The sequence below is a fragment of the Hyperolius riggenbachi genome, chromosome 10 (assembly GCF_040937935.1).
Source record: "Hyperolius riggenbachi isolate aHypRig1 chromosome 10, aHypRig1.pri, whole genome shotgun sequence".
Classification (NCBI taxonomy): Eukaryota; Metazoa; Chordata; class Amphibia; order Anura; family Hyperoliidae; genus Hyperolius; species Hyperolius riggenbachi.
Window position 1 is genome coordinate 22,943,601 of NC_090655.1, and position 144,179 is coordinate 23,087,779.

General features: G+C 45.7%; 1 protein-coding gene and 1 long non-coding RNA gene across 2 annotated transcripts in view; both read left to right on the forward strand.

The window, feature by feature from the left end:
- Positions 1 to 31,459: 31,459 nt before the first annotated feature.
- Positions 31,460 to 90,468, forward strand: PWWP2B (PWWP domain containing 2B). The gene is made up of 3 exons (XM_068255113.1): positions 31,460 to 31,714; positions 45,936 to 47,601; positions 88,442 to 90,468. Exons 1-2 carry the CDS (start codon positions 31,572 to 31,574, stop codon positions 47,584 to 47,586), a joined length of 1,794 nt encoding a protein of 597 aa, XP_068111214.1. The 5' UTR covers positions 31,460 to 31,571; the 3' UTR covers positions 47,587 to 47,601; positions 88,442 to 90,468.
- A 48,207-nt stretch (positions 90,469 to 138,675) lies between these two features.
- The window catches only part of LOC137535563 (uncharacterized), a 373,442-nt gene continuing 367,938 nt past the window's right edge, over positions 138,676 to 144,179 (forward strand). Inside the window, exon 1 of the long non-coding RNA XR_011024412.1 lies at positions 138,676 to 138,799. This is a non-coding gene — a long non-coding RNA (uncharacterized lncRNA). The remainder of the gene's footprint in view (positions 138,800 to 144,179) is intronic.

The following is a 144,179-nucleotide window of genomic DNA, read 5'->3' on the forward strand; positions in this document are numbered from 1 at the left end:
GATGCCGCTGAGCAGCGGCTATCATACAGCGAGACTTTGTCTCGCTACATGAAAAAAAAAAAGAAAAAACGCATTTGCTGCCCCCTGGCGGATTTTTAGCAAACCGCCAGGAGGGTTAAATCATATCAGATGTCAAATAAAACCTAATATGAAGTGGGTAGGGGAGTAATGCTGATAATACACAATGCATTTTTACGGTCGATTTTGCGTCTGATTTTTGATTCGATTTTCGTATCTCTTCTTATCTATTTCCAATCACTTCTATGAGAAATCAATCAGAAAAACAATCAAAAATAAGATCGGACATGACGGAAATTATCTATTCGAACCATCTGTCTGCTGAAAAAACGTATGTTGTATTCCCAGCATAAGAACTTATAGTTACTGCTCCTTCCGTTCCGCTCAGTCAGCCACCGCTCTCCCATAATCCTCCCCGGGCTTCTCCATTAGTCAGGCGACTCTCCTAACGTGTCTACCGGACATACTGCGCTGCGCATGCGCAGTATGTCCTTTCTGCTTCCCTATGGGATATGCGCATAATGATGTAGCAGGCTGCTATGTCATTACGCACGGCCACAGGGGAGCAGAGAAGACACGCTGCACGTGCGCAGTGCAGTATGTCCGGTAGACACGTCAGGAGAGTCGCCAGACTTGCGGTGACTTGCGGAGAAGACGGGAGAATGGCAGCTGACTGAGCGGAACGGAAGCAGCGGTAAGTATTAGCTCTTACTCTCCTACCCACTTCATTTTCGATTTTATTTGACATCTGGTATCCTTTAAAAAAAAAATTCAGGAAATCACAACTGTATGATTTTTAAAGAACTTCTTTGTATTTCACTGCTGCACCTGAGAAAATCAGTGTGAATATTTGGTACAGAAACCTTTGTTTGCAATTGCAGAGGTCAAGTGTTTCCTTTAGTTCTTGACCAGGTTTACACACACTGCAACAGGGATTTAGGCCCACTCCTCCACATAGTTCTCCTCTAGATCTGTCAGGTTTTGGGGCTGTCGCCGAGCAACACAGAGTTTCAGCTGCCTCCAAAGATTTTCTATTCGATTTAGGTCTGAAGACTGGCTAGGCCACTCCAGAACCTGCTCTGTTCTGCACCTGCGCAGGAAGTCACGTACAATCTGGGCTTGAGTGACAGCGGCGGTTAGCGCAGGCGCAGTGAGGTGACCTCGAGGTCGGCATCTGCACCGTGCACGGAGACCGGGACGTAGACGCAGAGCGATGCGGTCAGCGTGGGCTGCAAGGGGATGGAGAAAGCCCCAGGCGAGTAACGGTCAAATTGAACATTTTCCCTGATAACTCCTTTAACGTGTACCTGTGACGACATGAGACATGATGAGGTAAACGTGATGTAGAGTGCAAAATAGTTAATTTCTAGGCATGGGATTGACAGCTTCTGTCTTGTCAGTACTTGGTCAGGAATATAGCAAACATCACTGATAAGCAAATTACAGCCATAAACGTTTTCCTGGCAGAATACAACTGAGAGCAGGGGAGAGATGAAAAAAAGTCAATACTTCATGTATTTTTACTTAGGGACACTGAATAAGCTGCCACTGAGCAGAGAAAACCAAACATTCAATTTACTTTGTAAATGTTTAAAGTGACACTGAAGCGGAAAAAAACCCCCAAAAACTTATGATATAATGAACTGTATGTAGAGTACGGATAATTCATAGAACATTAGAAGCAAAGAAAAGACTCTCATATTTTTATTTTCAGTTATATATCTGTTTTTCTATAACGTTGCATCATTCTCTAATATTTGCAGTTTACAAATTACTTTACACTCTGCATTTTACAATTAAATGATGAAACAGAGCAGAGCTAAAGACTTTAAACTTCCTGGCAGAAAAACCTTAAACTAACAAGAAACAGTGAGCGACAGGTTGAGATAAGTGCTTCAGAAAATAGCATTGCTCTCTGAGGCCTGGAACCCACTGAAAACCGCAAACGCAAAACGCAACCGCTAGCGTTTTGTCTGAGCGGTTTGCAAGCGGATTCATGCGCGTTTTTGGTCGTGTTTTGCAACATTGTATTTTTTTCCCCAGCGGGTGCCTAGCGTTTTGCGTTTTGCGTTTTTATCCTGATTGGTCCTGTGAATTATTTTTCATTTTGTTACAGTGTGCTGAACCGCAAAACGCTAGCAAAACCGCTCAGTTTAGGTTTTGCTGAGCGTTTCCGCTAGCGGTTCAATACTTTACATTGAAGCGCTAACGCTCCCAAAATGCTGCAGGTCCTGCGTTTGCGTTTCTGAGAAACGCAAACGCTCCTGTGGAAGTTGCCCCATCCATTAACATTAGCCCAGCGTTTTGGCAAACTGCTAGCGTATCGCAGTGCTGCCAAAACGCTGCCAAAAGCGCTCCTGTGGGTTCCAGCCCTGACTGAATTAGTCGGAGAGCTCAGAAATATATAGCAGAATGCTTCCTCCATGTCTAAATAAACCCAGATTCTCAGATAACTCACTTCCTGCCAGAAAGTCATGTCCACAAATGCAAATGTCAAAACAAAAGCAATTGTCAAAGTATTGCATTTAAACTATGATCTCCTCCTTAGCCTCTTACATCACTGTTTCAGCTGCTGAACATGCAAGCTGAGCGTGTTTTCACTGTGCTTGTAAATACATCCCTTTTTTAACCCCTTGCGTGCCAGCAGTCTCTGGCCCCTTAAAGAAAACCTGAACTGAAAATCAAAAGACAAAATGAACATACACAAGTCATACTTACCTCCTGTGTACTCTACTCCTTAGTCTCTTTCTCCTCTCTTGCGCCCTGTTTGTCCACTGTGATCAATGGAATTCTCCGTCCTCCATTTTGAAAATGGTCATTACCCATAACAGCTTTCTGGTCAGCACACTGTTAAACTGTAACATCGCCCACTAGAGCCATAGGGAAACATGGACATTACCTGCTACATCAGTTATTCTCTCAGCTATAACTGACAGCAACTGATATATTTCAGTTCTGACAAAATGTTGTCAGAACTGGAAGGGATCATTGTCAGAAGAAAATGGTGAGCTTCTGAGAGGAACTGATGTTAAGCTAAATATGTAATGTTCATTTGAAGTTACCTCATATGCTTATTTAAAATCATTTTACTCAGTACAGGTTCCCTTTAAGGACCAGAGACTGCTGATACCATAAAACGGCTTTTACCCATGAATCGCCACACATACCCGCCGCTCTCGCCGGTCGCCCATCTCTGCATGCCCCTCGCTACGACGGCAGAGCTCTGTGTGCCGTTCAGGAGCCACTTTCATTGAGTCCTGACCCTGTCCATCAATGTAAGCCAATAGGATTGGCTTAAGGTGCGTACACACATGCGACTATAGTCGTTTGTAACGATCGTTCCCCGATCTTTACCAACGACGATCGTTACAAAAAACGAACCAACGACTATTAAGGCAAACGACGAACGAGGCAAATCGCTACAAAACAAAGTTCTGTCTTGGCGGATTTTTACCACCGACGATCGTTAGCAAAAGTGGTACATCGTTGGAAACGATCGTTCGTACCAGGCTGGACATGCGCATTTCACTTTTTCTCCAAGGAACTTTACAATTTTATGCGCAGGCGCAATAAGTGCTTTTACATGGTGTAACGTTCGTTCTAACGATGTGATCGTTACACACTTTTTACAACTAACTTTACTTCGGTCGTTCTTTCGTCAATTAAAAGATCGTTCGTCGTTAACAACGAACGATCGTTGTCGCATGTGTGTACGTAGCATTACAGTGATCACATGGTCAGTTGCCAATGAAATCGGCTCCTGACTGCCTCACTGAGCTCTGCTGTCATAGCGACGGCAAGGCGAGTGAACTACGGCCGGGAGGGAGTGATGCGATCGGCGGTAGCGTGCGGCAGAAAAGGTGAAATCTACGTCCTGTCAGAGACGCGGAGCCACCTGCAGGATGTAGATTTCAACCAACGTGGTCCGGAAGCGGTTAAATATTAGAGAATTGATTGTTTGGAAAACAATTAGATTCAAGCTTGGTACACACTTTCAATTATGATTGGCCAATCACTGACCAGTTGTACCACCTCCGTGTCATATGAGGGTCAACAGATACTATGAGCAGATTGTGCAGGTAAACGCTCATAGTACATGGAGGTGGTAACATTGGTCAGTGATGGGCCAATCATAGCTGAAAGTGTGTACTACCAGGCTTTAGTTGTGAGTGGGAACTTTACACATGTAAACTTTTACTCTTGTAAAATAACGCCTGTAAATCCGTGTTACAGCAAATCATTGCTTTGTGAATGAACCCCATTGTATGCTGCATTGCTTTTCCTTCAGATTTCTGATGTGTGATGTCAAGCCCCTGTGCTTACCGGAAAAGTACAAATTATCCTTTATAATTCCTTTTTAGGACGTCAGGCCTGAACCGCTGGAAGCCAGCATGTGAGGTATCAGGGAGACGTTTGTCTCATGGTCCTGTGACTGCAGTTATGCCTCTGACAGGAAATCAGATCAGAAATATGCCTGATAAGGGCCTCCTGCAAATAGACAATCCCTCCCCCCCTCAGTCAGACAAGATATATGGTCTATATCTGCCCCCACCCCACTCCACTTAGAAAGAAGTGCTGCCAGATTCAGTGTCCCCTCCTCCCTCCCTATCCGAATAGACAGTGGCCATATTTGCCTGATCATCACTGGGTCCTCCCCTCTTCTGCACTGCAGCCTATCACCATGCCTCATCTTCTCTCTGTAGGCTCGTGATGTCACGTGACTTGCAATGGGAGCTACTGCAGCCTATCACCATGCAGCATCATCTCTCTGTAGGCTCGTGATGTCACGTGACTTGCAATGGAAGCTACTGCCAGGGACGGATCTAGACCAAGTTGCGCCTTGGGCAAGGTCAGGTTTTGGCGCCTAAACTGCCATTCCCCATCCAAATTTTGCCGCCTTTTTAAGAATTCAACAAACTGTGCCTGGGGCAAGAGACCCGCCTGCCCCCTCCTAGATCCGTCCCTGGCTACTGCAGCCTATCACCATGCAGCATCATCTCTCTGTAGGCTCGTGATGTCACGTGACTTGCAATGGGAGTTACTGCAGCCTGTCACAATGCAGCATCATCTCTCCGTAAGCTCATGATGTCACATGACTTGCATTGGGAGCCACTGCAGCCTATCACCATGCAGCATCATCTCTCCTTAGGCTCTCCATGTCACATGACTTGCATTGAGAGCCTATGGAAAGAAGCTGCCTCATGGTGATATTAGGGAGTCTGACCAGGGGTGTAGCAATAGGGGTTGCAGAAGTAGCAACCGCATCAGGGCCCTTGGGCCAGAGGGGCCCCAAAGGGCCCTCCCTCATCTACAGTATTAGCTTTCTATTGGTCCTGTGCTCAGACTTATCACTTCTATAGTGGTAATCATTAACACACTGTTCCCCATCACTTTCTTGCACCCCTGACACTGTAGTTGCCATTGGCAGATTTTGGTGCGCCGTATCAATTGCTATGTATAGAGTGCTTGGGGGCCCCATTGTAAACCTTGCATCGGGGCCCACAGCTCCTTAGCTACGCCACTGCGTCTGTCCAGAGGCGGGACAAGGTCCTTCAGCACCCAAGGCTGAGACACCAAAGTGCGCCCCCCCATCCCTCCCACCCCAGCCATCAGACACTGATTGCTATTAGACTAAGAGGCCCCTCCCCTATCCCTCCCACCCCAGCTGTCAGACACTTATTGCTATTAGACTAAGAGGTGCCCCAAGGCCCCCAACACCTTAATCTCTAGTTATCTGGCTTGCAGTCACTGTCATGTATCCCCTTTTCTTATTTCTTTCTGCTTCAAACACAATTGGGAATGACAGCTGAATAAATTGTGCGCCCCCTCCTACACTGCGCCCTGAGGCTGGAGCCTCTCCAGCCTCTGCCTCTGCCCAGCCCTGCGTCTGTCTCACGGTCCTGTGACTGCAGTTATTCCTCTGACAGGAAATTAGATTAGAAATATGCCTGATAAGGGCCCTCTGCAAAAGACGATCCCTCCCCCGTACTTGCTGTTGTCAGTGTCACAGATTTTCCCGTCGGCGGCTGCCTGCACATAAAGGCCCATACACAAGTCGGATTTTTCCGAACGAAGGGTCGTTTGAACGTCCCGTCGTTCAGCTCGTCCGCACGCCAAATCGGGCGGGTGTACAGACTGTCTTTCGGGTGATAAGACTGATTTTGAGCGATCCGCCCAGCGGATCGCTCAAGACCAGTCTTATCACCCGAACGACAGTCTGTACACACGCCCGATTTGGCGTGCGGACGACTGAACGACGGGATGTTCAAACGACCCGTCGTTCGGAAAAGTCCGACGTGTGTATGGGCCTTAACGTGCATGATCCATACTGCCAAGTGTAAAATAGCCCCCCACACTGTGACAGTTTACATGCTGGTCATTGTTTTATCTGCAGTTTATGGAAAGTAACAGAGTTTTCATCCAAAAAAACCTCACCGTCACCTTCTAATAATAGAATCTTCACTCAGCTTAATGAAACATAGAAGGAAGGCATAATAGGCTCATCATGACTGAGAGAAGATGGCTGGAAAAAGCAGCAGTTGTTACTCTGCCATTAAGTGAGCCTGCTGTCCTCTGCTCGCTGTATTGTGTATGATAAATGGATGCAGAAAACATCACCCCGTAAAGTGCTCTCATAGCTTTTCCGAGCATTCTTTTAAAGGGGAAGTATTTTACCTGCTAAAAAAAAATTGACAAAGTATGTAGTAATTAACAGTCCTGCTTTGAATGTGTGCACAAAGGACCAGTATTGCGAAAATCGTAAATTTACATGCAAAATACATGTAAACACATTCAAATAAGAAGTACATTTCTTTGAGTAAAATGAGCTATTAATTAATTTTCTCCTATGTTGCTGTCACTTAGGGCCCGTTTCCACTATTGCGTTGCGGAATCGCCGGCGAATCACCACAGGCGAAATCGCATGCGGATGCGATTCCGCATGCGTTTTTTGCCGCAATTTCGCATGCGATTTCGCATAGGTTAGGGTAATGCGATTTTAACCATGTCACTGCCTGTGTGAATTAACATGGGTACCTATGCGAAATCGCATGCGAATTCGCAGCAAAAAACGCATGGGGAAAACGAATGTGCGATTTCCCCTATTAAATACATTGCGTGCGATTCGCCTGCATTCCACACGCAAGTGAATTTTGAGGGCTCTGCCGTGCAGAAAAATCCTGCACAGAAAAACGCACAGCAAAACTGACAAGTGGAAACAGTCCCATTCACTTGTATTGGCTGTGCGAATCTGCATGCGGGCAACGCATGCGGATTCGCGATAGTGGAAACGGGCCCTTACTGTAGGTAGTATAAATCTGACAGAACTGACAGGTTTTGGGGTATCCAATCTTCTCATGGGGGGAATCTCATGATTTTCTTTATTTTCAAAAGCACTTAATAGCGAATGGCAGATGCTCCTTTCAACTGCCAAAGGCCAGCATCTTTGTATGAATCCTTTTTAGGGAATGTCTTTATAAAGAATAAGGGCCATGCTGAGAAACCTGTCACTTCTGTCAGATTTCTACTACCTACTGTAAGTGACAGCAACACAGAAGAAAAGTAGTTTATGGCTTATTTTACTCTGGAAGAAAAATACTTCTTAAAATTGTATGTTTTTAAGTGTATTTTATATTTTATAAATGTAGGCGGTAATGGTCCTTTAAAACAAGCGTGAAGCCAAATTTAAATGAAAAAAACAACAGATACTTTCCTATGGAGAGGGAGGGCTCTGGCTCTATAGAGCCTTCCTGTTCCTCTCCTGGTCCCCGCGTACCAGCACCATCACCCCCGTTAGCAGATTTCAACAGAGCCGGATTTAGGCCAAGACCACCTAGGCCATGGCTTAGGGCACCACTGGAGCAAGAGCACCAAAGCAGCAGGCTAAACTGCAGCAGCATTTGCAAGCTTGCAAATGCTGCAATGCAGGGAGATTAGGCGAGCGCCTGACCGTGGTACTCGTTTATCAGCCACTTTGCTCTCTGTGCACGTTTGCATTGTGGCCGGCGGCTATGGACTAGGGCAGCATAGGAGACAGAAAGGAAGAGGAAGCTTCTGCACTGGAAATGGGTGACACTGATGGCTGCTGCGGTGTGAAGGCAAGCTGGCTACCTATACTGAAGGGGGGGGGGGGGGAGGGGGGAGAGGGATTTAGAGAGTCAACTGGCTACATATACTGGAAGGAAAGGAGGGAGGGGTCATCTGGCTACCTATACTGGGGGGTCATCTGGCTACCTATACTGGGGGGACATCTGGCTACCTATACTGGGGGGAGGGGTCATCTGGCTACCTATACTGGGGTCACAGAAGGGGACACAAGAAGACACACAAACAGCAGTAAACTTCCTAACCTAGACAGACTTTTGTGGTACTTACAAGAACTAAAGACAAAAATAGAATCCTTCCTTAAAAAACCTATAAAAACTGCAGCTTTTCTAGTCCTTCCTCACTTTGTTCAAACCTCCTCATTCCTTTTTTTTTTTTTTGAAGGGGGGGGGGGGGGAGGGGGGGGAGTTCAGTTATAAAGGGAAGTTCTATAAATACAGACTGGTGTCGCAAAAAAAGTCATTTTGTAATTTATTGTTCTTAAAGATTATTTTTTGTCTTCAGTTTGCAGCCAGCTAGGGATTTTAAAGACAAGAGTACTTTTTTCAGCCTTGGCATCAGTATTGTGTGTACTTTGTTTGGAGTACTGTTGCTAAGAGATGGGGGGGGGGGGAGAATCCCACCTCACTGCATTCGCTCAAAGCCACTGAAAAGCTGCTTATACACGTGAGCAATCTACTAATAATTGTTGTAAAAAAAGTTTGCAAAATACATACAAAGATAGTGACCACAGATATTTGTCTCTCAATCTTAATCCAAATATTTGTATAGCGATTTTCTCTTGTCAGACTCAAAGCGCTGAAGAGCTGCAGCCACTGGGATGCGCTCAAGAGGCCACCCTGCAGTGTTAGGGAGTCTTGCCTTGGGCACCTTACTGAACAGGTACTGACCTTAGCCAGGTTTCAAACCCTGGTCTCCCATGTCACAGGCAGAGCTCTTAAAAGGAAGATCCGCGGTAAAATAAAAAAAAAGAAAAATCCAAATCCACTTACCTGGGGCTTCCTCCAGCCCGTGGCAGGCAGGACGTGCCCTCGGCGCCGCTCCGCAGGCTCCTGGTGGTCTCCGGTGGCACGCCCGACCTGGCCAGGTTGGCTGCCAGGTCGGGCTCTTCTGCGCTCCAACGTGCGCCTCAAGAGGGCGCACTGACGTCATCGGACGTCCTCCGGGCTGTACTGCGCAGGTGCAGTACAGCCCAGAGGACGTCCGATGATGTCAGCGCAGAAGAGCCCGACCTGGCAGCCGGCCTGGCCAGGTCGGGTTGGCCACCGAAGGACACCGGTTCCAGCTTGTGGAGCGGCGCTGAGGGCACGGGCTGGAGGAAGCCCCATGTAAGTGGATTTGGATTTTTTTAACTGCGTGAACCTTACCTTTAGGCTGCTTACACACCAAGACGTTACAGGCGCACGTTAGTGCGCCTGTAACGCTCCCCCAAGGCACAGCAATGTAACACAAGTGGGCTGTTCACACAGCCCACGTTGCGTTACATGTAACGCTGCACGTTCTGTGCAAAGTGCAGCATGCTACGGCGTTGGAGCGGCTATAGCCGCGTTAGACTGTTTGCACATGCGCAGTGGGGGGCGGAGAGGAGGCGGGGAGAGCCAGCTACAGTAGCCGCGCACATGGCTACTTAATATTCACTGCACTGGCGGGCGCTGATTGGCTGGCGGGACCACGTGATGCGGAGTGTCTCGCTCCGCATCACGTGGTCCCGCTGGCCAATCAGCGCCACTCTGGGAGACATTATAGGACTCGAGCCGCCTAACGCGGCTCACTCTACCGTCGGCTCTTGCAGCACCATACGTTGTGTTAGGTGCACGTTATGCGACCTTAACGTGGCACCTAATGCAACGTCTTGGTGTGCAAGAAGCCTTAAAGAGGAACTGTTGTGAAAATTTTAACATTTAAAACACATACAAATAAGAAGTACATTTCTTCCTTATTCATTTTTAGTTAGCCAATAAATGGTATCATCCTGATTTAAAACTTCCTGAGTAAAATGAGCCATAAATTACTTTTCTCCTATGTTGCTGTCACTTACAGTAGGTAGTAGAAATCGGACATTACCGACAGGTTTTGGACTAGCCCATCTTCTCATAGGGGGCTCTCAGGGTTTTCTTTATTTTTAAAAGCACTTAGTGAATGGCAGTTGCTCCGTCCAACTGCCAGAATAGTGTGAAGCTAAATTTGCTTCAGGTGGCAAAAAGTCTAGGGCCGGCCCTGGTCACTGCTGCCTGCTGGTTCATGAATAAAGAGCTATAATGTACTCTGGTGGTGCCGACCCACTTGCACTTTCGTGCTTCTGTACATAGCATTGAGCGCTCAAACGCTGCATGTCTGCGATTTACCCTAATCGCAATCGCACCAGTGGGTTCCACACCATTTAAATACATTGGCAAAACGTTTTTTGTGTTTTGTTTTTTTTAATTGCCGGGGATTGTCAACTAAAAACGCTGCTGTGTTTTATATGCACATATAACATGTAAGCCAGGTGAAATTAGGTTTGCCATTAACCCTTGCAAGAGCTTTTCTCAACAGAAAAGGAATTTTCGTGTAATTAGGAGTGGAATAAAGGAAAGCCAGGGAGGTGGCTCTGCTGGCTGGGTTGTGTTAATTACAGGACTAGCTGAGGATGATTGCTAGTCTTTCGGCCGGTGATGCAGCCCGCATATATGCTTTACAGTAATTTCGCCATGTATTTAGTTGTCTGGAATATAGCTGCAAAATAAGCCTGCTGCCGACTGCCGAGCATGATATTCCAATACTTGCAATATGGGCCTTGAACAACCTACTGTGTTGTAAGGCCTCTTTTCCACGTTGATAGGCAGTGAAATGACTCTCAGGGCTCAAACCCACTAACAGCCTTTTCTAAGCGCTAGTGATTTGAAAAAAATCTCTTGCTAATGCAATGCTATGGGGGATCTTTATAAAATCACATCACTCAAGTGGGATCGCACCCATAGCATTACATTAGCAAGAGCTTTTCAAATGACAACAGCTTAGTAACGGCTTAGTAATGTACTGCTAGTGGGTTCCAGGCCTCAAACTCTCACAACTGCTTGCTGCTGCCAAGTAACTGCTCAGTGCTGCCTGGTAACTGCTCACTGCTGCCAAGTAACTGCTCAGTGCTGTCTGGTAAGGGCCCTGAGCCCACTGATGCAGTTGTGTCCGCTTTTCAGTGACACATCAATGTTACAGATGCTGAAAAGCAGACAGAAGCGGACACAACTGCGTTAGTGGGCTCAGGCCCTAAGTGCTTGTTGAGCACACAGTTCAACTGCCGTGGAAAAGAGGCCTAAGGGAGGCCATAAATGGTAGATGTTTCATTTTTTCCGATTAGATAATTTAGTTTGATTATTCTGTTAGATCGAATATAAAGATTTTTTCCTGTATGTCCGATCAGATTTTTCTCGAAAAAACGGGATAATCGTTTGAATTTCTTGATCGGAAAAAAAAAAATATTTTCAACTTTCATTCGATTTGATCATTTAGATCGAATAAACGGGAAAATCGAAGGTTTTTATTGTATCGTGTATGGGCACCATAAGGGTGGCCACACACCATACAATTTTCATGCAATCTGGCTGTACAATCATACAATCGTCTATCACAGCATCACACTGACGAAGCCCACGTGATGTGGGCGTAACGTATGTGGGCGAGGCTTGAGGATGATGGGCTGGAGGAACTACTTGGAGTAAAGACATGACGCACGCCCGCTGAACACCCGGTGAACCGGGAGGCGCTGTTGCGAGCCGGATCACAGAGCAGGTACCTGCCACCCGCGGGACGCCGCGGAAGTGAAAAGAAGAACTCTGAGAGGTATCAAGATTGTTTTGAACCTTGCAGTGAGCAGTTAAAGCGGACCCAAACCAAACATTTTTTTTAATTAAAAATATTTAGTTGCACCACTCTGACACATACAAAGATAAATAAACACTCCTTCAAGCCTATGAGCATTTCAGTGCATGCTTTTCACCCTTCTCTTTTCATAACTAGGGTTATACTGGGAGCAGCCATTAGCAATTCCTCCATTGCCGGACACCACCTACTCCACCAGTTTGCCGGAAAAATTCCGGCAATATGAAAGGAAGGGAGGGGTTCCTCCAATAAATGTAACATATTTTATATCTGTCATCATGCAGCTGAAAAAGGCTGCTATTTATTATTATAATTTAGTAAATAGATTTTATTTCTGAAATCTTGTATTTTTAATTTGGGTCCACTTTAAGTGTGGCTCATAGTGTGGCTCACAGAGATTCTGTGGAACATCATCCATGTCAGTTATGTGACGCGGATTCATAGTGACCTTTCCTGGCTCATGATCTGGTGAGGCTTCTTAACTGAAGATTGAACTGTTGTTTGCACGTCAAGGGAGTTCATTGAAAGAACTGGTCCTACGTGGAAGTCTTTTCCTTCATACAGCAAGCTTACTAATGCACCCCCGATTCAAACATATCCAGCAGTTAGAAGGGTCGGCCGAAGTATCTGTGTGTGTGTGAGTTGAAGTGGAGGCGTGCGTGTGTTCCAGGAGTACTCCTAGAATGATGCCCACATCGTGTTTTTATGGGGGTTCTTGGTTTTATAGGGTGGTTTCCACGGTTTTTCTATATTGAATAAAATATTTTGCAGCAAATGATCATTTGAGTGGCGGTTGTGTTTCTATATGTATGCAGTATCCAATTTTCAACCTGCCTTCCCCCAGAATCTGGGGTGATCTCTGCGTTATAATAATGGGCCTGTGCACCAGTTTTTTCTAAAATCCTTTGGCTGTACAATCAATCACCAAGTGCTGTTAAGGGGCCCATACACCTAGCGATTTTCCGGCCAATATACAGCAGATTCGATCACTGTGATCGAATCTGCTGTGAAATCATTGCGCAAACGATTGATTTCCGTCCCAAATGAATTGTTCCCGTCGAGCCGTCCGTGCGGAAGATTTTGCTCAATCGGCGGCAGGTCAGGAGTGCGTCAATAGCCGCGGTCAAATGCCCAATGCAATACAGCGGCAATACATTACCTGTTCCGCCGGCGCGTGTCCCCTGGTCACCGCTGCTCCATCTCCGCGCTGGGCTCCGAGTCCAGCAGGCTTCACTTCTTCCTGTCCCGGCAGGAAGTTTAAACAGTAGAGCGCCCTCTACTGTTTAAACTTCCCCGGACAGAAAGAAGTAAAGCCAGCCGGTCCGGAGCAGAGAGCGGAGAAGAAGACAGCGTTGACACGCGCCAGCGGAACAGGTAATGTATGCAGGGGGGAGGGAGCAGCAGCAGCACCACCACAGATTGCGATCAGTTTCATGCTGAAATCGATTCACAATCTGTTTGCAGTGAAGGCAGCCATACGATCCCTCTCTGATCAGATTCGATCAGAGAGGGATCTATCTGTTGGTCGAATCTAATGGCAAATCGACCAGTGTATGGCTACCTTTATACTACATGGATGTTGGTAAGATTGTATAAAAATTGTACAGTCAGATTACATGAAAATTGTATGGTGTGTGGCCACCTTTAAAGAGACACTGAAGCGAAAAAAAAATATGATATAGTGAATTGGTTGTGTACTATGAATAATTACTAGAAGATTAGCAGCAAAGAAAATATTCTCATACTTTTATTTTCAGGTATATAGTGTTTTTTCTAACATTGCATCATTCTATAATATGTGCAGATTACACAACACTCAGCATTCAAAATGAGTCTTTCAGAGCAGCCTGTGAAGTAATGACCTCTCCTCTGGCAGAGAAAAAGTAAACAGTTCACTTACAGTTGAGATAATAAAAGTCAGATAACAGCCCTCTCCACGACTAACTTAGTCGGAGAGCTTAATGGCTTGTTTGCATAGAGATAACAACTGGAGTTTCTCAACTCTTCCTGTACTGGAAACAATTAGACTGATGTATCTGATCTTAATGTTTTATTTCTTAGCTGTACTACACATACAAATCATAATATCATTATTATTTTTTCGCTTCAGTGTCTCTTTAAGGCCTTGTTCACATCATGGGCTCGATTCACAAAAGCGTGCTAAGTGTTAGCACACCTGTGAAAAGGCCCTTAGCACGCCTAAAGGGCTCTAGGTCGTGCTAAGCTTCGTGCGCTAAGTTATCGTGCGCAAAGTTTAGTGCCACACGGTGCGCGCGGAACGGTGCAGCAGCTGCGCCGAACATAACGTTGCAGCGGGTGCGCCTGAATCGTTTCAGGCGCACCCGGTGCGACATAATGTTCAGCGCACCTGGTGCGCCATTTTCAGCGCACCCTGTGTGCCGTTCCACGCGCTCTGCGTGGCGCTAAACTTTGCATGCGATAAGTAAAAACTGTGGGCGTGCGAACTATTTAGCACTGTAGTTAGTACACCCAAAGCTTATAGGCGTGCTAACTAAGTTATCATGCTTTTGTGAATCGAGGCCTATAAATCGCCAGCGGTATCGCAAGCGCTGACCGGTTTATTAACCTCCTTGCCGGTTATCCCGAGCTGAGCTCGGGGTAACCTGCGCAGGAGGATTGCTCAGGCCCCGCTGGGCCGATTTTCACAATTTTTTTTTATTGCACGCAGCTAGCACTTTGCTAACTCGCCACTGATTCGCCGCTACCCGCCGCGCCCCCCCAGACCCCTTGCGCAGCCTGGCCAATCAGTGCCAGGCAGCGCTGAGGGGTGCATCGGGATTCCCTCTGACGTCCCGACATCCATGACGTCGGTGATGTCATCCCGCCCCGTCGCCATGGCGACGGGGGAAGCCTTGCAGGAAATCCCGTTCTGAACGGGATTTTCTGCTTGCGCAGATCGCCGGAGGCGATCGGATTGGGTGGGGAGATGCCGCTGCTCAGCGGCTATCATGTAGCTAGCGCTAGGCTAGCTACATGATTTTAAAAAAAAAAAAAAAAAGAAAAAAGTGCTGCGCTGCCCCCTTGCCGCAATAATTGGAACGGCAAGGGGGTTAAGAGATTTTGAAAACGCTTTTCAAAGCTCTTTTGTGTAGCAATGTTTGAGTCAGGAAGTGAACTCTTTGCCCCGGAAATGAATAAATACAATGTATTCATTCATTAAAAGCGTTCGAAAAGTTACTTGTCAAATCGCTTTTTCAAGCGTTTAGCGATTTCCCTATCCTTTCAATTGAATCGCAAACGTTTAGAAAATGGTGCAGGAGCCACGTTTGCGATTGAATAGAAAGCTCATTGCTCATGTGAGAACACTCACATAGTGCAACATTGCAGAAGCGCTTTTAAGGCAATTTTTTAAATCGCCAGCTCTTAAAGGGAACCTGTAGTGAGTAAAAATACATGACGTAGCTGCAAATGAATATTGCATACTAACCTCACCGTCGGTTCCTCTCAGAAGCTCATCCTTTTCTTCTTACAGTGATCCCTTCCAGTTCTGACAATATTTTGTCAGCACTCTTGTTGCTTCGACTGCTATAGGGATATACTAGACAATAGATTGTGTGCTAGACAGTATACAATTGCTTGAGCATATGTTCACCGGGGTCAGATCAGTGAGTATGTTCTGGAGGGGTCTTTGCTGATCCCCCCCAAAGGCACATTGTGCTGATGTATTGGGGTGTAGCTATCCCACAAGACTCTCACTAAGGGCCGGTTCACACGGACGCTTGGCGGCGTCTACCGTCAAGCGTTCAGGACCCATCGGCTAAACTCTCCCATTCAAGTGAATAGGAGCGTTTAGCATTGCACGGTTACCGTCGATTACCGTCGATTGCATAAACGCGGCGTTCTGATCCCGATTTAACGCATCGTTTCGGCCGTCCCTAGAAGCCGCATGCAACGTCCAGGGACGGCTAGCCGGCGCGGCTATATGTCCCCCTGCGGGGACGAGAAACGCCGATCGCGACGATCTCTGTACCGCCGCCACCGAACGGGACGTCGCAGGACGATGCGACTTCCTGGCCACCCCAACGCCGCCTGCCGTCCGTGTGAACCGGCCCTTAGTTTAAAACTGAACCACCTGGTTCAGCAAAGACCCCTGCAGAACATACTCACACAATCTATTGTCTAGTATATCCCTATAGCAGTAGAAGCAACAAGAGTGCTATATAGGGAAGTGGTTTTTAATAAACCTTACATGTGCGTTAGGGTCAAGCCTTGTCTGGCAAAGTGTGAAAATTAGTGTTTACCTGCACAAACCTTTTCGGTAGTGAGACAATATTTTGTCAGAACTGAAATATACCAGTTGCTGTCAGTTATATATCAGTTGCTGTCAGTTACAGCTGAATGTAAAGCTAAGTACTCACGGGGGGACAATTGTAGCTGTCGCTGCACACGGGAGCGTGTGCGCGACAGTTCGGCGACAGTTCGGCGACAGCTCGTCGCCAAGTCCCTCTGCATCCACACGGCAGCAGAGGGATTAGCGATGCGGCGGAACCTGTCGCCGAGGTTCCTCCCCCCCGCCGGAAGCTCCGTGTGCTGTGTGTGGGTAGCTGTCGCTAGCCCGCATACACATGCGGGGCTAGCGACAGTTCCGGCGAGGTTGCGGCGACAGCTGTAGCCGGCGATTGAACATGTCAATCGCCTGGCGACAGCTCCGACGGGCGACGGTTCGGGGCGCGCGCGTAATACACACGGGGGAACTGTCGCCGCAACACGCGCGTGCCACGTGGTTGCGGCGACGGCCGTCCCCCGTGAGTATGGACCTTAACCACCCTGGCGTTCTGATTAAATCGCCAGGGTGGCTGCGGGAGGGTTTTTTTTAAATAAAAAAAAAACTATTTCATGCAGCCAACTGAAAGTTGGCTGCATGAAAGCCCACTAGAGGGCGCTCCGGAGGCGATCTTCCGATCGCCTCCGGCGCCCAGAATAAACAAGGAAGGCCGCAATGAGCGGCCTTCCTTGTTTCGCTTATATCGTCGCCATAGCGACGAGCGGAGTGACGTCATCGACGTCAGCCGACGTCCTGACGTCAGCCGCCTCCGATCCAGCCCTTAGCGCTGGCCGGAACTTTTTGTTCCGGCTACGCTGGGCTCAGGCGGCTAGGGGGGCCCTCTTTCGCCGCTGCTCGCGGCGAATCGCCGCAGAGCGGCGGCGATCAGGCAGCACACGCGGCTGGCAAAGTGCCGGCTGCGTGTGCTGCTTTTTATTTCGTTAAAATCGGCCCAGCAGGGCCTGAGCGGCAGCCGCTGGCGGTGTTGGACGAGCTGAGCTCGTCCAGACCGCTCAGCTGGTTAAAGAGACACTGAAGCGAAAAATAAAATATGATATAATTAATTGGTTGTGTACTATGAATAATTACTAGAAGATTAGCAGCAAAGAAAATATTCTCATACTTTTATTTTCAGGTATATAGTGTTTTTTCTAACATTGCATTATTCTATAATATGTGCAGATTACACAACACTCAGCATTCAAAATGAGTCTTTCAGAGCAGTCTGTGAAGTAATGACCTCTCCTCTGGCAGAGGAAAAGTAAACAGTTTAATTACAGTTGAGATAATAAAAGTCAGATAACAGCCCTCTCCACGACTAATGTCCCGTACTCACGGGCTGCAAATGTTGCCTGTCGCCAGCACACGTGAGCGTGTGGGCGACAGGCCGGCGACAGCTCCTCGCCAGGTCCCTCCGCGTACACACGCAGAAGAGGGACCAGCGGCGAGGCGGAAGCTGTCGCCGACGTTCCTCCTCCCTCCGCCGGAAGCTCCATATACTTTAATGTTGCGGCGGGGGTGCGGTGGCGACTGTCGCCATGCGATTGAAACTTTCAATCGCATGGCGACATGAGCGACAGGCGACAGTTCGGGGTGCGCGCGCGTGCAACGGCCCATACTCACGGGCGACCTGTCGCCGCAACACGCGCGCGCCGCGTGTTGAGGCGACAAAAGTCCCTCGTGAGTATGGGCCATAACTTGGTCGGAGAGTTTAATGGCTTGTTTGCATAGAGATAACAACTGGAGTTTCTCAACTCTTCCTGTACTGGAAACAATTAGACTGATGTATCTGATCTTAATGTTTTATTTCTTAGCTGTACTACACATACAAATCATAATATCATAATTTTTTTTTCGCTTCAGTGTCTCTAAGAGGTAATGTTTCCCTATGGCTCAAGTGGGCGATATTGCAGTTTAACGGTGTGCTGACCAGAAAGCTGTTATGGGGTAATGGCCATTTTCAAAATGGAGGACAGAGAATTCCATTGATTACAGTGGACAAATGGGATGCAGAAGAGGAGAAAGAGACGAGTAGACTACACAGGAGATAAGTATGACGTGTTTATGTTTATTTTGACTTTTAATTTTCAGTTCAGGTTCTCTTTAAAGAAAACCAGCACTTAAAGAAAACATGTACCTGGGGGGTACTCACCTTGGGTGGGGGAAGCCTTTGGAACCGATTGAGGCTTCCCCGTCCTCCTGCGTCCCACGGCGGTCTCGCTCTGGCCCTCCGAACAGCGGGGATGTAAATATTTACCTTCCCGGCTCCAGCACAGGCGCAGTATTGGCTCTCCACTCGGAGATAGGCAGAAATAGCTGATCACTGTCGGGCCGCTGTACTGTGCAGGTGCAAGACCCCTGCACCTGTGTAATAAAGTGGACCCGACGGAGATCTGCTATTTCTGCCTTTCTCCATGCTGAGAGCCGCAACAGCGCCCCTGCTGGAGCCAGGAAAGGTAAATAAATCAGCGCTTATCAGGCTTGTCGAGCCAGGATTGCCGGAGACTTCGGGGAGCCAGCGCTGGATTCCCTGCAGCTACAGGGGAGGGGGAAGCCTCATTGGGACCCTGAGGATTCCCCCTCCCAAGGTGAGTAACCCCCAGGGCATAGCCCCCAACCCTCCCGGATTGGTCAGGATTCTCCCGATTTGGGGGGGCTGTCCCGCTATCCCAGGCCCCCCCTCTTGAATCCCGGCCGGCTGGGCAGATAATGGAGGCGGAAAAACTGATCGAGGCTCCAGCCGCGGTAATGGAGGGATGTGGGAGCTTCATTACTTCCTCCCTCTCTGAATACCCCCCTATTGTTTGTCTGTGTCCCCCCCCCCCCTGTAGGCAGAGTGAGCGCAGCGGAGCGGGCAGTCGGGTCCTCTTACCGCTGATGCACGCGTACTGTCTGGCATCGGACCTCCATGTGCTTCCTGTTTACTATGACGTCACAGGAAGCAGATGGAGATCCAGTGCCAGAGACAGTACGCGTGCATCAGCGGTAAGAGGACCCGACTGCCTGCTCTGCTGCGCTCACTCTGCCTACAGGGACGGAGGGAGGGGACACAGACATACATAGGGGGGTATTCAGAGAGAGGGAGGGAGGTGTTAAGCTCCCGCATCCCTCATTACCGCGGCTGGAGCCTCGATCAGTTTTTCACCTCTTCTCTGCCCAGGCAACCCTCCCCCCAACCTAAAAGTGGCACCCTCCTCCCTACCCATGGGCATTCCCCCCCTCCACTGACAACCTCCCTACCCACTAGCACCCTCCAGCCTAGTGTCAGTGCACTCTGCTAACGGGGGACACTGGGGGGCAGATCTCAAGGGAGGGAGGTAGTAATGCTATGCCCGCATCCCACTTAGACGTGGCTGGCGCCTCGATCATTTTTTTTTTTTGCAGTGGCACCCATCCTCACCCTCCTCCCCACCCACGGGCACCCTTACCCTCCTCCCCACCCACGGGCAGGGTGTATGAGGGTATATTTATAAAAAAAATATAAGGGCATAAATATTTAATTAAAAAAAAAATCTTCAAAAACCGATGGTAGGCGTGTTGGGGGTGTGGTTAGGGTGTGTGGTTAGGGGTGTGGCCAGTGTCCCGGTTTCTTATTTTAAAATGTTGGGGGGTATGCCAGGGACGTTTTTTTCAGTACAGGGTCTCTTTGAAAAAAGTAAGATAGCTCTAAGTGTCTGGAAGTGCATACACACATCCAATTTTGAGTTGCCAATTATTGTCCAATCTTACCACTTCTATGTGGTATACAGGCCAAACGATTTTGAATACTATTAACAGATTGTGTAGGTAAGCTCTTGTACTGCATGGAGGAGGTAAAATTGGTCAGTGGTTGGCCAATCAAAATCGAAGGTGTGTACTAGGCTTAAAGATTCCATGGTACCGAACCAGTTAAGTATGAGGCCCTGTTCACAGTGGTCAGTTGCGTTGCAAAATAATTCTGCCTGTCAACTTACTGCCCATATAACTCTATGGGCCTGTTCACAGTAACTGCATTGTAACTGATCACGTTATTCTAACTCTCTGTATGCAGGCTCTCTCCATCACAGTTTACACTCATTACAACGCATTTGTTATGCAACTAACCACTGTGAACCTAGCCTGAATATTTTTTTATATAGCCTAAGGATAGGGGCACAATTGTATGTGTTTTGCCACAGAGCGGAAAGCGCATGTGAAAACACACATAATGATAGTCTGTGGGCCGCACAAAAAAACCGCATTGGTATGCGTTTTTCAATGTGTTTTTTAGGTTCAGGAAAAAAAGACAGCAAGTTCATTCTTCTCCCATCGCACTCAATGCATTCCTGAGGGAAGTACATTTTTTGCATTTTTTTGAAAACAAAAAAATAAAGGGGGGGGGGATTAGTTGATTTTTTTTTTACTTGCCTTATATGAACATTTATTAACTTCTTCCGGACCGTACGGTTCTGATCAGGATCCGGTCCGTTTACTTGCCAAAACACAAGTGTGAACGGGGCCTTAGGCCATGCACCCACTAAATAACCTAATTACGCACTGCCTGTACATATACTGTATACTTCCCCACCTCTTGTTTCCACCCCATTCCTTTAGATCAGTGTTTCTCAACTTTTTCGAGCCAAGTACCCCCTATCGCAATTCAGTTTGAGCCAAGTACCCCCTACCAAGTGCCGCGCGCACGTGTGTGCGTGCGTGCGTGCGCGTGCGTATACACCCCCCAGGTATTGGTGCCCCCAGTATAGATAGCGAGGTATAGGTGCCTGCTCCAGTATAGGTGCACTCAGTATAGCTAGGTATAGGTGGCCCCAATATAGCTAGGCATGGGTGCCCCCAGTATAGCCAGGCATGGGTGCCCCAGTACATCTAGGTATGGGTGCCCCCAGTATAGCCAGCCATGGGTGCCCCCAGTATTGCTAGGTATGGGTGCCTCCAGTATAGCCAGGCATGTGTGCCTCCAGTATAGCTAGGTATAGGTGCCCCCAGTATAGCTAGGTATGGGTGCCCCCCAGTATAGGTGCCCTCAGTATAGCTAGGTATAGGTGGCCCCAGTATAGCTAGGTATAAGTGCCCCCCAGGATAGGTGGCCCCAGTATAGCTAGGAATAGGTGCCCTCAGTATAGCAAGGTATAGGTGCCCTCAGTATAGCAAGGTATAGGTGACCCCAGTATAGCTAGGTATAGGTTCCCCCAGGTATAGGTGCCTTCAGTATAGCTAAGTATAGGTGGCCCAAGTATAGCTAGGTATAGGTGCCCCCAGTATAGCTAGGTATGGGTGCCCCCCAGTATAGGTGCCCTCAGTATAGCTAGGTATAGGTGGCCCCAGTATAGTTAGGTATAAGTGCCCCCCAGGATAGGTGGCCCCAGTATAGCTAGGAATAGGTGCCCTCAGTATAGCAAGGTATAGGTGGCCCCAGTATAGCTAGGTATAGGTTCCCCCAGGTATAGGTGCCTTCAGTATAGCTAAGTATAGGTGGCCCAAGTATAGCTAGGTATAGGTGCCCCCAGTATAGCTAGGTATGGGTGCCCCCCAGTATAGGTGCCCTCAGTATAGCTAGGTATAGGTGGCCCCAGTATAGCTAGGTATAAGTGCCCCCCAGGATAGGTGGCCCCAGTATAGCTAGGAATAGGTGCCCTCAGTATAGCAAGGTATAGGTGGCCCCAGTATAGCTAGGTATAGGTTCCCCCAGGTATAGGTGCCTTCAGTATAGCTAAGTATAGGTGGCCCAAGTATAGCTAGGTATAGGTGCCCCCAGTTCAGCTAGGTATGGGTGCCCCTAGTATAGCCAGGCATGGGTGCCTCCAGTATAGATATGTATAGGTGCCCCCAAGTACAGCTAGGTGTGGGTGCCCCCCAGTATAGCCAGGTATGGGTGCCCCAAGTATAGCCAGGAGGGGGACGCAGCGCATGAGGGGAGTGATGCCCACACATAGCGGCGGGGAGGGGGTCCATTCCCTCCCTCACCTGGGCTCCCACCCTCACCTGGGCTCCCTCATCAGCGCTTTCCCCCCTCCGACACATTACAGCGGCATGGTGAAAGGAACGCAAACTTCTGCGTTCCACGCTGGAGGTCCGATCTTCTTTGAGCCTGACGCAACTTCCTGATAAACAGGAAGCAGCGTCATCGCTAACAGAGAAGAATCTCCGGCGTGGAACGCGGAAGTAAGTCCACGTTCCTTTTACCATGCCGCCGGTGTTAATGTGTCGGAGGGGGAAAGCGCTGACGGGGGAGCCCAGGTGAGGGAGGGGGGAATGGACCCCCTCCCCGCCGCTATGTGTGAGCATGCTCCCCCGTTTTGCACTGAGTCCCCCTCCTGGCTGCGTACCCCCGGCTGGGGTCTCGCGTACCCCCTGGGGTCCGCGAACCACGTGTTGAGAAACACTGCTTTAGATTGTAAGCTCGCAAGGACAGGGCTCTCACCCTTTTGTGTTATGGAATGTTATTAATTTAATTGCTTGCACACTGTTAGACGTTTATACATTTTAGTCATCATGTTAAATCAAATTGTTATCATCATTTCTGTATCTTGCATCAGTGTTCATATTCGATGTATATCATTGTCTGTATCATTATGTATCCTTTGTTTGTTTTCTTACATTGTACAGCACCACCTAGACCTGTCCCCACTCAGGATTAAGAAGTTGCTCTCTGTAGATCGGAAAAAATGGGCCAAGTCCCCTCCACCAAGGGTGGACACAGTAGTGATGCAGTTGTACAGAGGCACCAGTAGTGTAAAAGGTCATAAAAACTTTAAAATATGGGGGGTTAGTTGGTAGACCTACTTCCCCACAGGTAGGACACAAGATGCTGCTGTTTATTCAACAAACAATTTATTTACATACTCCAGGCTGGAGTATGTAAATAAATCATTTGTTGAATAAATTTATCACATGCTTCTCCATGAGTTCTCCAAGACATGACCATCATCACTATTTATATTACAAAAAAGTGGCAAGATTGTACAATCAAGATTGTATCATTGATATTTCTTTAAACTTTTCAGCCGCACAGACGTGAGTCTAACGTCCGTGGCTGCTGCTGCTACGGCTGCAGGGGTGCAAGACTCACATCCGTGCAGTTTGTGGAGCTGCGCAGGCGATCGTGCAGGTGGATGCCCGCGATCGTGATGGTCACAGAGACAGGGGGACAGAAGCCCACTGAGCCAATCCGTGCTGGCGCGGCGAGAATGATCACTGTTTTTGTTCAAAAACAGTGATCATTCTCAGAAGTAGGAGTGACTGTGCTGCAGCGCTCCCTCAACATCGCTTGCTCCCACTGCTGATTGTTATATTAATGAATGGGAACTGTGTTTCCATTCATTAATTTCTTCTCTAGGTCCCCGTGATCGCCAGCATCAATGAGACGCCTGCGTCCCTTCCGAAGTAACACAGCCAGGCATTACTTCCTATTTGCGTATTTATAGTACGCTAATAGAAAATACTGCGCGATGACATCTTGTGGCCAAATAGTAAAATTACACCTACATACATTAGGGACTAACATTTTTTTAATATGTATGTCAAGAGGGTATACTACTATTAAATTATGTGCTTGCGATTAGTGATGGATGTAAAACTGAAAAAATGCACCTTTATTTCCAAATAAAATATTGTCATCATACATTGTACTAGGGATATAATTTAAACATTGCAATAATCGGGAAAAATGGGCAAATAAAATGTGTGGCTATTATCCATAGAAGAACGTTTTATTTTAAAACTATAATCGGCGAAAACTGAGAAATTATGCATTTTTTTCCAAATTTTTTTTTTTGCTTATTTTTTTCTATTAAAATGCATTCAGGATACAATTATAAACAAAAAGTACCACCCAAAGAAAGCCTAATTGGTGGCAAAAAAAACAAGGTATAGATCATTTTGTTGTGATAAGTAATGATAAAGTTGTTGGAGAATGAAAGGGAAAAGCACTGAAATGTAAAAATTCCTCTCGTCCATAAGGTGAAAACAACCCGTGGGCTGGTGGTTAATGAAGCAGGCTGCAACCCTTGCTTTAGGCTGTAAAAATTAGAGGGCAGTTTGAAGTCAGTGACGAGGTGGACCCAGCTCCACCCTCCCACTCCTCGTGCGCATTTTCTGTGCTCCGCCTCTTGCCAAGTGACACGTGCCAAGTGCCACGTGGCAAGTGCCACGTGACAAGTGCCACATGACATGTGACAAGTGCCACGTGACACTTGGCAAGTCTCTCGTGACACTGGCCAGTGACACTTGGCAAGTGACACTTGGCAAGTGCCACGTGACACTTGGCAAGTGACACGTGGCAAGTGACACGTGCCGAGTGACAGTCAGACAGCAGAGGAGAAGACACTAGTGCACACTAACTGTCACACTGCCACTGCTCACAGCACAGCAGTTCTGTAGAAACTAACACAGTAGTACTACTAATCTAACAACTACTAGCACTGACTGCAGTACTACAGTACTAACTACACAATAACAAAGTAATCCTATCCCCTAATCCCTAACCTATACCTAAGGCTAATAGCTGGCCAGCAGGCAGCAGCTGGCCTGGTCTGTGCACAGCACACATACAGACACATAGCAGCTGCCTGCAGCACACACTCTGTCACACAAATGACATCAAGCTAATTAATGATTGAACAATAGTGTAGTGATAGTGAAGGGGTTAATCACTGAACAGCTTTTGGTTTATCACTGCTAGGCCAGCAGCACTGGAGCACACACTCTGACTGTCACACTATGACATCAATCAAGCTAATTAATGATTTAACAATAGTGTAGTGATATTAGTGAAGCGGTTAATTACTGGACAGCTTATCACTGTGTACAGCCCTTGGCCCAGCATCACTGTGGAGCACACACTCTGACTGTCACACTATGACATCAATCAAGCTAATTAACGATTTAACAATAGTGTAGTGATAGTAGTGAAGGGGTTAATTACTGAACAGCTTTAGGTTTATAACTGTGTACAACCCCCTTGCTAGGCCACCAGCACTGGAGCATGTCTCTCAGTGAGCATTCAGCAAGCTATGACGATATGTCTCATCATGGCAGCCCTCCTTATTATACAGGGGGGCTGGCCAGTGTTCCTTTCTGTGATTGGGTGCCAGGGCTTCGACTGGGAGCCCTCTGATTGGCTCAATGAGGTCATGTGGGGCTGGCCAGGGTTCCCCTCTGTGATTGGTTGCTAGGGCTTCTGCTGGGAGCCCTCTGATTGGCTCCAGGACGTCATCTCCTTAGTTACAGTATTTCGGATCCGGATACCCGCAATATCCGCGGATATCCATGTTATGCGGCCAAATTTCCGCAGATAGCTAGCCGGATTTGGGCCCAGGTATCCGGAATCCGAATCTGGTCGGATAGCGTAAAAAAGTTCGGATTTCCGGGTTACCCGGATATCCGGAATCCTGATGAGCAGCCCTGGAAGAAACGTTCAGTTTTCTCATTTTCCCCACTGCAGGGCTTCAGCTTCTGTTTCCGTTCCACGGGGCTCAGCGGTCCAGAAAAATTGCTGGCTAACCAGAGTTGCGATCCATTCAGCAGATCGTGCGGAACACATCTGTTTGAACGGATGGATGTGAACGCATCCATAGGTTATCATTTGATTTGTTCCCATCCGTTACGATCCGTTCCCTTCCGATCCTGGAACGAACCGTTTTTTTTTTTTACTTTAATGTGAACCGGGCCTTAGGTTCATTTCACACTAAGGGCTTTATTCACTAAACCGTGATAACTCAAATATCACACCTTATCAAAGATATCACACCTTATCAAAGATATCACACCTTATCAAAGTAGCATAGCGAGCGCTACGAACCCGCAGTGGCTCAGGACGAGTGCCATTGCCAATTAGCAGGCATAAGTTCATAGCGCTCGCTTTGCTACTCTGATAAGGCGTGTTAACTTTGATAAGGTGTGATATCTTTGATAAGGTGTGATATTTGAGTTATTACGGTTTAGCGAATTAAGCCCATAGTGTGAAAAGAGCCTGATACAGTTGCTTTGCTAACTCCTGGGTAAACTGCGCATAACTCTTTACAAACCAGCTGTCGGTGTTTATGAGGCTGATAATCCCGGCATTAAGATGGTCTCATCACCTAAACAGCACTGCTGAAATTAGCATATGTATGCAGTTAACATAACACATGCGGTTTAAGTCTTTGTAGGTAATGGGCACTAATGCTGGCTACACACGATACGGTTTTCCCGCTCGATCGTTTTTTTCCGCTCGATTCTTCACTCGATTCTATTTTCTTCCGCTCGTATTTCTTATCTTTTTTCCATTCACTTCTATGAGAAATCGAGCGGTAAAACGTGGAATATCGGACATGACGGAATTTATCAATCGAACGCATCTATCGAACGGAAAAAACGCAACGTGTCTACCCAGCATTAAAGGGAACCTGATGTGAACCTAAAAAAGGTGAGAGGCTTCTTCCTGATTATACAAAAACACAAACCAGGATTTTACATTAGAATTTAATGTTGGCTATTGTGCAAGGTATGGACAGTTTTTGATTTGGGTACATGTGCACAGGCCCTATAATGCAACAGTTACCAACTCTCAAAACCTTCAGGCTAAGAGGCGGTTCACATTACAAAATGTGGACGGCCACGCATGCGGAATGCAACGCGTACGAACGCACGCCATCCGCGTTTGTATGCGTTGCGTGGCTGATCCCATCACTGAAAAGTGAATGGGACAGCCGCGCGTTTTTGCAAAACCTGCGTGCAGCATGCGTTCCCGGACCGCACAGGTCCGGAACGCATGCAGTGTGAACATCAGACAGTGCACTCTATGCATCGTCTGATGTGGTGCGTGTCGGGCCCCCCGCACGCGTTTCCAAAACGCGGCTGGAAACGCGTGCAGTCTGAACGGGCTCTTAGACAGGAGTTTTCAAACCTTTAGCTAATGTATTTCAATGAGCTGCTGCATTCCAGAGCGATTCAATTTTCACCAAATGCAAACGTGGGTCCTGCAGAATTTTTGCTGATTTCTGAGGCGATTCAGCCTCAATGCCAAGTATAGGAAAGTGGAAAATCTCTCTGAAAAGCGCTAGATCAAAAGAGATTTCCCAAGCGTGTTTGCTACAGAACCTGTACAGTTACAGCTCTACTGTAACAAAATATAGAAAACGCTACACAAAAACTCTCCAATACTCGCTAGGCATGTTTACAAAATCGCCTTGCACATGCCTAGAATCGCTCTATAAATCACTTCAAAAAATGCTAAGCGTTTGAGGTTCCGCTAGCGGTTTTTGGTGTGCACTGGCCCTTAGCAGTGTGGGAAACGTCACTTTTTATGCATATGCGTTTGTATTGCACTTTTCATGCGTTTTGTATGTGTTTGAGTTTTGCGTTTTTTTTGTTCCCGCACATGTGTGTTTTTTTGCATTTTGCTTGCATTTGAATGCATTTGCGGTTCGCATATACAAAACTCAGGGATGGATCTAGACCAAGTTGCGCCTGGGGCAAGGTCAGGTTTTGGCGCCTAAACTGCCATTCCCCATCCAGTTTTGGCGCCTAAAGGTCAGGTTTTGGCGCCTGCCATTCCCCATCCAAATTTTGCCTCCTTTTTAAGTATTCAACAAACTGCGCCTGGGGCAAGAGACCCGTCTGCCCTCCCCCCCCCTCCCCCCCCTAGATTTGTCCCTGACAAAACTCATATGCATTTTGTATGCATTTATCTATTGTGTTTTATGTAAATCACTAGGAAGTCAACAGGAAGGGGAAAAACATCAGAAAACATAGTATATTTTTCAAAAACACATATAAAAACGCATACAGGACGCATTACAATGCGTCGCCCTTGACTTTCATTATGTGCGTTTTTGAAAGATATGCAGCAAAACCAGCGTTTTTAAAAACAGATATTTTCAAACTCATATAAACCGCATGTGCGTTTTTTATATGCAGCCCATTGACTAACATTATATGTATAAACGCTGCGTTTTACGCAACGCTAGCATTTCTGCCCCTTGTGTTACCAGCCTCAGGATTCGTATCCGCTGTAACAAATAAATGTTTTTTTGATTAAAGGTTATTATGCTGTCTTTTAGAGCAGAGAAGACACATACCTCCCAACTTTTTGAGATGAGAAAGAGGGACACTTAAAGGGATACTGTAGGGGGGTCGGGGGAAAATGAGCTGAACTTACCCGGGGCTTCTAATGGTCCCCCACAGACATCCTGTGCCCGCGCAGCCACTCACCGATGCTCCGGCCCCGCCTCCGGTTCACTTCTGGAATTTCTGACTTTAAAGTCAGAAAACTACTGCGCCTGCGTTGTCGTGTCCTCGATCCCGCTGATGTCATCAAGAGCGCACAGCGCAGGCCCAGTATGGTCTGTGTCTGCGCAGTACACTCCTGGTGACATCAGCGGGAGCGAGGACATGGCAACGCAGGAGCAGTAGTTTTCTGACTTTAAAGTCAGAAATTCCAGAAGTGAACCGGAGGCGGGGCCGGAGCATCGGTGACTGGCTGCACGGACACAGGATGTCTGCGGGGGGACCATTAGAAGCCCTGGGTAAGTTCAGCTCATTTTCCCCCGACCCCCTACAGTATCCCTTTAAGCCACGCCCCTGCCTCACCCCTGATCAGGCACCCATCACACCCCTAGTCACGCATACTATAAACATTTTATAAGAAAAATATGCTGTTTTATAATGCAAACCACGCTGGTCCTTTCTATCCTGGTGCATTTTCCTTCATATTAACATTTTACAATTAGTAATATATCAATTTAAAGGATGGAAATAAAGTAGGGATGGGACGAATCCACAATTTCTTCGAATCCGAATCCGAATCTAAAAAGGTTCTCGAACATCTCGAACCTTTCGAATCCCGAATCTAACGAATCCTGCGATCCGTGGAATAGTTGCCCACAGTATAGGTAGGCAGGCTAGGTGCTCACACTATAGGTAGCTAGGTAAAGGTGCCTTCAGTATAGCTAGCTAGGCATAGGTGCCTTCAGTATAGCTAGCTAGGCTTGGGTACCTTCAGTATAGCTAGCTAGGCATAGGTGCCTTCAGTATAGCTAGCTAGGCATAGGTGCCTTCAGTATAGCTAGTTAGGTATAGGTGCCTTCAGTATAGCTAGTTAGGTATAGATGCCTTTAATAAAGCTAGCAAAGCATAGGGGCCTTTAGTATAGCTAGCAAGGTATAGGGGCCTTCTGTAAAGTTAGTTAGGTATAGGGGCCCTCGGTATAGCTAGTTAGGTATAGGGGCCCTCAGTATAGCTAGTTAGGTATAGGGGAATTCAGTACAGCTAGGTATAGGGGCATTCAGTATAGCTAGGTATAGGGGCATTCAGTATAGCTAGATATAAGGGCATTCAGTATAGCTAGTTAGGTATAGGGGCATGCAGTATAGCTAGTTAGGTATAGGGGCATGCAGTATAGCTAGTTAGGTATAGGGGCATTCAGTATAGCTAGTTAGGTATAGGGACATTCAGTATAGCTAGTTAGGTAAAAGGGCATTCAGTATAGCTAGGTATAAGGGGATTCAGTATAGCTAGTTTGGTATAGGGGCCCTCAGTATAGCTAGTTAGGTATAGGGGAATTCAGTGTAGCTAGTTAGGTATAGGGACCCTCAGTATAGCTAGTTAGGTATAGGGGCATTTAGTGTAGCTAGTTAGGTATAGGGACCCTCAGTATAGCTAGTTAGGTATAGGGGCATTCAGTGTAGCTAGTTAGGTATAGGGACCCTCAGTATAGCTAGTTTGGTATAGGGACCCTCAGTATAGCTAGTTTGGTATAGGGACCCTCAGTATAGCTAGTTAGGTATAGGGGCATTCAGTGTAGCTAGTTAGGTATAGGGACCCTCAGTATAGCTAGTTAGTTATAGGGGCATTCAGTGTAGTTAGTTAGGTATAGGCGCATTCAGTGTAGCTAGTTAGGTATAGGGACCCTCAGTATAGCTAGCCAGGGTACCCCTCCCTCTGTGCGCCTCCTCTGCTCACCCCCTACATAGAAAAAAATAGCATCGGCTCACCTAACAAGGGGATCCAGCACCGAATCCCACTGCATCCCAGCGCAATCACCGATCCCCCGCTCGTCCTCTTCCGACCCCCCCCGCGCCTCCTCCGCTCGCCCCTTGCATAGATGTGAGCATTGGCTCACCTAACACCTGCCCTGGATTCCCTACCTGCCGCCAGCGCAGAGCCGCAGACCTCTTGCTTCCTCCTCTGTTCCCCCTAGTGATCGGCATTTGCATACGCGTCATCACTGAAGCGCCGGGCGGTTACTAGAGGGAACAGAGGAGGAAACAAGAGGTCTGCGGGTCTGCGGCTCTGCGCTGGTGGCAGGTAGAGAATCCAGGACAGGTTTTAGGTGTGCCGATGCTCACATCTATGCATGGGGCGAGCGAAGGAGGCGCGGGGGGGTTCGGAAGAGGACGAGCGGCGGATCGGCGGTTGCGCGCGGGGATGCAGCGGGATTCGGCGGATTCGTGAGAGGGGAAATGGCGTTGGGATTCGAATCCACGAATCTCGAATATTTCTCAATATTCGAGGGATTCGTGGATTCGCCGTCCCACCCCTAAAATAAAGTTTAGAGTCAATCAAAAACATTTTTCATTAGAGAAATATATATATTTACATAGAAAGAGGGACAAAGTCCTGAAAGAGGGACACATGAGGAGGAAAGAAGGACAGAGGGACAAGGCTCCCAAAGAGGGACTGTTCGGAGCTATGGAAGACATTCTAAGTTCAGATCTGCTTCAGCTAACTTCACCAAACAGATTTTGCAAAAATCACTGCAAAGAAAATCACTTCTGTACAATATTGATCAAAAGAAATACATGGCTAGTAAAATAATATTAATATTAATAAAATAAAGATGTTGCAAAAATTATACTTTTTAACTAATTTGTAAAAAAAAAATGATAAAAAAAAGGTTCCATGAATGGATCAACTGATCAGAGATCTACTGCTGAACTTCACTTCTTTGAAAATATTCCCAGCCAGCAAAGTGTAGCATAAGCCATGTGCAGATGGAATCCTAACAAAAATGATCCTTTTTCTCAGAAATACAGAATAATGGCATGTGAGTGGCAGCTGGCTGGAGTTATCGGCTTGTTACTTCTCCCCTCACTTCCGGATCTCTGGATCTGACACGGGAGTGTGCAGCATGGACTTGTGACGTCACGGGAGGACAGCTGGCTTTGTGACGTCACAATAGCCGGTGGGAGGAGGAGAAGGAGCGTGCAGGGGGCGGGGCAGCGGCGGAGTAGGGGGCGGTCGGTGCAGCCGGAGGTCAGACGGAAGAGTCAGGGGCGGTGGGGGGCGCTGCACACTCCATAGGCCCTTGGCAAGGGATCAGAGCTGGCATCCGGAAGCCGCCGGAGCGGGCATGGAGGCCGAGGACGGGCAGGAGCTGCGGGTCGGCTCGCTGGTGCCAGTCCTGGTGGAGCAGATGGTGAACGGCACCCTGGTGGTGACCCTGAACTGCGGGGAGAAGTCCTACAGCGGGATCCTGCTGGACTGCAGTAACAAGTGAGTAGATCCCACATAGCACATGAGCTCACCTGGGCAGGCACTTCTGTGGGATCACCTGGAGTAATCCACCTGGGCAGCCAGTGTTGTGGGATCACCTGGAGTAATCCACCTGGGCAGCCAGTGTTGTGGGATCACCTGGGGTAATCCACCTGGGCAGCCAGTGTTGTGGGATCACCTGGGGTAATCCACCTGGGCAGCCAGTGTTGTGGGATCACCTGGGGTAATCCACCTGGGCAGCCAGTGTTGTGGGATCACCTGGGGTAATCCACCTGGGCAGCCAGTGTTGTGGGATCACCTGGGGTAATCCACCTGGGCAGCCAGTGTTGTGGGATCACCTGGGGTAATCCACCTGGGCAGCCAGTGTTGTGGGATCACCTGGGGTAATCCACCTGGGCAGCCACTGTTGTGGGATCACCTGGGGTAATCCACCTGGGCAGCCAGTGCTGTGGGATCACCTGGGGTAATCCACCTGGGCAGCCAGTGCTGTGGGATCACCTGGACAGGCACTGCTATGGGATCACCTGGGGTAATCCACCTGGGCAGGCACTGCTATGGGATCACCTGGGGTAATCCACCTGGGCAGGCACTGCTGTGGTATCACCTGGGGTAATCAACCTGGGCAGGCACTGCTATGGGATCACCTGGGGTAATCCACCTGGGCAGGCAGTGCTGTGGGATCACCTGGGGTAACCGTAATCCATCTGGGCAGGCACTGCTGTGGGATCACTTGGGGTAATCCATCTGGGCAGGCCAGGCATTGCTATGGGATCACCTGGGGTAATCCACCTGGGCAGGCAGTGCTGTGGGATCGCGAGGGGTAATCCACCTGGGCAGGCAGTGTGTGTGGGATCACCTGGGCAGGCAGTGTGTGTGGGATCACCTGGGCAGGCAGTGTGTGTGGGATCACCTGGGCAGGCAGTGTGTGTGGGATCACCTGGGCAGGCAGTGTGTGTGGGATCACCTGGGCAGGCAGTGTTGTGGGATCACTTGCATGTGGGATCACCTGGGCAGGCAGTGTGTGTGGGATCACCTGGGCAGGCAGTGTGTGTGGGATCACCTGGGCAGGCAGTGTGTGTGGGATCACCTGGGCAGGCAGTGTGTGTGGGATCACCTGGGCAGGCAGTGTGTGTGGGATCACCTGGGCAGGCAGTGTGTGTGGGATCACCTGGGCAGGCAGTGTGTGTGGGATCACCTGGGCAGGCAGTGTGTGTGGGATCACCTGGGCAGGCAGTGTGTGTGGGATCACCTGGGCAGGCAATGTTGTGGGATCACCTGGGCAGGCAGTGCTGTGGGATCACCTGGGCAGGCAGTGCTGTGGGATCACCTGGGCAGGCAGTGCTGTGGGATCACCTGGGCAGGCAGTGCTGTGGGATCACCTGGGCAGGCAGTGCTGTGGGATCACCTGGGCAGGCAGTGCTGTGGGATCACCTGGGCAGGCAGTGCTGTGGGATCACCTGGGCAGGCAGTGCTGTGGGATCACCTGGGGTAATCCACCTGGGCAGGCACTGCTGTGGGATCACTTGGGGTAATCCACCTGGGCAGGCAGTGCTGTGGGATCGCGAGGGGTAATCCACCTGGGCAGGCAGTGCTGTGGGATCACCTGGGGTAATCCACCTGGGCAGGCAGTGCTGTGGGATCACCTGGGCAGGCAGTGCTGTGGGATCACCTGGGCAGGCAGTGCTGTGGGATCACCTGGGCAGGCAGTGCTGTGGGATCACCTGGACAGGCAGTGCTGTGGGATCACCTGGACAGGCAGTGCTGTGGGATCACCTGGACAGGCAGTGCTGTGGGATCACCTGGACAGGCAGTGCTGTGGGATCACCTGGACAGGCAGTGCTGTGGGATCACCTGGACAGGCAGTGCTGTGGGATCACCTGGACAGGCAGTGCTGTGGGATCACCTGGACAGGCAGTGCTGTGGGATCACCTGGGCAGGCAGTGCTGTGGGATCACCTGGGCAGGCAGTGCTGTGGGATCACCTGGGGTAATCACCTGGGCAGCCAGTGTTGTGGGATCACCAGGGGTAATCCACCTGGGCAGGCAGCGCTGTGGGATCACCTGGGCAGGCAGCGCTGTGGGATCACCTGGGCAGGCAGCGCTGTGGGATCACCTGGGCAGGCAGCGCTGTGGGATCACCTGGGCAGGCAGCGCTGTGGGATCACCTGGGGTAATCCACCTGGGCAGGCAGCGCTGTGGGATCACCTGGGCAGGCAGCGCTGTGGGATCACCTGGGGTAATCCACCTGGGCAACCAGTGTTGTGGGATCACCTGGGCAGGCAGTGCTGCAGGATCACCTGGGGTAATCCACCTGGGCAGCCAGTGTTGTGGGATCACCAGAGGTAATCCACCTGAGCAGGCAGTGCTGTGGGATCACCTGGGCAGCCAGAGCTGCGGAATCACCTGGTGCAATTAACCTGGGCAGCCAGTGTTGTGGGATCACCAGGGGTAATCCACCTTGGGCAGGCGGCGCTGTGGGGTCACCTGGGGTAATCAACCTGACCAGCCTGTGCTGCGGGATCACCTGGAGTACTCCACTTGGGCAGCCAGTGATGTGATCGGCTCCGAGGTGAGAGACCTATTGGAGGCTGCCATATTTATTTCCTTTTAAACTATGCAGATTGCCTGGCTATCTTACTGATACTCTGCTTCTAACACTTTTTTTAGCCATAGCCTCTGAACAAGCATGCAGATCAGATGTTTCTGACAAGATTACCTGCATGCATGTATTAGGTAGGTCATTCAGATGCTACTGGCCTGAAAGACCAGCAGGACTGCCAGGCAACTGGTATTGTCTAAAAGGAAATAATCATGGCAGCCTCAACATGACTCTCTCCTCTGGTTCCCTTTAACCCTTTCCTTGTACTTCCCACTAATTTGCTTCTGGACTGCGTGTCGCCTTGGTTACACCCTCATCCTATATAGTCTTGGGTATTGTTCTTGCAATGCCTTGTGGTCTCTAAGGGGTAGATAGTCACATAGGTGCGATAGTCTCTGTTCCAGTGGCAACCCTGTAAGTTTTCAGTCATTTCCTCAGTCGTCATTTGATATTCATGTTTATACCTGCTTGACTTTCGGGTGTGTCGCGGACCGGTGAGACTGACAGACCTGTTTTTATAGGCCTGTATCGTAGACCTGTGAATCAGGACACCTCTGTGTGCTTACACTGGCACATATAGGCTTTGTGTTATGAAATCCCAGTTACCGACTTGGCGATAGGCGATGTTTTGTTGGAAGCGCTGTAGCCGTCAGTGTAGAAACTTGGTAGCTATCACAATGTAAACAAACACAGCAAATAAGCTGAACAATGACCTCAAGCTCTGGCTTGAGATGTAAGCTTGAATCTAGCAAGCAGCTGATATTTCACTGAGTAAAAATCGGTTGAGGATTATAGATTGTCTTACCAGCTTGCGCAACTTGATTTAGGTGGGATTGCAGTAGCAATCTGGTTGGAAATCGAGTGCAACTCTTGTGCCGCTGGTAGCTTTTGTAGCACTTGACGTCCTGGAAGGCTATTCAGACGTTTGTTACTGTAATGCCTACACTCTGTTAAAAGAACTTTGTTTACTAACCAGTAGAGAAGTGTACCCTGTTAGCCATAAGTTGAAACAGGAAGTTTTGAATCTGGATGATGCCATTTGTTGGCTAACTTAAAGTGTACCCAATTAAAGTGGACCTGAACAACATACAGTAATAACCTTTAAAGAAAAACATTTGTTACAGCTGATACATATCCTACAGTAAATCTGCAGTGTCTACTTCCTGCTTTCACAGAAGCAGACATAGGGTTAACATCCAGTGCTTTCCAATTAACCTCTCTACTGTGGCAGTTAACTGACACAGGGGAGAGATCAAATTACAGGTGTGATTAGTCACAGATGAGGGGTAATTAGACAGGCTAAAGTCTCTAAATACATACAGGGTGCATTTCTGTGTTCTTCTGTCCTGTGCAAAAGTTCAGGTCCACTTTAAAGGGAACCCTAGGTGGGAGTGATATGAAGGCTGCCATATTTATTTTCTGTTGATCTCCTGGGATACGTAGTGTCTGAGTCAAAACCCTGGAACAAGCATATAACTAATTTGGTAAATCCTGAGTCAAAGTAACAAACACAGAACATTTATATCGCGCTTATCTCCTGGCAGACCCAAAGCGCCAGAGCTGCAGCCACTAGGACGTGCTCTATTGGCAGTAGCAGTGTTAGGGAATCTTGCCCAAGGTCTCCTACTGAAAAGGAGCTGGCTTACTGAATAGGAAGAGGAACCCTGGTCTCCTGTGTCAGTCAGAGCCCTTAACCATTACAATATCCAGCCACCTGAGTACCCGATCTGCATATGCTAGTTCAGGGGCTATGGCTAAATGCATTAGAGACACAGGATTAGGAGGACTGCCGGGTAACTGGTATTGTTAAAAAGGAAATAAATATGGCAGCCTCCATATCACTCTCACCTCGGGTTCCAAGCCGAAACGTATTTGTAGCCGTCAAATGGGAGGCCGAACAAGTGCAAAGTGCAGCCTTTCATCTGACACAGGCTGTAGGCTAATTGCAAACTTTTATTGCCGAAAACAATCGTGATCTTTTTGGACGCATGGTTACTGTACAGACATGGTGCTCGGTTCCTTGCCAAGCAGCTTTTTGTGGCCTTTGGAGAATGAGGGGAATAAACAAGTGGGAGTGAGCTGTGGTGGAAAATAACAGCCATTGGGAAAGGATTGACACGTACCATTACTAACGATCGGTTGGCACGTCGGGCACATGCCAGGACGCAGTTTGTAAAGATGCAAGTGTGTATGAGCTGGTTTCAACATCAGAAACATTTCCTTTATCTATATATTGTTTTATATTGGAATGTGGCCCCACCCTCTCCAGTGATGCTTAGCCTAGGCTGTTTAGCTATGATTTTTTTTTCTCCCCTCTGAGTATTCTGGGAGACCAGGTATTCTTTTCACTGCCTTCGGAATAAATATTGTAAACGAAAAAAGCAATCAAGTTAATTACTTTATTTTCATTAGTTTCTCTTTAAAGAACAAGTGACACCCATGCTAATCTAGAAATAAAAAACACATATATAAGTAGATAAATACTAGTTCTGCTTACATAACAGATGTATTGCGCTGTCCACATTATAAATCCTGTGAATTTGATAAAGGAAAAGCAGAGAATCCTATTCTAGGCAGTTTCCATCTTTGTTACCTTTGACCTCCTGACATCATTTCCTCCCTCACTTTTTTCTCCTCTTGTTAATTGTGTATTTGTTGCCGGCCCTCCTCCCAGAGTCTTCAGACACTCCCACTGAGGTCTATACTAGGAAGTGCGCTGTCTTATGTCATTAGAAGCAGGGGAAAATAAAAGGGAGAGGAGGAATACATTATAGATAAAAAGACCCCCAGCATGCCACTGTTTGGCAATGGCACTTAAAGGGCCAGTGCTCCTAAGGTATGTGATAACTCCAAACCGTAACAGCACAAAAAATTTTGAACATTTTGAATGCAGGATTAGCATCTTTATGAATTAATACACTCAGACCAGTTGCTGTTGAAATTTGATTTTTATGGTGACAATCCCGCTTTAAGAACCTCCTTTTGTGAGCAACATAATCTCAAGTCCTCTGCACCTTTATTTGAAGTATGACAAAACTATATTGATGCTTTCCACATTTGTGTTTAGCTTTTTATTCAATAAAACGACTGATACAGATTTGTTTATAACTACTTTTTTTTTTCTTTTTTTTCCTTTTAATCTCAAGCAAGAGATTAATGAATTGGCTGCGAAGGGTTTAAGTCCCTCCTGAGCCAGCATAAATGCCCTCGTGGGCACATGTACCGCATGGTTCAGCAAGGCTTCAGAGATGCAGAGCGTGTCTCCCCGGTCTCTGTGTAGCTTCATTTAGCACCGTATTATCTAGTTGTGGCGCAGCGTGCACTCTCCTGAGACGGGCTGAGGTGTTGGCGCTGGATTTGCGCTTTACAGACCCCTCCATTCAGTGGAGGAGGATGAGGGCACAAAGCATATTGATTACACAGCCTTTGTGTCACTTTGGTCTTGTATGTTTAAAGCTCACTGAAGTGAGAGGGATCGTTCAGAAACAGCCTTATCAGTCCGCCGACAGTGCGTACACGTGCGCTACTGTCGCCTGAAAGTGTACCCAGCGGGAGGGTCTGACGGACCAGTCGTTGGCGGCCGTAGTGCGTGTGTACGCACCTTTAGCCATACTATGCCAGGGGAAAAAAGCACATATACAAGTAGATAAAGATACTTGATCTACTTACATAATGTACTGTCCACTTTTTGATTTCAGTGAATGTTATATAGTAAATTATAGTAAATGAAAAGAATTCTGTTCCTGAACCATGTCTTTTGCCCACAGTGTAGGCTAAATCCTGATGTCATTTCTGCGCTTTACTTTTTTTTCCCCCCTTTTCTCCTCCAATCGCTGAGTCACCTCGGCTTTGCTTGTAAACACAAATGAGCATAGGATCATGTTTCAGATAAGCAGCTAGGCAGGGAAATAAATGGAAGAGGAGGAATATATTATAGATAAAAACCCCCCAGCATGCAACTGTTTGGCACTGACTACTAAAGGGCCAGGGCTCCTTAACCTCCCTGGCGGTACAATAAATCCGCCAGGGGGCAGCGCAGCAGTTTTTAATTTTTTTTTTTTAAGCATGTAGCTAGCCTAGCGCTAGCTACATGCTTCCCCCCCTCCCTTCGCTATCCCTCCCACTCCTCTGATCGCCGCCGGCGCTTTTACCCTGCAGGGAATCACGTTCTGAACGGGATTCCCTGTATGGGCTTCCCTGATCGCGATGACGTCACCGACGTCGTGACGTCAGCAGGTGCTCCGATCCACCCCTCAGTGCTGCCTGGCACTAATTGGCCAGGCAGCGAAAGGGGTCTGGGGGGGCGGATCGGTGGGTAGCGGTGGCGATCGTTATGCACACGCAGCTAGCAAAGTGCTAGCTGTGTGTAGCAAAAATAAAAAAAAAAATTATGTAAATCGGCCCAGCAGGGCCTGAGCGGCACCCTCCGGCGACTTACCCCGTGTCACAAACGGGGTTACCGCCAAGGAGGTTAAAGTGGACCCAAATTAAAAATACAAGATTTCAGCATTAAAATCTATTGTCTAAATTATAATAATAAATAGCAGCCTTTTTTCAGCTGCATGATGATAAATCTAAAATATTTTACATTTATTGTAGGAACCCCTCCCTTCCTTACATATTGCCAGGACAGAATCCAGCAAACTGGTGGAGTAGGAGGTGTCCGGCAAAGGAGGAATTGCTAATGGCTGCCCCCAGTATAACCCTAGTTGTGAAAAGAAAAGGCTGAAAAGCAGGCACTGAAATGCTCATAGGCTTGAAGGAGTGTTTATTTATCTTTGTATGTGTCAGAGCGGTGCAACTAAATATTTTTTAATTAAAAAAGATGTTTGGTTTGGGTCCGCTTTAAGTATGCGATAACTTCAAATCATAACAGCAGAAAAAGTTTTGAAAGCTTTGAATGCAGGATTAGCATCTTTGTCATTTAATACACTCAGACTAGTTGCTGTTGAAATTTGATCTTTATGGTGACGATACCGCTTTAAAGGAAGAGATATGCTGGGAATACACGTTAAGTTTTTACTTTAGATAGATGGGTTCGATAGATAAATTCCAACCTGTCGGATCTGGTCGATTCTACTTTCGTTTCGATTCTCCTCATTCAAGTAAATGTAATTGATAAGAAAAGATAAGGAATCGAGAGTAGAATCTATCTAAAGCGAAAACGACGGCAAAAACGAACGCAAAAAACGCATCGTGTCTTCCCGGCAATAGGGACTGTACATTAATTCTAGCCCGCCATCCCTACATGTAGCTTCCCTGGTGCCCAATAGCCTCAGCCCAATATAGCTTACTTGCTGGTGTTATTAACCCCCCACCAAAACTGTTCCTTTTTTTATCTTTCCTTTTTTTTATTTTTGAAACCGGTTCTCTTTAAGGAGGAAGTACTGCTGGCGGAGTAATTGTTGGCTCTTGCCAGAAATATACTGCACTGCAGTGTGCTGACAGCTCTGCTGATGAAACTAATAGCTCCAAACTGTCAGCCAAATACGTTCCTCCAGCGCTGGAAGCAACAGCTTTATGCTCTCCTAAACAATGAGCAGTGATGGTGGTTGTAAGCAATATCTCTGCTGTTCTGATTCCCACCAGATGCAGCAATAGTCAGGAGGACCGGTTAAAGCTCTGTTCAGACACATGACTTGTGATGGCTGGAATAGTCATGTGTGATCATTTCACCAAACAGTCTTTAGCGGCATCCCTGGTCTTCTGTGCCCACAAAGCACTGGGGACTGGCAGTCCGCTTTGGAATTGTTTTTAGGTCTCTGCAATGTGGGCAGATGGTGCATCTGTTGCTTGTCAGCTGCCCATGTGAATCTGTCGAGTGCATGTAGGTCCTGGGCCAGTGGTGTAACTACAATCTTACAGCTCTGCCCCCCCTGCAAATGCAGGTGCTGCTCCTCTCTATTTGCGCCCCTGCCCCGGGCACAGGCAGTGTAGTGGCAGCCACCTGCTACTTATGTAAAACTTTTCTTGTTGCTCGGTAACTGCACTGCGTGTCCAGCGCTTGCGCACTTGCGGTTACAACCTCTGCCATTTGCCACCATTAAAACACAACTAAAGTAAAGGAATAGGGAGGCGGACATATTTATTTCCTTTTTAAACTATGCAAAATACCTGGCGGTCCTGCTGATCCTCTGCCTCTCACAGTTTAAGCCCAGTGTTCTTCCCAGGCTCTTTTAGCCAGGTGCACCGCCCGGCTAGTTTTGGTGAGCACCCGGCATTTATCAGCTCCCCTCCTCCTATGCTGTAAGTAGAGTTGAGCACAGAAGCACCGGCCCTGCATTCTCTTATCTCGCCCCACCTGGCTTCTTTTAAAAGTCATGATACATTTTAATACAGAGAAAATCAAAGATTACTGTATATCCATGACGGCAACCACAATGTTTGAGTGCAGCCATTATCTGACAACCCCCCCCCCCCCCCCCCCCCCCCCCACCCCACACACACACACACACACACACACACACACACACACACACACACACACACACACACACACACACACACACCCAGTAAGTAGTGTAGCCATTATCTGTTCCACCCCCACCCAGTAGTCTTGGCTAATATACACTTTAGTCCAGTGGCTAAGAAGGGCGGCCTACCTCTCTCCCCCTTGTACAAATGAGTAGCACAGTACACATGCCTACTCCATTGCCTGGTCCTCACATCTCCTCTTCACTGCAGCTGCGCCCCTCCAGCTCCTGATGCGTGTCATGTGACATCAGTAGCCTGCAGAGGGATGCTAATTCAAGCTAACCAGCTAGAGTGAGGAGGAGGAGAGGACCTGTTCCGCACCCACCCAGTAGTCTTGGGTAATATATATTTTAGCCCAGTGGCTAAGGGAGGCCTGCCTCTCTCCCCCTTGTACAAATGAGTAGCACAGTACACATGCCTACTCCAGTGCCTGGTCCTCACATCTCCTCTTCACTGCAGCCACGCCCCTCCAGCTCCTGATGCATGTCATGTGACATCAGTAGCCTGCAGAGGGATGCTAATTCCAGCTAACCGGCTACAGTGGGGTGTGAAGCAGAGAACCCGGCATTGGAGTAGGTTTGTGTTTTGCTGCAGACACTTACATAGGTAGAGAGTCTGTAAGTCAGAGATTTAGGTCTCACTCGCCCATAAGATGACCCCCATATTTTCCATTAGCAAGCCAGACCTACATTTCTTGACACTTGAGAATATACTGTATATGTGGAGTGTAATGGGTGTGGTGTAGAGGTGTTGTGTGTATGGGATGGGTGGGGATAAATACATTGGATTGTTTTGTATCTACAGGCTCATAAACTGCCAATCAAGCCCTGATCTACTATGTAATGCAACAGAGGTTTTTCCAAAGCAGCGGTCCTCAAACTACGGCCCACAGGCCGAATGCGTCCCCTCTTCCCCCGAGGCTTTTTCATTGGCCCCCAAACACAAAAAGTATAACTTATAGATGTGGCCCACTGCACCATTAAATATTGGCGGCCCGTATACAGAATAGCAGTGCTGGCGCCACCCATCCACATACTGTAGAAGCCAGTGAGCAGTCATTCGCTAGCTTCCAATCCAATTCTGCTTCAGGTGACATTGCTTTCCAACTGGACGGCAGGCTGTCACCTGGGTATGCTTCACTGTCTGGTGCACAAAGACATTCTTCGGGCGCCGCATGACTGAATGGCTGCTGCTGGGAGGTCTCCTCCAGGCATGATTGGGAGGAATCAATAACTAGATTCAATATAATGTTTTTCAACATCATTTTTTGTGTGTTCCGACCCTCCAGCAGTCTGAAGTATTTTGACCCGGCCCTTGGCCAAAAAAGTTTGGGGACCCCTGTTCTAAATCAAGCATTTAACTAGGGTGTCTCCTCAGTCCTGATCCCAGTGAGGCTGAGCACAACAAGCTTTCCTTAGCAAGTGGAGTCTCTTGTTACATTGATGAATACTGAATTAAACTGCTTTTTACTGTTTGACACCTCCTTTTTCTGCCATCTGTTGCTTTAGCCTCTGGTACAGCCTTTGAAAAATGAGCAAGTTACTAATTTAAAGGACAACTGAAGTGAGAGGGATATGGAGGCTGCCATATTTATTTCCATCTAAGCAATGCCAGTTGCCAGGCCCTCCTGCTGATCCTCTGCCTCTAATACTATTAGCCATAACCCCTGAACAAGCATGCAGCAGATCAGGTGTTTCTGACATTAATGTCAGATCTGACAAGACTAGCTGCATGCTTGTTTCTGGTGTTATTCAGATACTACTGCAGAGAAATGGACCAGCAGGGCTGCCAGGCAACTGGTATTGATTAAAAGGAAATAAATATGGCAGCCTCCGTATACCTCTTACTTCAGTTTCCCTTTAATGTATTTTAAAGTAGCAGACTGACTAGGACTGCTGAAGTTTTCTGCTGGTGCATCTAATGCTGGGAATACTCGGGTCGTTTTTGCCGCTAGACTCCCTGATCTTTCGCTCGTTTTTCTTATCTTTTTTTTCCATTCACCTCTATCAGGTATCGAGCGGCAAAACAATCGAACGGGAGAATGGACGTGTCGGAAATAATCTAACCATCTATCTGCCGCAAAAACGACCGGTGTATTCCCAGCATGATATTCTTAAGTGGGGAGAACATACAAACTTTGTGCAGATAGTGCCATGGCTGGATTATAACTGGGGAGCCAGCGCTACGAGGCGAGAGTGCTAACCACTACGCCACCATGCTGGAGGATATACTCATTGTTGCATGCCGGTGTTGTGTCTGATTACGCTGCCTGTTGATTTGCGCTGCCCCGCATGCGCAGTAGGAGACTGTGCGGCCACATTTTCTATTGAATGATGCTGCTGGAGGTAAAATACTAAATATCTCCGCTCCCACACCTCTTACAATCCCCAAATTTTTCAGGGTAGGGAGGGGACCCCCATAACGACCTCAATGCCATATTGTAGCCCCCTAGACCCTCTGGTTCAGGAGATAGGTTTCTGTAATCTATCTCCTGAACCAGAGGGTCTCGGGGGCTGCAATATGGCATAGAGGTCGTTATGGGGGTCCCCTCCCTACCCTGAAAATTTGGGGAGTGAGGTGTGGGAGCGGAGATATTTAGTATTTTACCTCCAGCAGCATCATTAACTTCACACTGAGCATACGTGCTACTCAGTGTGGGAGGAGCTTCCGGGCAGTGCAATCAGACATTACACCTGCACTGCGTTTTCCCTTATAGGGTGGTGAAGGAACTGTCAGGACCAGGCTAGATTTGCTGAAGACGCTCGTCATAGGCTGCTTGTTTTCAGCAATGGCTGCTCCGCTCCGAGACTCCTTACATTTGCCCTTTTTCCTTTCAGAGAAGACAATGATTACATTTACTTCCTGGCACAGAACTTTTAGGCCGGCTTTGCGCTGGAACAGAGGCGTTTGGGCCGAAGAGGGACGCGAAAGGGCAGCTGGCAAGGCCGTGGGTATAATCGGCTTTAATGAATCTATATAAGCTTTCCTCTGTTGAAGTTGGGGGAGGGGGACACCACGCTGCTCTCAAGTCATCAGCTCTTGCCCTTCTCCTGTGTGTTTAGTCAATTAGCCTCCATGGCTGCTGAAGAGACAATGAAGGAGTCAGCTGGACAGAGGAGCATTTGCACCCAGAGCTTTTTGCTGTACTGTACTGGAACTGTTATCTATTTACTATAGATATAAATCAGAAACAAAGGGTTGGGTCTCCCACTGACATTGCGTTTGCAGTTAGAATGTTTTCTTTGTCGACTTCTGTGCTGCTGAACGAGTCTGTTGCTCTTGCGTCTGTGACATCATCAAACCGGTATAACTGAGATGTTGTTAGAACGTTGTTCTGTAATATGCCCTGGCTCCATGATTATGGCTCTCTTATGCCTGGTACACACCATGCAATTTCCCATCAGATAAAAGGCCGAATCGATCATTCCTAACAGGTCCAGTCTGATTTGGTTCTTTTTCTGATCGATTTTCCAATCACTTCTATATAAAATTAATCACAATAAGATCGGATCGGTCAGAAATTCTCAATTTGACTGTAAAGGGGCCCATACACCTATCTATTTGCCGCTGATATACAGCAGATTCGATCACTGTGATTGAATCTGCTGTGAAATCGCTGCGCAAACGCTGACAGAACGATCGATTTCCATCCAAAATCAATCGTTCCCATCGAGCCGTCCGTGCGGAAGATTTTGATCGATCTCCGGTGGGTCGGGAGTGCGTCGATAGTGGCGTTCGAATGACCGACGCAATGCATAACCTGCTCCGCCGGCGCGTGTCACCGCTGTCTTCTTCTCTCCTGGGCTCTGAGTCCGGCAGGCTTCACTTCTTCCTGTACCGGCAAGAAGTTTAAACAGTAGAGCGCCCTCTACTGTTTAAACTTCCCCAGACAGGAAGTGAAACCTGCTGGACTCAGAGCCTAGCGGAGAAGAAGACAGCAGAGACCAAGGGACACGCGCCGGCCGGAGCAGGAAATGTATGCAGGGGGGGCAGCGGCAGCTTCACACATGGTGATCGGTTTCATACTGAAATCAATTCACAATCTGTTTGCAGTAAAGGCAGCCATACGATCCCTCTCTGATCAGATTCGATCAGAGAGGGATGTATCTGTTGGTCGATCTGATGGCAAATCGACCAGTGTATGGCCAGTGCCCAGTCCCGCTCGGTCAAATACTGCCACTTCCGCCGCCGAAGAGAGGTTTCGGAAGTTTTCGGGAGCACTCGGGCTCCGGAAGACGGGCCGCTCCATACTGCGCATGCGCGAGCGCCCTCTTTAACGCACTGGCGCGTGCACAGTATGGAGCCGCCTATCTTCGGGAGGACTCAGCTCCCGAAGACTTCCGTAATCCCCCGCAGCGGGGGATTTGAACGGAGGATCCTGAGGGCACTGGGAGAGAAGAGGGATGGCTCATTAGGACTCAGAACCTTCCCTCTCCTTAGGTGAGTATCTGACTGCAGGAGAGTCAGCCAACTGGTATTATTTTAAAAGGAAAAATCCATATCCTTCTCAGTTTAGGTTCCCTTTAAATAAGCCTTGTGATGTCTTCAGTAATGCTCCTCAAATATGCTTCATGTACACCTGAAGCTTGGGTAAAAGAAAAAAAAAGTGTTATACTGTTGTCAGTAGGGAGATGGCCCTTGATGCTCCTGACTGACAGCCGCAACCTCCTTCACTTTTATATCTTGCTGAGGGCACTGTGTAGGTGGGATCCAGGTACTTCATTTTCTCTCAAAAACATTTATTTGCAGCCCAATAATATGGCTTTACTGGCATCAGACGAAGCATAAGATATAGCAATGTTACAGGTTTGCTTCCAAATTGCGGTATGCAGTTGCAAGTGGGTCCCATGTCCAATACCAATCTCTGGTCCTTATGCTAGGTACATATAATGCGTTTTTTTTTTCCGGTCGATTCTGCCGTTCGATCGATTTTCGATTAATTTTTCCGCTCCATTTCCTGCTCAATTCTCTAATCTTTTCTTATTTCCATTGCCTTCTATGAGAAATCAAGCAGTAAAATGATCGAAAGTAATATTGGACATGACCGAAATTATCTGAATGCAAAAACGTTTCATGTGTACTTGAGTGAAATGAGAAACTGTGCCTGTTATTGATGGGTCTTAAGTAACTTTGTTTCTCTTGTCACTAGGTCTGGGTTGTTCTGCATGCCACCACCGTCTGTTCCAAAAAATGAAGACACTCCTAATGGTTCCTGTAACAGTATTCCTACAGATGCCAATTTTTCCCACCCTTTGTCGGAAACCCCAATTCAAGACACTGAACTCCCCGTGAAAAGTAACACAGATCAAGTCTCTCCACTCCTTCCGCCTCCCGGTTCTGCTCCTTCCTACCCTCCGTACTTTGAAGGCGCTCCTTTTCCTCCTCCTCTGTGGATAAGACACTCATACAATCAGTGGGTGCCTCAGCCTCCCCCACGCAGTATTAAAAGGACAAAAAGACGAATGTCGAGGAACAGGGATCCCGGGAGGCTTATAATGAGCACAATAAGGCTGCGGCCTAGGCAAGTCCTTTGTGAGAAATGCAAAAACACATTAAATACAGAGGACGCCCCAAAAGGTCAACACAACACTAGAAACGGCAGAAAACAGAGTGAGGATAAGGAAAGACATAAAACGGAATATGACCAGGAAGACAGAAAGACGGAGGAAAGGAGGGAAAGACCTAATAGTGCCTCTAGAGACTTGTTACGTGTAAGTCCCTCAAAAGACTTGGTACATAGAAGTCCAGTAATAAAGATTTCTTACAGTACGCCGCAAGGCAAAGGGGAAGTCGTTAAGATTCCATCACGTGTCCATGGCTCAGTTGAGCCGTTTTGTCCTAGCCAAACGCAAGAAAACGGAAGCAGGGACCAAGAGATGACGAAGGACGGTGAACAGTATCAAACTCCCAAGCGTTTAGTAGATAGATCGGTGGACAGTCAGGTAGCCTCTATTCCAAAGCTCAAGTTACCCAAGCCATTGCATTCCAGTGCGGAAATCCCACCGCCTAAAATCAGACTCAAGCCACAAAGAATTAGTGATGGACAAAGCGTTTCCATCTACAAGTCCGAGCTAATCGACGAGATGAATGTATTGCAGAGTAGTCGAGGGTCTGAGACAGATTCCTCCGCTTACTACATGGACGATTCCACAGAAAGAAGCTATCACGATGTTTCTTTGGGAAGCTCAGGAGAAGATGAGGACTTCAAAGGATTTCCACACAGCCGGGATGGGCATAACTTGAATTTAATTATGAATTACCGTAAAAGGAAAGCAGATTCATCCAGCGCGTCGTTGTGCAGCAATGACAGCCTTGATGAACCAAAGTCCTCTCATCTGGAGCTCAACGGAATTGATTTTTGTGATCTTATGCCTGGTGAAGACCTTTCAGTCTCTTCCTCTAAAGATGGGCAGAAAACCGTTCCACCACTAACGGTTAGGCTTCATTCTAAAAGCGTATCAAATTGCATCACTGTAGATGGAAAAACTATGTCGGTGGGAGATGTGGTATGGGGGAAGGTCCATGGTTTTCCCTGGTGGCCTGCCCGTATATTGAGTATTAATGTGAACCAAAAGGAGAATGGTGATCCCTCATGGCACGAAGCAACGGTTTCATGGTTTGGTTCTCCAACAACCTCTAGTTTGTCTGTTTCTAAACTTTCTTCCTTTGCGGAATTTTTCAAACTGAGGTTCAACCGGAAGAAAAAAGGAGTGTACCGTAAAGCTATTGCGGAAGCTGCCAAGGCTACTAACCACCTGACTCCAGAAATTAGGGAACTAATAATGCAATGTGAAACGTAACTTGCTTTGTACAAGGTAAGGGACAGTGAATGGGTGTGTGTGTAGTTGGTCTATGATGTTTGTGATGTGGTACCTTGGAAACTTCAATCATGTGAGAGGTTATGTATATTAATACTGTGTTTGCTAGTGCTTTATACCATTTTAAAAATGCTAAAGCCGTTATTCGATTCACTTTTTTTCCTAAGTTGTCTCCTAGGCTATATTTTCACACCTTATTAATAAAATATAAGGAGGGGACACCGAGAGCCCAATATAGTGTAGTACGTACTGGTACAGAATGATAAAATGTAGATAAGTAATAATCACAAACCAGGGTTACTTCCTAGGCAACCACTGTAGATGCAGGTAGAGGGAGAAGACCTGTCCCCACTTGGGATTAACCTCTTGACGACCAGCTAACGCTGATTGGCGTAAACTGGTTGTCTGCGGGTTTTCATGAAAGCGGCCATTCCATGTCAGTTCACGGAGGGTGTCTCCGTGAACTGCCTGCGAGCCTCCGATCGCGGCTCGCAGGCGAAATGTAAACACGCGGGGAAGAAATCCCCTGTGTTTACACTGCATAGCGCTGCAGCAGCGTCTTAAAGGAGATAGTCGATCCCCGGCCTCTGATAGGCCGGGGATCGCCGCCGTCTGAAAGGCTGAAGGCGGTACAGGACGTATCGCCGTCCTGCACCACCCACAGAACCAGGGAGAGGGAGGGGGGAATAGCGCTGCGGAGGGGGGCTTTGAGGAGCCCCCCCCCCCCCCGCAAGGCACAGCAGAGCGGAGGCGATCAGACCCCCTCCCCCCACCCCCCAGCAGGACATCCCCCTAGTGGGGAAAAAAGGGGGGAAGTCTGATCGCCCTGCCTGCAACACGATCTGTGCTGGGGGCTAAAGAGCCCACCCAGCACAGATCAATGGGAAATCACTTGGTCGGCAAGTGGTTAAGAAATCGCTCTCTGTAGATCAGAGGAAATGGGGGGTAAAACACCCGGGGTGGACCCTGGTATAGTATACAGCAAACAGAGGTGCCAAAAGGATAAAATTCACTAAAGTTTTAAAGTGCAACTATGGCCTCAATTCACTAAGCAGTTTAGACTAGTCTACTGATGGTTTTTAGTCGACTGATGGTTTAGTCAGTTGCATCAAAGGGGATTCACTATTACCAAATGTTTTAGACCTGGTATAAACCATTAGGTGGGTAAAGCAGGGGAAAGGATCAAAAGATGCAATTCACAAACAAGTAGCTAGCTATGACTGACATCCTTCTCCTGTGATGAGCTCTCCTCTGCATACAATTAAACTCCTGCATAATTCATTCAAAAGGTTCCATCCTCACATCTAAAATACCTCACAGAATTACTTTACCAACAAGAAATCAGCTGGTCTAATCTCTGTCAGAAGAAGTGGGCGTGGTTACTCCTTGTTTGCCTTTGTGAATTGTGTAATTACTAAATGTTAGACCAGGTCTAAAAACAGGTCTTATGCTGGATACACACGTTGAGATTTCCCGTTCGATTCCCGGGATCGAATCGATGATTTCCAACATGCTCGATTGGGATTTCGATCGTTTCTGCCGTCGATTTTGGCATACTAAACATGCAAATCGACGGCAGAAACTATCGAAATCCGAATTGAGCATGTTGGAAATAATCGATTCGATCTGTTCGATCCCGGGAATCGAACGGGAAATCTCAGCGTGTGTATCCAGCATAAAACATTTCACCAGACCATCAGTAGTCTAAAAAGCATCTGAAGACTAGTCTAAACTGCTTAGTGAATTGAGGCCATTGTATTCGGAGTATGTCAATACATTTGTCTTTCTTGAATCTGACAGTCTATGTATCTGCTTCAAGGAGGTAAGTCCACCACTACCTCCTTAGCATTTTAAAACTTTGAGTGCATTTTATCCTTTTGGCGCCTCTGTTCGCTGTATACTTATTAATAAAATGCCTTTTAAAGTGAGTCTATAGCCAAATAAAAAAAATCAAAAACAAAACCGATACTCCCCTCCGACTGATGGATCGGAGATTGCTCTCTGCCACTGCGGGAGGCTACGGAAGTCTTCAGAGATGATGGGCTGCTCTGTACTGCTCTTACGTGTGCAACCATTCTTGCGCATGTGCTGTTAGTTTCCGGCTGAGGGTCCGTCTCTACAGAGAATCTAACAAGTGCACAGTGGCCTCCACTCATCCTCGATGTGTCAAGATCAGACTAGCGGATCATCTCAGCTCAGCACAGGCCCATGGTGTTGCTTTTCTAGTCGTCTGCTCTGTGCTGAGCCACTGTGTGCTGTTATGTCGGCCAGCCACCCTCCCCCATCCAATAGATGTGATTTGAGGTGCTTTATCTGAAATCTACAGCTGATACAAATCCCAGGCCTCTGCTGGAGGTAAACAACCGTGTTTATTTGCACACTAGCTGCAGGCAGAGGGGTGTGGCTCACAAAGCTGTGATATCCACAGAGCAAGAAGCGGAACAGCATTTTTTTCTCAATGTATCCATGAAGCATAGGTTACCTGCTCCACTTCAAGGCTAGTGATGTTGGTTCCCGGCCTGCCTTGTGGCATCACTCCGAGTGCATGCCTGTGTGCCCTTGACCAAGGGCTGGACCTATGCATATAGCAGTTTGTGCATAAATCTGGTGTAATATGCATCTCTTGCAGTCCTCTTTCTGTTCAGGAAGTGCAGTGTGATATGTCCAGCAGTGCTGTCCCTTTAAATAGGCCTGGCATTGCTGGAGAGTAGACAAAAGGTAGCCTATACTATATTTTATCCATATCTTATTTATCCCCTCCCCCTTGGGTAGCAGATGTCAGAGTCCATCTGTCTATCCATGGTAATTGGGAAAACTGGTAAACAATTCTAATGTAAATAACAAAACATTTCATGTATATGTTTAGGTTTAGGGCTTTGCTGAATGTACACAAACATTAGGACACTTTACTTAACAGACTGTTGTTATTTACTGCTGCAGGCAGGGTTCCCAGAAACTACTCAGAAGAGAAGATTGAGCTTTTATCATGGGAGGGGGGGGAGGAGGTTTGTGTCAGAGTAGCTCCAGGCATTGTCTATTGAACAGAACTGCAGGGGGTCTCTGTGAAGTTAAAATGGCTGACAATGTCCTGCATATCACGTTGCTGCCAGCCTAAACGCCCATACACAAGTCTGATTTTTTTTTTTTTTTTAAACGACCCGTCGTTTGGATGCCCCGTCGTTCAGTCGTCCGGACGTCAAATCGGGCGTGTGTACAGTCCGTCGTCCAGGTGATAAGACTGGTCTTGAGCAATTTGCATGGTTTTTATGACAGTAGCACTTTTAATTTTTAAAGGAGTTCTGTGGGGGCAGCTGCAGAAAAAAACACACTTACCTGGGGCTTCTATCAGCCCCCTGTAGCAGTAATGTCCCACGCCGTTCTCCTCTGATCTGCCATTCTTGCTCGCTTCTGCCCGCGTAATCGGAAGCTTACTGCGCAGGCGTAGTACAAGAAAACTTCAAACTGCGCCTGCGCAGTTAGCTCCCGATGATGCGAACGAGAGCGCGCATTATTCGTCTGTGGTAGACGAATAATAGCCCGGTGCCAGGAAACGGCAGGTCGGAGGAGGACGGCGTGGGACACGACAGCTACAGGGGCTGATAGAAGCCCCAGGTAAGTGTCTGTTTTTATCTGCAGCAGCCCCCACAGAACCCCTTTAAGCTGGAACCGATAAAAACTGAGAAATCATGCATTTTTTATTTATTTTCCTCCTTTTTTTCCCCTCCATTAAAATGAATAGAAAACAACTATTTTTTTTAGTACAAAATACCCCCCAATGAAAGCCTAGTTTGTATATAGACTGTATATAGACCGCCGGGCGGATCGCTCAAACTCAGTCTTATCACGCGAACGACAGTCTGTACACACGCCCGATTTAGCGGGTGAACGACGGGGCGTTCAAACGACCCGTCCATGAAAATCCGACGTGTGTATGGACCTTAAACATCAGTGGTTGATGAAGAATTCAGATAATGATCACGATTTAGATCACAGCTAAGAAATAAAACATTAGTAGCAAAGAATAGTCTCTTATTGTTTTCCAGTACAGATAGAGTTAACAAACTTCAGTTGTTATCTATGTAAAAGAGCTTCTCTGAGCTCTCTTACCAAGCTTTGTTGGCTACAGTGCTGTTTTCTGAAGCACTTATCTCAACTTATTTCTCACTGTTTCTTGGTTGTTTAAAAGGAACCTAAAATCTAGTAAAAAAATAAAAAGGGCAGTTTTACTCAAATGGGGCTTCTACCAGCCCCCTGCAGTCGCCCTGTGCCAGTACTCAGGATCCTCCAGTCCCCGCCGTGGCTACGTTTCAATGCCCCCCCCCCCCCCCGATTGGCCAGTCGATAGCCACTGTACCTGGCGGCCGTGGACATTCTTGTTCACGCAAACGAGGACGTGCACGGCCGTACAGGCGCTTTGGCCATCGACTGGCCAGTCCGGGAAAAACTTAGCCGCAGCGGGGGACCAGAAGATCGTGAGTATCGGCGCGGTCGCAGGGTGACTGCAGGGGGCTGGCAGAAGCCCCCGGTAAAGGTGGCCATACACTGGTAGATTTGCCATCAGATTAGACCAACAGATAGATCCCTCTCTGATCGAATCTGATCAGAGAGGGATCGTATGGCTGCCTTTACTGCAAACAGATTGTGAATCGGTTTCAGCACGAAATTGATCACACTCTGTGGTGCTGCCACTCTTTTCTTTGCTACTTATATTCTATTCATTATCCGTACTACACATACAATTCATTCGCTGTAATCTTCTGAATAATGCACAGATTACACACCTTCCTTTACAGAGGAGATTGGCTGTGAATAGGCACATTAGAACAGCCGCCTATGCTGAGAATCTAGAGTGTGTATAGTGGTATGGGCTCAGTCATGAGACATCCAGACATGTATAATGTGCTTTTCTCCTGGCGGACTCGAAAGCCCCAGAGCTGCAGCCACTAGGGCGCGCTCTATAGGCAGTAGCAATGTTAGGAAGTCTTGCCCAAAGTCTCCTTACTGAATAGGTGCTGGCTTACTGAACAGGAAAACCCGAGATTCCAACCCTGGTCTCCTGTGTCAGAGGCAGAAGCTTTAACCCCTTACACTATCCAGCCACTGGAAGTGCTGAAAAACGCTAACATTGACGGTTTTAAAGCCAGCTATCGCCAAGCAGAAATAGCAACCTGATCAATGGAGTTCACACTATCCTAGCAATTTGCTAGTCATAAAGCACCATTAAAGGACAACTGTAGCGAGAGGGATATGGAGGCTACCATATTTATTTCCTTTTAAGCAATACCAGTTGCTGCGGCTGACCTGCTGTTCCTCTGCCTCTCATGCTTTTAGCCATAGCCCCTGAACAAGCATGCAGCAGATCAGGTGTTTCTGACATTGTCAGATCTGACAAGATTAGCTGCATGCTTGTTTCTGGTGTGATTCAGACACTATGTCCTTTGTCCTTTAACCACTTGACGACCGCGCACTCATACCGCGCGTCGGCAAAGTGGCAGCTGGCAGCCAGCTGATTAATCAGGAAGCAGCCGCTCGCGCGAGCGGCTGCTTTCTGTCAATTCACGGCGGGGGGCTCCGTGAATAGCCTGCGGGCCGCCGATCGCGGCTCGCAGGCTAAATGTAAACACAAGCGGAAATAATCCGCTTTGTTTACATTGTACGGCGCTGCTGCGCAGCAGCGCCGTAAGGCAGATCAGCGATCCCCGGCCAATCAGCGGCCGGGGATCGCCGCCATGTGACAGGGGACAGCATGAGCAGGTAGGAGAGGGAGGGGGGGGGGGAATTTCGCCGCGGAGGGGGGCTTTGAGGTGCCCCCCCCCCCCCCCGCAACATGCCAGACAGGAGGAGCGATCACACCCCCCCTGCACATCATCCCCATAGGGGGGAAAAAAGGGGGGCGATCTGATCGCTCTGCGTGCACGCTGATCTGTGCTGGGGGCTGCAGAGCCCACCCAGCACAGATCACAAAAAATAACGCTGGTCCTTAAGGGGGGGGGGGGGTAAAGGGTGGGTCCTCAAGTGGTTAAATGCCAGCTATCCCTTGCAGTGTCCACTAGCCCAAAGATATACTTGACCTTCTCCACCCAGAGTCTGGAAGCAATGCATTACGGGTGTGTTGCTTCTCAGAATGTGTAAATTCCTTTTCTTGCAGGCAGAATAGTACTGACATGAGATAATAGTTGGGTGGGGTCCAGGGATTATTTTGTGTGCGCACAGATATCCCTGTATGTGTCCTGCATGCTACTGGTTGTTTTATAAAGCACTTAACCTGTTATGCGGTTCTGAACAGTATATGGGGAATACCAATGACAATCCTGCATACATAACAAATGCAAACTGTGACCTAGGAGTAGACAGCCATGTCCAACCAAGCTTACATTCTACAGTTATGTGGCACATTCTGTACTCTGGAAGGGGGTGGACAGAAACAGTGCATTACCCAGTAAAGCAATCAGCCAAAATAATACAACATAACCAAATGCTTTTCGCTTAAAAGGCCACTATTGCAAAAATCATAACATTTAACATGCATGTAAAAATATACAAATAAGAAATGTCTCTTCCAGAGTAAAATGAGCCATACATTACTTTTCTCCTATGTTGCTGTCACTTGCAGTAAGTAGTAGAAATCTGACAAACTGACAGGTTTTCGACTACCCCATGTCCTCATAGGGGATTCTCAGGGTTTTTGTTTATTTTAAAAAACAGTGAATGGCAGTTGCTCAGTCCAACTGCTAAAAAAGTGTACGGTGAGCAGGGAGGCTGGCCAGCATTATTATACAAATCATTTTCAGGGAATGTCTTTACATAGAAATAATAGCCTTGCTGAGAATCCTGCATAAAGAGATTTGACTAGTCCTGAACGGTAATGTCGGATTTCTACAACCTACTGTAAGTGACAGCAACAGAGGAGAAAAGTAAATTATGGCTCATTTTACTCTCGAAGAAATGTACTTCTTATTTGTATATGTTTACACGCAGTTTCAATTTTTCGCGATAGTGGTCCTTTAAAAAAGGGCATGTATCAAAAGTAGCCCCTGGCCACCCACTTGCAACTGCTGCAATATATCCATATGGTTCAGACGGGCGTCTGCGTTTACCGTCAGCGGTCGAGACTTGGTGTTAAACGCTCCCATTCAAGGGAATGGGAGCGTTTGTACCAGGCTTTTACAGGCGTTTACCCGAACGCTGCGTTTGGGTCCCGATTTTCCCTGGAGTTCAAGGCGACCCTGGACGCTACATGTAGTTAACCGCCACTGGTGATGTTACCCTAGGGGAAGAAAAACGCTGACCGCATCCGAAAGCTACGTGAAGGCTGCTGAAAGCCCAAACGCGTCGCCGCCGCAACGCCACCAAATGCGACGCCAGAAAAAAATCGGACAGACGCCCGTGTGAACCAGCCCGCTGTATATTGGTATGTGGCCCCATCCTCCTAGTGATGTCACAGCCTAGACCAGCGTTGGCGAACCTATAGCACGCGTGCCAAACCCGGCACGCGTAGCCAAATCTGCTGGCACACCAACGCTGCATGAACTGGCCGCAGCGTCTACTAGACGCCGCAGCAGTTCATAGCCCACAGCCCCGCTCCAGCACGCAGTCTCCCGGGAGGCAGAGCAGGGCTATGAGAAGATGGCGTCCGAAGCCCTGTACTAGAGACTATTTGTGTCTCCAGTACAGGGCTTTGGGCGCCATCTTCCCGTAGCCCTGCTCTCTGCCTGTCAGCGCGGGAGACTGCAGGAGGATCATCCTGGGAGCTGCCACCAGAGGCCGGCCGCGAGAGGAGACTTCTGCCAGGTGAGTACATTCCTTTGTTTGCAGGTGAAATGTGGCCCACTGTGTTTATTTTCTGATGAAATGTGGCCCACTGTGTTTTTCTGTTGAAATGTGGACCACTGTGTTTATGTTCTGGTGAAATGTAGCCCGCATTGCATTATTTTCTGGTGAAATGTGGCCCACTGTTTATTTTCTGCTGAAATGTGGCCCACTGTGTTTTTCTGCTGAAATGTGGCCCACTGTGTTTTTCTGCTGAAATGTGGCCCACTGTGTTTTTCTGCTGAAATGTGGCCCACTGTGTTTTTCTGCTGAAATGTGGCCCACTGTGTTTTTCTGCTGAAATGTGGCCCACTGTGTTTTTCTGCTGAAATGTGGCCCACTGTGTTTTTCTGCTGAAATGTGGCCCACTGTGTTTTTCTGCTGAAATGTGGCCCACTGTGTTTTTCTGCTGAAATGTGGCCCACTGTGTTTTTCTGCTGAAATGTGGCCCACTGTGTTTTTCTGCTGAAATGTGGCCCACTGTGTTTTTCTGCTGAAATGTGGCCCACTGCGTTTTTCTGCTGAAATGTGGCCCACTGCGTTTTTCTGCTGAAATGTGGCCCACTGCGTTTATTTTCTGGTGAAATGTGGCCCACATTGCGTTTATTTTCTGGTGTCTGGGGTAACTGTTGCTGAATTTATTATTTAATGGTCATAGTTGGCTATGTTTGCTGCTTTGGGGTTACGGTATACTAATAAATAGCATCACACAGTTTCTGCACACCCATGATGCAAATCCTCGTTTCACCACATCATGGCGGAAACACTGCTTTCTTATGCCTCGTTAGCTCTGCCCATACAATGTCATGGCCATGCCCATTTTCGTCGTGCCGAAATCCCCCCCCCCCCCCCCCCATTGGCACTTAGTGATAAGTTGATGTTGGGTCGCAGTTTGGGCACTCGGCCTCTGAAAGGTTAGTCATCACTGGCCTAGGCTATTTAACTAAGCGGAATTCTCTTTCCAGAGCATTTTAGGAGGCCGGGCCGTTTTGACCAAGTTCAAATTTCAAACGCATTAGAACTTGCAGACCATTTAAAGCGGACATGAACTCAGAACTTCTTCTCTGCTCTAAAAGATAAGAAGCAGCATTATAACCTTCAAAGAAAAACATTTTTGTTACAGCTGATACAAATCCTGCAATAAATCTGCAGTGTCTACATCCTGCTGCTTTCATGGAAGCAGACTTAAAGAGACACTGAAGCAAAAAAAAATGATGATATTATGATTTGTATGTGTAGTACAGCTAAGAAATAAAACATTAAGATCAGATACATCAGTGTAATTGTTTCCAGTACAGGAAGAGTTAAGAAACTCCAGTTGTTATCTCTATGCAAACAAGCCATTAACCTCCTTGCCAGTTATCCCGAACTTTTTTTTTCCTACACGCAGCTAGCACTTTGCTAGCTGCGTGTAGTATGCGATTGCCGCCGATTCGCCGCTACGCGCCGAGCCCCCCCCCCCCCTGTGCTCGCTACATGATTTAAAAAATAAATAAAAAAAAAAAAGTGCGGCGCTGCCTCCTTGCCGGATTTTTTTAGACCGGCAAGGAGGTTAAGCTCTCCGACTAAGTTAGTCGTGGAGAGGGCTATTTTCTGACTTTTATCTCAACTGTAAGTGAACTGTTTACTTTTTCTCTGCTAGAGGAGAGGTCATTACTTCACAGACTGCTCTGAAAGACTCATTTTGAATGCTGAGTGTTGTGTAATGTGCACATATTATAGAATAATGCAATGTTAGAAAAAACGCTATATACCTGAAAATAAAAGTACGAGAATATTTTCTTTGCTGCTAATCTTCTAGTAATTATTCATAGTACACAACCAATTCATTATATCATATTTTTTTTTTCGCTTCAGTGTCTCTTTAAGGCTTGATTCACGAAGCGGTGCTAACAGTTAGCACCCTGGTGAAAAGCCCCTTATCACGCCTAAACTCAGTTTAGGCGTGATAAGTTTAAGCACCAACTGGGTTAGCACCACAGTGCACAGCTGATCAAAAGTTTTGCGCTAGCAAAATCTGGTGCACTTCGCATAGAGTTTAATGGCGCTGCTTTTCGCGCGGGACTTTGTGCGCGATCTAAACTTAACACGCCTAAACTGGCTTTTCACTAGTGTGGTGCAGTGGTTATCACGCCTAAAGTCTTTTACTGGGTTAGCTCCGCTTTGTGAATCGAGCCCATAGTGTTAAAGTCCTGTATTTAGAAATTAGCTGCTCTGCCAAGGCATCCAACTGACACATCTGAGAGATCAAATTACAGTTGTGATTTGTCACAGATGAGGGGAGGATTAGACAGGCTAAACTCTCTAAATACATACAGGGTGCATTTCTCTTTTTTCCTGTTCTGAAGTTCAGATCCACTTTACGATCAATGGGCTATTTCCACTCAATGGTGGTTTTTGCACATGGGGAAAAAAGATTTGCTACCTGCAGTGGTTTTGCGGGCGTTTGCCACAGAGGAACAGGCACAGCCTCCCACAAGGCACGTTATATTGGTGACATACGCAAGGGCAGTCCGGAATGCCATCGCACCTGGACCTGCCGGCACCTAGTCGTGTTCTTGAGCATTTTTTGCACTTGCACTTTGTGATGCAATTCCATTTCGTTCCGTATGTGTGCTTCTGTTGACCTGGACACAAGTGTAGCATGCAACATATTTGCGATTCAGACATGTTCGCAATGTGCTAGTGTTCCACAATTTACATTGTAGCAAGCATGTCCTTGCACTTTGCAATATGCATGTATTTAGAAATGCTGTTAGATGAGAGGGGCCTGGGTCTGTGCCCTCATCCTTGCAGTATGAGTAGCAGGATGCCCCCTCTTTCTGGTCATATGATTAAGGATTTCTAACAGCAGGCACCTCATTTCACACACACAAAAACAAAATAACCTTTAAGTGGGATTTTATTCTCAAAAATAAAATTTCAGCGACTACTTTTAGTTACATAAAAATTTGAAAGTGTTCCCTGTGTGTAAAAATGTGTGTTATCACTGACTAGAGCAGTAGAAGTTTGCTTATCTCTAGTCATCAGCAAAGGCAAGAATCTTCCTGTACCTGCGTCTTCACTCTGCACACCTCCACCCTCTGCTGAATATACACATCGCCCTGGCAACAGCCGAGTCACTTCAGCAGAAAAGGAGGGGGGAGGGGCAGAGAGAAGACACAGACACTGCAAGCTTCAGCCAGCAGTGATTACATTTACCAATGACCAGAGATGAGCAACCTTCTCCTGCTCTCTGCAGTGAAAATAAATAATTTTTAGAAACAGGAAAGGTTTGGGAATACTTTCAAATCTTTTATGTAATTAAAGCTGGCCACTAAAGCAGCGTACACACGCCGGACTTTAGGCAACGACGGGTCCGTCGTTGCCTCCCGCTGGGTGGGCGTGCCAGCGACAGTCCGGCGTGTGTACGCTCTGTCGTCAGACTGATACGGCTGTTTCTGAGCGATCCGCCCGGCGGATCGCTCAGAAACAGCCGTATCAGTCTGACGACAGAGCGTACACACGCCGGACTGTCGCTGGCACGCCCACCCAGCGGGAGGCAACGACGGACCCGTCGTTGCCTAAAGTCCGGCGTGTGTACGGACCTTAACAGTCCAATTTCTAGCGAAAAATCGTTAGAGCGATCAGAAATTCTGATCGGATTGTTTGTAAATAATCTCAGTTGATGGGCATAATCGATAATGAACGATTATAAAAACAATCGTCCAATTTAATTTTCGTTGAACCAAAATATGGATTTTCTTGTTGGTCGTGATAGATAGGAAGCAATGATTGGTTAGTTGATGGTGTAGTGAACGATTTTTCGTCCGATCAGAATTTCTGATCGCTCGAAAGATTTTTCGCTAGAAATTGGACTGTTAATGGCCTTAATGGTGGCCATACATGATACAATTTTTTTCATACAATCTTACCATTTCTATGTAGTATAAGGGTAAATTAAGAGAGTATACTGAAAGGATAATTTAGGCAGTTCCCTTATATTACATAGAAATAGTAAGATTGTATTAAAAAATTGTACCATGTATGGCCACCATAAGAGTAGTGTCTGAAATTTGCTTTGGGAGTATAATACCACTTTAAAGAGAACCTGTACTGAGTAAAAATATTTAAAATAAACACATGAGGTAACTTGAAATGAACATTACATAGTTACCTTGCCATCAGTTCCTCTCAGAAGCTCACCATTTTCTTCTGACAATAATCCCTTCCAGTTCTGACAACATTTTGTCAGATCTGAAATATATCAGTTGCTGTCAGTAAAATATCAGTTGCTGTCAGTTATAGCTGAGTGGACAACTGATGTGCCCGGTAATGTCCATGTTTCCCTATGGCTTAAGTGGGCGATGTTGCAGTGTAACTGTGTGCTGACCAGGAAGCTGTTATGGGGTAATGGCCATTTTCAAAATGGAGGACGGAAAATTCCCTTGATCACAGTGAACAAACAGGACGCGGGACAGGAGAAAGACACTGGGGAGTAGACTACATGGAAGGTAAGTATGACTTGTGTATGCTTATTTTGACTTTTAATTGTCAGTTCAGGTTTTCTTTAACATTTGAGTACTCTGATTACTAAACTGATGGATGCTATTTTTAGATCTATGCCACAAGATGAGCATTATTATTCCTTGAACTTTCATCAACTATCCGGCTTACACCATTTCATAGAGTCAGAGAGAGAACCGGGTGAACAGGTTTTAAAAGAGGTGCAAGAATGAAATGGCCAACCGTATCCTCCCTGCAAGAAATCGCCTAAGCTTGTTGAGACAGCAGGAGGTGTAATAAAGTTGCCTGAAAGTTCACTTCAACTCGGACCAGGATGACATTCTGTAGAGGGGCAGCAAAGCATGGCATTTGCTTACAGTGAACCTGAGGTGGGAGTTGTAAGGATGCTGCCATATTTCCTTTTAAGCAATACTAGTTGCCTGGCTGTCCTGCCGATCCTCTGCCTCTAATACTTTTAGCCATAGACCCTGAACAAGCATATTCAGATCGTCTCTGCTTTCCCCATCGGTTTCTCCTTCGCTGCCAAGTCCCGTAGCGCTAGGGGCACTGTGACCGCTAGAGCTCTTTAGTATTTGGCCGCTGCACTACATCACTTAGGTTACCGGGGACACAGAAGTGCGGATAGGAAGAAGCAGCCAGCGGGGAGAGAAGAGACCTGCCCCGTGTTGTGGACAGATGAGTAGCTTCGCCAATCAGCGTATCGAACACCGCTAGCAAGGTGCTCCTGGCCCACCAAAATGTTACCTCCTGCACAATCAACCAATTTAGGATGAAAATTGGTCAAATGAAAAATGTTTGCAGCATTATTTCTAGTAGATTCGGATATCCATGAAAAAATTGTTCAAGTCTATGGTCACCTTTATTTTTGTAAGGGGCATAAAGAAGTGATTTTCTTAGTCCATGGACTGCCCTGAAATGACATATGGGCGTTACTTCTTACTAATATGGATGTGACTTTGCAACAACCTTCTAAATTAGAGCGGAGCCACAGTCCGGGATAACGTACTATTAGAAACCTGTCTCCCAACTCCTTATTGACTATGTAGTTAGCCCAACCTGCCTTTAACCTTAAGTACTATAATCTGTGTTACAGCAAATGTGAAGCCACCTAAAGAATAAATAAAACATTAGATCATCCCTTATGCTGATTTGGAGACCTTTACATAATGTTCTGTTAAATTAATGCGAACAATACAATTTCGGACCGAACAGGACATTTCAGCACAATAAAAATGTATTCATGTAACAATCAATAATATGGCGGCTGCGGAGGTGCGGAGTATGGCCGCAGCCGCCTTTGTTCCCTGGCCTTATCCGTTCCGCTGACGTTTGGCACACCGGGAGCGCTACTGTCATCTGCTCATGGGGTCGCTGTCTTGTGCGGGCGTGCGCGGAGACAGGATCTTTATGCTGGGAGACGACGCGTCAGCTGACCTGCCGGTCGGCTGACGTCAGAGGTGACTCTCGCCGCTCGGATTGGCTGTTTCAAGCTGGGCGCAGCTGAGAGCCTTCATCTGCTTCTTAAGCCTCCGTTCTCCATTAGCAAACTGTCTGCTGTCGTAAATACTTTGTGTTAGCGCTCAGACCTTAGACCTAGTATCCGGTGTGCTTTGATCTGGGAGGAAACCAGGGATTTCACACAAGACTAGACTATTGTATATTGTTATTATTTGATAACCTGTGTATGATTCTGGCTGTACTCTGACCTCGCATTTTCTTACTGATTCTGTACTTCTGCCTATCTGATCCTTGTTGCTGAACCTCTGCCTGATTACCTACTATTCTCCTGCCTGTCGTTTCTGTACTGATATTGCCTCTCTGTTGCTGTACCTTGCCTGTCTGACCACTCTTATTGTTATTGTAGTATTACCCACCAGCTCCACTGGTGAGGTGACACTTGTTACTGATAGGTACCAGCTCCTCTGTTAAGGTCTTGCCAAACTATACAGTTACAGTGTCTGATAGTGCCTTACCAGCTCCTCTGGTAAGGTCTTGTCAAACTATACAGTTACCGTGTCTGATAGTGCCTTACCAGCTCCTCTGGTAAGGTCTTGTCAAACTATACAGTCACTTATTTCTGATAGTACCTTGCCAGCTCCACTGGTAAGGTCTTGCCAAACTATTTAGTACTGTATTTTGATAGGTCTCCCAGCTCCTCTGGGAGGGTCCATCTTACCATTGCTTACTGTTGCACCAATCACTATCACACAGTACCTTGTGAGCTATACTTGCATTATTGGTGATTCTGCAGATCACCACATAATCAGGTATAGTGTCTGCATTATAGGTGATACTGCAGATCACCTAATAATCAGACGTCTGAGTTGCAGCACCCAATCGTTAAAATTCAAAGTCAGAGTTGTTGTTTTTTTTTTTTTTCAGACACAGACTTTAGTTACCCAGTAATGGCTCTTAGAGAATGACAGCATTTAAAAAAAAAAGTATACTGCATATATTTTCATGTTTAATTCATCTGCGTAGCGCCAATTGGTGGGAAGTCGTGGGATGGGGTTTTGCAGCAGATCGCATGCACCTCTCCGCTTGAATGATGGAGATCTGCGCTGTCATCATTCTTCCAGTGGCGATCGCCGCTAGGAGACTGTTAGACGGCGAACCGCCTATCTACGGAGACACGGCTGTCCCCCTGGGCGGCAGGGAAGTGATCCGCTGATTGGCTGGCTGGGGAGAGAGGGAGGGATACATTTTAAAAAAAGAAATAGAGAAATTTATAAAAAAATAAACATTGTAGGAGCGATCATAGCCCACCAACAGAAATCTCTGTTGGTGGGCAGAAAAGGTGGGGATTGCTTGTGTGCTGAGTTGTATGGCCCTGCAGCTACCCCTTGAAAATAGCCTGGTCACCGGGGGGGGGGGGGGGGGGGGGGGGGGGGTTAAGACCCTGGTCCTTAAGTGGTTAAATAATGTTCTGTTAAACTCATGGGAAATAAACAATTTGTGCCTGAATTGACTAATCCATGCTACATACATGCTATCCCATTCCTTTAATTACAAAGTCGTAATTTATTTTTCTCTTGGATTTAATTAGCACCACAGTATGTTTGCAATTTACATGTGTTTGTGATTAAAAGGAATGAGCTCACCCCCCCCCCCCCCTCCCCCCTGCTGGGCAGAAGACAAATCAAAGATGCAAAGGTTTTCAAAAGCGTATCTTTATATTAAAGGTCCATGGAGCAAAATGCGCCATAAATTACTTTTCTTTTGTTGTCATTTTCAGTAGGCTGTAAAAATCTGCAGGTTTTGGACTAGTCCATCCTCTCACGGGGATTTCTCAGTATTTTCTTTAGTCTTTTTAAAAAGGAACTTTATGGAAAGTATCTTTATAAGGATGCCGGCTAGCCTCCCTACTGACTTGCGTGCTATTTTGGCAGTTGGTGTGAGCAACTGCAGTTCAGTAAGGGCCTGAGCCCACTACCTAGACAGTTTCCACGGAGCCGGCATGCTTCTTTTGCGAGACTCTCAGCGATACAAGTACGCATCCGAATCCCTGTAGCCGATGATCCGTTCTTTTCCTGTTCACATACAGATTGCATCTGCCACACAGCTCAGCACTGGTGGGTTAAAGGAAATGGCAATACTCGTACAGCGATTTTTCCTGTTGGACTCAAAAGTGCTTGAGAGCTGCAGCCGCTAAGTGTGCGCTTGGGATCCCCTGGAGCGTTAAGGTGGTCATACTCTGATCGATTCTGGTGTCTGATCGACCAATAGAGTTGATTCTTTTATTACATTAATTATAAATTAATTTTACATTTTGCAGGGCTGATTGATTCAAACCAATCAATATCTGCCATAATGAAAAAACACTCAGTCGAGCAGAATGGTAAATTTCTGTTGATTCTACAAGTATTGAGTGCATTTCAGTTATATTTCGATGTATTCAGTTTTTGTGCACATGCACAATCATGGAGGGGAGAAGAGGGTTGGCATTATGGCTCACCTCTTGTTGGAGAGGAGAAGAGGGTTGGCATTATGGCTCACCTCTTGTTGGAGAGGAGAAGAGGGTTGGCATTATGGCTCACCTCTTGTTGGAGAGGAGAAGAGGGGTTGGCATTATGGCTCACCTCTTGTTGGAGAGGAGAAGAGGGGTTGGCATTATGGCTCACCTCTTGTTGGAGAGGAGAAGAGGGTTGGCATTATGGCTCACCTCTTGTTGGAGAGGAGAAGAGGGTTGGCATTATGGCTCACCTCTTGTTGGAGAGGAGAAGAGGGTTGGCATTATGGCTCACCTCTTGTTGGAGAGGAGAAGAGGGTTGGCATTATGGCTCACCTCTTGTTGGAGAGGAGAAGAGGGTTGGCATTATGGCTCACCTCTTGTTGGAGAGGAGAAGAGGGTTGGCATTATGGCTCACCTCTTGTTGGAGAGGAGAAGAGGGTTGGCATTATGGCTCACCTCTTGTTGGAGAGGAGAAGAGGGGTTGGCATTATGGCTCACCTCTTGTTGGAGAGGAGAAGAGGGGTTGGAGTTATGGCTCACTTTCTTTTAGGAGTAGAGGGTTAGCATTATGGCTTGCTTCCTGTTGGAGAGGAGAAGGTTGGCATTATGGCTCACTTTCTGTTGGAGAGAAGAGAGTTGGCGTTATGGCCCACTTCCTGTTAGGAGAAGAGGATTGGCATGGCTTACTTCCTGTTGTAGAGGAGAAGAGGGTTGACATTATGGCTCCCTTCCTGTCGGAGAGGAAAAGAGGGTTGGCGTTATGGCTCACTTCTTGTTGGAGAGGAGAAGAGGGGGTTGGCATTATGGCTCACTTCCTGTTGGAGAGAAGAGGGTTGGCGTTATAACTCACCTCCTGTTGGAGAGGATTAAAGGGTTGGCATTAATAATTGCATCCTGTTGGATAGCTGAAGAGGGTTGGCATTATTAATTACTTCCTGTTGGAAAGGAGAAGAGGGTTGGCATTACTTTCTTGCTGTTAGAGAGGAGAAAAGGGTTGGCATTATGTTTAAACAGGCGGTGCACTTCTGGAAAATCGTCTCCAAAGACCTTACACTGTTGATCTGAGGAAGTGGGTTAGGACCCGCGAAACGTGTCATCTTTGTGTCCATTCTTTTATTCTCTTGTATCTCTTATTCTCTATTCTGTGGTAAGATTTTATCCATGTAATATTTTACTGTACTGTGCGCTTGCTGCGCCGTTCCTCCGCTGATCTGCTGGCCAAGAAGTGCCTTTTGGCTTCGGTATAATGCAGTGGTGTGTCGGCGTTCTGACCATGTGTGTCAGAGCTGGACTCGTGCATGCGTAGGACGGACGATTCCCTGCCGCACATTTCAGCTGCCAGCAAGTTGAAAAAAGTAGAGTTGAGGCACTATAGATTGTGCAATTCATGTACCTTTAATCGCAGCAGATAGACATCGGGGTTACAGTGGGGGTGAAGAGAGCCAGACAGCCGTTTCGCTTATATAAAGCTTCCTCAGGGGCTATAGAGAGATGCATTTCAGCTGCCTGTAAGGAGAAAACCCGAAACAGAATATAGGCCTTTCAATACATGTGAAAACCCCTTTATATTTTTTTTTATTTTTTTTAACTCTGTCTCCTCCTATTTTCTAAAATTAAAAAGTAGTGTTAATTTAGTATGTTAATTGGTTTAATTTAAGATAAGCTGTCGCACAGGGTTTTTCACCTGCTACTCTCTTCAGTTTCATCGTGTTGGAGAATTATTTGGAATCAATACCAGTCACAAACCTCTTACATGCCTAGGGCAACAAGAGAGGCCAAAGGAATAGGTCACATACGCGGCTAAATCCGGCCCTATGGAAAAGATACCAAGATTGGGTGTCCTGGATGCAAAAATTGTTGTGTGAACCTCAGCAGAGGGCTGACAGTGGGGAAGAGTCACTGCGCAAGGTTCATGTAGGTCAGCGCATTTTATATGCAGGATGTATGTACTTTGCAGTGCAGATGAGCTATTGTTAGCTGAGGTCATAGTCCTTTCTTCACTTTGTGACGATACTTAATGTGCTGTTGTATTTCCTGCTGACACAGGTATGAAATAGAAAGGATAATTCTCCTTGATTGTTACACAGACTACAATAAACATGTGGATAAACCAGACTTTTTAAAGCAATCCTAAAGTGTGCGTGTGTGTGTGTGTGTGTGTGTGTGTGTGTGTGTGTGTGTGTGTGTGTGTGTGTACACAGGGGGAGGTTTAAAGATTGGACCTTCACTCAGGGCTGTGAATTCAGTACGAAAATCACTTGACTCCTCCAGTTTATTGAACCTCCGACTCTAGGTACCCAAAATCTCTAAATGTACTCAATCTCTAAATTTCGCTTCAGGTACCCTTTAAGTAAAGTTTAATTGTGCCTGTTGGAACAGCAGTGTCTGGGATCTTCTGAAAAGACAGTACAGCTGTATGCAGTATTTGTGCCTAAGCAGTTAAGGCTCTTTATGGAAATGACAGGTGCACTTTAAAGTCGGTTTACAAGGATGACTGTGCGAGCTGGAATGTGTTTAGGGCATTGAATTTCCTTTAGTCCTTGCAATTTGCACGATTTAGATCAGTAGAGTGACAGCTTTGTGCCATGTACTAATGCTTGTGCTTGAGTCCTACAAGGCTCTAGGTATGTGGTAAATGTACAGCAAGGGTACTTGTGTACCTGGGGAGGGGGGCGCGACTTTATGTAAAGTTTAAGATTCCAAAAAAACATATATAATGTGGGTATTTCAGATCATTTCAGATAATTAAAAGCACAAGGAAGGATTATTGATTACTCCCAGCAGATATGTATGTGTCAGGATGGGGGGGGGGGGGGGGGGGGGGACACTGCTGTGACAACATCCAGAATCCCGGCTGGAGGTTAATTAAAACTTACTGGAGCAGAATAAATTGCATCAGGTCCTCCAGCACCCAAGGCTGAGACACCAAAATGTGCCCCTCCATCCCTCCCACCCCAGCCGTCACACACTGATTGCTATTAGACTAAGAGGCACCCCAACCCCCCCAACACCTTAATCTCTAGTTATCTGGCTTGCAGTCACTGCCATGTATCCCTTTTTCTTATTTCTCTCTGCTTCAAACACAATAGGGGAATGACAGCTGAATGAGTTGTGTGCCCCTCCTACACTGCACCCTGAGGCTGGAGCCTCTCTCGCCTCAGCCCTGCCCCTCCTATACTGCGCTCTGAGGCTGGAGCCTCTCTTGCCTCTGCCTCAACCCAGCCCTGAATTGCGTGTGCTACCGATCTGCTTCTGGATTTTGTATTTCTTGATTCCTTGACTCTTTTCTTTCCCTTGAGGTTGGGTAGCCTGGAGATTGATGCGTTTGGTTTTAAGTGTATATTTGAATTTAATGCATCTAACCATTGTGTTCCACTGCTAATATATTTATACATTTATAAAACATTTACTCCAATTACAAGGCCATTTTTAATAGTAGCTGTCTAAGCAGTTATTTAATTCAAGCATGGGCAAACTTGGCCTTCAGCTGTTAAGGAACTACAAGTCCCATAATGCATTGCAGGCGTCTGACAGCCACAGTCATGACTCATAAAGGCAAATGCATTGTGGGACTTGCAGTTCTGTAACAGCTGGAGGGCCGAGTTTGCCCATGCCTGATTTAATTTATGAGAAAAGTTCGTAACAGCTGGAGGACTAGGAGAAAACACCTACAGGAAGTTAAGACAGGTTCAGATGGACGGCTGCTGTAATGACAGATAGGGTCGCCCGGAAGCTGCCTTCCTCACGGAGTATCACACATGCTCAGTGGGAAGGTAAACATTCTTTCCCTGAAATATCACCGCTTCCGCATCCTGTACACTCTCCAAATTTTCAGGGTACGGAGGGGACCCCCTCCCCTCCATCTACCTTTGTGCCAAATCACAGCGCCCGAGCCCTGCTAGTTCCATAGATTACAGAAACCTATCTGGGATACCGGCAGCGGCTCATTTGGCATCAGTCCTGGTAGTTCCGTTGTACCCTTGCGTCAGGAAGTGAAAAAAGAAATCGCTCTGCAAAAGCGCTTTGAAAAGCGTTTTACACAACGCGCAGGTAAGCGTCGAGAGGGGGAAAAAAATCACTCTCAAAATCGAAAACCACAGCCGCCAGCGATTACAGTTTTAGATGTGAACAAGGCCTAAATGCACTGAGATGAACGCTGTCAGGTGGATCACCTCACCATAAGACTCGGTCAGCAGTTTTACAGAACAAGCCTGTCACCCAATCTGTGCCTGACCAACGTCTATAGTCACCTTTTAGAATGGAGTCTGCAGACTAACCAACACAAATCCTGACTCTCGGGTTAATGCAGTTACTGCGTGTTTATTCAAGGAGTTCCAGTACATTGTTTTAATTTTAGTGGTTTATCCTGTGGTTTCTAACGTGTACGCTTGGCAAATAGTGATTCATGGTAAGCTGGTGTAGGATGAGTCAATGCATAAGGATATCCTTTTCCTGCTATCCAGTCTTGTGGCTCAGGTACCATCATGAGCCCCATATCAGGTTTTTAACTGCTTTCTATGCAAAATAAATGTTATGGCGAGTTTTCACCGGCACCCGTCTGTCTGCGTCTTGTCCCAGCATCGCCAAGGCAACGTTCACACTTATCCCCTCAAATTCCATATGAGATTTTCTGGTTTTTTTTTTTTTCCCCGCTCGCCAGACTCTGCATTTTGCTTTGCAATTTTTTTTTTTGTCTCCTGCGATTTTTGTGCAAGTTTCCATGCACGTTTTTTGTGTTTTTGTTTTTTTCCGGGGTTTTTTTTTAATTTTTTTTTTTTTATAAAGGACTTATGAGGCCAAAATATAAAAAAATAAATAAAGTTAAGTACCTGCATCTCTTTAAAAGACACGGAGGACACCATCCGCGCCCTCCGTGTCGTTCCGCCGGGTCCCCGCCGCTCAAGAGCCCCCCCGACCGGTCACGGCACAGGTCGGGCTCTCCTGCCTCTGCCAATATGGCCTCCGGAGTTGGCCGCGGCTGTGCGGCCGCAGACCGCACAGCCGCGAGTGCGCCTGCGCAGCTCTAGGGCCAACCCCCCCGATCCACACTACAGTAGCGTGGATCGGGGGTTGGCCCTAGAGCTGCGCAGCCGCACTCGCGGCTGTGCGGTCTGCGCACTCACGGCCAGCTCCGGCGGCCATATTGGAAGAGGCAGGAGAGGCCGTCCCGGGCCGTGCGGTCGTGACCGGCCGGGGGGGCTATTGAGCGGCAGGGACCCGGCGGAATGACACGGAGGGCGCGGATGTGTCTTTTAAAGGTATGCAGGTACTTAACTTTTTTATATATTTTGGCCTCGTAAGTCTTTTAAGGGGAATGTATCTAATTGACTTTGATATCGCCTACAATTTTTCCACACAACGTGTTTTTCCAGTGTTTACATTGGGTGTATTAAAGGGACTCAGAGCACCTGTCATGGGCATGCCTTTAAGCCAGACAACTTCCAACAAAGTTGTGCTATGACCCCTCTGGAGGAGCCTCTTGCAATGGCCATGCGTGTCACTTTCTCTTCTTGCTTCATTCAGTGATGCACTTCTCTAACAGAGAAGACAGGGGTGACCTGGAAGTTGTAACATAGTCAAGATGGCAGCTGCAATTTTTAAATTGAAATCGAATGAAAACTATTTGGCGTAGAATGGCGATTCAGGCATCAAATGAAACAGGAGAGCACAAGCTACAGAATGATATACATCTTTTAGTACTTTCCAGTACTGGTCGGAGTCTTAAAGGCGTGCCCATAAGAGGTGCTCTGAGTCCCTTTAGCGTGATTTGCACACCGCACATGATGAATTGACGTGATTCACGTTAATTCAGATTGTGATCTAAGGCTGTAGAACTGTGGAGAGCATGTGAGATCCAGCAAGCCTGAGATTCATTAAAATGTCTGCTACTGGGTGGAAAATGTTTTCAATCCATGGGTCATATCACATCCTAGTATGGATTGCTGAACTGTGAGCAGAGTGGCAGTTGTGCAGTTGCAGTGAGAGGGTTTAATTTAATTTGTTTTAATGGCCAAATTACAGAAATTTGGGTTCCCCCTCCCAAGCCTCTTTAACCCCTTGTCACTCATGCAGGCTGATATAGCCAGATTGTGGGGCCTGGACTACATGGGCCTTCACAGCCTTTTTGTTCCTCTTGTTCCCACTGTTCTTCTTAAAGCAAACCTGATGTAAAAATAAACATGAGATAGTAAATTCTATGTGTAGTACAGCTAAGAAATAGAACATTAGTAGCAAAGACACAAGTCTCGTATTGTTTTTTTGTACAGGACGAGTTAAACTTCCGTTATCTATGCAAAAGAGCTTTTCTGATTTATTCTACCCAACTTCAATACAGTCCTGTTTTCTATAACACTTCTACATCAAAGAAACAGCGAGAGATGGCTTCAAGTAAGGCTTTTTTTGCAGGAAAGTTCAAAGGGTCATAGGCCTGGAACCCACTGAAATCCGCAAACGCAAAATGCAACCGCTAGCGTTTTGTCTGAGCGGTTTGCAAGCGGATTCATGCGCGTTTTCGGGCGCGTTTTGCAACCGTGTATTTTTTTGCTCAGCGGTTGTGTAGCGTTTTGCGTTTCGCGTTTTTATCCTGATTGGTCCTGTGAATTATTTTTAATTTTGTTACAGTGTGCTGAACCGCAAAACGCTAGCAAAACCGCTCAGTTTTGGTTTTGCTGAGCGTTTCTGCTAGCGTTTCAATACTTTACATTGAAGCGCTAACGCTCCCAAAATGCTGCAGGTCCTGCGTTTGCGTTTCTGGGAAACGCAAATGCTCCTGTGGAAGTTGCCCCATCCATTATCAGCTGAGCTTTTTGGCAAAACGCTAGCGTATCGCAGCGCTGCCAAAATGCTCAAAAAAGTGGGTTCCAGCCCATAAGCTCTTTTCTGGTTTATAGTTTGTTAACTGCAAATATGATAGAATGATGCAATGTTCTAAAAGAAAAAAAACCTGTATAACTGAAAATAAAAATGAGACTCTAGCCTTTTCCTTCCTACTAATGTCTTCTGTATATTTGTACTACACATACAATACATTACGTCATGAGTTTTTTTTTTTTCCGCTTCAGTTTTGCTTTAAAGAGTCTGAAGCGAGAATAAATCTCGCTTCAGACCTCATAGTTAGCAGGGGCATGTGTGCCCCTGCTAAAACGCCGCTAGCCCGCGGCTAAACGGGGGTCCCTTCACCCCCAAATCCCCTCCGTGCAGCCGGGGAGCGCTTCCGCATTGGGGCAGGGCTAACCGCCGCAGCCCTGCCTCCCGCGCGTCTATCAGATGCGTACTTCCGCCTCTCGGCGATGCGCGTCTGATAGACGTGCTGAGAGGCAGGGCTGCAGCCGTTAGCCCTGCCTCCAGGAAGAAAAAATTTCACGACCAAGTTTTGCGGGGGTGGGTTTGGGGGTGAAGGGACCCCCGTTTAGCTGCGGGATAGCGGCGTTATAGCAGGGGCACACATGCCCCTGCTAACTATGAGCTCTAACGCAACATTTATTCTCGCTTCAGAGTCTCTTTAAAGTGAACTTCCGGACTAAAAATCTACTCAGCAGCACTGAATTGGCCTGGTGTTTCTTTAACAGTTTCACAGCATCAGTACTTTGTTTTTCTTTCCCAAGCCTCATTTTTAGCTGCACAGAAGAAAACTGCCCGGGCATTTTCACCTAATGCTGTGCAAAGCATGATGAGATTTCTAATGATGTTGTGCTCCTTCTGCTGTTTTGAATCCATTTTTTTTTTTTCAATTTTGAATTTGAGATTTTAAGCCTAGCGCATGCAGCTGGGAGGGGTGATCAGGACACAGGACACAGGACAGTTGGAACTGTCTCATGCTCCCTGTCGCCTCCTTTCAACCAAAAGATGGCTTCCCCCATGAAAAAGATGGCTGCCCCTATGAAATCACAAACATTTGCCTGTTCTTTTAAAACTGGTTGGGTAAGAGATTATATTGCCTATCTATTTTAATTAACATAACTAATGTAACGTAATGACAGTAAGTTTGTTTAGGCTGAAGTTCCCCTTTAACATAACCTCCAAATTTGGTGATTCTGGCATGTACGAGGGCTTTGCCTTTAACTGCTTAAAGTTTTTAGACAGTCAGCTATTAAAATCAATGGAACTTGCCACGAACATTTGTTTTGCAAATTTTCACAGTGAAATGAATCCTGCAAAATTGACCAAGAAAATTTTGTTTACGCACGTTAACGTGTTCAAACCTTTGTCATAGTGCGCATAAACTTTTACGCGCGGTACACCGCTTTTGTGAATCAAGCCCTATGTGTGCTTTCCAATAGTGATGCGTGTGGTCGTTCAGTACCCCACACGTGCTCTTTAACCACTTAAAGTGGATCCAAGGTGAACTTTTACTCATTGCATAATTGTGTTCCTTTCCTATTGTTTATAGGGCATCCCTCAAGCCCAATACTTTTTTGTTTTTGTTTTAATACTCTAATTCCCTATAAACTAAATAAACCACGCCCACAGGTTTTCAGAGAGCCTTGGCAGTAGCAAGGGCTCATGGGAGCTCAGTCTGGGCAGGAGGAGGAGGAGGTGTTACTAGCTATTGATTTCAGAGGGGAGGAGGGGGGATTCGTTTTTTTTTCACAGGCTGAGTGCTCAAGATACAGATAAGCCTGCCTCTGCGTAATGTTTACAAACAACATGGCTGCTGTCATTGTATCACAGGAAGAAATAACCATATTCTATTAAAGCTGTTTGCAGCTAGATTTGCTGTGTAAACTATCTAAACTTTAGATGAGATATACAGACAAGTTACTTGTTATAGTTTGTTTTTCATCTTGGATCCACTTTAAAGAGACTCCGTAACAAAAATTGCATTCTGTTTTTTATCATCCTACAAGTTCCAAAAGCTATTCTAATGTGTTCTGGCTTACTGCAACACGTTCTACTATCACAGTCTCTGTAATAAATCAATGTATCTTTCCCTTGTCAGACTTGTCAGCCTGTGTCTGGAAGGCTGCCAAGTTCTTCAGTGTTGTGGTTCTGCTATGAATTTCCCCTTCCATGCCCCTCTATGCACACTGCCTGTGTATTATTTAGATTAGAGCAGCTTCTCTCTTCTCTCTTATCTTTTACAAGCTGGATAAATCGTCCTCTGAGCTGGCTGGGCTTTCACATACTGAAGAATTACAGACAAGGGCAAAGCTGTTTGCAGGAGAAAAAAGAGCAGCCTGAAACTTCAGTGCATGAGAACTGCAGGGAGAAAAACACACAAATGATCTCTTGAGATTCAAAAGGAAGGCTGTATACAGCCTGCTTGTGTATGGTTGTATTTTCTATGTGTGGACATACAGTACATCAACCTACTTCCTGTTTTGGTGGCCATTTTGTTTGTTTATAAACAAACTTTTTAAAACTGTTTTTAACCACTTTTAATGCGGCCAGGAGCGGCGAAATTGTGACAGAGGGTAATAGGAGATGTCCCCTAACGCACTGGTATGTTTACTTTTGTGCGATTTTAACAATACAGATTCTCTTTAAGGACCACAGGCTTTCTTTCCTTGTGTAATAGATTCCCCAGGACATTTGTGGTTTTTAAAATACCCTGGTTAAGTGACTACTTGGGGGAAGGGGGTGCGCTGAGATAAAAATGGCTGCATTTAGTAAGTCCAGCTTTATTTAGTTGTACTCCCAATAGCAGCTCCTATTGTTTATGTGATTCAGTCCACTTCCCTTTCTCTATTAACTGTACACGTGACCTTCTTTTGTTTATTGTTAAAATCTGACCTATTTATTTTACTGTTTCTAAGTAAAAATGTGTATTTTGGGGTCATCATTGTGCGTGTATTTGTTCTTTCTCTCCTTGTTTGTTAGCTTAAAGCGGACCCAAACCAAACATTTTTTTTTAATTAAAAATATTTAGTTGCACCACTCCGACACATAAAAAGATAAATAAATACTCCTTCAAGCCTATGAGCTTTTCAGTGCATGTTTTTCACCCTTCTCTTTGCATAACTAGGATTATACTGGGGGCAGCCATTAGCAATTCCTCCTTTGCTGGACACCATCTACTCCACCAGTTTGCCAGATTCTGTCCCGGCAATTTGAAAGGAAGGGAGGGGTTCCTCCAATAAATGTAAAATATTTTATATTTGTTATCAAGCAGCTGAAAAAAGGCTGCTATTTATTATTATAATTTAGAAAATAAATTTTATTTCTGAAATCTTGTATTTTTAATTTGGGTCCACTTTAAAGGTTATTGAAAGCGCAAAGAACAAGGAGTACAAACTGTACAGTAGTTGTGTACGGTGGTTTGGAGTATTGCAAAGATTCTATAAAAATGAGTATATATGATACTATAATATTCCGTCAGCGCCATCCGTTTCTGTACGCTCTCTAATGATGGAGTTGCCATGTTTCATAGAAACCATCGAGAGAGGATGTTGACCCTTTTTTAGGACCTTTAAAGGTTCTGGCCCCTTGAAGTGAATCTTTAAAGGGTCACTTAAGTCATTCCAAAAAAAATAGTTTTGCTCAACTGGGGCTTCCATCAGCCCCCTGCAGCTGTCCGGTGCCCACGCAGTCTCGCTCCGATCTTCCTGTCCCCGCCGGCAGCCACTTCCGGTTTCGGCGACAGGAGCCGACAGACTGGGAACGCGAGTGATTCTTCATGTTCCCGGCCACAATAGCGCCCTATATGCTGCTATAGCATATAACATATACCAAATGGCAGCATACAGGGCGCTATTGTGGCCGGGAACGTGAAGAATCTACATTACCTGATCCGGCTGGCGCGAGTCCCCTGGTCTCCGCTGTCTTCTTCGCCGCTGGGTTCCAGACCGGCTGGCTTCACTTCACGTCCGGGAAAGTTTAAACAGTAGAGGGCTCTCTACTGTTTAAACTTCCTGCCGGGACAGGAAGTAGAGTGAAGCCTGCCGGACCAGTGGAGAAGAAGACAGTGGAGACTCGTGCCAGCCGGAGCAGGTAATGTATTGCCGATGTATTGCGTCGGTCGTCGGGCATTCGAACGCCGCTATCGACGCACTCCCGACCCGCCGGCGATCGAGCAAAATCTTAGCATGGACGGATCGATGGGAATCGACGGGAACGATTGATTTCGGACGGAAATCGATCGTTCTGTCAGCGTTTGTGCAACGATTTCACAGCAGATTCGATCGCAGTGATCAAATCTGCTGTATATCGGTGGGAAAATAGTTAGGTGTATGGGCCCCTTTAGACTCACTTTTTCGTCGCCAAAACTTAAGGAAAAAAGTCACTGCGTCTTATAGTCCAAATGCAGGGAGTTCCTGACTTTTGAATGCCTGCCATTACAAACCAACAAACCACCGCAATGTCGGGGTCTCCCTGTACTGTGCCCATGCAGAGAGGGGCACAAAGAGGCATAGAAGGAGACACAAGAGGTACAAGTGGGCATAATCCACAATCCCTTTAGTATATATTCCCCTGGTTTTAGTCCTCTAAACCTAGGTGCGTCATATGGTCAGGAGCGTCTTATAGTCCAAAAAATACAGTAGATGTAATTACATGAAAAAGGGTATCTTTGAAAGGGACTCTAAAGAGATATCGAAAAAAAAATAGTCCAAAAATCTCTGGATGATTTAACATTGCTCTTATATTGTTTCCTAACCTCCTGGTGGTGAACATTTTCCAGCGAATGGTTAAGAGAGGAGCTAGTCGTAGCAGTCATTTGCTTTGAGGAAGCGGGGAGTGTCTGTGTTGCTAATTAGTATGTCTAATTATGTCTCTTCTCAAAATGGATTGCGTTCCTGCTGGGTCCCAAGTGAGTTTGATCTTCTGTCATCAATCATTTGTGCTGTTGCTTAGAAATGATTCATGAGCATTTTTTTTTACTTCCTTGTCCCCTTTTTTCAGTTAATTTGCTGAATCATTTAAAGGGGACGTGACTTACAAAGGTTTGTGTTGGCTAGTCATCGTAATGTAGAAGGACAACTGAAGTGAGAGGGATATGGAGGCTGCCATATTTATATTCTTTTAAGGACCACTATCGCGAAAATTGAAAAATGTTAAATACATGTAAACGCATACAAATAAGATGTATGTTTCTTGCAGAGTAAAATGAGCCATAAATTACTTTTCTCCTATGTTATTGTCACTTGCAGTAAGCAGTAGAATTCTGACTGAACCAACAGAACCAACAGGTTTTGGACTAGTCCATCTCTTCTGTTTAACAGACATTCATCCGCAGATCAGATCCACCAGGATGGATCTTCAGATCTGCAGATGATTGTCTGATCTGCAGATGATGGTCCATTAAACGAGGTGTGTATGAGGATCTGCTGATATCATAGACTCTGAATGCATTTTGCAGGAACGGATCTTTTGCAGGAACAGATCTTTTGCAGATACTGATCTGTTGCATGTGTACAGCATCTTTGTGTGCAGCATCTTGCAAAGATTTTTATCTGATGGGGAGTTCAGCTCCATAGAATAGACTGTGTAGAGTATGGCTCTCATACTACATGGAAGGGGGTAAAATTGGTCTGTGCTCTTGCCTTTTCCAAAGACTTTTATCTCAAGTGTGTATGTAGCATCAGTCTTGGAAGCGAATTCAGTTTGAGCATAATCTGTAAAACAAGTACTTTACAAAGGGCCTGAATATGACAAACTACTCATTAATATTTCACTTGAAAAATAAGCTTTCTGCTGCGCTGATTAACACAGTAATTGATGGCTTGCTATTCGCTCCATCAGCCAGTTTTCTCAGCGGACTTGGCTGCTGTGTACTCAGGTGCGGACGAGTTTGCTTACTTTTTTCGGCTGTAGATAAAAAAAGTGGGGGTTGAAGAGATATTGAGGAATTTCCTGAGACAATATAGCTCTGTTTTTCTGTGAGAAAGCTCACAAGGTCTTTACTCCCAACATCTGAAGCTGGGAAAGGCCGACACATCGGAAGGAGAGAACAAAGAATGTGGCAATCCAAGCTTTTCTTCTGGGCACATTTAATAAGGACGCCACGGTAATCTGGGTACCGGGGAAAGCAGCCAGTAGAACGTCGGTAAAATTACTGATATTCTACTATTACCAGTGGTTAACTATGATGATAAAATATAGCTAATTTTTACAAGTATTTTACGATCACCTAACCCTCTTCTCACACAAGCCCTTCACTACACTGATGCCTAAATGCCGTACACACGGACTGACTGATGTCGCCCACCGGGGACAGGACCCCATCACTTGGGCAGTATCGCTGGGCTGGACTAGAGGGATGATAAAGTTACGCACATGTGACGTCACGCAACGGTTGGGGCAGACCGCGCAAAGCAATTGGCCGTCGCTTGGTTAAGTTGATCCAACATGTAGATCACTAGCCAAAGCTGCGGTTGTCGTGGCTGCTATACACATACACATACACATACCACATTTTTGGCTGCGGTGGTCATTATCTGCGGCCCTCACAGTCTTGCGTGTGTATGCAGCTTAACATTAACCAACCCCTGCCGCAATATCTGCTGATATCACTAACCCTATTCTCACGCTATCCCTCGATCTGCAATGCTTAACACTAACCAACCCCCCCTCCCCCCCAGCCGCAATATCCACCAGCGGGGACTTGTGTGTTTATTGCATGCAAATCCCTGCATATTGTGCAACGAGTTAGCTTAGACATTGTCTGTGCTTGCTTACTGAATTATTGAAAAAAAAAAAGACCCCCAGTTATGGACTGAATTAATATCCAGTACTATAGTATACTTTGTTCTTAAAGGACATCCGAGGTGGAAAAAAAAACTAAGATAAACAATTGTATCTGTCTTCCTACTTCTAAAAATGACTTTTACAGTTATCCATCAGTTTTATTTTATATTTTAGTCAACTTTGTAAGCTTTTACTTTTTAATGGCCTTTTTCCAATAACACATTAATTGATGTATGCCAGGGCTAAAATATATGAACTATTGATCCTTTTTATCTCTTTCTTGCTCTTAAGAGCCATTTACTGCCACAAATGTTTTATGGCTGCAATTCCTTATTCAGTGAGGGTTATGCTAGAGTCCGACGTGGTCTCGACCCGGACAGGAACTGCCACTTGCATACCTGATTTTTAGCTCTTTCAGGCAGAGAAAGAAAAAAAGGAACACGGCCTAGGTATTTGTGTACTAGGCACTGTACATACCCATGTCTATCTCATCATGTCACCTCGTGAGTCCTTTAAGCCCGGTCCCTTGGAGTTTACTGTAAAGGGATTCTACTGTACTATGGAGGGGTGGTGTGGCAAGCCGTGTTATGCCTTGTAGAGTGCTTGACTTTCTTTTCATCAGCCTGCTATCATTGTCCTCAGGATGGTGTTGAAGGCTTGCACACAGTCACTTGATTTTATGAGCAGAAGGTAAAATTGTGTCAGACAGCCCTGTCGCCCCCGATTTTTCATGGGATTTTTTATAAGGATTAGCACACCTGCCCGACCTTTGTTGCACCACTTTTTTTGTTCTTCCAGTCCAGTTGTCATGTCGCCTAAGTGACAAGTCCCCTATGGACACTTCTAATTTGCTACTCCGGAAAGGTATCCATAGCAAATGATCTCAGCAGGTAGAGCTGACGTGGCTGACGTTCCCCCACCTGCCACATGAGGGGGCTCTGTCGCCTATTGTCCTGAACCTCTGTAGAATTGCGTTCACGAGAACCCCTTCCCAAGCCTCCCAGCAGGGATCGGGGGCCGATCGCTCTTGTGGCATTGCAGAGCCAAAGTTGTATAGATTCTTTGCTAGCCTGTAGGCTAGTGACTAGCTCTGTTGCTGTGCAGAGGGCAGATGAAGCAGTGACATCATGCGGCAGGCCGAGTGTAGTGGTGAGAGCAATGCTCTCAGTTGGCACTCTGCTGATTCGATCACTGGCTGAAGTATTGGGGAGCTTTAGGATCTGCTTTACACATTAGCCATAGACCCATAGGATGGTGGTGTAGTGGTTAGGGCTCTCGCCTTGAGCGCTGGGTCCCCAGTTCAAATCCCAGTCAAGGTACTATCTGCATGGAGTTTGTATGTTCTCCCCATGTCTGAGTTGGTTTTCTCCAGGCCCTCCGGTTTACACCCACATCCCAAAAACAAACATAAGTTAATTGACTTCCCCTAAGTTGGGCCCTAGACTCATTTATACACTACCTAATACATACATAGACCTAGGACTATGGTAGGGACTAGTGGCTGGATGGTGTAATGGTTAAGGGCTCTGCCTCTGACACTGGAGACCTGGGTTCGAAGCTCGGCTCTTCCTGTTCACTGCCTATAGAGCGCGTCCTAGTGTCGCTTTAAAGCGGACCCAAACCAAACCTTTTTTTTCATTAAAAATATTTAGTTGCACCACTCTGACACATACAAAGATAAATAAACACTCCTTCAAACCTATGATTATTTCAGTGCATGCTTTTCCCCCTTCTCTTTTCATAGCTAGGGTTATACAGGTGGCAGCCATTAGCAATTCCTCCATTGCCAGACACCTTCTACTCCACCAGTTTGCCGGAAAAATCCCGGCAATTTGAAAGGAAGGGAGGGGTTCCTCCAATAAATGTAAAATATTTTATATTTGTCATCATGCAGCTGAAAAAATACTATTTATTATTATAATTTAGAAAATAGATTTTATTTCTGAAATCTTGTATTTTTAATTTGGGTCCACTTTAAAGGGAAGGTTCAGGGAGGGTGGCTAAAAAAAAATTAATTTCCACTTACCTGGGGCTTCCTCCAGCATGTGGCAGGCAGGAGGTGCCCTCGCCGCCGCTCCGCAGGCTCCCGGTGGCCGACCCGACCTGGCCAGACCGGCTGCCAGGTCGGGCTCTTCTGCGCTCCAAGGCCCGGCACTTCTGCGTCCCACGCCGGCGCGCTGACGTCATCGGATGTCCGCCGGGCTGTACTGCGCCTGCGCAGTACAGCCCGGAGGACGTCCGATGTCAGCGCCGGCGTGGGACGCAGAAGTGCCGGGCCTTGGAGCACAGAAGAGCCTGGCCAGGTCGGGTCGGCCACCGGAGACCACCGGGAGCCTGCGGAGCGGCGGCGAGGGCACCTCCTGCCTGCCACATGCTGGAGGAAGCCCCAGGTAAGTAGAAATTGATTTTTATTTTTTAACCACCCTCCCTGAACCTTCCCTTTAAGTCCGCCAGAAGAAAAGTGCGATATGGATGGTTCTGTGTTTGTTTGTTAGATTGTGAGCCCCTCTGAGGACAGCTAAGAGACAATATACTCTGTACAGTGTTGCGGAAGATGTCACACTATATAAATACTAAGTAATAACTGTAAACAAACATGCTGATCAGATGTCTCTGACTGAACTGGATTAGCCGCATGCTTGTTTCAGGTGTGATATTCAGACAATACTGATGCATGAAAGACCAGCAGGACTGCTAGGCCTATACCTCTCACTTTACTAGATGCCAAGCCCCTGGTTGCTCCTTTGCTCAGCAATCTTCTGAAACAAACCTCCCCAGTCTATGTGGAAGCCTACATCTCCTTTTGGTGCTGCAGGTTGAAATTCCCACTGCAGTACCTGCATTCCCCAGCGGCTGCAGTGCATGCCAGGGATGTGCAATGCATTTTGGGAGATATAGTTTATTTTATGTGGTTACGTCTCCTGGCATGCATTGAAATTCTGTGACACCGAGCGAGACTGATGCCACATATAGGTGGGGAGGCTACAGAGCAGCCAAATGCTAAATAGAAAAAAATGGGAAACCCGATCGGATTTTTCAGTCGAATGAAAAAAAAAAAGCTTTCGATATTTTTTTGATACAATCGTTTTTATCGAATTACTGTAAAATTGGATCATTTTATTGTATGGTGTGGTGGCCACCTTTAGAGAGAGGTTGGTTTGACAATTTCTTTAAAATCAGTGCTTGGTTCCATTTAAAGGGCACCTGAACTGAGAGGAATAGGGAGGCTGCCATATTTATTTCCTTTTAACCAATACCAGTTGCCTGGCAGCCCTGTTGATCTTTGCCTTCAGTAGTGTCTGTATCACTCCAGTAGCAAGCATGAAGCTAATAATGTCAGATCTGACAATAATGTCATAAACTGCTGATCTGCTGCATGATTGTTCAGGGGCTATGGCTAAAAGTATTAGTGGCAGAGGGTCAGCAGGACAGCCCAGTAACCGGTATTGCTTAAAAGGAGATAAATGTCAGCCTCCATATCCCTCACTTTATGTTCCTTTTAAATGGAAATACACAGGGCGGGCTCCATCTCCCGGACTACAGTGCTCCATTTCCCTCTCACTTCAGTTGTCCTTTAAGCATGTCTTCACATGGATTTTGAAAATATGACCAATGTTCATAAAGTATTTATAGAAAGCCTGAGTGATGATTACGATCTCCCTTCAGTATGGAAGCTAATGTAATAATAATGTGAGTAAATTGCGTAACCTTGTTACTGTAGTGACGTATATGAGTCGCTATGGCTACACCACTGGGGGCAGGTAGCCGCTTCAATCCATCCATTCATTGCAAACCCCAAAATACCATCACAGCTCCTGTCCCAAACGTGCTGTTATTTGGTTTTCATAGATGAGAATCAAATTGCCGATATTTACAAAAGTTACCTTTTTTAAAGGTTAACTGAAGGCTGCCATATTGATTTATTTTCATTTAAACAATGCACATTGCCTGGCAGTCCTGATGATCCCTTGCTTAAAGGGACACTTAAGCCAGAAAAAAAAAAAGTGTTTTACTCACCTGGGGCTTCTACCAACCTCCTGCAGCAGTCCTCCTGTGCCCTCGCAGTCACTCACTAATCCTCTGGTCCCCCGCTGCCAGCTAGTTTTGTTTTTGCCGACAGGCCCGTCAGGACTGGCCACGCGTAGCTTTTTCTGCATTCCCGACTGTAATTAGCGCTATTGCGGACCGCAACGCATAAAAAAATACGCGTTGCCGCATTACGAACGCATAGATATGTAGCAACGCGTATTTTTGTACGAGTTGCGGCCCGCAATAGCGCTAATTACAGTCAGGAATGCAGAAAAAGCTACGCATGGCCAGTCCTGACGGGCCTGTCGGCAAAAAACGAAACTAGCTGGCAGTGGGGGACTAGAGGATTAGTGAGTGGCTGCGAGGGCACAGGACTGCTGCAGGGGGCTGATAGAAGCCCCAGGTGAGTAAAACTCATTTTTTTTCTGACTTAGAGAGTCTGAAGCTAGAATAGATCTTGCTTCAGACCTCATATATAGCAGGGGCACGTGTGCCCCTGCTAAAACGCGGCTATAGCGCGGCTTACCGGGGGTCCCTGTCCCCCCAAATCCCCTCCGTAATGCGGGGAAGCGCTTCCTGGTTGGGGCAGGGCTAACCGCCGCAGCCCTGCCCCACGCGCATCTGTCAGCGCGTATCTCCGCCTCTCCCCCGCCCCTCTCAGTCTTCCTTCACTGAGAGGGGCGGGGGAGAGGCGGCGATGCGCGTCTGATAGACGCGCTGTAAGGCAGGGCTGCAGCCCAGTGTTCTCCCCAGGCCTAATTAGGTGGGCGGGCCGCCCGAGTGATTTGAAACCCCGCCCGCCTGCCATACCCTCAGTGTTGTTAAAATGCAGGAAAGAGTGCTCCATTGCTGTCAATCAGCGCACGGCTCTCGCTCGATAGCGAAAACCGTCGCTGAATACTGCAGGAGCGCTCCTGTGTCACTGGCTGGGCGGGTTGTAGGTGGTGCTATCGGTGGGGAGGGGCCTCGGCGGCTCGGCATTGCTAGCAATGGAGCTTCTATCCAGCCCCTCGCTGACTGGGTGGGCTGTAGGTGGTGCTATCGGCAGGGAGGGGGAGGCGGGGAGCTGAACGATTTTTGGTTTTAAACCGAAAATTGCAATCAGAGCCAAGACGATATTCAGATCGTCTAAGCGGCGGTTTACGCCGCTACTGCCTGCTCCGCCCTAAGCCTCCTGCTCTAGTACATTCTAATCTTATTCGGCGCAACGGCCGGAGAAGAAATAGCTGTGACGGTGGCTGGGGGCGGGTCCCACCGCTCAGGCTCATTGTGGCCAATCAAATTCTAAAAGGTTTGCGCGGAGTACAAGTCGGGATGGAGACTCCGCCTTCCACATGCCCGATAGACATGGAGCGTATAACAAGGGGATGTTTCCCGGTCCTCCTGATCCTGGTGCTACTGATCTGCCTGGCCGTCCTGAGCGCTGCGGGTGAGGGAAAGTGGCTACGTATACCCATGCTGAATATATAAGGACATACTACATGTACAGAGCAGCGGTCCTTTTCTGTGATGACGGGGGATTGGGGGGATGGAATGGTGCGGGGATCGGTAAAGGCAGAAGATTGGGGTAGTGAAGGTGTCAGTGACAACAGAGGATTGGAATAGTGCAGGGATAGAGTGAAGGCAGAGGCTAGGGATAGTGCAGTGATCAGTGACAGCAGAGGATATGGATAGTGCAGGGATTAGTGAAGGCAGAGGATTGGGATAATGCTTGGAATCTGTGAAGGCAGAGGAATGGGATAGTGCAGGGATCAGTGATGGCAGAGGATTGGGAAAGTGCAGGGATATAGTGAAGGCAGAGGATTGGTATAATGCTGGGAATCTGTGAAGGCAGAGGAATGGGATAGTGTTGGGATCAGTAACAGCAGAGGATTAGGATAGTGCAGGGATAGAGTGAAGGCAGAGGATTGGGATAATGCAGGGATCGGTGACAGCAAAGGATAGCGATAGTGCAGGGATCAGTGAAGGCAGAGTCTAGGGATAGTACAGGGATCAGTGACGGCAGAGGATTTAGATGGGATGCGGGGATAGGGTGAAGGCAGAGGATTGGGATAGTGCAGGGATAGGGTGAAGGCAGAGGAGTGGGATAGTCCTGGCTAACCTGTACTGTGGCACCTATACACTAGCTAACCTGTACTTTGGCACCTAGGCTGGCTAACCTGTACTGCCGTCACCTTGACTGGCTAACCTGTAGTGTGGCACCCATACTGGCTAATCTGTACTGCTGTACTGCAGCACCACTCCACCAGCCTGACCACCTATGCACCCACCCCACTAGCCTGTCTACCTACCCACCTACCCCACTAGCCAGTCCCCAGCCTGACCTACTTAACCACATACCCCACTTAGGTGTAACTTTCCCTTTACACCCAGCATGACCTTAGGGCCCTTTTCCACTAGCTGCAATCTGCTTTAGAAAGCGGATCGCAGCAGTTTTTCTGACCACAATGAGCACCACGATAGCATGTTAATCGCAGTGCTCATTTCCCACTAGCATGTGTCACTTTTTCTGAATTGGTGGGCGATCATGCTCTGTTCCCAGTAGCTACACGGCGCAATCACGGGTAGTGGAAATTATAGGTTGCGTGATCGCAGCGCAATTGCGATCACACTTCCTAGTGGAAAAGGGCCCTTACTTCCCCACCCGGCTACTTTTTCATGCCACCTGGCTGAAAAAAAATTCTGGGGAGAACACTGCAGCCGTTAGCCCTGCCTCTAGAAAGGGCTAATCTGCGACCAGATTTTCGACCAAGGTTTGCGGGGGATGGGTTGGGGGGGTCAGGGATCCTCGTTTAGCCGCGGGATAGCGGCGTTTTAGCAGGGGCACACGTGCCCCTGCTATATATGAGAGCTGAAGCGAGATTTAGTCTCGCTTCAGTGTCTCTTTAAAGGTGGCCATACGTGGTACAATTTTTCAATTAGATAATTTAGTTTGATTATTCCATTAGATCGAATATAAAGATTTTTCCAGCATGTCCGATCATTTTTCCAGAAAAAAACGGGATAATCGTTCGAATTTCTTGATCGAAAAAAAAAATATTTTCAACTTTCATTCAATTCGATCATTTAGATCGAATAAACGGGAAAATCGAACGTTTTTATTGTACCGTGTATGGCCACCATAAGGTTCACTTTAAAGCGGATCCGAGATGAAAAAACTAACTATAAGGCCTCTTGCACACTGCATGCATTTCCGATTCAGATTCCGCTTTTTAATCGGTTTTTACCTCCGATTCCAATTTTTAATCTTTACTGCATGCTGTATTTGTTGATCCGTTTTTCTGTTGAATGTATTCAGGTATAATCGGAATTGAAAATCGGAAAACTGATTTGCAGTGTGCAGGGAGCCTAACAAGTAACTTGTCTATATATCTTATCTAAAGTTTAGGTGGTTTACACAGCATATCTAGCTGCAAAACTTTAAAAAGTGTATGATTATTTATTCCTGTGATACAATTAGGGCAGCCATGTTCTTTGTCATATTGTCACAAGCTAATTTTGGGGATACACTGTACGTTTCTGTACAGTGTATCGGCCAGCTGATAATATTCAGCTGGCCTGATCAAACCGCTCGACCTGCGCCCACTCGATTCCCGCCGGTGGACAATGGCAGGGAATCGAGCGGCTGATGAGGACCGTCGGCGGGGACGCGGCTGGAGTCGATCTGGCAGCTAATCGGCCGCCGGATCGACCCGTCTATGCCAGGCATGAGGGCTGGAGATGCTATCAGCTTTCTGCAGTCCCCTCTCCTCCTCCCTCCTCCTCTCTGCCTCTGAAATCAATGGCTAGTAACACCTCCTCCTCCTGACCAGACTGAGCTCCTGTAAGCCCTTGCTATTGTCTGAAAATGCCTTGGCACTCTGAAAAGCTGTGGGCGAGGCTTGTTTAGTTTATAGGGAATTAAAGTATTAAAACAAAAAAGTATTTGGCTTGAGGAATGCCCTATAAACAATAGGAAAGGGACACAATTATGCAATGAGTAAAAGTTTATCTTGGATCCACTTTAATACTTTTAGCCATAGAGCCTTAACAAGCATGCCGATCAGATGTTTCTGACTGACATCTGACTGGATTAGCTGCATGCTTGTTTCAGGTGTGTGATTCTGACACTACTGATGCCAAAGAGATCAGCATCAGCAGGACAGCCAGGCAACTGGTATGGTTTAAAAGTAAATAAATATGGCAGCCTCCACATACCTCTCACTTAAAGAGAAACTCCAACCTAGAATTGAACTTTATCCCAATCAGTAGCTGATACCCCCTTTTACATGAGAAATATAATGCTTTTCACAAACAGACCATCAGGGGGCGCTGTATGACTGATTTTGTGCTGAAACCCCTCCCACAAGACGCTCTGAGTACCGCGGTACTCTGGGCAAACTGCCACAATGTAACAATGTTCACAGACAGGAAATGGCTGTTTACAGCTGTCTCTAACAGCCAAAACAGCTAGGAGCAGCTACATAACCTGCCCACAGTAACAATGTCACCATGTAATAAATGTCAGAATGTAAATCGGGGAGAGGAAAGATTTTACAATGAGCAAACACTGACTAAATCATTTATACATAATTATGGTAAAAAATGAAGCACTTTTTTTACTACATTATTTTCACTGGAGTTCCTCTTTAAGGTTTTCAATAACGTACAGTTGACTTTGCACAGCAACACTTGGTGTTCGAAAATCATTATTTCATGGTTCTGTACAGGAAGACACCACAATCTGCGCACGTGACTTACTGATGGTGCTTTCCAACCCTGTGACATTCATAGCACAGTTTTTAAGGTGCATTCCTTGGGATTAGAATAATGCAAAAAATTGGGTACAGTAAACTACAGCATCAGATTAGAATTCAGCCGTGAAAAATCCTGACTATGGCCACCTGAAATCTAATAGTGTAAGTGCAGTGTTCTCCCCAGAAGTTTTTTCCAGCCGGGTGGCATGAAAAAGCAGCCGGGTGGGGCGAGATGAAAATGCAGGGCAACTCTGCTTACAGCATAGGAGGAAGTGAGGAGGTGAGCTGATGACAGCCGGGTGGTTACCAAATCTAGCCGGGTGGAGCACCCGACTAAAAGAGCCTGGGGAGAACACTGAAGTGGTTTTAGTACCTTCCTATTGCCATTGCTTTTTCAATTGCCTTTTTTTTTTTTTTTAGTTTTTTATTCCAACATGTATGTTCATTAAGAAACATTGAATTTCTCTATTGCTCTTGTAGTATCTATCTATCGATCTTTGTATCCATACTAGTAAGTCTTAAATGCTTTAAAGTGGACCTGAACTCTTGCACTGGACAGAAATGCAATGCAAAAAACAGAGAAATACACCCTGTATATATTTAGAGAGTTTAGCTTGTCTAATTCCCACTCATCTGTGACCTAATCACAAGTTTAATTTGACCTCTCAGCTTTTTCAGCTGGCTGCCTTGGCAGAGCAGCTGACTTGTAAACACAGGATGTTAACCCTATGTCTGCTTACATGAAAGCAGGAAGTAGACACACTGCAGATGTATTGCAGGATTTGTATCAGCTGTAACAAAGAATTTTTTTCTTTAAAGGTTATTATGCTGTTGCTTATCTTTTAAAGCAGAGAGGAAGTTCAGAGTTCAGGTCCGCTTTAAAGCAAGCCTGAACTAAGAACTTCCTCTCTGCTCTATAAGATAAGCAACAGAATAATAACCTTTAAAGAAAAACGTTTCTTTGTTACAGCTGTGTTTACAAATTCGCTAGGAGGTCAAATGACACTTGTAATCGGTCACAGATGAGGGGGAATAAGACAGGCTAAACTCTCTAAATACGTGCATGGTTCATTTCTCCATGTTCTCCTTCTGTCCTGGGCAAAAGTTCAGCTCCACTTTAAATGGAAATGCATAGGGCATCCTCCATCTCCCTGACTACAGTGTTCCTTTTTTAAAGTGAACCTCCAGACTAAAAATCGACTCAGCAGCACTGAAAAGGCTTGGTGTTTCTTTAACAGTTTCACAGCATCAGAACTTTGTTTTTCTTATGCAAGCCTCATTTTTAGCTGCACAGAAGAAAACTGCCCGGGCATTTTCCCCTTATGCTGTGCAAAGCATGATGGGATTTCTGATGATGTTGTTCTCGTTCTGCTGTTTTGGTGCAATTTTTTTTTTTACATTTTGAATTTATTTGAAGCTTAGTGTGTGCAGCTGGGAGGGGTAATCTGGGTAATCAGGACAGTTGGAACTGTGTCTCCTGCTCCTTGTCATCTCCTTTCAACCAAAAAGATGGCTGCCCCCATGAATCGCAAACATTTGCCTGTTCTTTTAAAACAGGGTGGGTAAGAGATTATATTACCTATCTATTCTACTTAACATAACTAATGTTCTTAATAACAGTATGTTTGTTTAGGCTGAAGTTCCCCTTTAAGTGGCTATGCATGGTTTTTATGACTGGAAACCATAGTAGTGACCGGTTATTACTAATCACCATGTTCTTGCAGTAGTTGGACGTGATCATTTAAAAACTGGGTGGAAGAAATGCCCCAAAAATAGGTTGTATTGGATGAATGGTAGATGTAGAATATGTGACTAAAAATAATGAAACATAATGAATAATAAAAAAAATGGCCTATCTCAAAAAGAATGGGCAATGCCAACTTCTAACAAGATTTATTATTCATCAGACTCTATAAACGATAACGCGTTTCGCAGAGCACTGCCCACTTCCTCAGATCAAATAGAAAACATTGTCTTTATACTGTAGATGTTAGGCGCGCCTAAAAGGGTGAGCAAGAGCCTTCATCTCCCTGACTACATTGTTCCTTTAAGTGGCTATGCATGTTTTGTTTTAATGACTGGAAACCATGGTATTGATCTGTTTTTACTAATCGTCATGTTCTTGCAGTAGTTGGACGTGGTCACGCATTAACCCCCCTTTTCTTCTTCTCCTCCGTTTTAGATAAGAGGATCGGAACACAGCTGCTCTCCTAGAGTTTCACTACAAACATCCTGACATCCTCCCCTGGAGAGTCTGCCATGGCTGCACTTCTGACAGAGAGATGAGTTATCTGGTCATGTGCGAAGGTTGACCGACACCTGTGCCTCCGAGGAGCTGACCTGCGCAATTCTCAAGGACATCCGACCACAAGAGGGGAAAACATAAAATAGATAGAAAGAAGAAAGCTCCGCTCTGCAGTTTCGTAGGGATGCAAGAACCGCTACCAACTGCAAACGTTAATTTATTATTAGCAATTTTTTAACTATATAAAGAAAAATAAGGACTTGGGTATTCTACCGTCTGCCAAATTTGACTGCCCCATTTAAAAGATTGTTTTCTCCCCTTTAGAAACAATATTTTTGGAAAGCGGAGAGTCTTGGCTTTCTTTTGCACTTCTCCCTGCGTTGGTGCGATGCACCGTTCCTGAGTTACAAGGTGTTAAACGAGGGGTGTCCACTGCGCCTGTCTGCCACCAGCACTAACCTGGTAACCAGAGTTTCCAACCCGCATCCCAGTGAGTGAAGGTAGCAGGCAAAGGTCCTGGTGTACAATGTCCTCTGTCCAAATGAGCCAATCGAGGACCAAGCCCGCATCCCAGTGAATAAAGCGAGCAGGCAAAGGTCCTAGTGTGCAATGTTCACTATACAGGTGAGCGAATTGAGGACAAAGTCCGCAGCCCAGCAAGTGGACAAGCAGGCAAGGGGTCCTGGTGTGACATAGCCTCTGTCCAAGTGGACATAGAGTTAGAATAAAAGTGTCCAAGCAAAGCGAGAACCGAGCCCATAGCCCAGCAAGCGAGCAAGGGGACAATGATTCCAGTAAACTGGGGAATATCACTTTAAAAGGCGTGGACACCACTCATTCAGCACCCCCTCAGGTCTGGGACCCACTAGCAGTGCTTTTCTAAGAGCCTGTGATTTCAAAAGCTCTTGCTAATGCAATGCTATGGGGAATTTTGTTTTAAATCACTTTGCTCAAGTGGGATCACACCCATAGCATTACATAGTTACATAGTTATTTGGGTTGAAAAAATCCATCGAGTTCAACCAGAGAACAAAGTACAACTCCAGCCTGGCTCCCTCCCATATCCCTGTTGATCCAGAGGAAGGCAAAAAACCCTTACAAGGCATGGTCCAATTGGCCCCAAAAGGGAAAAAATTCCTTCCCGACTCCAGATGGCAATCAGATAAAATCCCTGGATCAACATCATTAGGCATTACCTAGTAATTGTAGCCATGGATGTCTTTCAATGCAAGGAACGCATCTAAGTCCCCTTTAAATGCAGGTATAGAGTTTGCCATAACGACTTCCTGTGGCAATGCATTCCACATCTTAATCACTCTTACTGTAAAGAACCCTTTCCTAAATAAATGGCTAAAACGTTTTTCCTCCATGCCCAGATCATGTCCTCTAGTCCTTAGAGAAGGCCTAGGGACAAAAAGCTCATCCGCCAAGCTTTTATATTGCCCTCTGACGTATTTATACATAGTAGTAGCAGTAGGGTACCACCAGCCTGCAAACTAACAGGATATAAGCCCGACGAAGGCTGCAAGGCCAAAAGCTTGCTTATTTTTATTCATTTTTATTTAGCCAATAAATGGTATCATCCTGATTTATAACTTCTTGTATTTATACATGTTAATTACATTAGCAAGAGCTTTTCACATCACAAGCGCTTACAAAGGACTATGAAAAGCACTGCTAGTGGGTTTCAAACCTAACTCTGGAACGGTGCATCACACGGACGTGGAGCATACTGCAAAAAAAAAAAAAAAAAAAACCCCTCCAAGACTCTCCGTTTTACAGTGATATGGATTTCCAAACAGGGGACAGTCAGTTTCGGTAGACTGAATAATACGTCAGTGCCAAAAAATAAAATCTTGCTGCTGCTTGGATTACAGGTAATATAGACTAATGGCTACAAAACAACATAATGAGACCGGATATATTTAATCGAAAGCTAAAAAAAAAAAAAAAAACATAGAAAACTCACAGTATCTTCAAGTAATAACTCAGCGATTTCGAAGTATCAGCTACTACCATACAGTTCTTTCTGCAAACTAAAGTTTCTTTTCTGCAGGGCTGTGGAGTCTGTACAAAAATCTTCCGACTCCTCAGTTTATGAAACTCCAACTCCGGGTACCCAAAATGGCTCAGACTCCGACTCCCCGACTCCTTAGTCTAAGGCTGCTTACACACTAAGATGTTACAGGCGCACGTTAGTGCTGCCTGTAACGCTCCCCCAACGCACAGCAATGTAACACAAGTGGGCTGTTGCAGCATGCTACGGCGTTACATCGGCTTAAGCCGTGTTAGACTGTCTGCACATGCGCAGTCATGTTGGGGAGGAGCGGTGAGCGGCCAGGCACATGGCTAATTAATATTCACTGCACGTTGTGACGTGCAGTGTTTACTTCCTGGTGCAGCCGCTCTGTGCGGCGATTGGCCGGTGGGACCACGTGATGCCGCATGCGTCCAAGAGTACGCATCACGGACGCCAGAGTGAGCTGCACAACGCGGCTCACTCTGACGTCCACATCGAAGAGCACCAGGCCTTGCGTTAGGTGCACGTTATGCAACCTTAACGTAGCACCTAACGCAACGTCTTGGTGTGCATGTAGCCTAATACCAGGGCTGTGGATTTTGTGCAAAATCATCTGACTCCTCAGTTCATGCTGACTCCAACTCTGACTCCGGGTGCCCAAAATTGCTCCGACTCCAACTCCGTCTTACTCCACAGCCCTGCTTTTCTGCAATATCTACCAAAGGAAGACGTAGTTTTAACTAGTATTTATTTAACAATGGTTTTAGGGTTTTGTTTTTTTGTTTTTTTTTAAATCCTAATGTGAACTTCATGTATTCACCAGTGTACATGAACTTTTTTCAAGCTCTGTATCGGTTGATTTTATTCCAACTTAGTAAAAACCTTTATTTTTAAAGGTAGTTTGTGTTTTCTTCCTGCCTGGTGTCATGATTATTATTATTAAAGTGGGCCTTTATTAAAGTAATTTATTATTATTAAAGTGTCCTCTTGCACAGGACACAAGGAGAACCTAGAGAAATACACCCTGTGTGTGCAGAGCAGCTATTATGTAAACACAGGGTGTTAACATTTAGGCTCTATTCACACCTGCGTTTTCATTGCCGGCGTTTTGCAGGAGTGATTATTCAGCGACTTCACGCAGACAAATCACTGAACACTGCGGCGATTTTGGCGCTATCGTGTTTTGCGCTTCTATAGCACTGAAACGCCATCTCCTGGAAATTGGCTGAAAATGGTGCAGGCTACGCGTTTGCGTTTGACGGTTTTGGGCGATTTGCGGCGATTAGCGCAAAGCGTCTAAGTAAGAACGGGCCCATAGGGTTTCATTACGCTTTTAAAAAGCTCTAGCGTTTGAGCGTTTTGCCAAAATCGTGGCAAAACGCTCAAGTGTAAATGGGGCCTCAGTTTGCTTCCACAAAAGCAGGAAGTAGACACACTGCAGATGTATTGCAGTTTTTCTGTAAGCTGTAAAAAAATGTTTTTCTTTAAAGTGACACTGAAGCTAAAAAAAACTCATGATATAATGAACTGGTTGTGTAATACGGATAATGAATAGAACATTAGTAGCAAAAAAAAGTGTCATTTTTATTTTTTCAGCTTTTTTTTATTATTATTATATAACATTGCATTATTCTCTAATAATTGCAGTTTCCACAATACACTCAGCATTTTAAATGATTTCACAGAGTAGAGCTAATGAGCCTGAACTTTTCTCAGTAGAAAAAAAAACATAAAGAAGAAACGATGAGAGACAGTTGAGATAAGATCTTCAAAAGACAGCGCTGTCCACGACTTTATAAAGTCGCAGAGCTCACAGAAGCTCTTTTGCATAGAGAACAGCTGAAGTTTCTTAACTCTTCCTGTACTGGACACAATATGAGACTCATATCTGTGCTAATAATGTTTTATTTCTTAGCAGTACTACACCTACAAATCATTATATCATAAGTTTATTTTCACTTCAGATTCCCTTTAATGGTTATTTTGCTGTTGCTTATCTTTTCAGTTCAGGTCCGCTTTAAGATGATGCTGCATTTATGTAGTGCTTAACATATTTTTCCAGTTTAATGTCTCTCCCACAAATAAGAGCTCGTACACACGCGAGCACAGCAGACGTTCAGGGACGTTTCTCTTGCAAATTTAATGTGCGCCCTCTCTATAAAAGCAGTGTGTCTGTACAGCATTCGTTGCCCACAGTGTTGACTGAAGAATTGAGAATGATTCTATGTGCACTTATTGTGAGGGTATGTACACTGAAGCAGCTTAAAAAAAAGCACAACAAAAATGTGCCATTAACCTTTTGGTGACTGGCAGCCTAAACCCCCTTAAGGACCAGGGCATTTTACCTGGGGGGGCGCGTTTGGGGGGGTCAGGCTGCCGGATCCCCAGTTTAGATAGCTAGGCATTTGTGTCCGCTGTGTGGCCATGTGTCCCCAATACAGCCAGAAGCCTTTACTCACCTCCCTGGGTCCTGCGATGAGCAGCTCTAGTTCCCTCCGCTCTGGCCGGCATCCCTGCTCACAATGACTCTGTTCCGGGTCGCGGCTTGATGACATCATCAAGCCGGGACACCACATTAGTGTCAGAGCGAGCAGAGATGCCGGCCAGAGCGGAGGGGAGTGACGATCAGCAGGAGAACTTGAGGAAGGTGAGTCGATCAACTTCTTTCCCGCCTACCGTAGCTGTTCTGTAGTGATCACTACGATCCGCCAGTGATCGTAGTGATCACATGATCAGTGGATGATCACGATGGTTCCTGATCACTGGGGGATAGGGGGGATGTTAGATGTCATGTGATCGCTTAATCTTCCCTCTCCAGTGCGCACGATCGCTGCAGGACGCTTCGTTTACGAGGACGTTGAATCTACGTCCAGTCAGAGCGGCAGCACCACCTGCTGGACGTAGATTCAAACTCGTCGGTCCGCATTTGGTTAAGCAGGCAGCCATTTTTGGTGAGGTGGGGTTTAAGGTGTGGGGGGGTTTATTGGTTGTCCGCCAGGGGAGCGTTCTGTGTGAGTAGGGAGAGGATTAAATGATGGTGAAGTATTAGCAAATAATACCAATAATTTACTATCAATTTAGTAGATTATCTGTAAATTTACCAGTATTCTACAACCGCTATTATATGCACCCTTAACTGAATTTTTTTTCCCGGATTACGCTGTGCTGAAATTAGCATGCAGCCATTTCAAATGTATGCAAGTACACACCTTAAAGTGAACCAGAGACGAAACACCCTCCTGTAATTTACTAATTTATAAGTGGGAACATTACAGAAAACACATGCTCTGCTCTCTGTTTCATTTTTCTCTGCTCAGTCTACCTGTTATCAGCTCTGATAAGAATCCCCGACTGAGCATTCAGTCTAGGTTTGACCCGGAATCATTATAGCTAAGCAAGTCTTTTCAAGCCCAAGCCTGCCCCCTCCTGGCTCAGCTTTCCTGCTTTGCATACTCGCAGCATCACAGAGAGCTCTGATGATGTGGGAGGAGCTACTCTTGCCGAGGAAGAAGCTCTGAAACAATAGACAAGTGTGGCTGCTGTAGTATTTCATCTGTGATCTGTGTGCAGTCATCATCATTATCTGTGCAGTTTCATTCCTATGAGAGACACTTCCTACAGGCAGCCACACAGCATACCAGAATAATGAAGTTGAAAACACACAGATGAAAGACTGCAACAGCCCTGCTTGTCTATAGTTTCATAGAGCCTAGACAGCACATCCAGAACAGCTCATAACCTGGAAGCAGAACAGGTATGAGCCGGTGGCCATATTGGATTTTTCCTGGAGCAAACACTCAAAAAGGCACACCAGAGCTGCAAAATTATCAGGTACAGCATTTATGCTTTACAAGCTATCAATTGATATGTTTATTTTGTGTGAAACGTTCATCTCTGGTTCTCTTTAAACAGTCACTGCAACAACATACAGAATAATGTACTAAATTATTCTGGAGAGTTTTCAGCATCAGAAGCACTTCCCTATATGTATGTATTGCTGTATATTGGTATGTTGGCCTGCCCTCCAAGTGATGTTTAGCCTAGACCAGTGATGGCTAACCTTGGCACTCCAGCTGTGACAAAACTACAAATCCCATCATGCCTCTGCCTCCCCGAGTTATGCTTAGAGCTGTCAGAGTATTGCAAACTACAAAAACATAGGACTTGTAGTTGCACAACAGCTGGAGTGCCGAGGTTAGCCATCACTGGCCTAGGCTATGATGTCACACAGCCTTCTGCCCCAGAGCATTCTAGGAGACCAGAGATTTCTGCGCACTTAGGAACACAACAAAAAAAATATTGCACAGTGAGACACCTTACCAACAGTAAAGATGTGCCCTTGGGGAACCCATAAAGACTAGGGGTTAAATAGCAGCCCCAACCACACACACACAACAGTAGGTAATGCCTGTCACCTTCTCAAAAGACCCACACTAAAGAGACACTGAAGCAAAAAAAAAAATAGATTGTGATTTAATGAATTGTGTGTGCAGTACAGCTAAGAAATAAGACATAAGGAGCAGAGACATGAGTCTAATATTGTTTCCAGTACAGGAAGAGTTAAGAAACTCCAGATGTTATCTATGCAAAACAGCCATTGAGCTCCACGACTTTCAAAGATCAAGAGAGTTCTGAATTCTGAAGCTTGTTATCTCAACTGTCAGTCACTGTATTGTTTTTTTTCTTCTGCAGAGGACAGGTCAATAGTTATCAAGCCTGCTCTGTAAAATCATATAGAATGCTGAGTAGTGTGTAAACTGCAAATATTAGAGTATGATGCAATGTTATAAAAAACTTTATATAACTGAAAATAAAAATATGAGAGTGTTATCTTTGCTACTAATCCTTCAGTAATTATCTGTACTACACAACCAATTTATTATTTTGAAATCTGCTGCTAATGTTATCCTGTGTCTATGCACACTGGAGTGATGAGGTTTTGTAAAAAAAAAAAAAAACCCATAGCATTATATTGGGAAGAGCTTTTGAAACCTCTAGCGTTTGGGGAGCTTTTCTGGTGTGTCTCAGCCCTGTGGGACCTGGTCACACAATCTCAGCAGCTGCTGCATTCTCACCTGTCTCTACACGTTACTGGCTGCCAATTCTCCAGGATGACATACAGCCTAATTATTGCTATTCCCGCCACGCCAAATACAAGCTGACTGTACAGCCTTTATCAAATATTGCCACATCTATGTCACATAACAGCCTGCTGCATTTGATTGGTTAACTCATTAAGGACTAATCAAATGCAAAAGCCTCTGGTACCTTTAAAGGGGTTCTGTATGAGTTTTTAAAAACAAAAAGTGTCACTTACTTGGGGCTTCTACCGGCCACCCTGAAGACATATTGTCCAGCGCCAGCCTCAACGATCCTACGATTCCCAATTATTCAACGAATCGGCCATGGCCGCGCGCGTCCTCGCTCCTGCTCGTGTCTCCAGGAGCTTACTGCGCAGGCACAATACAAGAAAATTTCGTACTGCGCAGGAAGCTCCCGGAGGCGGGAGCGAGGATGCACTCAGCCATGGCCGGGCAGATGCAGCGGCATTCTTCTAGGGGTGGCAAACTGAAATAAAAATTGGGCTTAAATTGAACACTGGGACCTAGTGGCGGGCCAACCTCAATATCTAGAGGCCACCACTCTTTCTTATAAAGTGCCCCGGTGTCTAGTGGCCCTCCTCCCTCCCCTATACAGTTCCCAGCTGGCTAATGACCCCCATCCCTCACCTATACAATTCCCTGGTGTCTATTGCTTTCTCCCTCCCCCATATGGCTTTCCTGATGATCTAGGGCTTTATCTCCAATAAACCACTTGGGGCAAAATTTGATGGCTCTGAGGGCCAGATTCGGCCTGTGGGTTGGAGTTTGACATGTATGGTCTAGGACTAGGTAGACAATCAGTATTACACACCTGGAACAAGCATGCAGCTAATCTTGTCAGATTAGTCATAGACATCTGATCTACATGCGTGTTCAGGGTGTATGGCTTAAAGTATTAGAGGCAGAGGATCAGTAGGACAGCCAGGCAATATGCATTATTTTAAATGAAACAAATATGTCAGCCTCCATATCTCTCACCTCAAGTTCACTTCAAAGGGACCAGAGGCTTTTTTTTTTTTGTACACTTCCTGATCGCTGCGATTGGCTCACAGTAATAAGGTGGCCAGGAGCCAATGAAAATGGCTCCAGACCAAATTACAGAGCATGGTGGTCTTTAGAGATCCAGGACGGGGATGCGCTTTTGCATTCCATGCTCAGGCAGCGCTTCAACTACAGTCCTGGCCAAAAGTTTTGAGACAGTCAAAAATATTGGAAATTAAAAAAGTTGGTGCTTAATGTGAACCTAAAGCCGGTTAAAAAAAAATGAGATTAACTCACCTGGGGCTTCCCTCAGCCCCCTGCAGCCGATCGGTGCCCTCGCAGCCCCGCTCCGATGCTTCTGGACCCGCCGGCGAACACTTCCGGTTTCGCAGTCACCTGCCGACAGGCATGGGAACGCGAGTGATTGTTCGCGTTCCCAACCTGTATATCGCCCCCTATGCTGCTATTGCGGCCAGGAGCATAGGGGGCGATATACAGGTTGGGAACGCGAACAATCACTCGCGTTCCCATGCCTGTCGGCAGGTGACGGCGAGACCGGAAGTGTTCGCCGGCGGGTCCAGAAGCATCGGAGCGGGGCTGCGAGGGCACCGATCGGCTGCAGGGGGCTGAGGGAAGCCCCAGGTGAGTTAATCTCATTTTTTTTTTAACCGGCTTTAGGTTCACTTTAAGTTTTTGTAATAGCAATTTGCATATAGTCCAGAATGTTATGAAGAGTGTTCAGGTGAATTGCATAGTCCTTCTTTGCCATGAAAATTAACCAAATCCCCCCCCCCCCCCCCCCTCCAAAAAAAACCCTTTCCACTGCATTTCATTGCTGTCATTAAGGGCCCATTCACACTTGAGCATTTTGCCGGGGATTTCGGCAAAACGCTCAATTGCTAGTGCTTTTCAAAGCGCTAGGGAAATAAGTCTATGGCCCTGTTCTCATTTGGGCGATTTGTGCTAATCGCCGCAAATCTGCCCAAAACCGCAAAATAATAAAAAATCGCCAGGTGTGGATGGTGATTTTTTTTTTGTGTTAATCGCCAAAAAATGCCAGAGCAAAACGCTGGCAAAATTGTTAGCGTTTTGCGATCAGCAAGTGTGAATGGGCCCTAAAGGATATGCTGAGATCATTTCAGTAATCGTCTTGTTAACTCAGGTGAGAATGTTGATGAGCACAAGGCTGGAGATCATTATGTCAGGCTGATTAGGTTAGAATAGGTTAAAAGGAGGGTGATGCTTGAAATCATTGATCTTCCATTGTTAACCATGGTAACCAGCAAAGAAATGCATGCAGCCATCATTGCGTTACATAAAAATGTCTTCACAGGCAAGGATATTGTGGCTACCAAGAATGCACCTAAATCAACAATTTATAGGATCATCAATCACTTCAAGATAAGAGGTTCAATTCTTGTTAAGAAGGCTTCCAAGAAAGTCCAGCAAGCACCAGGATCGTCTCCTAAAGAGGATTCAGCTTCGGGATCGGAGTGCAACCAGTGCAGAGGTTGCTCAGGAATGGCAGCAGGCAGGTGTGAGCACATCTGCATGCACAGTGAGGCGAAGACTTTTGGAAGATGGCCTGGTGTTAAGAAGGGCAGCAAAGAAGCCACTCCTCTCCCAAAAAAACACCAGGGACAGATTGATCTTCTGCAGAAAGTGTGGTGAATGGACTGCTGAGGACCTCAGCAAAGTCATATTCTCTGTTGAAGCACTTTTCCGATTGTTTGGGGCATCTGGAAAAAGGCTTGTCAGGAGAAAAAAAGGTGAGCGCTACCATCAGTCCTGTGTCATGCCAACAGTAAAGCATCCTGAGATTCATGTGTGGGGTTGCTTCTCATCCAAGGGAGTGGGCTCATTCACAATTTTGGCAAAAAAACACAGCCATGAATAAAGAATGATACCAAAACACCCTCCAACAGCAACTTCTGCCAACAATCCAACGACAGTTGGACCCCTAGGTCTCCTCTATCTATGCTACCCCCCCTCCCGATGACACAGGCTCCCCAGTAGAGAAGACACAGGGATAAGTGCAGCAACATGAGAAGAGGCACTGGAAACAGGAGGAGATGCGTCGCCAGACCAGTGAGATGTAGCTCTGTTGCCAACACTCTGAACGTTGGTTGTCCCCAAACCAAATGCCACTGTGCTCCTGACTTGCCGCCAACTGAGCGATATCTTCCATCCTGTGCAACTGATTTTGATTCAATTCAAAAATAGATTGGGCATTATTTGTGGCATTGATTTACAGTAGATTCACAGAAATTTAATTTGCTGGTTATTGACGGGAAAAAATTGTTAAGTGCATGGCTAAAGACAAATATACAACCGGGTGGAGTACAGACAATGGGCAGGCAAACAGCCAGCCAGGAACAGAAATCAGGTCAAACTGTAAAGGTAGCCATATAAATTCAGAGATGATGGGCAGATTCAACCAAGAGACAAATCTATCTCTAATTGAATGTGATTGGAGAGAGATCTGTCAGCTGTCCATACACCACAGGCCGATTCCTGATCAATTTCATGCTGAAATCGATCCAGAATCGGCCTTGTGACGCCGCATCCAACCACTTTGCCACTTTCCCCTAATGTTAACCCTTTCCACTCGTAGCTGAAACCCTTTCCCCCCAGCTGAAACCGGAAGTGCGCGATCAGCGCTACCAGGGAGTGACCACTGCATTGAATTTTCTCTTTAAGTTATATTAGTTATGTTAATTAAAATAGATAGGTAAAATAATCTCTTACCCACCTTGTTTTAAAAAAACAGGCAAATGTTTTATTTCATGAGGGCAGTCATCTTTTTGGTTGAAAGGAGGTGACAGGGAGCTTGATACACAGTTCCAACTGTCCTGTGTGCTGATCACCCCTCCTAGTTGCTAGGCAACGTGCATAACAACATAGGAAATCCCATCATGCTTTGCACAGCATCAGGGAAAAAAGCCCGGGCAGTTTTCTTTGACGGGGCGTAGCTTAGCTAAAAATGCAGCTAAAACTGATGCTTTGGTAAGAAAAACAAACTTCTGATGCTGTGAAACTGGTAAAGAAACACCAAGCCTTTTCAGTTCTGCTGAGTAGATTTTTAGTCCGGAGGTTTACTTTAAGCTGGCTGCCTGGTAACTGACCCAACACCAAATGATCTTGACTGTAAAATTTTGTCCAGTTTTATGAAACGTGTGTAATGTGAGATCCTGCCTAAGCAATCTAGTATATACAAATTATATTCACTATTTTTTTTTTTTGTTTTTTTTATTACATAGGTGTGGCAGCTTGTACAGTCAAAATAGCACCGTACAAGACCAGTTTTACTGCTCTGCAAGTTTACTGCATCACCTGAATCATAGCTAATGAATATGCAGGCCTGTATAATAAGGTTGTATACGACTGTTTGTTAAAGGGAACCCGAGGTCAGAGGGATATGCAGACTGCCATATTTATTTCCTTGTAAACAATGCCAGTTGCCTGGCAGCCCTGCTGATCTTCTGGCATAAGTAGTGTCTGAGTCCAAACCCTGAAACAAGCATGTGGCTAATCAAGTAAAACCTGAGTTAGCGGAGTCAGAGTACCTGATCTACATATGCGTGTTCAGGGCGTATGGCTAAATGTATTAGAGATATAGGATCAGTAGGACAGCCAGGCAACTGGTATTGTTTAAAAGGACATAAATATGGCAGCCTCCATATTTCTCTCACCTCGGGTTTCCTTTAAATAACATTAAATAACATTGCCACTTCATGCCTTGTGATTGGTTATTGAAGCTGTCCATCACAGCAACGGACCCAATGGCTGTTCTTGTACAGTGAAGGGGAGTGGGCCAAATACTTTTGGAAAGAATAGTTCTAAGCGTCTCGAGGCCTCTGGAGTACTATGCTGTGCAATTTTTATTTTAAAAAGGGAAATATCTGAACAATATCCTTAGACAGAACCTTAGTAAAATAATAATAAAAAAAATAGATACTTAAAGTGTAACTGTTGGGCATAAAATAAAAAATCAATTCTTTATTTTTATCTGGTAAACAAGTAATAAGGATGCTAACCAGGCAATCCAAAAGGTAAAATCACTCTTACTTTTCTTATTGATAAATGATCATTCTCCAGTTTACCTGACTCTTATTTGGTACACACACAATTTAGTACACAAAAAGGAAGCTGCAGGGCATGTTGGGTTGTCTTTTTTTTTGCTTCTCTAGTGGAGAAGTAGAAGTAGAGAAGCAAAAGATGACAACCAGCATGCCCTGCAACTTCCTTTTTGTGTACCAAATTGTCTGTGTACCAAATAAGAGTCAGGTAAACTGGGGAATGATCATTCATCAACAAGAAAAGTAAGAGTGATTTTACCTTTTAGATTGCCTGGTTAGAATTCATATTACTTGTTTACCAGATAAAAATAAAGAATTGATTTTTTATTTTATGCCCGACTGTTACACCTTAAGAAGAGGAAAGCCTCTGGATCCATTTGAATTGTAGGATCTGTAATGTTAAAGCTGCTGTACAATTCGATATAAACCCCTGATCCTACATAACTGTACAAAAGTGGAACTGAAAATGTTGGAAGACTCTAAAGCTGGTCATATGCGGCATCTTTCTTAAAGGACAATTGAAGTGTGAGGGATATGGTGGCTGCCATATTTATTTCCTTTTAAGCAATACTAGTTGCCTGGCCATCCTGCTGATCCTCTGCCTCTAATACTTTTATCCCTAGACCCTGAACAAGCATGCAGCAGATCAGGTGTTTCTGACATTGTCAGATCTGACAAGATTAGCTGCATGCTTGTTTCTGGTGTAATACTGACACTACTGCAGCCAAACAGACCAGCAGGGCTGCCAGGCAACTGGTACTATTTAAAAGGAAATAAATATGGCAGCCTTCATATTCTTCTCACTTCAGTTGTCCTTTAAAGCGAGTCCCACGCCGTCCTCCCGCAGTCTGCCGTTCAACCACGATCAGCCTCGGTAACTGGACCAGCCGCGGATGAGTATCAAATCTTCTTTTTAGGACATCTCGGGTACACTTTAAGGCCTCTTGCACACTACATGCGATTCTGATTTTTTTATATGATCCGATTTTTTTATTCCGGTTAAAAAAAGTACTGCATGCTGCTACGTTTTTTAATCGGAATCAAAAATCGGATCGTATAAAAAAAATTGGAATCGCATGTAGTGTGCAAGAGGCCTAAGCCAGGTTCCCCAGACTTGATATAATTTCTATGCACCTGGGGTGGCTGGGGATGATATCTCTAGCCAACATCAGTTGTTTTTGTTCCGTTTGGGCGGAGTGGTTCTCTGAATGCCCATGCATGCATGCCCTGCGTCCATGGAGCAGAACAAATGCTACTGTAAACACATCATGCTCAAAGCTGTCATCTCCATTCCTGCCAAACACCACTTATTTTTACAGGCAAAACTGTTGATTTTGTCCAAGCTTATCACACAGATCAATCAAAGCAGTCATTTATTTGAAGTATAGGCTTGCAGGAAGCTGTACACAATGTTGAAAACAAGGTAGGGGCGTAGCAATAGCCATAGCAGCCATAGCAGCTGCTATGGGGCCCTGGCACATAGGGGGCCCAGCTGGTACTTAATGTATTCACAATTAACTTTCTTGTGTTCCTCCACCCTGAAACTTGTCTCAGTTCCCATGGACTATGTGCAGTGTTGACTGCATGAGACTGTAAATTGCCCCCCAAAATTGCCTCATATCCATAGGGTAGAGGCAGGTCACATCGCTTAAGAGTGCCTACATCTGAGGGCCCCATGAAAGTTTTGCTATGGGGCCCCATGATCTCTAGCTACGCCACTGAAACAAGGGACTTATTTCTGCCCTTAAAGCCCAATCTACATGATATGATTCTTTATAAGATTCGATTACGATTCTATTTACGATCCGATGAAATCCTACATGTCCGATCGGGATTCGATTCAATGTAGATTGGGCTTTAAACTTTCAAAATGAAATAGAAAGCAATAAATGCAGGATTACAAATTTTGAGGACAAATCCTATATGGAGCGTGTAAGACGGTATCAGGAAATTTTAAGAGGAGCATGCATAGGTGGCCGATACATCTGTTGACTTGGTGGCCGATCGACCATCTGATTTGATAATTATAATAATAATAAGAAGTTATAATCCGAACATTTGTATAGCGCTTTTTTCCTGTCGGACTAAAAGCACTCGAGCTGCAGCCACTGAGACGCGCTCAGGAGGCCACCCTGCAGTGTTAGAGAGTGATGGAAACCCCAAATGGATATGTACCCCCCCCCCCCCTTCCCCAATGATGCCTATGCATTAATACTTTACCTGTCCACCGCTGTCTATGCACTATGGTTCCTCATTCACGCCCCATGTGGTTGCCGGCATATTGCACGTGTGTGACGTCACTAGGCCAATTCCTAAAAGATTTCATGCTGAAATTGATCGGGCATTGGCCTGTGGTTTATGGCAGCTGACAGATCTCTCTCCAATCAGATTCGATCAGAGGGAGATCTGACTCTCAAGGCCCGTACCCACCTCGTGATTCTGCCCATGATTTTCCTGAGGACCGGCGAACTTTTTGAGGGATGCGCGGTCGTTTATATGATCTCGCGCCGCGGGTACAGTCACACAATCACGTAAACGTCACTTAGCGTCGCGCACCAATAACGACCGCCACGGCGGATCAGGTCTTTAAGACCCCAGATGGCTCCTGCGCAAAGTACCGCAATTGCTTGAAGTCTCGTTGCACCAATCATGTAACATCGCAAATACCCGCTGGCGGGAAGATGGAGGATGGATCGGCGGAGCGCTCGTCGTCAGGGAGACGTCGGTGTATCCATCTCCCTGCATCATGAGGTAAGTATTTAGGCCACCTTAAAGGATACCCGAACTGACATGATGAGATAGACGTGTATGTACAGTGCCTAACACACAAATAACTATGCTGTGTTCCTTTTTTTTCTTTCTCTGTCTGAAAGAGTTAAACATCAGGTATGTAAGTGGCTGACTCAGTCCTGACTCAGACAGGAAGTGACTGCAGTGTGACCCTCACTGATAAGAAATTCCAACTATAAAACACTTTCCTAGCAGAAAATGGCTTCCGAGAGTAAGAAAGAGATAAAAAGGGAAATTTGTTATCAGTGAGAGTCACACTGTAGTCACTTCCTGTCTGAATCAGGACTGAGTCAGCCACTTACATACCTGATATTTAACTCTTTCAGGCAGAGAAAGAAAAAAAGGAACACCGCATAGTTATTTGTGTGCTAGGCACTGTACATACACATCGCAGAAAGAAGTCTACTGCGCTGTCTAACTACTGATGGGCTGGTGGATGTGGGTGGGTGCAGCTCCAAGTGCTGGGTGGTTCCAGTGATTCTGAAAATAAAAATATGAGAATACCTTCTTTGCTGCTAATCTTCTAGTAATCACTCATAGAATCTCGCCAAAGGACCGGCACCACTCGATGTATTTAGAAGCTCTTTATAAATTTATTGGCATCAATATGATAGCAACGACAGACGCTGTTTCGGCCCCCATGGGCCTTTATCAAGTTGCACAGTACATACACAAGTCTATCTCATCATGTCACATATCACTTTGGGTATCCTTTAAACATCTTTATATTTGTTGTCTGCAACAGGATCATGTTAGGGGAGATAAAGGGAGATCCTGATCGACTGCTGTTTATTGTTACTCCTGGCAATAAAGAAGGGGTGAGGTTATTTACATTATTCATCACAACTAGCTGTTTCGTGCCTTACTGCCTTTGCTAAATGAACAGAGGATAAATAAAAACCCATTTTGTCTGTACACACAGCCATTGAACAGCTGCTAAAACTATTTTTAAACTCTGCTAAGTATAATTGTCCTACCATATATTAAATTACCAGCACTATTTACACACCTGCTGAAATTTCAAATTAGACATACAGCAGCACTTTAGACACGGTTTTGGGAAGAGTGCGGAGGTAAATTGCTGCACCCTGGTTGCAATCTGCCTTATCTTAACCAGTTGCGGAGCGTAGGCTTACACCCCGGTAGTGACCAGGCTATTTTTTACAATTTAGGCCACTGCAGCTTAAAGGGACACTGTAGGGGGGTCGGGGGAAAATGAGTTGAAGTTACCCGGGGCCTCTAATGGTCCCCTTCAGGCATCCTGTGCCCGCGCTGCCACTCCCCAATGCTCTGGCCCCGCCTCCGGTTCACTTCTGGAATTTCTGACTTTAAAGTCAGAAAACCACTGCGCCTGCGTTGCCGTGTCCTCGCTCCCGCTGATGGCACCAGGAGCGTACTGCGCAGGCCCAGTATGGTCTGTGCCTGCGCAGTAGACATTTTCCCCCGACCCCCCTACAGTATTCCTTTAAAGGACTTGCTGCAGGGCTGTACAACTCTGCACACAAGTGATTCCCCCCCTTCCTTCTTTTCTGAGCACCAACAGAGCTTTCTGTTGGTGGGCTCTGATCCTTGCCGACATGTTTGTTTTATTTTTTTATTTATGTATTTGTCATTAATACATTTTGCTAATTTTTTTTATTTAAATATGGCCCCTCCCTCCCTCCCCCTGCTTGCCAATTACGGCGATCGGCAGTCATAGGCATCAGCCTATGACAGCTGATCGCTCCTGTGCCTCTCAGGGGGACAGCCGTGTCACACAGCTGTCCCCAGTACAGCGCTGCCGTAGATTACAGCGCTGTACAATGTAAATAGATGGCAGTTTCGCCGTCCACCAGTCTCCTAGCGAAGATCGCCGCTGGTAGACTGATGACGGAGCGGGGCATCGGCACGTGATCTCCTGCAAAACCCCGCCCCAGGACTTCACGCCAATTGGTGTAGAGCGGTCAGCAAGGGGTTAAAGTATCCCTGACATGTAGCTAAGGTACCTATGGTAAGCACAGAGGTATGTTCATGCTGGTTTCACTGTATATTTTATTTATTGATACAGCGCCGACATCTTCCGCAGCGCTGTACAGAGTATGTTGTCTTGTCACTAACCGTCCCTCAGAGGGGCTCACAATCTAGTCCCTACCATAGTCATATGTCTATGTATGTATCATGTAGTGCATGTCTAGGGCCAATTTAGGGGGAAGCCAATTAACTTATCTGTATGTTTGTGGGATGTGGGAGGAAACCGGAGTGCCCGGAGGAAACCCACTCAGACACGGGGAGAGCATACAAACTCCTTGCAGATGTTGACCTGGCTGGGATTTGAACCGGTGACCCAGCACTGCAAGACAAGAGCGCTCACCACTACGCCACCGTGCTTCCCCTTTCACTTACCTCTGTACGTTCCCTGTTCCTCTCCTCTTTTTTTCCCAGCTCTCCTTGAAAAAATTGGAATTTTGGCTAAAGTCAAATTTTCAGACAGGCCAGGGAATCGGGATGGTGAGGGAACATAACAAGTCTGCGTTTTCCTGTCTGGAAATATGGCTTTCGCCAAAAGTCAGTGATTATGGGGGTGGTAGAGAAGGACAGCGGTATGGGCCTCCAATACGGTACCCACCCTCCCAAGAACTTACATGTGTTCTCTTTTTCATTTTCCTCATTGCAAAGGTAAACAAAGCCGATATTTACAGAACATTGCATTCTTTGTAACTAGGGCATAAAGCAATGGAATATTAATTAATAAGGTGGGTCACATGCCCATGCCCGCCAATTGTAGGCTTGGGGATATGGCTCAGATGATGTCACATTTAACTCTTTCCTGACCAGTATTAAAACAGATGATAGGCTGCAGAGAGGCAGTCTTCTGCTTCCCGTAATTGCTGGCTTCAACACTTTACTTTATATTTATAATATGTCTTGTCATCTTATCTAACTGTATGCTGTATATAAGATGTAGTCTAGATATCACGTAGCCTAGATGTAACCTAGGATAGACATAAGAGGAAACCTGATTCCATGCAATGGAATCAAGAAGCTGTAAAGCAGGGGTCTCAAACTCGCGGCCCGCGGGCCATTTGCGGCCCTCAGTACAATATTTTGTGGCCCTTGCCGGCAAAAGCTTCCTTATAATTTGCTTCAGTGCTCCCAAGTAATCCGCCGCATCCCCGCCGCTAAACGATCCAAATTGCCGAGGGGCAATCCGCAGGCATTTCCTGGAAGGGGCAGAGCTTTCAGCTTCAGCTCTGCCCCTCCTGACGTCAATGCCGCACGGATCGCCGCCTCTCCCCGCCCCTCTCTGTGAAGGAAGAGTGAGAGGGGCGGGCAGAGGCGGCGATGCGCCGATGCGCCGCGATTGTGACATTCCTTATGCGGCCCAGCCTCATCCTGACTTTGCCTCCTGCGGCCCCCAGGTAAATTGAGTTTGAGACCCCTGCTGTAAAGCAAAGGACTTACTACAGAACAATCTGCTTTGCTAAGATGTAACGAAATGTACTGTCTTATCTGCTTACTGAATAAACTTCTGAAACTTTGAGGACGCCTAAGAAGTTCTATTTCCTATGCTGTGATGAGATTCGTGTTTGCAGCTCTTATTAATGAGTTGCTGGTGCCAGAAAAAGGTGTAGTGTTGTTGCCAATAGCAACCAACGTATAGTTTCTTAGTTACAAGGCCTAGTTCACATTGGCATAAAAAAGTCAGTTTAGCTGACCGTAACAGACTGGATCCTAACGGGTGTGAAGGGATCTTATGTTATCAATAGGATCTGTTTACATTGCTCCGTTGGAAAGGATCTGTTCGGCCAGTTCCCGCTGAATGGACTGCAAGTTTGGGAGGGCGCAATTTTTCCCGATCATTGGACACAGGGAATTCACAGCACACTAATGGAACGGAGGGTCATGGATCATAAACTGATGCCCAACAAAAACTGATTCGTTTAACAAATCAGTTTTTACAAGGACAAGTTTTTGATCTATCAAGTGTGAACCAGCTCTTATCAAACCTGTGCTTTTCTTTGCAGTCAGGCTCTGTTTCCACTGGAGTGGATAACGGACATGTTTTGTTTGTTCTCCGCTCATTGCTAAATGGGCAGTAAACGGTTCCTATTTAATAAATACGAGGGGTTCACACTTGCCACACTGCAGTGGATCCGTGGATAAGCGGGCGCACTACTGTGCAGCCAGTGATAATACCGGGCAGGCGTATGCGTTCCCTCAAATAGCCTATAGGGGTTATGCATCTGCCCCGGGCTACAGCTGGACCATCGGAACATTACACTGTGCGTTCCCACTGATCCAGCGCAAGTGGTAACCGAGCCTTAGGGAGGCAAGACTGTCTGTCGGATAACCACATAGTGTGGCTGAACAAACCTTTCTGATAACAGGGTAGTGACATCAGAAGTGATACAATCATATACAACTTTACTTACCTGGAGCTTATTCCAGACCCTAGAAGACTGTTTTCCTCACCCCAAAGTCTACAGTCCTCCTGCTGTCAGCCACGTAGTGGGCTGCGGCTTCTGCACCTGCGCGACTCGCACTCCAGCTGCCATGAGTATTCTGTAGCGGTTATACTATGTACAAAAGTACACTCTTCTTAAACATTCCTATACTTCAGCTAATGCTTTAAAAAAAACAGACAAAACATTTTTTTTATTGAGTGTCGGATAACCTTTCTCTGCAAAGTACGGTTCATAATAAAAATCACACGGTACTTTTCCGTTAGCCGGGCGCATCCACTAGGTGGCGATAATTACTATTCCCCCTTCCAGGCCGCCATGGATAGTAGGGAAAGATGTAATTCTGGTGGAGTTTTATCGCCACCTGCCGGATGCGCCGGCTAACGGAAAAGTACCAAAACACACCAATACCAACAATGTATTATTATTATTTGACATAATAATAGAACTAATTTACAATAGTAATATAATAAGCAATATCATCATAGTAATGATAACTTATGTAGTTGTTTTAATATTAAGAAAAATAATACTAGCAATAGTAATACAATAACAATAATAGTAATAATGACATAAATGTCCTGATTTTAAGTGCTGTGAGAAAATGCCCATGTTATTCTATATATATAGAAAGACAACGGTCACGTAAATTGTTCCTCATGCTCCATAGAAAATATAATTGTGATATAATATTGCTACAAAACAGAACAGTAACTAGCACATACCTTCCAACTGTTTGAAATGATAAAGAGGGACACTTAAGCCACACCCCTGATCACGCCCCCATCACACCCCTAGTTACGCACATGATAAAGATTTCATAAGAAAAATATGTTGATTTATATTTCAAACCACACTGGTCCTTTCTATCCTGGTTCATTTTCCTTCATATTAACATTTTAAAATTTGTAATATATCAATTTAAAGGATGGGAATAAAGTTAAGAGTCAATCTAACACTTTTTAGTAGAGAAACATATATATTTACATAGAAAAAGGGACAAAGACCTGAAAGAGGGACACATGAGGAGGAAAGAGGGACAGGGTTCCCAAAGAGGGACTGTCCCTCCAAAAGAGGGACGGTTGGTAGGGATGAGCGTAATGACCTAATTACGAATTTCCGAAATTTCGCGAAATTACTACAATTACGATTTTAGCAGTAATCGAAATTTCGTAATTTACGCAAATTTTCGTAATTACGATTACGAAATTTAGTATTTTAAAGTTTGCAAAGGTTTCTATCCCTCTAGATGCCTAAAATGAATAACCAACCAACTCCTCCTCCTCCTCCTCCTCCTCCTCCTCCTCCTCCTCCTCTCCTCTCCTCTCCTCTCTCTCTCATTTGTAGTATTTCAAAACCATACTCACATTCATGACATGTCCAGGGATCAAACCCAGGCCAACCACATGGAAGACAGCTATGCTCACCACCATACCACCAAACACACACTAAATAGACTGCTAACCTAAATCTTACTTGTAGACAGTCATATGAGACACATGCTGGGTGCAGGGCTTTGTGATTGGACCATGCGATAGAGTGAGGTGCAAAAATGAAATCATGCCTAGCAGAGGATGGTTTCACAGTGCTAAATGCTAGGCTGGCTGTGGTGCAATTGGTTAGTGTGTCTGGCTGGTAACAGCAAGGTTACAGGTTCAATTCCATCCAGGCATGTCTTTTCCTTTTGCGTTCAACAGTTGTCCAAACAGAGCCAACAGAGCCCCAGATAGCCATGTAGAGTTAGGTCACAGCTAGCCTGGCTGTGGTGCAATTGGTTAGTGTGTCTGGCTGGTAACAGCAAGGTTACAGGTTCGATTCCATCCAGGCATGTCTTTTCCTTTTGCGTTCAACAGTTGTCCAAACAGAGCCAACAGAGCCCCAGATAGCCATGTAGAGTTAGGTCACAGCTAGCCTGGCTGTGGTGCAATTGGTTAGTGTGTCTGGCTGGTAACAGCAAGGTTACAGGTTTGATTCCATCCAGGCATGTCTTTTCCTTTTGCGTGCGCGCGCTGCGCCATTGAACCCCATGGGGTATTTTGCGTGCGTAAAACTTTACGCATGCAAAACTTTGTGCTCGGTGTTTGGACAACTGTTGAACTCAAAAGGAAAAGACTTCTGATCCAACCTCCCACATAATTCTATAAAAACCTGATTTTTAGTACTCACATTTTTTTTTTTTTTTTACTATTTTAATGGTCCTCTCTTTTACTTATTCAATTTATGATCTTAACTCCACCCATTTAATCTGTTTAATAATATTTTATATATATATATATATATATATATATATTATTTTTATAATTTTTATAATTGCTATGTTAACTTGTGTTTGATTCCTATGTTGTTTTTATCAAATTCAGAGCACTTATTACAATTTTTCCAGCATTGCTATTTGCACATAACCTGGGCAATCATATATACTTTCACCACTAGATGGTGACACTGTTACCTGATTACCACAAAAAATGGTGTTAATGTATATACTCTTCCTGTGTAATATGATATTTATTTTAACATTTTTAACAACTAATACTGGATGTTAACTTGGCTGGGAATAGAACCAGGGACCCAGCACTTGCAGGGCGAGAGTGCTAGCCACTAGGCTACCGTGCTTTCTTAATGTCCATGTATGCATTCCTGCCTCATGACCACTTCCAGGTGTGCTTCTATTGACACACCTTGCTGACATGGCAGTTTTTGATTGGTTCATTAGGATCAATTAGTGCAACTACACTCCCTATATAAGCAGAGCCTCCTCATACATCTACACAGAGGCGCTCACTTCTGCATCTAGACCCATTGAGGTAAGTCACTCTTGCTGAGGTGTTGAAATTTTAATTTTATTTTTTTTTATATCAATATAGACTGTTAGCAATTTTTCTTGCAAGTTAGCTCTAGGGCCATAAAATAGTACTATATGTTATACTCACTAAACTGACTATCCTTTAATCTAGAAGCTGATGAACTTTAACATATCAATGGACAATTATGGAGATTTACTAACTCTTTTGTTTACATTTTGGATTCTTGTGGATATTTTATGATTAATTAGATGCGATTTTTAGACATAGAGCGAGTTTTACTACACTGCGAACAAAAATGTTACAATTTAACCGTGTCTTCTCATGTTTTTATACTGCGCCTTTTACTTTAAGCTATTTCTATGGGTCATTATGTTTGTATATATTTCTGTTTGTTTTATAGTTATACTCCTGTTTGCCTGATGAAGCAGGACCACACCTGCGAAACGCGTTGCACTAAGTGGAGTTAAATAAAACGTTTTTTTGTATTGATATATTGTGACTCAATTGAGTTCTATATTTTTGAGGGAGGTAAGTCCACCTGAACATCCCCCTCTTTTAGACGGTTTTTAAACATTTTTATTCTACTCTGGCGCCTCTGTACACCAAGCCTTGCTGAAATCTTGATTCCACCCTCGGTGGAGGGGTGCTACCCCGTTTCCTATCTACAGAGAGCGACATCTTAATAACCTGAGTGGGGTCAGGTTCTAATACTCCCCACCTGCATTTGAAGTGGTTGCCTATGGGTAACCCATGTTTGTGAGTATATCTTAATATTTTGCTTTAAACCACAACCAACTTAACAATACTACACCATATTGGGCTCTCGATTTCTCTTTGTTCTTCCAATCACATGACTTATGGACTTTTATTGCATTTCATCATATCTGTCTATCATCAGAGATTGTACCGGTAATTAAAAGATACATTTTAACTCCTGTTATTTTTGGCTATCTCCTAATCCCTGTACCTCTGAGTGCAGGAAACCCAAGAAAGCGACCTTTTCACCTCAGTGGCTTTTGGTCAAATTTTCCTCACCCACGGGTGGAACAATAGCCCCTAGCCCCCCAAATAGTGGGGGGCTCTTAGGGCTATATGGGCCCACTCCTCCCACCCACGTTGCTGAACATTAGTGCAGTGGAGCTATGTGACTCTAGTTACCTGATCCGGCGCCGTGCATTCCCTCTTCCTCCTGGCCGCCACTTGCAGAGCGAGTTGCTGCCGGCAGGCAGAGGAGATGTGAGGCAGTGGGATCAGGTAAATATATAAATATAGTTACGTAGCTCCACTGCACTAAGACTCACACCTGTTTCTCTGGCCACTACTTCGGAGGGAGGGATCATTTTGTTCACCTGGGGGCCTGGATGTCTCTTGTTATGCCTATGCCCCCACTTCACCTACACAATGGTTGTATAAAAATATTAGCAGTCAGAATCCTGTGGGTGCCTCCATCTACATTCCTTTGAGCCCCATTTATCTTAACCTCTTCTCGTTCCGGAGGAAGTATATCTGCACCCCGGCAGACTTCCTTTGAAGTCTCAGGGGTGTAGATAGTCGTCTTTTGAAGTCTATGAGCAGTGCGTGTGCACTCACGCTCGCTTGCCTCCTGTAGCAGAAGTTGGGGGACAGATTGGTGATTGGGAACATACGTTCCCAAAGCCAATCTAAATGCCTTGTTGACTAAAAATCTCAGCTGTAACGAAAGTGTAAAAAGAAAAATGTTCTCTTTTTTTTCGGCAAACAAAGCTGTAATTAAAGGAAAGCAGAGACAAAAAAAATTAAAAAGGTTTAGACATACCCGGGGCTTTCTCCAGCCCCAAGAACACAGATCGCACCGACGTCCTCCACTGCCTGCAGCTCCAATACCGGGTTCTGTAACTTCCTCCAGTCGCAGCCAATCTGCGCAAGAAGAAGTGCGCTCTCTACGTATCTCTCCTGCAGCCGCCGGAGAGATACGTAGAGGGCGCACTTCTCTTGCACAGACTGCCAGTACGCATCCTCCGCAGACTGCCAGCGTTGGAAAGACGCATCTCTACAGGGATAGCAGAAGTAACTCAAGCGGATACCCTGCTGCATTACTATCCTCAAATCCGCCATATCAGGATTTATCTAAGAGTATCTATAAAGGTAAGACATGTAACATGTGGGTGACCATCTAGATCAAGTGTGTTATACTGAAATACAAAGTGGCCTGAAATTGAACAGTGGGACCCGAGGGCCAACCTCATTGTCTAGTGGTCACTGTTAGAATTTAAAGAAAATCTGTACTCTAAAATTCTTACAATAAAAAGCATACCATTCTATTCCTTATGTTCTCCTGGGCCCCTCTGTGCTGTTTCTGCCACTCCCTGCTGCAACCCTGGCTTGTAATTAAGTTTTTGGCAGTGTTTACAAACAAGACTGGCTTCTAACCAGAGTTTCATAGGCTGAGAACTAGCTTTCTGTGTGACTCATGCAGAGCTTCGAGAGGGTGTGTAAAGCTACTGCCAATGACAAGCAGTGCTGCACATTCCACCCTCAGCCGACAGAGCCGACAGAGAAAAAAAGATAAGATTTATTACAGAGACAGTGCAACTAGGAAAGGCTGCAGTAAGACAGAGCACATTAGAACAGGTATAGGAACTTATAGGATAGAAGAAATAAGGCTCAAAATTTTGTTACAGAGTCTCTTTAAGTATTATGCTTGAATTCGTAGGCCTCAGTTACTTTAACTGAGTTAGTTAAGAGACTTGATGTGCACAATCGCCCTTTTGGCTGCTTTCACAGTGGGACATTACAAGCGCACGTTAGAGCAGCCTGTAACGCACCCCCACCGCACAGCAATGAAAAATCAATGGGCTGTTCACAGTGCCCACGTTGCGTTACACAGTAACCCTTCACGTCAAGACAACGTACTGCATGCAGTACTTTATACGCGGCTAAGACTGTTAGACTGTTTGCACATGCTCAGTACTATTAGTGAGGATATGAGGTTATTTGGCTGACATTTGCGGTTTTGGTTTTCTTGGTGTTGATGGTCATGCCGCTGTCCTTTATTTCACTGTCCCAAATGGAGAGTTTGCATTGTACTTCAGTTCAATGTTTGACTTGGCCACAGCAGTAGCACGGCTACAGTGGTAGTATTGTCTGGGTCTAAAAGACAGTTCCCCACAACCAGCTTCCTTTAAAGAGGAACTGTAGTGAAAACAACATAAGGAATACAATTGCCTATTTTTTACAATATTGACTTATAGATTATTTGGTCAGTGTTTGCCCATTGTAAAATCTTTCCTCTCCCTGATTTACATTCTGAAATTTATCACTGGTGGTGACATCTTTAGTTCTGCCAGGTGATCTGAGCGGAATGTTAGTTTACTGAGAGTTCTATGCACAGAGGGAGATACTTGCTTGGCAGCTGAAAAAGGCGTTATTTCCTACAATGCAACGAGGTTCACAGACAGAAAACTGTCAGGACCATGGTCATGACATCACACTGTGGGAGAAGTTTCACCACAATATCAGCCATACAGACCCCTCTGATGCTCTATTTGGGCTGGTGCACACCGAGCAGGTTTTCTCGCGTTTTTACAGCCGCTTGCGGCTGCGGATACGCTTGTTTAATGTATTTCAATGGGGTGGTTCACACCAGAGCGGGAGGCGTTTTGCAGAAAGGCATACTCCCGGGCTGAGGCATTTTTTTGGATTGTGGAGGCGTTTCTGCCTCCAATGTAAAGTATAGGAAAAACGCAAACCGCTCTGAAAAACGCCAGTACCCAAAACCGCAAAACGCTAGGTGAAACGCTACATAAAAATAAGAAAAAGCGTTTCAAAAACCGCTAGCGTTTTGCAGATCTGCTAGTGGGGTTTGGTGTGCACCAGGCCTTTGAGAAAATGTAAGGATTTATCAGGGTAAAGGGCTTATCAGCTACTGATTAGGATGAAGTTCAATCCTGAGTAAGGGCTGGAACCCACAGGAGCGCTTTTGGCTGCGCTTTGGCAGCGCTGCGATATGCTAGCACTTTGCCAAAACGCTGGGCTAATGTTAATGGATGGGGCAACTTCCACAGGAGCGTTTGCATTTCCCAGAAACGCAAACGCAGGACCTGCAGCATTTTGGGACCGTTAGCGTTTCAATGTAAAGTATTGAAACGCTAGCAGAAACGCTCAGCAAAACCTAAACTGAGCGGTTTTGCTAGCGTTTTGCGGTTCAGCACACTGTAACAAAATGAAAAATAATTCACAGGACCAATCAGGATAAAAACGCAAAACGCTACGCAACCGCTGAGCAAAAAAATACAATGTTGCAAAACGCGACCGAAAACGCGCATGAATCCGCTTACAAACCGCTCAGACAAAACGCTATCGGTTGCGTTTCGCGTTTGCTGATTTCAGTGGGTTCCAGGCCTAACAGTTCCTCTTTAGAGCTTCTTCCCTGTTATGAAACCTCATGACAAACTTATATGGTAATAGCACATCTCCCATAGCCGGCTTTCCTTGTGGTATGAAATTGTTGTGATGCTCAATTGGATCTCTGAATGTAAATTTGGCAGCATCAATAGAAACTTTGAATCTGCAGTTAGAAGAAATTTCCATTCCCTCCCCTGTACCTTAGCAAATGTTCCATTTTATTGAATGCCTTCTCTAATGATAGAAAACAGGCATGTCTGTCCGCTGCTTGCTCAATGTATTTATCTGATAGCTCCCTTATTGTAAAGTGGACCCCACTTTCCTGCGGTGGAAGCTGTAATGTTGTTAGATGCTTTTTTCAGAGCCTCAACTGAAGTGATAGTAAATCTATGAATTCAGCAAATGTTTTAAGTAGCTCGGTGGTATAGTGGTTAGCACTCTCGCCTTGTAGCACTGGGTCTCCAGTTTGAATCCCAGCCAGGACACTATCTGCACGGAATTTGTATGTTCTCCCCGTGTCTACATGGGGTTCCTTTCTTCCAAGCACTCTGGTTTCCTCCCACATCCCCAAAACATACAGATAAGTCAATTGGCTTCCACTTAAAGAGAGTCTGAAGCGAGAATAAATCTCGCTTCAGACCTCATAGATAGCAGGGGCATGTGTTCCCCTGCTAAAACGCCACTATCCCACTGCTTAACGGGGGTCCCTTCACCCCCAAACCCAACCCCTCCATAATGCGGAGGAGCGCTTCCTGGTTGGGGCAGGGCTAACCGCCGCAGCCCTGCTCCACACGCGTCTGTCAGCGCGTATCTCCGCCTCTACCCGCCCCTCTGTCTTCCTTCACTGAGAGGGGCGAGGGAGAGGCGGCGATGCGCGGCTGATCGACGGGACTGGAGGCAGGGCTGCAGCCGTTAGCCCTGCCTCCAGGAGCGACCAAGTCTGCGACCAAGTGTCGCAGTGGGGGGTTTGGGGGTCAAGGGACCCCCGTTTAGCGGCGCTTTTGCGGCGGTTTAGCAGGGGCACGCGTGCCCCTGCTAACTATGAGCTCTGAAGCAAGATTTATTCTCTTTAAATTGACCCTAGACTACGGTATATACACTACATGATATCCTCATAGACATATGATTATGGTAGGAATTAGATTGTGAGCCCCTCTGAAGGACAGTTAATTGACAAGACTGTGTACTCTCTACAGCACTGCGGAAGATGTCGGCACTATATAAATACCAAGTAATAAAGTAATAATAGTATGGGGTCCTTATACTTGTCCTCCGACTTGGATGGGGTCCCCTCCAATACGTGGTTCTGATCCTCCGATTGTGGCTCTGACGGTTGCAAGGAGAGGCGTGTTCTCTGTCCGCTCACGCCCCTCTCGGTTGTGCACGAGTAGCACTTCTCAGGTATGCATGCCCAGAATGCTTCCGGCCCCAGCTGCTCTGCACAGCTGGGCAGGTGGACAGAGCATGCACCACTCATTGTCGAATTGGAGACAGAGAGGTGTAAGGAACACATACTGTCCACCCTGGTGTGTAGTTTTATAAGTTTAGGGTACGTTTCCACTTGTGCGTTGCGATACCATCACGGAAAACGCATCAACGAATCCGCATGCGGATTTTCGCGCGGAATCGCTCGCGGTTTGCGATATGCGATTTTAACCATGTCAATGCCGGTAAGCATTGACATGGGTTTTTACGCGGAACGCCGGGAAAACCGCAAGACTAAAATGATTGCGGTTTTCCTATTACATTACATTACTGGCGATTCGCGTGCGGGTGTGCGGCATGCGAATTCTGACGGCTTTTTTTCTGCACAGCAAACTGCACAGAATTTCTGACAAGTGGAAACAGGCCCATCCACTTGTATTGGTTATGCAAATTTGCATGCGCCAAAACATGCAAATTCGCGTTAGTGGAAACGTACCCTAAGTGTCAATTAGTGTCATGATGCCCCTTTAAGTCTTTCCGTGAGGGTGGCCCAGGGCAGCGGCGATCATGCCCTCTTCCCTTCCCTTCCTCTGATATAGGGCCTCCTCTACAGCAGGTGTTATGGTTACACTTGTTATGGGAAGTTTAAAGGTGGTCCTACTTTATGAGCCCTGAAGGAGGCAGTCTCCAAGTCCCTCCGAGCTGCGATGACTCGGAGGGGGAATACTATTCTATGCCGCCAGGTATTTAAGTGGCAGCAGGGTGAGCTGTCATTCGCTTCACCCTGCGCCCAGCTCACCAGCAGTGTACATATATGCATTCCCCTTGGCTGACCTGCTGTTTAAAGTTTAAACAGGTGAGGAAAAATTAAGATGTATAATTGATTTAGTCAGTGTTTGCCCATTGTAAAATCTTTCCTCTCCCTGATTTACATTCTGACATCACATGGTTACATTTTTACTACTGGCAGGTGATGTCAGTGGAAGGTGATGCTGCTTGCTTTTTTGGCATTTGTAAACAGCTGTTATTTCCCACAATGCAACAAGGCTCCCACAGTGTAATGTCAGGACCATGCACACTGTTGGGGTTTCACCACAATATCAGCCATACAGAGCCCCCTGATGATCTGTTTGAGAAAAGGAAAAGATTTCTCATGGGAAAGGGGGTATCAGCTACTGAATGGGATGAAATTCAATTCTTGGCAACGGTTTCTCTTTAAAAAGAGCCCTTCTCATATAGGAAATGTTGTGGTCATTTTTGTAGGGTATGACTGAGTATAACCAGGGCTGTGGAGTTGGTGTTGAGGAGTCGGACAATTTTTGGGTACCTGGAGTCGGCGTCATTGGTTTCATAAACTGAGGAGTCGGAAAATTTTTGGGTACCTGGAGTCGGCGTCATTGGTTTCATAAACTGAGGAGTTGGATGATTTTTGTACCCCCTCCATAACCATACAAGGGCTGTAGAGTAGAAGTAGGCACAATTTTGTGTACCTGGAGTTGGAGTCGGTGGTTTTATAAACAACAGGACAGTATGTTGCTGTGCAAATGAGTGTATCCTTTAAACTGCAACCCCTTGAGGTCTGTAATTGGCATTATGCCTCCTAACTTATTTTCCAATCCAGTCCTGCCAATATGAGATACTGCTGTGCTCTTGGCCACGGTTCTGGCATACCACTACTTGCTAGATATTAATTGGCTTAGTCATTTGCTATAATTAAACAACAGCATCAATCTAAATACGCTTCAGTTTTTTTACTGGCTGGGAAACCTTTAATCTAGTTTAAGATTTAATGAGAGCCACGTTTGGCTGCAATCTGTGTTTTGCATACTGGATTAAAATAGCTATGTTGAAAGAATTTGATATTTTTTCAGTCACTTCTGTAGAAATGTTTCTGAAAATCGAAGATCGAAATCGAAGATAAATAATTTTTTTTCTCTTTACCCAAAGTTGTGAGATCAAGGTTCAAATCTTGGCTCACCCAGAAAACCAGCACCTATTTAGTGAGGAGACCTTGGGTAAGACACCCTAACACTGCTACTGCCTATAGAGCATGTCCTAGTGCACATGTGTCGAACTCCAGGCCTGGAGGGCCAGATCCATGCCAGTGTTTAGGATGGACTGAGAAAGAGGAATGTGTTCTACCTGATGGACCGCACCTTTCCTGATACAGACCAATCAATTCATTTGAGCTGTGTCAAAAATGTGTGAGGGCGTTGGCCCTCGAAGGACCGGTTTGACATCCCTGTCCTAGTGGCTGCAGCTCTGGTGCTTTGAGTCCGCTAGGAGAAAAGTGCGATATATAAATGCTCTGTGTCTGTATATTTAAACAGGAACTTTACTGAAAGTAACTTAAAGTGTACCAGAGATCAGGATACGTAAAGACTCGATACTTACCCGGGGCTTCCTTTCCGCCCCATAAACACATGTGAGTCCCGCGCTCTGCCGTCCGGTGGCAATCAGCCCCGGTAACAGGCTCAGTCGCGTCCAGTCTGGGTCTTCTGCACATGCGCGGACCTCCTGTGCATGTGCAATAGACCCAGACTGACACGACTGATCGAGTTACCAGGGCTGATCACGGCTGAATGGCATGGCGTAGGACTCGCACGTCTTTATGGAGCTGGGGGAAGCCCTGGGTAAGTATCGAATCTTACATACATATCGTATATACATGCTCTACATATCGTGATCTCTGGTTTATTTTAAAGAGACACTGAAGCGAAAAAAAAATTATGATATTATGATTTGTATGTGTAGTCCAGCTAAGAAATAAAACATTAAGATCAGATACATCAGTCTAATTGTTTCCAGTACAGGAAGAGTTGAGAAACTCCAGTTGTTATCTCTATGCAAACAAGCCATTAAGCTCTCCGACTAAGTTAAGGCCCATACACACGTCGGATTTCCGCGAACGACGGGTCGTTTGAACGCGCACGACGGGACGTTCAAACGACCCGTCGTTCACGGAAATCCGACGTGTGTATGGGCCTTTAGTCGTGGAGAGGGCTATTATCTGACTTTTATTATCTCAACGGTAAGTGAACTGTTTACTTTTTCTCTGCTAGAGGAGAGGTCATTACTTCACAGACTGCTCTGAAAGAATCATTTTGAATGCTGAGTGTTGTGTAATCTGCACATATTATAGAATAATGCAATGTTAGAAAAAAACACTATATACCTGAAAATAAAAGTATGAGAATATTTTCTTTGCTGCTAATTTTCTAGTAATTATTCATAGTACACAACCAATTCATTATATCATATATTTTTTTTTCGCTTCAGTGTCTCTTTAAGTAGAATTGCTTATATTTTACAATATTCATTTTTAAGTGATTTAGTCAGTGTTTGCCCATTGTAAAATCTATCGTCACCCCGATTTATTTTCTTAAATTTATTACAGGTGGTGACCTGCAATCATTACTACTGGCAAGGTGCATCACTGCGGAATATATGTTTGTTTGTGTGTTCCGTAGTAAGAAACAACATCTGGTCTTCTAGAGTGGTCTTGGAGGAGAAGGCTGCATAATAGCCTAGGCTAAACATCTCTGGGAGAGTGGGGTTCCACACCGATATACAGCAATATATAGGTCCAGGTGCACTGCCTGTTTATGTCCCTACCCTGCTTCTCAACAGCATATTTTCCAGTTCCTCTCCCTGTGATTCAAATAGCAAAGGGAATAGATACCTCAGTCAGTTAGGGACGCTGCCCTTTGATGGAAATGCATAGACCTTAGGGCAGGAGTGTCCAAACTTTTTAGGCCAAGGGCCATATCGTCATTCTTGAAGTGCTAGGGGGCCAAACTAACAACATTAACTCCTTGCCGACCGCTTCACACCAATTGGCGGTTCGTTCAGAAACAGCCTTATCAGTCCGCCTACAGCGTGTACACACACGCATACTGTCGGCTAAAGACCGCCCAGCGGGAGGTTCGGCGGACCCGTCGCTGCATTTAGTAGTGCGTGTGTACGCACCTTCTCAAGTACTCTTACCAAGGACTAGTTTTAGTCTATGACTAAAGGGAATAAATATGGCAGTCTCCATATCCTTCTCACTTCAGTTGTCTTTTAAAATTTCTAAGCTTTGGCAGTTAACAGACAAATTTCATGTTACATACTTTCAATCAACAGGATTGTAATATACAAATTAGATGAGTCGGAGTCAAGGAGTCGGTGGAATCTTAAACTGAGGAGTCGGAGTCGGTGGATTTTTGTACCGACTCCACAGCCCTGGATTTTACTGTGACAACTTTAAAAAAATTGGAATGGTGCTGCACTTACTGAAGAGCTTCTATACAGCCACCATCAAGCCAATACTCTGCCTCCGCAAGCGATAGGATCATCAGGAGGGCAGAGAGGATCATTGGAACAGCCCTGCCATCACTGGTTGTCTTCCATTTCTCTAGACTGAGAACCAGTGCAATTAGGATAAGGACCGACTGTTCTCACCCAGGCAAACAATACCTTAACCTTCTCCCATCAGGCTGGCACTACAGAGCAATCTCCACCAAGGCTTCCAGGCACAGAAACACTTTCTATCCACAGGTTATCAAACTCCTCAACACAAATACTCTACAATCCAACTCTCCCTGCTAGTATTCCCATGTCCTTTAAAAACATTGCCAGATTAATTTTGGTGCTATGTTTATTCTTTATAAAGACACTGCCTGAAAAGGATTTATACAAAGAGGTTGCCCAGCCTCCCTGCACACTGTTTTTTGGAAGTTGGATGGAGCAACTGCCATTTACTAAATGCTTTTGAAAATAAACCATGAGAGTCCCCCAGAACGAAATGGGCTAGTCCAAAACCTGTCAGTTATGTCAGATTTCTACTACCTACTGTAAGTGACAGCAACATAGGAGAAAAGTAATTTGACTCATTTTACTTAGGAAGAAACGTACTTCTTATTTGTATATGTTTACTTGTATTTTACATTTTACAATTTTCAGTATAGTGGTCCTTTAAACAGTTTTTTAAACATTTTTTTAATCAGACTCAGGGCTGTGGAGTCGGAGGAATTTTGGGTACCTGGAGTTGGAGTCGGTGGTTTCATAAACTGAGGAGTCGAAGTCAGATGATTTTTGTACCGACTCCACAGCCCTGATCAGACGTCTCCAAAATTGCTTGTTTGTCAGACTTCCATGAATCGTCTGTAACTATTTTATTGCATGCTTAAAGGGGCACTACAGCGAAAAACTGTAAAATTTAAAGTATGTGCAAACATATACAAATAAGTACATTTTTTTCCAGAGTAAAATGAGCCATAAATTATTTTTCCCCTATAATGCTGTCACTTACAAGATACAAGATACAAGAAGGATTTATTCGCCAAGTGCGGGGGTACCGTACTCGGAATTGCTTGTGGTACACATGGCTTAGGCAAAGTACACGATAACAGTTGTCCATATTACATATGTGACTACGGTTATACAAAACAACAACATTAACAATACATATTACGACTGCAATTACTACCATTTTACATTCTAGCAGCATTTACAAGATACCCTGGACGGAGTCCGAGCATCATTAACAGTGTGATGACATCACTGTGATGGCGTGAGTTAGATGCAGATGATAAGGCAGAATGCAGACGATAAGGCAAAAGGCCAGCGTGCTGATTGTAGACTAGGAGGGATAGTCAGGAGTCTGTGTTGTTGAGCAGTAGAACTGCCTGGGGGAAAAAAGAGTTCCTGCACCTGGTGGTCTTGGATGGGATGGTTCGGAAGCGCCGGCCGGATGGGAGACGCTCAAAGAAGCGGCTGCCGGGGTGGGAGGGATCGCAGGAGATCCTGGTGGCCCTCTTCCTCATCCTAGCCGCGTGGAGGAGATCGAGAGGTGGTAGGGGCGATCCGATGATCTTTTCTGCCTCCCTAATGATTCTTTGCAGTTTGCGTCTGTCGCTGGCCATTGCGCTGGCATACCAGACGATGACTGAGGAGCAAAGTATAGACTCCGTGGTAGCGGTGTAGAAGCCGGTCAGCAGCTCCCGAGGCATGCCAAATTTTTTAAGTTGGCGCAGGAAAAATAGCCTCTGTTGTGCCTTCTTCTGAATTTTGATGGTGTTCTGCCCCCATCTTAGATCAGTGGATAAGGTTCTGCCAAGGAACCGGACCGATGATACTCTGGAGACTTCGGTATCGCCTATGTGGACTGGTGGGAGAGTGGGAGGGTTCCTCCTAAAATCAACAATCAGCTCAACAGTTTTTGCTGCATTGAGGACAAGGTTGTTATTCTTGCACCAATTACAGATTCTTTCTATCTCACTGCGGTAGTCTTGCTCTCCGTAGCTGCCAATGAGACCGATGATTGTTGTGTCATCTGCAAATTTGATGACCTTGACGGAGTCCGAGGAGGAGGTGCAGTTGTTGGTGTAAATGGAGAATAGAAGCGGGGACAGTACACACCCTTGAGGTGCTCCTGTGTTGGTAGTTCTCTCGCCGGAGGAGCAGTTACCGAGCTTGACCTGTTGTGGCCTGTCTGTGAGGAAGCTCCTGATCCATGCACGAAGTGTGGGGTCGACACCGAGCTGCGCCAGATTGTCAACCAGGATGTCTGGGCAGATCGTGTTGAAGGCCGAGCTGAAGTCCAGGAATAGGATTCTGGCGTAGGAGGCGGGCCTGTCGAGGTGCTCCATGATGTATGCAAGGCTGACATTTATGGCATCCTCTATGGACCTGTTGGCCCTGTATGCGAATTGGAGTGGGTCAAGCAGTGCATCGGTGGTGCGTTTGAGGTGAGCAAGGACTAGCCGTTCTAGAACTTTCATGATGGTAGGTGTTAGAGCCACGGGTCTGAAGTTGTTGAGGTCTGTGCTGCCTGGCTTTTTGGGGACAGGTACGATTGTGGACCTCTTGAGACAGGAGGGGACTGTGCCTTCCGCAAGCGACTTCCTGAACAGAGTAGTGAGCACCGGGGCCAACTGATCCGCACAGGTCCTTAGGCAGTTTGATGAAACACCATCCGGGCCTGAAGCCTTCCTGGGGTTGATCTTGCGAAGCAGCCTGAGAACTTCTGCCTCCTGGACTGCGACTGGTGCAGCGATGTCTCAGTCACTCAGTGTGGAGGGTGCCGTTCTCCTCATCGACCCTAGTGCCCCGAGCTGCTGGGGCTGTTGCTCAAACCTGCAGTAGAACTCGTTGAGTTCCTCGGCCAGTTGAGTGCTCGGTGTCACCTGTTGAGGAGGGGGTTTGAAGTTAGTGACCGCCCTGAGGCCTTGCCACACCTCCCTCGAGTTGTTGGACTGGAGGCGAAGTCCCAGCTTGTTGGAGTAAACTCTCTTTGCGGCTCGCAGTTCACGTTTCAGATCGTACCTGGCTTCCTTGAACTCTTCTGGGGAGCCGGACTTGTGCGCCTGCTCCTTGCGCTTCCGAAGCTGACGCAGTTTGTTATTGAACCAAGGCTTGTTATTGGGGAAAGCCTTGAAGGTCTTGGAAGGGATGCACATTTCTTCACAAAAGCTGATGTAAGAGATGACATTCTCTGACCATTTGTCGAGGGTGGGTGCCTCAAGTGATGACCAGTCGGTGCAGTCAAAACATGCCTGCAGCTCCAGCTTGGCTTCTTCTGTCCACTTTTTGACAGACTTTACAGTGGGCTTGGCAGTCTCAAGGAGCCTCCTGTAGGTGGGGATCAGGTGGATTACGTTGTGATCAGAGCTCCCCAAGGGGGCACCCTGGCTGGCCTTGTATGCGTCCTTGTGGACTGTGTAACAGTGGTCCAGGGTGCTGCTGTGCCTGGTGGGGCAGGTGATGTGCTGCTTATAGCGGGGCATCTCCTGACGCAGGTTTGCATTGTTGAAGTCGCCCAGGATGATGAAGAGGGACTCTGGATGGGTGGTCTCCCACCGTGAGATGCTTTCGCTGAGTATTCGCAGAGCATCCTTGGTTCTGGCATCAGGTGGGATGTAGACTCCGACAAGAACGATGGATGAGAACTCCCTGGGGGAGTACTGTGGTCTGCAGTTGATGGCTAGGAACTCAACTTCTGGGGTACAGACCCTGCTGAGGATGGTGGTGTTGGTGCACCAGGTAGTGTTTATGTAAAAGCAGATGCCCCCTCCTTTCTTTTTCCCAGAGAGCGCAGGGTCGCGGTCAGCGCGGAGGAGGTCATAGCCTGGTACCTGCAGGGGGTGATCAGGGACACACTCGCTCAGCCAGGTCTCCGTGAAGCAGAAAACCGGGGTGTTCCTGCCGATCGAGGATTTGCTGCCGAGTAGTAGGAGCAGCTCGTCCACTTTATTGGGGAGAGAGCAAACATTCGCTAGCAGTATGGCAGGGATGGAGGAGCGAAGGCCTTTCCTCTTGAGCCTCACAAGTGCACCAGCTCTTCTCCCTCTGTACCGTTTGTTTGTGGCATCTTACAGTAGGCAGTAGAAATCTGACAGAAGTGACAGGCTTTGGAGTAGTCCATCTCTTCATAGGAGATTCTCAGCAAGGCTTTTATTCTTTATAAAGCTATTCCCTGAAAAAGATTTAAACAATGATGCTGGCCAGCCTTCCTGCTTGCTGTTTTTTGGCAGTTGGATAGAGCAAGTACCATTCACTAAGTGCTTTTGAAAATAAATAAATCCCTGAGAATCCACTATAAAGAGATGGACTAGTCCAAAACCTGTTGCTTCTGTCAGATTTCTGCTACTTACTGTAAGTGACAGCAACATACAGTGATGTGAAAAACTATTTGCCCCATTCCTGATTTCTTATTCTTTTGCATGTTTGTCACACTTAAATGTTTCTGCTCATCAAAAACCGTTAACTATTAGTCAAAGATAACATAATTGAACACAAAATGCAGTTTTAAATTATGGATTTTATTATTTAGTGAGAAAAAAAAACTCCAAATCTACATGGCCCTGTGTGAAAATGTGATTGTCTCCCTTGTTTAAAAATAACTTAACTGTGGTTTATCCCACCTGAGTTCAGTTTCTGTAGTCACCCCCAGGCCTGATTACTGCCACACCTGTTTCAATCAAGAAATCACTTAAATAGGAGCTATCTGACACAGAGAAGTAGACCATAAACATCTCAAAAGCTCATGCCAAGATCCAAAGAAATTCAGGAACAAATGAGAACAAAAGTAATTGAGATCTATCAGTCTGGAAAAGGTTATAAAGCCATTTCTAAAGCTTTGGGACTCCAGCGAACCACAGTGAGAGCCATTATCCACAAATGGCAAAAACATGGAACTGTGATGAACCTTCCCAGGAGTGACCAAAATTACCCCAAGAGCGCAGAGAAAACTCATCCGAGAGGCCACAAAAGAAGACGCCAGGACAACATCTAAAGAACTGCAGGCCTCACTTGCCTCAATTAAGGTCAGTGTTCACGACTCCACCATAAGAAAGAGACTGGGCAAAACCGGCCTGCATGGCAGATATCCAAGGCGCAAACCACTTTTAAGCAAAAAGAACATTAAGGCTCGTCTCAATTTTGCTAAAAAAAATCTCAATGATTGCCAAGACTTTTGGGAAATTGTAGACTGACGAGACAAAAGTTGAACTTTTTGGAAGGTACGTGTCCCGTTACATCTGGCGTAGAAGTAACACAGCATTTCAGCAATAGAACATCATACCACCAGTAAAATATGGTGGTGGTAGTGTGATGGTCTGGGGTTGTTTTGCTGCTTCAGGACCTGGAAGGCTTGCTGTGATAGATGGAACCATGAATTCTACCGTCTACCAAAAAATCCTGAAGGAGAATGTCCGGCCATCTGTTCGTCAACTTAAGTTGAAGCGATCTTGGGTGCTGCAGCAGGAAAATGACCCAAAACACACCAGCAAATCCACCACTAAATGGCTGAAGAAAAACAAAATGAAGACTTTGGAGTGGCCTAGTCAAAGTTCTGGCCTAAATCCTATTGAGATGTTGTGGCATGAGCTTAAAAAGGAGGTTCATGCTAGAAAATCCTCAAATAAAGCTGAATTACAATAATTCTGCAAAGATGAGTGGGCCAAAATTCCTCCATAGCGCTGTAAAAGACTCGTTGCAAGTTATCACAAACGCTTGATTGCAGTTATTGCTGCTAAGGGTGGCCCAACCAGTTATTAGGTTCAGGGGGCAATTTCTTTTTCACACAGGGCCATGTAGGTTTGGAGTTTTTTTTTCTCACTAAATAATAAAAACCATCATTTAAAACTGCATTTTGTGTTCAATTATGTTATCTTTGACTAATAGTTAACGGTTTTTGATGAGCAGAAACATTTAAGTGTGACAAACATGCAAAAGAATAAGAAATCAGGAAGGGGCAAATAGTTTTTCACATTACTGTAGGAGAAAAGTAATTTATGGCTCATTTTACTCTGGAAAAAATGTACTTCGTAGGCCCGGTTCACATTAGCGGTCGCCGTCCGGAATCGCCGTGCCGGAGCCGGACCGCATGCAGAACGGACGGAACGGACGCACGGCATAGCAATGAAAGCCTTTGCGTCCGTTCACATGCGTCCGTTTCGTCCGGACCGGATCCGGACTCCGGCATAAGACCCAACATGCGCTATTTTTTGGTCCGGCTCCTCCGGTAGCCGTATCCGGAGCGGAGCCGGACTGCACCATCCGGCCAATACAAACCAATGAGAACCGGAGAGCGCACAACACACTGGCTAAAAATCCGGATGTTCTACCCCACTTCCTATGCGTATTGTAGCGGCGATTTTGGGTGGGGACACATGGGCAAGCATTTTGGAGTGGAGCAGCAGTGATTTTAAACGTGCTGGAGATGTTGGCAGTATGTCGGAGGTGGAGGTGAGTGCTAAACAGCGGAGGGCCTGATTCCACAGGTCCACCTTCTGCTGACCTCCCAGACCCCACCATTTTTATTCTATTTCTACTATCTCTTGCCAAACGGATCCGGATCGCATCCTGATGAACACCTGATGCAACCTGACCGGATCCGGATCGGATCCGGATCAGAACCGTACGGTTCCGATCCGGATCCGGTCCGGATCCGGTCAGGTCATCCGGTCCGTTTGGCAGAGAACCGCAAGTGTGAACCGGGCCTTTTTTGTATATGTTTGCACATATTTTACATTTTACAGTTTTTTGCTATAGTGCCCCTTTAATTGTATTGCATTTTTGAGTTTTGTACTCACTGTGTTTCTATTGCTATTTGCCCTAAAGTCGAGCGTGCCAAAAACAATGCCATGTACAACCCCTGTAGTACTTAGCCAATACATCTGATTCCGAGAGGAAAAAACAGTATTTTAAGTGGTGCACCTGCAGCATGGGAAATACAAGCTAATTAAATTTAGATTTTGCATGGTATAAGGAATGTTATACATCCTCGTATGCAAATAATGAATCCTGCTAAAACTCAGGAGGGATAGCAGGCAAGATTCACCACCTGGATATTACATTTTGTTTTATGATGTCATCGGATCAAGCGAGTATTTACATTCTTCCAAAGGCCCATTCGCAATGGAAATGAGAGTTTTCCTGTGATTATTACCTGGTGCAGTATGCTGCAGTCTCCAACTTAAAGAGGCACTGTAGTGACATAAAGTAGAATGCAGTAAATTATTGCGGATAGCCACTTTTATGGAATTTTTCTGGTCTCAGCATCAGAAACACTTCCTATATCTATATATTGAGGTCAACAGCTGTTTCAACTTTCTCAAAGGCTCGTCAGGACCTGAATGCTCCAGATGCTTCTCCTGCCCCTCGCCATTCAGTGTTGTGTCCTTGTAACGATCTGCTAGTGTGTTAGCACTAGAAGACAGACAAATATCAGACCTTCCCTCAACGGGAATTGTCTACAGACAGTGTCAGTAGAAGGCAGCACTGACACTGAGTACAGATAATGAGAATGGTCAGGCAATCAGGGTCGGTAACAGATCTGACAGATACTTTACAAAATTGGCAGGCAAATACAAAGTTAGTAAACAGGCAGAGGTGGGCAACAGATCAGATGGGCAGAGGTACAGAATCGTTAGGCAGAATCAGAGTAAGTAATCAGGCAAAGGTCGGCAACAGATCAAATGGGCAGAGGTACAGAATCGTTAGGCAAAATCAGAGTAAGTAATCAGGCAGAGGGTCATACGATAAACACAATAATATATAATGTCTGAGCTGGTGTGAAATCCCCAGGGTCCTGCCGGGCTGGTTCAAAGCTCACAATCTGACTAGGGTTTGAAACCTTCACTGCGAAGTGTTAGCTACAACAGACAACGTGAGACTGACAGGCTAAGGCTGAAGAAGCCTGGGCTGATGGAACAGACACACCCCCATGCTGTCAGCGAATCAGCATCCAGGGGTGGACCCATGCGTGTCAGCTGACCGGCTGTCAGCTGACATGCTTCCTGAGTGCATAAGAGGTGCGACGCAGACAGCGCGTGCGTCCACCCTGCAACACTCCATGTATGTCATGTGGCTGGAGCCCGGCTAACGAGCCGCTGACGTTAACCCCAACAACGCGGCTGGCCGACTGGGAGGTCGCATGGGGGCCACCAGAGACTGAAGCGGAGGTAAGCTCCGCAGCCCTGACAGTCCTCCTGAAGTTTGCTGCACTGAGCCTGCGCAGTAGTACGGACCCACTCGGGCTTCTTTGTAAAAGCTTAGCTCGATCTGATCCGTGCTACTGTGCTTGCATGGGCTGTCAACAAGGGCTTGGTGACGGTTTTGCAGAGAGGACAGCGCTGGAATGGGTTGGTGGAGGAGGAAAGAGGAAGCTTCAGGATCATCTAGTAAGATGGGTACCCATTTTGGCCACTTTTTTTGCCAACAGGTACACTTTAAACCTTTTTTTACTATAATACATACATGAATACAAGTCAACCTCATGTATAAGTCCACCCCAATATTTGACCCTCTTAAGCTGGATTTTTTTATTAACTCATGTATAAGTCTACACAGCAAAGTTGATGACTGCACTTTGGGATTAGGAAGAATTAACAGCTGCACTTGGGGCCCAGGAGGGGTTAATGACTTCACTGCATACAGTATTGCAGCCATTAAACCTTCCTGTCCCTTAAGTGCAGCCAATAACTCCTCCAGGCCCCCAAGTGCAACAATTATTCACTCCCCTTCCTGCAGCCCAGTATTTCCCCCCAGCCTCTTTCTTTGCCTTTCTTTAATTGTTGTGGCCAAGACTTTCAGACCTGTGCTTTTTTGGCATTCCCTTTATCAAGAAAGTGTCAATTGCTGCGAATGGGAATGCCACTAATAGTACACACATTACTCAATGTGCTCAGCGTAGCCCATGACTCATGCATAAGTCGACCCCTATACTTTGGTTTAGTGAGTCAGTCCTACATTTCTAGACTTATACTCAAGTGTATACTTAATTTAATTTAAAATTAAACAGACCACACCATCATTTTCAGTTGTAATGACCTTCATGAACTTTATTAAATAATTTAACATTACCCAAGTTCTGCTTAGTTAGCCAGCCCAAATAGTGAAACCAACTGTAAATAACTTCAAATTGAACCAACCATCCAGTTTTTATTTCCCACATTAGAAGGCAACATCACCCCCAGACAACATTGTGACTGGGACGAGGAAAAGAGTGGGTGGGAAAAATGTTGCTTCTGCTGTAATTACATCACTAGACAGGTGCTGCCAAATCATACATATAGCGCCGACATCCTATGCAGCACTGCACAGAGAATAGTCTTGTCACTTAACTGTCCCTCAGAGGGGCTTATAATCGAATCCCTACTATAGACATATGTCTATGTATGTGTAAAGTAGTGTTTGTATCGTAGTCTAGGCCTAGTCTGCTTGATAAGCGCTGCCATGCTATTAGTTTTGGAACTAAAATTTCGAATTGAAATATACTTTTATGCAGCTGTGCCTGTAGAAGCCTCTTATTTCCTGTTACCAGACTTGAGGTCTTGGATCTACGTCCTGTGAACTAGTCCCACCTCCTTGTGTCCCACCTCCTTATGTATCTACTTTAAAGTGTAACTGGCGGGTATAAAATAAAAAATCAATATTTTATTTTTATCTGGTAAACAAGTAATAGGGATGCTAACCAGGAAATCCAAAAGTTAAAATCTCTATTACTTTTCTTGTTTATAAATGATCATTCCCCAGTTTACCTGACTCTTATTTGGTAGGTTGCCGCACAAAGGAAGTTGCAGGGCATGCTGGGTTGTCTTTTTTTGCTTCTTTATTTCCCCTCAGACTTAAATAATGTACAGAAGCAGAAAAGGACAACCCAGCATGCCCTGCAACTTCCTTTTTTGCAGCAACGTACCAAATAAGAGTCAGGTAACCTGGGGAAAAATCATTTATAGACAAGAAAAGTAATAGTGATTTTAACTTTTGGATTGCCTGATTAGCATCCTTATTACTTGTTTAACAGATACAAATAAAGAATTGATTTTTGATTTTATGCCCGACAGTTACACTTTAATGTCAGGATTCTTGAAAATGTAGTTTGGCATCTTTTGACCTTGCTATTTTTGTTCAGCATGATTAAACCTTACTGACTTCCCAGCAGTTGGAACCTGTGAGGAGAGGTGACAAGTTATGCTGCATGCTCAAGTACACTTGATCAATGAAAAAAAGTATTTTGTCCAAACACTTGGTTTCTATGCACTGTTTTAGATTTACTTATCACTATGCAATTTGCTTTGTTGAGTTTGGGTTTAGTTGGATTTTCAGCTGACCGGATTGGAACCAGCATGTATGTGGTATAAAAAATGCATACATGCCTTATACTGAGTAATGTGGGTGAATCATTTCCCAGATATTCCTAATCTCAGCACAGATATATCTATATACTGCAGCACTGCGGGAAACTTAGTGGAGTATTGTATGTGAGTCATTGCAGCCAGTGTTTTAGATGGTGTCATATCCTCTACCCAATTACTGGAAGAAACAACAGAAATGGCATTCTACAGAGTCATAGGTTTTTGCACACAGAGCTATGTTAACCATGCTCAGCGGGTGGTGAAAGGAGGGAAATTGCTGAGCGTGCCTCCCGCCTTACAGTAAACCTGGAGTGGGAAAACGGACTTCAGGGTTGATGCTTACCTTAGAAGAGGGAAGGCTCTGGATAACATAGAGCCTTTCCATTCCTCCATCCGGCATGTCCTTCCAGCATTGTGGAGTCGGTACAAAAATCATCCACCTCCTCAATTTATGAAACCACCGACTCTGACTCCAGGTACCCAAAATGGCTCTGACTCCTAGACTCCGACTCCTTAGTCAAATACTTACCAGGGCTGTGGATTTAGTACAAAAATCATCCGACTCCAACTTCTCAATTTATGAAACCACCGAAGCCAACTCTGACTCCAGGTACCCAAAACGGGTCAGACTCCTCGACTCCACAGCCATGCTCCCAGTGCTGCTGTCCTCCATTGTAACTATTTGGCTCGAGTAGACCCCGAGGTTGAGCGCATCCCTAGTGCACATGTGTGGATCGGACTTGTGCATGCACAGTAGGGATGCGCTCATTCTCGAAACTACTAGGGGACACTAGTAGTTCCAACTACTCTTTAATTCAACCGTCTATGACAGAGGCGCATTGCCACTATTGGACCTTTTTGAGCTTGCACTCCTTGCCTGATGAAGCGGGTTATACCTGCGAAACGCGTTGCGGAGTGCCAAAATAAATTATTTGCGATTTGAACAATCTTTATTGTCCATCATTTCAGGAGGTAAGTCCACCTGTACTCCTCCTTTTTAGTTGTTTTTAGATCATTTTAACCTGCCTGGCGCCTCTGTCCAAAATTTGCACAGTATATAGTCCACCTTGGGTGGAGGGGACTGTCCCCTTCTTTCTATCTACAGAGAGCGACTTCTTAAACCTGAGTGGGGTCAGGTTCTAATACTCCCCACCTGCATTTCAAGTGGTTGCCTATGTGGTAACCCGTGTTTGTGAGTATATCCACATCTGTTAATTATTTCGCCAACAATTGTTAGACTTACTGCACTATATTGGGCTCTCGGTTTTTCTTTTTGTTTCAAGTGCTTTAATTCAACCAGTCACACAGCTACACAGAGGTCAGCACTCGAACAATGGGCCGCACAGAGGAGTAGGAAGGCTCTATACTATCCAGGGCAGGCGTGCCCAATAGGTCGGTCGCAATCTACCGGTAGATCGCAACCACCTAATTGGTAGTTCGCGGCCGCGTCCTGACAAATTTAGCTGCCGCATGGTTGCAGCCCTCAAAGTTTTTGTGTAGTCGCAGCTGTCAGATAAAGGGGAGAGGATCAAATGGTGAGCATCTCCTCCCCCTCCAGGCTCTGTTACACAGCCTTGTGGCCACGCCTCCCCAGGTCTCGTGCTTCTTCTGTGACCTGCTTGCAAGGTCGGTCCCTTGGTGAGGGGAGGAGAGTGATGAGACTGAATGAAGGGGGCTTCACTGTGCATGGAGGCTTTAAGGTGGGAACAGATTTTTTTGTGGTGGTGGTTGGCGGGAGGGGAAGATTCTGTCACTAATAGCCATGTATGTGTATTATTGCCTATGCTGGGGAGGAGGGAAATTATTAAAGTGAACCTCCGGACTAAAAATCTACTCAGCAGAACTGAAAAGGCTTGGTGTTTAACAGTTTCACAGCATCAGAACTTTGTTTTTCTTACCAAAGCATAATTTTTAGCTGCATTTTTAACTAGGCTCCACCCATCAAAGAAAACTGCCCGGGCTTTTTTCCCTGATGCTGTGCAAAGCATGATGGGATTTCCTATGTCATTCACGTTGCCTAGCAGCTGGGAGGGGTGATCAGGACACAGGACAGTTGGAACTGTGTCTCATTCTCCCTGTCATCTCCTTTCAACCAAAAAGATGGCTGCCATCATGAAATCAAACATTTGCCTGTTCTTTTAAAACAGGGTGGGTAAGAGATTATATTACCCATCTATTTTAATTAACATAACTAATGTAACTTAATGAAACTTAATGACAATAGCTTCGTTTAGGCTGAAGGTCCTTTTTAATTAGCCAGTTGCTGGGGAGGGGAGGGGTGGGGGGGGGGGGGGGGGGGAGAAGGATTCTGCGACTGACTGTGAGCTGCCTAACCATGCTGGGATGGGGAGGGGGGACTCATGACAGTGTGTGAGGGCAGAAGGTTTCTGCAACTATTCACTAGGCTTGGAGGGGAAGGGGAGAATTCTGTGACTGCTTATGCGGGGGGGGGGGGGGGTATTGGGGAGTGGTAGATCTCGTGGCCTCAGCGGCTTTTAAAGTAGCTCACAGCCTAAAAAGTGTGAGCGCCCCGATCCAGAGCCTTCCATGTACTAAGGTAAGTATCACACCTGAGGTGAGTTTTTTCATTTCAGGTTTCCTTTAAGAAAACATGAACAATATTCTCAGCCATGGGTGTGCAGGTGCAGAGGTGTCAAACAGTCATTCCTATGAATTTAGTTACTATGTTAATGCCACCCTGTCTCCACTTCCCGTAGATCATCAGGGACATCTATATGGCTGATATTGGGGTGAAACCCCTCCTACAGTCTGTGAACCTTGTTGCATTGTGGGAAATAATGGCTGTTTCCAACTGCCAAGCAAGTAAAAGCTCCTCCCTCCATGCATAGAACTCTGTCAACAAACATTCCGCTGAGATCTCCTGGGAGGACTAAAGATGTCACCAGTAGTGATAAATGTCAGAATGTAAATCAGGGAGGGACGAGATTTTACAATGGCCAAACACTGACTAAATAACGTATAGATGAATATTGTAAAAAAGAAGACATTTTTATTAAATACGTTATCACTACAGTTCCGCTTTAAAGAGAATCTGTACTCTACAATTCTTACAATAAAAAGCATACCATTCTATTCATGATGTTCTCCTGGGCCCCTCTGTGCTGTTTCTGCCACTTCCTGCTGCAATCCTGGCTTGTAATTGCCAGTTTTAGGCAGTGTTTACAAACAAAAGACATGGCTGCTAACCAGCATGTGATAGGCTGAGAGAAGCTCAGTCTATGACTCATACAGAGCCTGGAGGGGGCGTGGAGAGGGTGTGTATAACTTCTGCCTATCACAGTAGAGCAGCACATTCCTGCCTCAGCCGACAAAGCCGTCAAAGGAAAGAAGATTAGATCATATAACAGATATAATGCAGCCACTGTGCAACTAGGAAAGGCTGCAGTAAGACAGACCACATTAGAACAGGCATAGGAACTTATAGGATAGAAGAAATAAGGCTGAACATTTTGTTACAGAGTCTCTTTAAGCCCCTGCTTTTCAGTCGCTAAGCTTGGGCTAATGAGCGGCTACACAGAGCTCTCCAGACTGCCAATTGCTATTTTATCTCAGAATGTATGAGATAAACACTGAGAGGGTTTATGAGCTATTGAGTATACGTACAAAATAATAGTGTACTGCTTACAGATTGACAGAGATATTTTATTATTATGCTAGATAACTACTTCTAACACCAGATAAATGTGACAGAGGGATCAAGATTTTTCACAAATAACATTACTTTGGTCCAAACGCAGTTTGGAGAACTATATGTTCAATAAATTGGGACATGATTTTTAATTCGGTGCAGTGCCAGAATGAATGTGCGCTTAAATAAATCAAACAACTTTGATTTCATCTTTATTTTTATTATTATAACTCGATTGATGGTGGCAGTAACTAACAGCTGTTCTTGTCTTTAGATCAAGTCTTTTTTAATGTCTGTCTAATAATCTATGAATACAAGCTTTGGGCATGAGTGTGTTGTTTCCATCTTCTTTAAAGACATTGCATGCTAATATGTTGTACATTATCCTCAGAACAGTATGTTTTCCCGTTGAAAAATGTGTGGCCTAGATACTAATTCATGTGTTGAAGATATTTCTGAAAGCCCGTGTCTGATACTCGGGGTTTATGTTCTTGAAGGGGGCTTACATATCCATTTCCAGTCTGATCCTTTGCTTTATGTTCCATTGTTCTGCTGATCAGGTTTCATGCTTTATGGAAAGAATGGAATCTAAGATGAAATTGCTGCTTTGAAATTGTGTTTTAGTTTTTTGTTTTTGTTTTTTTTCCCGTTGATTTTTTTCCCCTAACATTTTGATTAAACTTCTATTTTTAAAGTAGAAGGCAAGGCAAATTATTATTTTTTTTTTTGAATGCTAGAACCACACACACAATGAACACATGAACAATGCAATTTCCAGTCCGATCGACAGGTGATCGGACAGGAAGTTTTACCATGTGTACATGCCCAAACTGCTCCCAATCGATAAAGATGATAACTTCTCAAAATCTATCCCTTTCTCTATCGGAAACAGACTCAACATAGTTACATAGTTATTTGGGTTGAAAAAAGACATACGTCCATCGAGTTCAACCAGACATGTCGGAAATAATTGCTCAATTCCCGTCGATCAAGCAGGAAATTGTATCGTGTCCTCCCAGCATTAGTCTTGGACAACATCTGGAGGAATCAATATTTTTTAGTTGTTAACAAAAATGTGCAAAGGATCGTACAGGTGCACAATCACGGTCGCCTGCAAGGATAGGGACGTGGTTGACAGTTAGAGACTGAGTTCTGTACAGACGCCTCACAAGCCTCTACACTGCCAATGCCTTCTCTTGCTATGGAGTGGGATGGAGGGATGATCAGGGAATGCTATAAATATGCTAAATTCTCAGCAGAGTCGGCCCCAACTGGCCCTCTTGGCTGAAAACCATCTAGCATATGTAGAAGGCTTAACAGAAAGTTAGAGATAATTCCCCCACCCCCCCAAAGGGCAAGGGTGTGCTGTGCCTCTTTAGATGTTTGTCTCCTAGACAGTTGGTCCATTGAAAGTTCCAGTTTTGATGATAGATGTAAAATAAATATGTCTCGCCTTGTGTCCAAATTCCAAACAAAAAACTTGAGAGAAAGCCCTTTGCTTACGCTGTCCATGCTTTACAGATGCTGTTGACCTTTTCAGTAGTGGAAGAGGTGTTACCCAGATATGGAGTCTGATGGTGACTACACACATTAGTTTTTTTTATGTTTTTTTTTTCGATTTGACAATTTTGATCGTGTTTTTTCTTTTCGCTCAAGAGAAAATGTAGACTCTTGTAACCAATGTACCATATACATATGTTCGATTTTGACACAATCACAACAAAAACTATTGAATAAAAGATATAAATTAACTGTAATAATATATAAATTTTAATTTATAAATATGTATGGGGTGCTCTGTGCCATCACTGCTATGTATAAAGGCACACAATACAAACAACCTTAGAAACCTTACATTAACAAATCTATTCCTCTTTTTTAAATCAACAATACTACATTAATACAGTGAAGAAATACATTGGGGTCGATTCACAAAGCGGTGCTAACCCAGTTAAAGACTTTAGGCGTGATAACCATTTTTATCATGCCTAAACTCAGTTTAGGCATGATAAGTTTAGAAAAGTTTAGATTGCGCACAAAGTCCCGCACGCAAAGCAGCGCCATTAAACTCTATGCGAAGTGAACCAGACTTTGCTAGCGCAAAACTTTTGATCAGCTGTGCACTGCGGTGCTAACCCAGTTGGTGCTTAAACTTATCACGCCTAAAAACTTATCACACCTAAACTTATCATGCCTAAACTTATCATACCTAAACTTATAATGCCTAAACAGAGTTTAGGCGTGATAAAGCGCTTTTCACCAGCGTGCTAACTGTTAGCACCGCTTTGTGAATCAGGCCCATTGTATCTAATGTGTCACTTTGACAAATAAGGTTTCTTTATTCTTGAATGTAAACTTAAAATATATCAGGTCGAATGACTTTCATTCAACCCACCACACACTATTCAATTTCTGACAAAATTGATCTGATTTTTTTAACAACCTTTCTGATTGATTTTAATCGAGAAAAACAACAATTTTGATAAAATTTATAGTTAGGGAAAAAATTATCTCGATTTTCTCACAATTGATTGTTTTAATAAAATTGGGGTAAAATTGAACAGTAAAATTGTAACATGTGTGGCCACCATAAGAGACCACAGGTTATCACCAGCACAACCCACAAGGGATGATGGACTTTGTAGTCTAGTGTTCTCCAGGTCACTACTGGGATAACCTCAACTAGTGGTCACGAGAACCACGACACTTCAACTTGGAGGCTCCAGGCAGGGAGGATACCAATGTCAATATAATCCAAGGGCTGTAGGCAGATGGCACACTTCATAGTCTGGGCAGGTGGCAAGTTTCATAGTCAATACAGTCCCAGGTCGGGGCAAGTGACGGACAGGCAGAATCCAATAGCAATCCAGAATCAGGGAAAGCAGCAGATGGTAAACCAATATCAAATGAGGAGGTCAGATCGAGGATATATATCGTCAGACAGGCTGGGTCACAACAGCAGAAGAAGGACAGGGTAGGGCTGGCCAGGAGCCAAGAACCAGGGCTAATCAACTTAGCTGTCAGAACCAAACGCACTGGCTGCTTGGGTGCACTGGCCTTTTATGGCAACAAATAGTCACTTTGACGTGAAAGCTCGAATGGGCCCCTAAAACTTCATGAAAAGTGAACACCATTCCACACAAGCGTGCATACAGCCACCATCCCTAAACTGTGGCCGGCGGCGGGCGCACATATAGGCAAGCAGAAGCTATTGCCGGAGCGAGGACATGTGAGTAGGACACCACGGGCTCGATTCACAAAGCGGTGCTAACCCAGTTAGAGACTTTAGGCATGATAACCATTGCACCACGCTGGTGAAAAGCCAGTTTAGGCGTGATAAGTTTAGACGTGATAAGTTTAGGCGTGTTAAGTTTAGGCATGATAAGTTTAGATAAACTTATCACGCCTAAACTTATCACACCTAAACTTATCACGCCTAAACTTATCACGCCTAAACTTATCACGCCTAAACTTATCACGCCTAAACTTATCACGCCTAAACTTATCACACCTAAACTTATCACACCTAAACTTATCATGCCTAAACTGAGTTATAAAGGGCTTTTCACCAGTGTGCTAACTGTTAGCACCGCTTTGTGAATCAGGCCCCACGAGTCAAAATGTTTCGCATTGATGTCTGCTTTTTAGTACAATGCATATTACAGTGCTGACATTTACCACAGTACTTTATACAAAATATAATCCATGCAATGTTAAAGTTATTGTGCAGTTTCCTAGTTTTTCTTCCCTTCAATATTCCCCCCCCCCCCTCCACACACACACACACTTCCCTGTGTAAGGTAAACTGATTCATGAAATAAATGTATGATTTAATTTTTTTTTATTTATTTTTTTTGTCATTTTAAAAGAATCAGTTCAGGACCTCGCCCAAACTGTGTCCATGACGACTGAACCCAGAATGGGAGTAAATTCGCTTCAGAAGAAAACTCCAGGAATTTTTAGGAAAGGAGATCGCTACAAAGAGCCGTAAGAGAGGTAGATTGTTAATATTTCAGCTATGAGGATAATTGACAATTGTGCTATCTATAATTTCTTTGCAACTGCCTAAAGCAGATTGGTGGCCACAGAGTGGCTCCGTTGTTCCTCCACGACGCCATTTGGCGTCATCTCGCGGGGAGCAAGATTAGACGGGAGCTTGCTCAAAGGTCGTATGCAAGAACTGGTAGAACTAGGGACATGCTTTTGTGTGACATGCCCTGAAGTCTGTTTCCAAAATTCACAAATAACACATAAACTGTTATCTCATAGTATAACAACTTCAAGGATATCTTATTTTCAGGTCCAGAGCTAATGGATACATGGCCTGCCATGCTGGCTCCTGCACTTTTCAGGAGCATGGCTTTCTGTAACATGCCCTCTCCTTAGGGACACACTCCTCTCTATAGAGAAAATGTAAAAAGGAGGGTGAATGGGAGCCGGTGCCACACCCTCTAAACACAGAACAAACACAGAACATTTATATCGCGCTTTTCTCCTGTCGGACTCAAAGCGCCAGAGCTGCAGCCACTAGGACGCGCTCTATAGGCAGTAGCAGTGTTAGGAAGTCTTGCCCAAGGTCTCCTACTGAATAGGTGCTGGCTTACTGATCAGGCAGAGCCGAGATTCGAACCCTGGTCTCCTGTGTCAGAGGCAGAGCCCTTAACCATTACACTATCCAGCCACCGCATACCATACCATAGAAGGTGTGTCAGCCAGGGCCATGCTCCTTACTGCACACTCCAGGAACCTGGCTGTCTGTGACCTATTCTCCCCTCATAGCTACACTACCCTCTATAGGAAACATGCAGAAAGGAGGGTGAGCAGCAGCCAGTTCCCCCCCCCCCCTCCTCCCCACCGTTGGTGTGTTCGCTCCCAGGACGCTCATTTAGGTAGGGAATCTATCCTTTGGGGTGGCAGCAGAGGTGGTCCCCCCGGACATCGGCCACGTCTGGGGAGTGTACCGGCCATGCTCTCTTGCTTCCCCCCCCCCCCCCGAGTGGCAGTTGCAGCGCTCCTGGGGTACAAGGAGGCCTACACGTGGCACCCCTGTTGAGATGAAATGTATTTTGCGTTAGCCAACTCCTGCAGGAATGGAAGGGAGGTAGCTTTAGATCCTGAATATTCTGGTAGGCAAATGCAACATCCAAACGCTGTGCCATTTTCATTAGACAATAGTCAATTTAAATTAGTCAGTAGACTTGAGGCAGCCAGTATTTATGTCAGGTGATGCCTGGTCAGAGCTCTCATCTTTTCACTCTTGTATAGCATAAAATTAGAGTCTGTTAAAGAGGAACTCCAGTGAAAATAATGTAATAAAAAAAGTGCTTCATTTTTACAATAATTATGTATAAATGATTTAGTCAGTGTTTGCCCATTGTAAAATCTTTTAAATCCCTGATTTACATTCTGACATTTATTCCATGTGACATTTTTACTGCTGGCAAGTGATGTAGCTGCTGTATGCTGTTTTGGCAGTTGGAAACAGCTGTAAACAGCTATTTCCCACAATGCAACAAGGTTCACAGACAGGAAGTTGCCAGAAGTACCTCGATACTCAGAGCTTCTTGTGGGAGGGGTTTCACCACAATATGAGCCATACAGCGCCCCCTGATGGTCTGTTTGTGAAAATGAATAGATTTCTCATGTAAAAGGGGGCATCAGCTACTGATTGGGATTAAGTTCAATTCTTGGTCGGAGTTTCTCTTTAAGCATAAGGCCCGGTTCACAGTAGTGCTAAAAAAACGGTCCATTCCGGGTTGAAAGGGAACGAATCATAACAGATGTGAATGGATCCGATATTAACCTATGGATCTGTTCACATCTGTCCGTTTGATCAGATCCGTTCATCTGATGTTTGGACCGCAACCTTCCTTTTGCAGCACAGCGGAACGGAAACAGATCCTGAAGCCCTGCATTGGGGGCAATGAGAAAAAGGAACGTTTCTTCAAACTAGTGAAGAAACAGACCGTTCTAAATAGAAAAATATACTTTGGGGGTGGGGGTCTGGAGGGGGTTTGGGGAAACGGAACGGAAGCAGCTGAACGGCAACTGAATGAAAACAGATCTGATCGACTGGTAATCAGATCTGTTTTCATGGATTCGTTTGTCACTTAATTGCAAGTGTGAACCAGGCCTAAGTAGAGAGGTTAGTGTGAGGTATGGGTAATAGAAGGAGATGATAGACTACCATGTTCTCCCCAGAAATTTTTGTTTGCCAGCTGGGTGGCATGAAAATTATGCAGGAGAACAGAGGCGCCAAAAGCATAAAAGAAAGCTAAATGAACTTAAAAACCGAATTCTTGGTAAATAGAGGAGGTAGTGGTGGACTTACCTCCTCCAAGTAGACACACAACGACTGTAGTAAAGACACTCAATATATTTTATTTATGAACTCCAAATATGCAACGCGTTTCGCAGGTTTGATCCCGCTTCATCAGGCAATAACAACGGAGCAATAGCTGTAAACAGAGATAATTGGCTCATAACCCATGTGTAGTCATACAGTCATTAAATAGTCAAAAATAGTCAAAAATTAAAAAAATATAAAATATATATAAAAACTATAAATAAATATCAAACATCAGAGGTGAAATAGGTATTAAAAAGTGGGGGTGATTGGGATAAAGACAGTGGAAAAGGTAATTGTGAGCAGTGATGAGCAAAACTGTTAATATTCTTTTCACATAAAATCTTGCAATAATAATTTTTAATTCAAATTTCATTTAACTTGCACGGTTTTTGCGTACATTGGGGGGCATGAAAAAGTAGCTGGGTGGGGTGAGATGAGAGAATGCAAGGCCAGTGCTTCTCTGCACAACTCTGCTTACAGCATAGGAGGAGGTGAGCAGATGACAGCCGGGTGCTCACCAAAACTAGCTGGGGGAGCACCCGGCTAAAAGAGCCTGGGGAGAACACTGGACTATCTTAACTATTGGCAAGACTCCCCCAGTCCTGTCCAGCAGGTTGTGCACAAATGAAGGAGATTCAGTACCAGTGTTACTCTCTGCCAGCAAAGAACACACCAAGAGCAAGTTGTATAATACTCCAAAAGATCACAAAGAACCCCAGGCTAATGGCTAAAAAACTTAAGGACTTTCTTTGATTGTTGGGACGTCAGTACAGGGTTGCCAAATACGAGGATTTTTTTTTTATTATTATGGCGCTGTCGGGGTGACAGTGGGTTTTCCTGTCTAGGGCATCACAGTGGCTTGAAACAGCCATGTCTTCAGTTGGCAATCCAGTCTGCTCTGTTCCTGCCATGCATCCATTACTAGGTCCTGGCTGCCGGTGGTTAAGTGAAGACCACATGACCAGCTTGAAGGAGTTGGTGATGGATGTGCAAAGGAACAACGCAGGCTGGATCAGTAGCTGAAGAGTTGGACAGCACAATCATGGACAGTTAATAGCGGGGCTGTGGAGTTGGAGTAGGAGTCATTTGGGGTACTTGGAGTTGGAGGTTTCATAAACTGACGAGTCAGAGTTGGAGTCCAATGATTTTTGTACCAAATCTGCTGCCCTGGTAAGTATGAGACTAAGGAGTCGAGGAGTTGGAGCCATTTTGGGTACCTGGAGTTGGAGTCGGTTAATTTTTGTACCGACTCCACAGCCCTGGTTAATAGTTAATTTTCTGCATGAAGTAATACATAAAATTTTCCTACACACCGTTATGGACTCTATACCCCGCCCTATATTCCCACCCCTCTATGCTAATTCTAATAGTTTTCTTTGGCAATGCTTAATGTATTTGGTCCTACCAATAAAGCTTATTTGCACTATTGGGGGTGGAGGGAAACAGGCCTGGTCAGAGGTTTGATTAGTGAGGGGCATAGGATGGGGGTGTTTGGGCGGGGTTTTTTAGGGGCCATACTGACTCAATCTTGCTGGGGGCCCTGCAGAATTGAAGGAATGCCATCTGTGGGGTTATTGCAGGTGAGCAGAAAATGTCTAGTCCACCTTTAAGTTTCGTTGATTCTAGTTGAGTTTGACTACTTTTCAGATCCAAGAGCAGGAAACAATGTTCTGTTAATGTTACATACCTGCAGTGACTAATGATATGTTTACATGGAAGGGAATAACCAGATGTCGGTTTTCATATAAATGTCCCTGAATGTGTCTGGAGCACATTACAGAAATACTGGAGACAGCCAAGTTATTTTGTCAGTAGAGATATGGGTCAGAAAACGAGCTGGGTCACTTTGTCCCCAGCCAAACTCAGCTATTTGCAAACAGGATGTGGTTCTAACACCCTCGCTACATTGTGTGTTTGTGTAACACATCCTTTTACTGGACTATTTGTGCCTCCCTGTGTTTTACTGCAATTCATGGTGGTGTAAATATTACAAAACAGTGGAAAATCCCTAAAGAGTCATTGAAACCTCCGTCTTATTGGGTGTAGATTGTATTTGTTGGTACGTTCATGAAAGCTTGCAAAGCATTAAACAAAACAGCAGTCACTTCTGAGCACTATTCTAGTAGAAGTGAGACTTAAAGGTAACTAGAGACGAAGATACATACAAGATTTATACATACCTGGGGCTTCCTCCAGCCCCATGCACACGGATCGCTCCCACCCCGCCGTTCTCTGCCTTCTCTATCGGTGGTAGCGGGTCTCGTAACTGCGGCCAGTCGCAGCCAGTTTTAAGCATCCCTCCGTCTCTCCGGCGGAGAATAGTGTTGCGCCTGTACAGAATGCGCCTGCACAGAATAGACATTAAATCCAATTTAACTACATTATTTTTCTCACGTTGCTAGGCTGGATTTATACATTTCCTGCCTCTGGGCCAACCTTCATTTGTCTCCCCTTCCTTGTGCAGCCCCCTCTACCATGTGTAACACACTTGTGCAGTAGGGGCATAACAATAGATCCTGCAAGGGATGAAGCCACAGGGGGCCCCAGAAGCCATAGGGGGCCCTGTCCTAACAGACTGAGAACTAAGGGCACGGAGAGAAAAAACTTTCTGCTCTTTGCTCAATTGTTCTAATGACTGCTTCTGCTATACAATAATACATTAATACAATAACATTTCTATAGCGCTTTTCTCTAATAGGACTCAAAGCGCTTAGGATCTATCAGATTCAGTAATTAGTAGGATGAAGTATTCACACAACAAAAGTTATATTTCTGCAAATGCCAAACTGAACAGGTGGGTTTTCAGTCTGGATTTAAACACGTCTAGGGATGGAGCTGTCCTGATCTGTTGAGGTAAGGAGTTCCAAAACGTAGGGGCAGCATGACAGAAGGCTCTGGGACCAAAAGTTTCCAAGTGGACTCTGGATATGACTAGATTATTAGAACCTGTGGATATGAGAATGTGGGGATTGCTACGCAGCTGCAGCATATCTTTCATGTATCCAGGGCCCAGATTATTCAGTGATT

Coding starts and splice junctions, on each gene's coding strand:
- PWWP2B (XM_068255113.1), top strand. CDS start 31,572: ATGGAGGCCGAGGACGGGCAGGAGCTGCGGGTCGGCTCGCTGGTGCCA. Junction 31,715..45,935: donor CTGCTGGACTGCAGTAACAA/GTGAGTAGATCC, acceptor TCTTGTCACTAG/GTCTGGGTTGTTCTGCATGC.